General features: G+C 43.3%; 4 protein-coding genes across 13 annotated transcripts; 1 reads left to right on the top strand and 3 right to left on the bottom strand.

Annotated features, from left to right (window-relative positions):
- Positions 1–18,256: 18,256 nt before the first annotated feature.
- Positions 18,257–20,211, bottom strand: LOC145881511 (uncharacterized). Its single transcript, XM_082978355.1, has 2 exons — positions 19,765–20,211; positions 18,257–19,559 (listed from the first exon to the last, which is right to left on the bottom strand). The coding sequence occupies exons 1-2, from the start codon at positions 20,098–20,100 to the stop codon at positions 19,506–19,508; spliced, it is 390 nt and encodes a 129-aa protein (XP_082834481.1). The 5' UTR covers positions 20,101–20,211; the 3' UTR covers positions 18,257–19,505.
- A 21,981-nt stretch (positions 20,212–42,192) lies between these two features.
- Positions 42,193–90,758, top strand: LOC106609941 (pericentriolar material 1 protein). 10 transcript variants are annotated; one of them, XM_082978346.1, is made up of 40 exons: positions 42,193–42,288; positions 47,657–47,780; positions 48,622–48,873; positions 49,207–49,530; positions 50,208–50,378; positions 51,102–51,221; positions 54,257–54,437; positions 54,582–54,691; positions 55,057–55,342; positions 55,632–55,800; positions 59,009–59,218; positions 59,559–59,725; positions 59,822–60,042; positions 61,499–61,629; positions 61,811–61,940; positions 62,127–62,312; positions 62,569–62,747; positions 62,947–63,129; positions 65,691–65,973; positions 68,164–68,309; positions 68,891–69,126; positions 70,192–70,369; positions 70,933–71,252; positions 71,637–71,801; positions 71,993–72,049; positions 74,288–74,460; positions 74,744–74,875; positions 75,779–75,914; positions 76,075–76,227; positions 76,596–76,699; positions 84,921–85,055; positions 85,491–85,715; positions 85,836–85,895; positions 87,714–87,846; positions 88,139–88,278; positions 88,352–88,427; positions 88,717–88,919; positions 89,099–89,191; positions 89,432–89,552; positions 89,813–90,758. In XM_082978346.1, the coding sequence occupies exons 2-40, from the start codon at positions 47,676–47,678 to the stop codon at positions 89,836–89,838; spliced, it is 6,420 nt and encodes a 2,139-aa protein (XP_082834472.1). In that variant the 5' UTR covers positions 42,193–42,288; positions 47,657–47,675; the 3' UTR covers positions 89,839–90,758. The 10 variants fall into 10 exon arrangements, with proteins under 10 accessions (XP_082834472.1, XP_082834474.1, XP_082834471.1 ...); XM_082978348.1 differs by lacking the exon at positions 42,193–42,288 and adding an exon at positions 42,610–42,817 and having other exon boundaries at positions 62,572–62,747; XM_082978345.1 differs by lacking the exon at positions 42,193–42,288 and adding an exon at positions 42,610–42,817.
- Positions 90,759–91,221: 463 nt separating this feature from the next.
- Positions 91,222–96,129, bottom strand: LOC106609942 (acid ceramidase). The gene is made up of 14 exons (XM_014208991.3): positions 95,944–96,129; positions 95,773–95,819; positions 95,299–95,389; positions 95,107–95,193; positions 94,909–94,987; positions 94,725–94,799; positions 94,554–94,599; positions 94,146–94,290; positions 93,887–93,941; positions 93,710–93,791; positions 93,352–93,483; positions 92,466–92,589; positions 92,212–92,268; positions 91,222–92,062 (listed from the first exon to the last, which is right to left on the bottom strand). Exons 1-14 carry the CDS (start codon positions 96,019–96,021, stop codon positions 91,973–91,975), a joined length of 1,188 nt encoding a protein of 395 aa, XP_014064466.1. The 5' UTR covers positions 96,022–96,129; the 3' UTR covers positions 91,222–91,972.
- Positions 96,130–99,670: 3,541 nt separating this feature from the next.
- Positions 99,671–115,407, bottom strand: LOC106609940 (protein FRG1). Its single transcript, XM_014208981.3, has 9 exons — positions 115,280–115,407; positions 114,992–115,059; positions 114,750–114,872; positions 105,945–106,002; positions 105,527–105,641; positions 105,135–105,239; positions 104,820–104,911; positions 100,268–100,378; positions 99,671–99,858 (listed from the first exon to the last, which is right to left on the bottom strand). Exons 1-9 carry the CDS (start codon positions 115,336–115,338, stop codon positions 99,822–99,824), a joined length of 768 nt encoding a protein of 255 aa, XP_014064456.1. The 5' UTR covers positions 115,339–115,407; the 3' UTR covers positions 99,671–99,821.
- Between the last annotated feature and the right edge of the window lie 13,760 nt (positions 115,408–129,167).

The raw sequence follows: 129,167 nt of genomic DNA, 5'->3' as shown, positions 1-129,167 counted from the left end.
GTGCCATGGGTCCACAGTCTGTTAGCAGTGTCAGCTTCAGTTGACCCGTAGTGTCCTGTTCTAGTCCGAGGCACTACTGTATGTCTCATGCCCAGTTAGGTTCCAAGTCTCAGATTGTGGCCTTAGTAGCAGCTGCTATGAGTCCCCTGCCTTGTAAGGCCCTAGGCCTCCCACCCTGCTAGGATCTCAGCCACCTGACCAGGGGCACCCACCATTTCCTGACCCGGTGGGCCTGCTGTCTTCAGCTATGGGGGGGCCGTCTGCCACCTGCCCTGGATGCCCCTCACACCGGGGAAGCCATCCAACCTCACCTCAGGGGCGCAGCTTTCCTCATGCTCTGGATACCTTACAGGCCTTCTTCAGAGCAAAGGTCCCCTGAATCTGGGAGCCAGCTCCAGCTGGTAAGGTACTGTGTCAGTTGGTTTCTGCTGGAGCCATGCCAACTCTTGCACTAGGAGCCAATCCTCCCAGTTCGAGCATTTTAGAGAGAGAGAGAGAGAGCGCGAGAGAGAGAGCGAGAGAGCGAGACCAGGGTCGAAACAGCAGGTCTGGGACAAGGTAGCACGTCCAGTGAAAACAGGACACTGCTTACAAGCTGCCACTAGTTTTATGTCCAGAAGCACCTTGACTGGTCCCTTTGTTGCTATGCCTACATAGCCTGCACCTTTGATTACAGCCTGCACCTTTGATTATAGCCCTTTCATTGTTCAGATATCCATGGAAGGGCAGAGATGCCGAACAGCAAAGGGCGATTCCACACCAGCGGAAGCAGAAAATATTTAGGGTCTCTCAGATTGTTCTGGCAATTCTCACATATAAACTTCATGGTTGTTCCCTGTGGCTCAGTTGGTAGAGCATGGTGTTTGCAACGCCAGCATGGTGTGTGCAACGCCAGGGTTGTGGGTTTGATTCCCACGGGGGGCCAGTACAAAAAAGAAATGAAAATGAAATGTATGTATTCACTACTGTAAGTCGCTCTGGATAAGAGCATCTGCTAAATTACTAAAATGTAAAAATGTCATTGGGAGGAAGGATGTTTGACATGCTTTATACATTTCTATCACAAACAATTATTTTGAAAATCATGATGAAAGTGGCCATTTTAGGCAATTTGTAGACCAATACGTCTCCTGTAAGACCTTGTGAATCGTACATGAAAAAGACAATATCTTGGTGCCATTATACTCCTAGTGTGCTCTAACATACAGTTGAAGTCGGAAGTTTATATACACTTAGGTTGGAGTCATTAAAACTCGTTTTTCAACAGCTCCACAAATTTCTTGTGAACAAACTATAGTTTTGGCAAGTCGGTTAGGACATCTACTTTGTGCATGACACAAGTAATTTTTCCAACAATTGTTTACAGACAGATTATTTCACTTATAATTCACTGTATCACAATTCCAGTGGGTCAGAAAAAGACCCTCAGTCAGGAAGTTAAAGCTTGGTCGCAAATGGGTCTTCCAAATGGACAATGACCCCAAGCATACTTCCAAGTTGTGGAAAGGTATTGGAGTGGCCATCACAAAGACCTGACCTCAATCCTATACAACATTTGTGGGCAGAACTGAAAAAGCATGTGCGAGCAAGGAGGCCCACAATCCTGGCTCAGTTACACCAGCTCTGTCAGGAGGAATGGGCCAGAATTCACCCAACTTATTGTGGGGAGCTTGTGGAAGGCTACCTGAAACGTTTGACCCAAGTTAAACAATTTAAAGGCAATGCTACTGTGGGAGCAAATCTCATGACTATGATTACATTTCCATTATTAGCAGCATCTAGGCTGTCCAGTTTGGAGAGCTAAGACAGAATGGCTATATAAGGAACGGACATATAGGACCAGTATAGGATCAGGGCCTGTTACCATTATAACCTATACAGCTGTCAGATGTGGGCGCTAACAAGCAAGAACTGAGATGAAAAGATAATGGTGAAGGTCAAGGGAAGCTATTTTCATATAGAGGGAGGGGACTCTATACGTTAAACAAAGACAGAAGACTATAAAGACAGGATTCTGTGATTTGAGAATTTAGTCTTTTCATGGAGGGGCTTGGCTCGGTTATGGATGTAATGGAGTCCTTCCATGGAAGGGCTCGGCTTTCCTACTCTGTATTAAAGTCTATATTGAATTCACAAGTTCCGGTAAAAGTGTTATATTTCTGTGTCAATATTCCACGACACTACCAAATACTAATTGAGTGTATGTAAACTTCCGACCCACTGGGAATGTGATGAAAGAAATAACCTGAAATAAATCACTACTATTATTCTGACATTTCACATTCTTAAAATAAAGTGGTGATCCTAACTGACCTAAGACAGGGAATTTTTACTAGCATTAAATGTCAGGAATTGTGAAAAACTGAGTTTAAATGTATTTGGCTAAGGTGTATGTAAACTTTCGACTTCAACTGTATGGAGTATGTATAGATTCTGAAATACACATGTTCACATTCATTTATTTTACATTGAAATAATTAATGTGATTCTCAAAACTACCCATTTTGATTTTGTTCATTTTAAGACATTGTTTGGAACAATGTATTGTAGAGTATATCACATTTACAGAATGGGCTCTCTGCTAATTCTGAAGGTATGTTACATTTTATGAGCACCATCAACACAATGAATGGTAAATGGACGGTTAATAGGTTTAATGTTTTAAAATTGTATAATGTATAATGACACCAAGATAGTCTGTGCTATGTACGATTCACAGATCATAAGCTCTTACAGGAGGCATGTACAGTATGCTGTAGGTCTAAAAAGGGCCTAAAATGCCCAGTTTCATCATGATTTTCAGAAACGTTTTTGAAGCTTCTTTGTGAGAATGGACAACACAATCTGATACCCTAAATATTTTCCACTCCCTCTGGTGTGGAATCGCCCCAAAGGGATGAGGGTGAAGTCCACCTTTAGTTAGTGTGCGTTTGTCGTTTTGAGAAGAGAAGAGAACGCAAACCATTTTCTCAAGGACCAGAAATGTGTGTCCTCTTCCTCTAGGACAAGAAGAAATTCAAGTTTTGCTGTATCCACATTTTAACTCTATTTTTTGACAAGCAAATTCACTCTCGCATTCTCTCTCTCTTTTCCTCTTTTTCTTCCCTCCTTTCTAGGGTTAATAATAACTATGGAGACACTAAACTAAATGGGATATCGCCAGGCGTCTGGCTTTGGTAGACCCTGGCCCAGACAAGCCTTCATCTCCTTCACTTGTTCTCCCACAACACTGAACAAAACTATAAAACGCAACATGTAAAGTGTTGGTCTCATGTTTTCTTGAGCTGAAATAAAAGATAACAGAAATGTTCCAATATGCACAAAAAGCTTATATCCCTGTTACATCCCTGTTTGTGAGCATTTCTCCTTTGCCAAGATAATCCATCCACCTGACAGGTGTGACATATCTAGAAGCTGATTAAACAGCATGACCTTGTGCTGGGGACAATAAAAGGCCACTCTAAAATGTGCAGTTTTTTCACACAACACAGTGCCACAGATGTCTCAAGATTTGTGGGTGCGTGCAATTGGCATGCTGACTGCAGGAATGTCCACAAGAGCTGTTGCCAGAGAATTGTATGTTCATTTCTCGACCATAAGCTGCCTCCAATGTCGTTTTAGAGAACTTGGCAGTATGTCCAACCGGCCTCACAATCGAAGACCACGTGTATGGCGTCGTGGTATCGAGTGGTTTACATGGTGGCGGTGGGGTTATGGTATGGGCAGGCATAAGCTACGGACAACGAACACAATTGCATTTTATCTATGGAAATTTGAATGCACAGAGATACCGTGACGAGATCCTGAGGCCCATTGTCGTGCCATTCACCCGCTGCCATCACCTCATGTTTCAGCATGATAATGTACGGCACGATATCGCAAAGATCTGTACACAATTCCTGGAAGCTGAAAATATCCCAGGGCCTGCATACTCACCAGACATTTCACCCATTGAGCGTTTCCAATTCCCACCAATATACAGCAACTTCACACAGCAATTGAAGAAGGGTGGGACAACATTCCACAAGCCACAATCAACAGCCTGATCAACTCTATGCGAAGGAGATGTGTCGCTCTGCATGAGACAAATGTTTGTCACACCAGATGCTGACTGGTTTTCTGATCAACGCCCCTACCTTATTTTTAAGGTATCTGTGACCAACAGATGCATATCTGTATTACCAGTCATGTGAAATCCATAGATTAGGGTCTCATTTATTTAAATTGACTGATATCCTTATATGAACTGTAACTCAGTGAAATCTTTGAAATGGTTGCATGTTGCGTTTCTAGACAGCGCGAAACCTCACGAGGAAGGTGTTTTGCTTCCACCGCTTCTTTGACAACATAGAGGACGGTGATGGCCAATGTTACCAACTGCTCCTAGACCAGGGTTTACCGTACTAAGAGGTGGGCAATCTGAATGAACCAGAAGTCTGAGAACCTGCCGGTTTATGTCAACAATAACCACACAAGACACAATGACGACAGCAACATAGACCAAAGGTTACGTATGTAACCACGGTTATGTGAGCTATATGGATCACTCCACCATATTGGTGTCACTCCGAAGCGGAGGGATACATCCGAGGTGAGGATTTAGAGATTTACTCCCGAGTACACCTGTATCACGGCTGGGGTCTGCCCCTATGTATACACCCCATGGCCACGACACACATTCTCTACATCATTTTTGGAGGTGCCTCTAGCACCGTAGAGGATTGGAGTGATCCATATAGCTCACATAACCGTGATTACATACGTAACCTTCGTTATGTTTCACTATATTGGATTACTCCAATATATTGGTATACCCGTACCAGATTTAGTCGGTGCTAGAGGGACATGGCCAGCCAGCGGCGAAGTCCCAGTGCAGGACCGAGACGCAGGGGCAGTCAATGTGGAAGGGGGTTCCCGGCACAGTCCCCCGGGAAGGGGAGGCGACGCCCAGGACCAACCGCAGAGGAAGGGGCCACATTTACCCGATAGTACCTAGCAAAGGTGCAAAAGGAAGCCCAGCTGGCCGCAGCACAGATATCAGCGAGGGGCACTCCTCTCAGTAGAACCCAAGACGCAGCCATACCTTGTGTTGAATGTGCCACCACAGATCCCAGCACTGGCCTGACAGCCAGGCGGTATGCTGTCATAATCGTGTCCACGATCAGGTGAGAGAGCCTCTGCTTTGATAACCCAGCCCCCAGGACTCTCTCACCATAGCAGACAAAGAGCTGGTCTGTTGTCCTCACTGACCATGTCCGCTCCACATAGGCAGCCAGTGCCCGCACAGGGCATAGCATGCCGGAGGGAGGCCCAGATCGTAAGCAAAAAGGATAAAAGGGATGTTCACATGCCTGTTTGACAGAACCTTCGGGAGGAATGAAAGGTTGGGGCGGAGAGATGTACTCAATCCGGTAGCACTCAGAGCTTATCGAAAGAGCATTGAGCTCACCCACCCTCTTCATGGAAGTAATCGCTACCAAAAAAAGCCACCTTCATAGAGAGGTGTTTCAGGGAAGCAGACTCCAATGATTCGAAAGACCACATCCAAATTCCAGCTCGCCATTGAGCGTGTCCTAGCTGGCCGCAGGCGACAAACCACCTTCATAAACCTGGAGACCAAGGGATGGCGCCCTACTGGCCTGTCCATCCACTCCACATGGTAGGCAGATATAGCGGCCAAATACCCTCTCAGTGTAGAGGCTGCAGAGCCCTCATCCAAGTGAGAATGCAGGTATTGGAGGACTTACTGCACCTCGCATGACTCGGCCACAACCGCAATACCAGTGCACCAAGAGCAGAAAAAACGCCAGCGCAACTGGTATGCCATTGTTATAGCCGGTGCCCTTGCGCTCTGCATAGTGTACTTTACGCCCTACTGTAGTCCTAACATGGACCATTGGTGCCGTTCAGCAGCCAAGCCCACAGACTGAGGCGGTGCGGTCTCGGATACCACAGAGTTCCGGCCTGAGACAGCAGGTCGGGTCTCAGGGGCAGTTGCCAAGGTGTCCTAGACAACAGGGACAGGAGAAGGCTGAACCAGGTTCGTCAGGGACAATATGGGGCCAGCTCAGCAGACAATGCTCCGCCATCCTGGTCCTGTCCAACACAGCCTGGATCAGGGGAAAAGGGGGGAATGCGTAAAGCTCCAGCCCTGGCCAATCTTGAGCCAGAGTATCCAAGCCCAGAGGCCCTGGTGGCTCCGACATGGAGTACCACAGGGGGCAGTGTGCATTGTCCAGAGAGGCAAACAGGTCCACCTGCGCCCTCCCGAACTTGTCCCACAGGTGCTGCATCACCTGGGGATGTAGGCTCCAGTCCCAAGGTGGCGGGCCCTCCCTCGAGAGAATATCTGCTACCACATTCAGGATGCAAGGTACGTGCGCTGCGCGTAGAGACGCTAAACGTCCCTGAGCACAGAGAAGGAGCTCCCGTGCAATAAGATGGAGTAAACCTCAGTCCACCCTGATGGTTGATGTAAGCCACCACTGTGGTGTTGTCCGTTCTTACCAGGACATGTCTTCCCTTCAGATGTGGAAAGAAAGACCGCAGGGCCAGCAGTACAGCTCTGAGCTCTAGTGTATTGATGTGCCTGCCGCTCCAAGGGGGTAGCCAACAGCTGCTGGCCGACCTGCCCTTGGTCACACCCCCCAGTTGATCTGGGAGGCATCTGTGCTGACCAGCTCCTGGCAGCACATCCTCAGCATCTCCACCCCACCTGAGAGAAAGGAGCGACAGTGCCACCTCAACAACGCTGAGGCACTGTGCGGTCACCCGCAGCTGGCGGTGAAGGTGGCACATCTGGTGCAGCCGGTGGGAGTCAACCACCGTTGAAGAGGCCGGAGATGGGGCAGGCCCAGGGGAATCAGCAACGAGACCGCCGTCAGCAAGCCCAACAGGCATTGGAATGTCAGGGCGGATACCACCCGCCCCTGCCAAAATTGGTCGAGGCAAGATAAGATCGCTTGAACCCTTCTGGTGGGCAGACGTGCTCTCATGAGTACTGAGTCCAGTTACAAGCCAATGAAGGCCACCCTCTGGGTGGGCGTCAGACAACTCTTCTTGTCGTTTACAGTAATGCCCATCCCATCGATGTGGGTCAGGAGCAGGTCTCTGTCTGACAGGACCTGGGTGATGGTCAGGGCACAAATCAGCCAGGTAATTGAGGATCAACAATCCTCGGGACGTGAGAGGTGCCAGGACAGCGTCCATGCACTTTGTGAAAGTGCGGGGTGCCAAGGAGAGGCCAAAGGGAAGAACCGTGAATTCGTAAGTAGTCCCTTCGAAAGTGAATCGGATGTACTGCCAATGAGCTAGGTGAATAGGAAAATGGAAGTGCGCATCCCTCAGGTCCAGCGTCACAAACCACTGGTCCCAGGACATGGCCTGCAACACACAGACTGGGGACAGCATGTGGACCCTCAGTACCTTCAAGTACCCATTGAGGTTAGGAAGGTCCAGAATCAGTTAAAACCCTCCATCTCTTTTTGGGACCACAAAATAAGTGGGGTAGAACCCACCTAGCTGTTCTGATGTCTCGATCCTGCGGATGGCACCCTTGTTCAGGAGTGAAGAGATCTCCAGCCACCTGGTTTTCTTCAGGGGATTGGCCACCGTGGTGACACGAAGGCCCTCGAAGGATGGGGGCCGGCACCGGAATTTGAGTCGGTACCCCTCGAGCATTGTGGACAACACCCATGGGGACTCCACACCCTCCTCCTTCTTTGCCCTTTGAGACAGGTCCTGCCGGGGCCCGTCTCTCCTCTGGAGCCACGAGCGCCTGGGTCCCCCAGGCACATCCCTATGGCGTGACAGTTGACAGGTTGTTGTTCCACCGCACGTTGTTCCCCTCCCCGTTGTCATCCCTCAGCACGAGGCGATGGGGCAGGAGAGGGATCCCACCGTCGTTTGGGAGCAGATGGGTGGCGACGGTCCGCCTGCCTTGGACCCGGGGCCTGAGGAGGCCGTATGAACCGTCTCAGGGTCTCCCGGTCAGTACTAACCTTATCAGTCTGCACCAGAATGTCATCAACCCTTGGGCCAAACGTCAGCCCTGGGGTGATGGGGAGAGTGGTAAATGTGCTCTGGAGAGCAGCTGGCAGACAGGATTGGGCCAGCCAGTGATGACACCCAGGGGCGGAAATCCCGGGGGGGACGGGGGGGGACACGACCCCCCCATCCTGGGAAAAATATGATTTGTCCCCCCCAATATATCACTGAAACATAACTATGTAATTTAAATAATATTAATAATACGCAATGAAAGAAATTGTGCTGATTATAGACACTTAATAGCGCGTTTTTAAGTTTCAAAAGATTGCAACCCCCCCACCCTTTGCCTCACAATGGTTTGATCCACTGCCAGTTCCTTAGCTTGCTACATAACTGACGTGAGGTTAATCCAGTCAATCGCGCACACACACTAGCTGAATATGCAGAGCTAGCACGGAAATATTAACTATTAAGCTAGCTAGTACCTATTCCATTTATGTGGCGTCGTCAAAGATGGAATCAGCATGCAGATGATGTAAGTTAGTGCTTCAAAGTCCCTGTGATAAGGTTAGCGATAAACTGAAATCCAAACTGAACAGAACTACACTCTCTTCTACCATTGTCTTAAATATATTTAATGGTCTCGTTGCAAAAGCTAAATTGTCGCAAGTGAACTTTTATTTATTTATTTTATTTCACCTTTATTTAACCCGGGTAGCAAAGATTATAGCAAACACCACTGAAACTTAATTGGTGCTCGCTAGCTTTGCAAATTCAGCTATTGTTGGAAGCCAGCCAATATGAAACAAACTATTAAAATTACAAAAGGTTGCAGCATATGTTGTGTAAATGGTGAACTCATACAGCTGCCAACTCTTGTCATTTTAATCCGTTTCACATTTGCTAGCTATCTTTTAGATCGAAGCCCAAATAGAATGATTGAAAATGATAGAAGCCCATCTCCTACTGTAAATAACCTACACACTGTGTGTGTAGCCAGCCAGCCAGCCAGGTAGAAAAATGGCAGAAAAATAAAAGACGGACATCAGAGTATTTTTTTCAATACACCAAAACGCATAGTAAGAACCTTAGTAGCCTAATATCTCAAAGACTAGTTGATAAAATGTTCATAAGAAAGAAATGAAATTCTAATGGAAATGTTTCACAATGATGTCATGAGGCAGAGCAGGCAACAGATGGCACACAGACAGCAGAGTTGGGGACAGATATGCAGGGACAGACTGGCAGAGACAGGGAGTCTCAGGTAAGTTTGTTGAGTCTTTGTTTGGCAACATTATGAAAGGTTCTCCATTTTTTTGACTTGTAAAATAGGAACATAATTGGAAAATGCCATGGATACCCCCACTCTCAACTTAAACTGGTGACTGAACTAAGATTTGTTAAAGGCAATGGTATTGCTGTTGTGATTAGTTGTGTAGTTTTGGGTACCGGTAGTTAGGAGTACGGCAAACACCTTATTTCTTTGGTTCCTCAATATACATTTCCCATATTACAATGTAGGCTATGTGTTACAGCACTACTTTTGGTGTCCCCCTCAGGAATTGCTCTTGAGAAAATGTCATGTAATTGTCCCCTCCAAAGTTGATATCAGATTTTCGCCAATGATGACACCGTCCATTGGTGCGGGCCTCATTCCAGCCAGTGATGACACCGTCCATTGGCGCGGGCCTCACACCTCGGGTGTATCCCTCCGCCGCTGAGTGATACCAATATATTGTAGAGATCCAATATAGTGAAACAGAACGGATCATCATAAGCAGGACCGCATGGAGTCTTGCGCACAAAGAATTCCGATGAAAATTCGCAGAATGTTAAATAGGGTTAGGATTTAGGATTCTAAAGCTAAAAATGCACTGCCAGCTGACGGAAAAGTAAACAAAAATTGACTTGTTGCTGAATTTGCATTTAAAAAAAAATGCATTTCAATTACCCGAAAGTGTCTCACTGACAACCGTAACCCCTTCCCTGTGTGAGTGGCACTGTAGCTGTCTGATGAGTGTAGTAACGTTATCTAGCTAAAAATGCTAAGATTTACAGCAGCAGAGGAGATGAGGACAGTTGGCGACAGTTGAACTGTACGAGGATGAAGGAGAACCTTTCTGCGAAGACTGTCATAATTCAATCAACTAATTTACATACGGCGAAAACTGCCGTGGAGCGCGACTGGTCACTCAGACACAAAAATACGAGGGCTATTGTGAACCAGGTAAGAATTCTGATGCTTTAGCTCGTAGCTTTGCTCAAGCTAGCTAATATATGTTCTTCATAATTAAAGGTTTTGTCTGTATCTAGATAGGAGTGGGAAGTTGACTGTTAGCCTGGCAAGCTTTCCAACTTGTCTCTCCATCATGCCATTTAGGCTAGCTAGCTAACTTAGTTGAGGTAATGTTAGCTACCGGTAGTAGGTAACAAGTTAGCCCCACCATGTCACTTTGGGTATAAAAACAAGTGACATGTTGGGAATTACAAAAGCAGCAAGTCACAGATATACACTGCTCAAAAAAATAAAGGGAACACTTAAACAACACAATGTAACTCCAAGTCAATCACACTTCTGTGACATCAAACTGTCCACTTAGGAAGCAACACTGATTGACAATAAATGTCACATGCTGTTGTGCAAATGGAATAGACAACAGGTGGAAATTATAGGCAATTAGCAAGACACCCCCAATAAAGGAGTGGTTCTGCAGGTGGGGACCACAGACCACTTCTCAGTTCCTATGCTTCCTGGCTGATGTTTTGGTCACTTTTGAATGCTGCCGGTGCTTTCACTCTAGTGGTAGCATGAGACGGAGTCTACAACCCACACAAGTGGCTCAGGTAGTGCAGCTCATCCAGGATGGCACATCAATGCGAGCTGTGGCAAGAAGGTTTGCCATGTCTGTCAGCGTAGTGTCCAGAGCATGGAGGCGCTACCAGGAGACAGGCCAGTACATCAGGAGACGTGGAGGAGGCCGTAGGAGGGCAACAACCCAGCAGCAGGACCGCTACCTCCGCCTTTGTGCAAGGAGGAGCAAGAGAAGCACTGCCAGAGCCCTGCAAAATGACCTCCAGCAGGCCACAAATGTGCATGTGTCTGCTCAAACGGTCAGAAACAGACTCCATGAGGGTGGTATGAGGGCCCGACGTCCACAGGTGGGAGTTGTGCTTACAGCCCAACACCGTGCAGGACGTTTGGCATTTGCCAGAGAACACCAAGATTGGCAAATTCGCCTCTGGCGCCCTGTGCTCTTCACAGATGAAAGCAGGTTCACACTGAGCACATGTGACAGACGTGACAGAGTCTGGAGACGCCGTGGAGAACGTTCTGCTGCCTGCAACATCCTCCAGCATGACCAGTTTGGCGGTGGGTCAGTCATGGTGTGGGGTGGCATTTCTTTGGGGGGCCGCACAGCCCTCCATGTGCTCGCCAGAGGTAGCCTGACTGCCATTAGGTACCGAGATGATCCTCAGACCCCTTGTGAGACCATATGCTGGTGCGGTTGGCCCTGGGTTCCTCCTAATGCAAGACAATGCTAGACCTCATGTGGCTGGAGTGTGTCAGCAGTTCCTGCAAGAGGAAGGCATTGATGCTATGGACTGGCCCGCCCGTTCCCCAGACCTGAATCCAATTGAGCACATCTGGGACATCATGTCTCGCTCCATCCACCAACGCCACGTTGCACCACAGACTGTCCAGGAGTTGGCGGATGCTTTAGTCCAGGTCTGGGAGGAGATCCCTCAGGAGACCATCCGCCACCTCATCAGGAGCATGCCCAGGCGTTGTAGGGAGGTCATACAGGCACGTGGAGGCCACACACACTACTGAGCCTCATTTTGACTTGTTTTAAGGACATTACATCAAAGTTGGATCAGCCTGTAGTGTGGTTTTCCACTTTAATTTTGAGTGTGACTCCAAATCCAGACCTCCATGGGTTGATAAATTGGATTTCCATTGATTATTTTTGTGTGATTTTGTTGTCAGCACATTCAACTATGTAAAGAAACAAGTATTTAATAAGATTATTTCTTTCAGATCTAGGATGTGTTGTTTAAGTGTTCCCTTTATTTTTTTGAGCAGTATATATTTTTTAACTACTCTCAATGTCTCTGTGTGTGTGACGCTTCAGGACGGAGAGTGCTTAGCTTCAAAGCTTGAGATCCACTGTAGGGCTGCTGATGCAATCAACCTGAGAATACTTAATTTGCTAAATTTAACATACTGTATTTTCACTTTTTTTCAGTCCAAACAAGAACACAGACCCTGGCCCCTGTCTGGCAAAGATCCCCTCCACAGCTGACAGAAAGGAGTTCATATTGGACTTCACAAGAACATTAATTGAGAGAAGAGGCCCAAGTTCTCCACATTTCTGAAGAAACACTGCAAGCAGGGAGGGTCTATCCCAGTGCCATCCCATCTGCGTACAGAGTACATTCGATGCCAGCCTTAGCTCACTTTGATACATCTGTGCCTCCCCACTAGCTCAGTGGCTGTAGAGAGACCTTTCTTACATTATCAGATGCTACTTAGTCAGCATAGGAGCCTCACAGATAATCTTTTAAATATGTTGATTGCAAAGTACAAAGCATTGAGCGCTAAAAAGCATGTCAGTCACACACCCAACTCTCCCCCTCTTTCTGTGTTTTGGTTTGAAGCAATTTGCTAAGTTATATGGTGAATGGAACGACGAGACAAAATTGTTAATCTAATCTATTTGGTGTTTATGCATTTATAGCTGGACTCAATGTATTATTTGTATTTATGTCTTTGCATTTTGTTGACGCCTTTGCACTTTGTCTATTATAATATTGTTCCATAAGGAAACATTTACAATAAAAGGATCATATAAAGATTGTCTGTGGCAAGGTTATTTTTAACTGAGCTTTAGTAGAAGGATAACCATAGGTTCATTGTCATCTAATACACAGAATTAAGCATTTATTTACATAAAACCATGTTCTCAATGTTATTAAATAATGTTAGTACTCTAAAGGCAAAAAAAAAGCTTTACGCAGGTTTTCAGCAGAAACCGCAGCATAAAATAGAAAAAATCCCTGCACATTCTGTTTGGGTTTGATCATCAGCCTGCAGTCAGACCTGGTGTTGGACAGGATCTACGTGACCCAACATAATCATCACAGAGGTGCTTTTGACCCCAAGCGCACCTATCGCCTCAGTAAGGGGTATGTCAGTATCATCCGTAACCTGGAGCTGGATTTACTCCTGGAGCAGACTGGATCCTCTTAAGACTTTCTCCCCAGGCCAAGGTCATAAAGACAGAGGCATCAGTACACTTAATTTATTTGGAGCCTAATATCTGATGGTCAAATTCAAGATCTTTAAATGAATGTTTTTTTTCTTGTTAAAAATTGATAATAGGCATGGTTATGAAAAAAATGCTGTGGGAAATTTTGATAAAGGGTCTTGTTTTCAGATCTTTGACATCCTGCCACAGTTGGTTTTTGTGTGTGTTCTGATAGGCGTAAGAGAGAACCAGATGTCATTTGTAACGGTTTATGCTCTTAAAAAAAAAAAAAAAGACATCTTAAATCAGCATTTGGGGATAATTTCATCCTACTCCATACAACACTCAACTGGAGGGACAATGCTACACCACAGCACCATGAGGAGACAAATTAACGGTGATATGTTTCATGGTTATTTCAAGTCAATAGAGATACTGTGGATTGCTGGCAGATTCCTATGGTAAAACTACCATCCTAGACTCTGACGTATATTGTTAAAGGCCTAGTGCAGACAAAACTGTGATTTTCTGTGTTTTATATATTTCCACATTGAGGTTGGAATAATAAATAAAAATAGTGATATTGCCCTTTTGATGTAAAAGCTGTTTTAAAAGGCCGCCTGAAATTTCAGCCTGTTTTGGTGGGATGGAGTTTTGGCCTGCCTGGTGACATCACTAGTTAATAGCCCAATAAGAAAATCAGTTCCAAACCTCTCTGCCAACAGCTCGTTTTCAATTTTCCCCTCCCCACTCAGATCACTCCCAAACAGTCCCAGCTAAATTCTTGTTTGAGAAATTGCTCTTTGCTAAGAAGCTATTTTTGTTTCTCTTTGACCATTTTAATTGAAAACAATCACAGTAAGGTACTTAATTGTTACCCTAAAATTATTTGATATTGAGTTAAAAAACAGCTACATTGGGCCTTTAAATCTAGACTTGAGAACATAATAGAACAGTGGTCCTAAATCCATTCCTGGGGGACCCACAGGGAGTGCACATTTTTGTTTTAGTGCAGCACTATAATACATGTTTCTAATACAATACTTTATTAGTTCATTAGTAGTTTAAAAAAAAAATCTAAATGTGAATGTATCAATAACATCAGTCTCACCATTCTCTCATCATCCCGAGAGACCGGGAAACTCCTGTTTCTAACAACGTGAAAACATCCACACCATACTTTGAACAATAGCATGTACTGTACTATTTGATCATTATTCAAATAAAATCTAACTTTATTTACATAGAACATTTTACAAAAATAAATCAATCACATATCCATGTATTTGAAACCTACAAGATGAATGATTTAGAGTTGCTTTGCTTAACAGTTTTGTCCATATCCTGCTTCTTATTCTCATCTCCTGACAGAAGATCGCTGTCTTACTTTTCTTTCTTCTTTTCACTATCTTCCTGTTTTCTTTCTTTGTGGATGAACAGTATATGTCTGTTGAGGTTAACCTTGTAATTGAAGCTTTTTCCACATTCTCCACATTTAAATGGTTTCTCTTCCATGTGAATCATTATATGTTTGGTTAAGTCACTCTTTTGCTTGAAGCTTTTCCCACAGTCAACACAGCTAAATGGTTTCTCTTCTGTGTGAGTCAGTAAATGAGAAGTTAGGTTCCTCTTCCTATTGAAGCTTTTCCCGCAGTCACCACAGCTAAATGGTTTTTCTCCTGTATGATTCTGGATATGATCAATGAGGGTCTCCTTGCGATTGAAGCCTTTCCCACAGTACTCACAATGAAATGGTTTTTCTCCTGTGTGAATCATTTTATGTCTGTTCAGGGTCTGTCTACGAGTGAAACTTTTCCCGCAGTCACCACAGCAAAATGGTTTCTCTCCTTTCATCTTTCCATTTTTGTACTGTGTTCCTTCTTTGTGGACAAGCAGTATATGCCTGTTAAGAGTAAGCTTGCGATTGAAGCTTTTTCCACAGTCACCACAGTTAAATGGTTTCTCTCCAGTGTGAATCACTATATGTTTGGTTAGTTCTCCTTTCAGCTGAAATCTGTTCCCACAGTCTCCACAGCAAAATGGTTTGGCCTCTGAATGAATCATTGAGTGCATCTTCAGTCGGCCAATCTGAGTGAAGCATTTGCCACAGTCAATGCAGCAATGAGGTTTTTTAGACGTGGTGCTGGTTTTTGTAGGTTCTCTCAATGGTGGGCTGCTGTCAAGTCCAAATGGGACGCTGCTTACAGCGGAGCTGTGGCTGGAGGTATTACCTTCATTATCTGGAGGGTCACACGAAATGTCGAGACCCTTTATGTGAGTCACGGTGCCAAACGGTTTGTGATCCAACAGTTTAAAGTCACTCCCTCTGCCATCCACAGTCTGGGTTTGGGGAAGGTCACATTCACTTTTCACACAAGGAGGAGTGAATATGAACTCAATGGTGTCAGACTCCAGGCCTTGAAACTGCCCTAAATCCTGACTGGTCCAGATTTCCTCCTGTTCCTCTTTAATCTGTGTGGGCTCTGGTTTCTCCTGCCTCAGACTGGGGCTCCACTCCTGCTCACAGTGCTGCTGCTCAGGGGTTTCCTCCTCTTTTATCTCTGTTGTGATCCGCAGAAGTCTCCGTAGCCGTTCATTCTCCTCTTTAGATCGGGAAATTTCCTCCTGGTACTCGGCTACCACTTTCTCTACAACGTCAAAAATCTCCACAGCAGCCACTGTTAAACGCTCATTAACAAATACACTAAAAGACTGTAGTTTAGCCATTCTCAGATGACTGAGAATTCCGTTTTAAGTTTCGTGTCTTCCTTAGTCCACACAATGACCGTTCGAAATCAAAACAAACTCGCTTCCAAACCGATTTCCGTGTTTTCTTCTTTTATTTTTTTCAGCGGGTGCCGAGAGCAGAAAAGGAATATAGCGCCGCCAGCTGGATGGAATTCTGAACTGCAATATGTGATATGGTGAGTGTGATTAAATGACTGTTTAGAGCCACACAGTGGAGGTGTTCTAATACCCATAAACCTAGCGATCAAACAGTGAAATGGTGTGCTCGCTTTGGCAGCACATATACTAACAGTGAAATGGTTTCAATCGTTTTCGACCATTCATTTTTCCCATAGGGAATTTTAGAGACACTTAAAAGAGGGGCTGTGTTTTGTGTAGGCTTACCCTAGTGTGACGTTTTGATAACCCTGTAAATCTCTCTCGGACAAGGGGACTTTTATCAATATATCTGGATCTATTTACTCTGATTAAAAAAAAAAAAAAAAAACACAAATTAGCATCAAAGTAGACAGCAAGACTACAAATCTCTGCAAGCTCCTGCACGTTAACAACTATTGTGTCAATTTAAAACGTGCACAAGACAGTTCACAGAATATTCAATTTAAAGAAATGTTACCAATTTATTCATCACAAAATGTAGCTAACATTAGATAGTTAATAATCAAGAGAGTCTTACCTTTGCCTCAATTTGGCAGTCTCGTCCAGATCAGAATGGCATTTGTAGTTCTTTATGATAGCGCATTTGCAGCTAATTAGCATTTCATTTTTTTTGTGGTAAATACAAGATATTGGTATGTCACCTTGTCCTAGAGAGATTTACAGTTATCAAAACGTCACACGAGGATAAGCCAACACGAAACACGGAAAAAACGATTTAATTCTTTAACCGCTTGGTTTTATGGGTATTATGACTCATACTGTGGTACCTTATAGGGCAGTGGTCCCCAACCGGTCGATCGCAATCAACCGGTCGATCTTCAAACATTTCTGTAAAAACAAAAAACAATGATAAATCCTTGCGTTCCTATTTTTATTTATTTGTCTCACGCTGTAGGTGCACCCGATTCAGCTGCCCTGTGCGCTGGGTAGGCAAAGTGTGCCCATTACATGTGTCTGAAGGTACAAACTCAGCCTTCCCGGTAGGCCCGGAGAGCAAATCAAATGCACTATAGGCCTATCCCTGCCCAATCGGATGGCTCAGATTACCATGTCTGCAGTAGCGTAACAGGCGGAAAAGAAAGCTTAAAGCAAAGTTCATACTGTGAGATTTCAAAACATTTAAAACCATGACTAGATGGAGACTGTCAACAAACACAGCAAAGAGCTGCTGTTTCTTTGAGTGAGTTCATGTTTAAGTTTTTACTCAGCACTGACAACGCGTTTTATTCAACCATTGTATAAATGTTTATATATCTTTTTAAATGGTCCGAACAACAATGCATTGGCAGGGCAATTCAAGCAAAGCCAATATGCAGTGAAATTGTATTGGGCCTATAGCCTACTGCACAAACCTCATAGCTAGGGTATTGTTTTTAATAGGTTAATGTTGCATAGGCTTACATTTTTTAAGTCATGTAAAAAAAAAAATAATAATCTGAGAGGTAGATCTCGGCTTGCATTTTGACTCCGAAAGTTATCTTGACTCAGAAAAGGTTTGTGACCACTGGTATTGGGTGTGATCGTGTAAAATGTTTAACGGGAAATCAATATAATAAATCCAGTATACAGTAACAGTTCAGATTAATAATTATTAGGCAGTGCAGTTGCAGTTCAAATGCAAAATTACTGGGCATAATATTAACAGATTTATAATAACAGATGATGCTATTGTATCATTATGTTGACCAAACAAACCAGATGGGCTATTATTCAGAGATCAGAGGATAATTAACATCCTTTCAGAGAATTTACTGGGGTAATAATAACCAGAGTTGATTTTGTTATGATAATCTCTTTTAACCCAGAACTAAAGTCTCACGTAATTGGTCAGCTGCTCGATTAAATTCTGGGTCCATACGTGTTAAGAGAAGAGATGCTAGAACGAGGAGCGGAAACGGAATGAGGAGCTCCAACCTCTCTTTTTGCAAGTTACGGTCCGAAATTCGAAAGATGCTAACACCTGCGAAATTGTGATTTGTCATAATAACCAACGAGGACAAACCCAAACACCGGAACTACTGCTGCTAGTTATCCAACGCATCCCGTTCCTTTCCGACAGATTCTATGGTAACCAGTTCTGTTTACGTCAATCTGTCCACGAGAGATTAACCTTGTGATAACACACAAGTGAATGCTGATTTTATTAGATTAGGAACACAAAGACTACACATATTTGCCACAACAACATCATCAGGAGGAAAAGTAATTGATATCGGCCGTTTCGTGGTTATTTCTTTGTAAATCAACAGAGATACATGAGTGCACATTTTTGTTTTAGCCAAGCACTAGACCTGTTTAACATCAATAACTTGATGATTGGTTATTTAGTTTTTTTTTTAAATGTCTTTATTTTTGCCTAAAGTATACAATATTTTATATCAATAACATCAGTCTCACTATTATCTCATCACCCTGAAAGACATTCCAAAACAAAGAATAATTCTGGTTTCTTAAAAAAAATCTAACTTTATTTGGGGAATTATTATTTTTTGTTTGTTTTGATGACAAATTAATTCCCAGATATTATTAGATAAAAACATGGATATTTCAACAAAGGGATATATATATATAAAAAAAGTGCCACCCCACCCCCTGGGAAAGCAGAGATTATGACCCCCAACCCTCCTACCCAACCCATCACCACCCCAACCCCCCCCACTACTTTTATTCCCATCTCCTGACAGAATATCTCTTAATTTTCTTGCTTCTTTCCATTTTCATCCTGATTTCTTTCTTTATGGACTACCAGTATATGACTATCCAGGTTCACTTTATGTCTGAAGCTTTTCCCGCAGTCAGAACAATTAAATAAAGTCTCTCCTGTGTGAGTCAGTATATGCTTTTTAAGCCTATATTTGTGTCGGAAGCTTTCTCCACAGTCACCACAGCTAAATGGTTTCTCGCCTGTGTGAGTCAATGTATGCACGTTCAAGTGCTCTATGCGATTGAAGTTTTTCCCGCAGTCACCACAGTTAAATAATGTTTCTCGTGTGTGAGTCTGTATGTGCCTGTTCAGATGTCCCCTGTGTCTGAAGCATTTTCCGCAATCGCCACAGCTTAAAGGTTTCTCTTCTGTGTGAATCATTATATGTTTGGTTAGGTCTCCCTTCTCCTTGAAACTTTTCCCACAGTCACCACAGTTAAATAATGTCTCTCGTGTATGAGTCAGAATATGCCTGTGAAAAGGCCCCTTGTGATTGAAGATTATACCGCAATGTCCACAGCTAAATGGTTTCTCTCCCGTATGAGTCTTTATATGCTCATTTAGGGTCCCTTTGTGTTTTTTCGATGTGGTGCTGGGTTTAGTGCTGGGTTTCTTCAACAGTGGGTTGGTATCCAATGGTGGGCTGATGTAAAGTCCTACTGGATCGCTGCTTGCGGCTGAGCTGTGGCTGGATGCATTGCCTTGACTATCTGGAGGGTCACAGGGATTGTCAAGGTGGGTTACACTGACAAAAGGTTTTAGATTCATTGGTTTAGAGTCACTCTCTCTGTACTCCAACGTCTGGGAAAGAGTCAAGGACTGAAGTTGATCCACCTGATCGCTTTCACTTTTCACACCGGGAGGAGTGAATATAAACTCTATGATGTCAGCCTCCAGCCCTTGAAGCTGCCCTACCTCATGACTGGTCCTGATTTCCTCCTGTTCCTCTTTAATCTGTGTGGGCTCTGGGTTCTCCTGTCCCAGACTGGGGCTCTCCTTCTCACAGTGCTGCTGCTCATGGGTAACCTCCTCTCCAGAGACAGCGAGCAAGAACTGGTGGGAGTCTATTCCACACCGTTTTATCTCGGGTGTGATCCGCAGCAGTCTCCGAAACCGGTCAATCTCCTGTTGAGATCGGGAAATCTCTTCCCGATACTCCTTTATCACTTTCTCTACTACGTCAACAATCTCTACTGCAGCCACCATTAAACGCTCACTAATAAACACACTCAAAGACTGTAGTTTAGCCATTTTCAGAGGACTGAGTGTTCGGTATTCAGTTCAATGCGTCTACGCCAGGTGCCTTCTACAAAAACAAAACAATTATCAAGCCTACTTCCGTGTTGTCTTCTTCGTTTGTGTTTGTCAGCGGTTGAGTCCCAAAACAGATAACAGCGCCCCCAGCAGTTGTGAGCTGGGATAGATAAGAACAAACATTTGGTTGGAAGGTTACTATGCTGAATGCATTCAATTGAAATGTGAGTATGCTCATGTAAAATATGATATATCTGTTATACGGTAATATAAATTTAAACATAAGGCTAAGATAGAGATACTATTCAAATACAAAATATTGGGCATAAAATAACCAGTGGTGGAAAAAGTATCCAATTGTCATACTTGAGTAAAAGGTAAAGATACGTTCATAGAAAATGACTCAAGTAAAAGTGTAAAAAGTCACCCAGTAAAAAACTACTTGAGTAAAAGTCTAAAAGTATTTGGTATTAAATATACTTAAGTATCAAAAGTAAATGTAATATAATTATTCTAAACAAACCACAGAAGTGGTTAGAACTACAATTTCAGCTGCATTTTTGGTCGCCGCCGCTGGACGCGATGCAACGTGAGCTCCTGAGTGGCGCAGAGGTCTAAGGCACTGGATCTCAGTGTTTGAGGCGTCACTACAGACACCCTGGTTCGATTCCAGGCTGTATCACAACCGACCGTGATTGGAAGTCCCATAGGGCGGCGCACAATTGGTCCAGCGTCGTCCGGGTTTGGCCGGTGTAGGCCGTCATCGTAAATAAGAATTTGTTCTTAACTGACTTGTCTAGTTAAATAAAGGTTAAATAAAAAAAATACAAATGTGAAACAGGGAGTTTTAGTTCTTCAGAGAAAGTGTAGGTGTATTCAAACCATTTTGCCATTTTGGTTTTGGAATCACAATCATGAAACACCCCTTAAACATATTACATAATGTTCTCACTACAATTTAGGACTTACAGTGGTGCACTTTATTTTTTATAAATAGACCAATTGGCTTTCAGCTAGAGTTGAATATACTCGTCAGTAAACTTGGGAAACAGCTTGATTGTACTACTAGACACTTTTAATGATAATAATAAGCACATATTTGATTGATCAGAGGGATTATGTCCACATGCCAAGCCAACAGGCTCTGGGCGAGAACTTTAAACACATCAGTTTTCACTATCTGAACACCTGAATAACTACATGGGCTAGGGTTGAATATAGTCATCATATATGCCAGGCTACACATATTCATATACAGCATACATAGGCCTACACGTTGTAGGTCAAAATAGTTTTAGGTTTTAGGTCAGAGGCATGGTGCCTTGAGGTGTTTCCTCACTTGAAGCTAACTGCTGCGTGCCTGAGTCACCCGAGATAGAAGGGAGTCCTGTATGACCACAGTCCTGAACTCTGACTCCCCCATCTGCTGCTGATGAAACAGGTTTAAAGGGCTTTGTACAACGTGTGGTTCTAATCCAGAATGCTGATTGGTTAAAACCGCATTCCAGGTGGTGTCTATCCCCCAAGTTACAACCGGCTAAATCTATGACGTTAAAATGCCTATTTACTCTGTTCCATCTAACTGTGCAATACACTGTCTCATCAGCCCAGCAAGGCAATTTATAAACTTGATCTCCACTATAAAAATCATCTAGACATTATCTCACATTTATTTTAGACTAACACTTTGAGATTTGTATAAAGAGATTTGTATAAACTTTGCTGTCTGTCTCTCCGACATTTGCAACATTGTTTCAATATTCAAATTCGATCTCCAGCTGTCCCATAGTAATGAACGTGTAGGGGTCGGGAGTCGGGACAAGAGAAAGAGGCAGGCAGCGTTTCTCAGCCAGTCGAGATCATGAATCAGCTAGCACAATTTTTATGGATTTTTTCAAAGAAATGTCAATTGAAAAAAAGGTCAAACAAAACAAAGTGCAGCTAGTTTGCAGTCTTTCCATCTTCAGTTTGAAGTGGTTTGGTTAGCTGTGTTGTAGGCTGGCTCCTCTGAACAACAGTGTCCTGACGAGAGAGCACATTGTCTATGACAAGCGAAATCGTGCCTCATTAGCTCATTGTTATGGATGTATCCAAATAAATGTCACTAGAAAACAGCGTAAAAAAATGCAAAGGGAGCTACTGCTGTTATTCTGGCTGCACTGTTTGACCTGACTGTAAGTTAGCTGTTGTTGGCTAGTTAGCAACAAGGGATAAGAACGTTGCCAGCCAGTATGGCAATGGAACATTTAGAACGAACGACTGGGTCGCATCCATAGATACAGAACAAATAGACTGAATGACTGGATCATGTCTCTGGCAACCGAACCGATAGAATGAACGACCAGCCACCTTGGGTAGCAACCCTAGATTTGTGTTGGGACTATATCTTGTGGAAGGATGAAATGGTATGAATAAACTAATCAATATAACATTTTTTATGAAAATATGTCAATCATTATTTGAATATGTTGGTAACCCGTTGTATAAAAGTGATAATGCCCAAGAAGCCAGTGTTTGTCTCGGGCCTAACAACACCCGTGCCAATATATCCTCCAAACACCGGCTTCTAGGGCATTATCGCTTACTTATTTTACACATGATCAGAGAGGGAGAGTGACATTAACCCCTTTACCAAAAGAGCAACTTCAATCTACAAATATCTATTATTGTACAGCGCTTCCCTTAGTTGTAAATGAGAACTTGTTCTCAACTGGCCTACCTGGTTAAATAAAGGTGAAATAAAAATGTATAAAAACAACTTATTTTCACACAATAAAACCTCTTGCATGCATTTGTTAAGAGTCATTTCAGGGGCTGGGCCATCTCAAGTAATAATTTCATGGGAAAATTTAACAATAACAAGATAGAATGAAACAAATATATAATTCATTTATACCTACTAATATGTTTTCCAGTTGTTTGTTTCCAAAAGATGACAGTTGCTTAATGGTTAACTGATGCCCCAGCCATCTAATGACGATGGGGAACCAACCTTTTCCACCACATTCATCTAACAGGGAAGACACAGAGAGCTTTCCATGAATAACATACATACAAACTGTTTAGTGTTACAGGGAACACTAAACAACATTACATGTTGTCTGTAATCTATTGATGTGACTAAATGTATCTGTAATCTATTGATGTGAATAAATACATCTGTAATCTATTGATGTGACTAAATGCATCTGTAATCTATTGATGTGACTAAATGCATCTGTAATCTATTGATGTGAATAAATACATCTGTAATCTATTGATGTGAATAAATACATCTGTAATCTATTGATGTGACTAAATGCATCTGTAATCTATTGATGTGACTAAATGCATCTGCTGTTTGCTATTGTGAGAAAGGAAATCACTTTAAACATAAAGATACTAAATGTAGAATTGAAGACGTCTTTAACCGCCTGAACTAGATCTGCTCGGCTCCTCCGACCCTCCTGTGGTCCAGTTGTGTTTACACCTATGAACAATTAAACATGGTGCAGAATGACACTTGACATAGTATAGGACAAGTATAGCCACCCACCTAGTTATTATAATTATTATTATAATGATTATTATAGGTATTTATGGAAAATATGCTTAGGAAAACAAGAAACACAGCAACCACTTTGTCTGGCTTTCAATCTGTTTTAAAATAATACTTTACCTGCAAAGAAAAGGCAGAATTCTCTGACAACTCCAGTTGGCATGACAAACTGTTGCGCTCCACTAGTGGCCAGGTGCTGCACCTCCTTTTGTTCTCCATTTTTCTTCAAGATGAGGACAACAGCTCCTCAAAATCAGACAACTTAACAAGAAGAAAATGTATTAAACTACATAAGGAAGAACCAAACATTACATTCATTTGATAAGAAATAGTCAATTCTACACTTTTTATAATGAAAACAAATGACTAATTACATTTTCTGTAACACATAATAATTATATCTAAGTAATCTTTGAACCTATATTAATTATCTTCTTTCATACTTGTTATCTACCCTATGTGAGGTTCTAAAACAGTAAATCTTGTTCCAGCGCCACGGCATACAGTTCTACCGTGACACAGAGCTAAGGCGAGCACACGATGTCGTTTCACGATTTAACCAGATGTTCACCTGACTAACAGGCCAAGATAGTTGAATCGCAAAAGTATAACCTATAGACAGGATCAGCAATCTTTTTCCCTGGGCACGTCTCCCTAAACCTATGACCTTTGTATGTATTGCTGTTTTTAATTTAAAGTGAAAGCTAATAAGTATATATTGGTGATAGGATCATTGTATGAGAATTAGCGCTGAATATTGTGTGATATTATTGCGGAGCGCTCCAATGGTGATTATAGAGATGTGACTCTCTAATATTGGTACTGAAAGATATTGGTGCTTCAGATAATAAATCTGTAGTCTATTTGAAATCAATCTCATGCACATCAGATACAACTGATTGCATTAGGCTGCATCAAGGGCTTTGTGATTCGCTGGCCAGTCAATTCAGGTGTGATAGTGGCGGGCTGGATAAAAATGCTTTCTTACTGTTCACTTGGAAACGAATTAGGAAACATGGTATCACTTTGTACTTACATAAGAACTGCTATGCAATTACAGTCTAGCATATTGGTTGTTAGATAACAGCACAACTCCAGCCAACATGTTTCAGAACAACTGCATTTATTATTGTTTACTAGTTATATAGGTTTGAGGGCAGCTTGATGTAGTGTGACTAGCGGTGGTGGAAAAAGTACCCAATTGTCATACTTGAGTAAAAGTAAAGATACCTTAATAGAAAATTACTCAAGTAAAAGTGAAAAATCACCCAGTAAAATACTACTTGAGTTAAAGTCTAAAAGTATTTGGTTTTAAATATACTTAAGTATCAAAAATAAAGGTAATTGCTAAAATATACTTCAGTATCAAAAGTAAAAGTATAAATCATTTCACGTTCCTTATATTAAGCAAACCAGACGGCAGAATTTCCTTGTTTTTTTAATTTACGGAAAGCCAGGGGCACACTCCAACACTCAGACATAATTTCCAAATGAAGCATTTGTGTTTAGTGAGTCCGCCAGATAAGAGGCAGTAGGGATGACCAGGGATGTTCTCTAGATGTGTGTGAATCGGACCATTTTCCTGTCCTGCTAAGCATTCGAAATGTAACGAGTACTTTTGGGTGTCAGGGAAAATGTATGGAGGAAAAAGTACATTATTTTCTTTAAGAATGTAGTGGAGTAAAAGTAAAAGTTGTAAAAAATATAAATAGTAAAGTAAATTACAGATACCCCCCAAAATTACTTAAGTAGTACTTTAAAGTATTTTTACTTAAGTACTTTTCACCACTGGTGACTAGATACACTATCATTACTACTTACATATGAATACATCTCACAGCTGCTGAATGATTATGAATTGATAAGTGATTTGTAGTGAACCGCATAGTTTTAAGTAATAGATTTCTGAATACATTCCATTTACGATTCAAACCATGGACCTCATTCCTGTAAATCACTCATTAATTTGCAAAAACCTTCAACAATGAATGCTTATTGTTAGAAGAATCTATATACCTCCTACCCCTGGGCGAGATCATGCGACATCACAAAGTCCACTGCTATGCTGATGACTCCCAGCTCTACCTCTCCACCACTCCCCTCCCTCCCACCTCCCTCATCAGCTGCGTTTAAGACATCCAGAGCTGGATGAGCATGAAGCACCTCAAAATCAACAGCAACAAGACAGAGGTCATGCTCATCTGCTCCAAATCCATTCTCTCCAAGCGTCACCACAGATGCTTTCCCGGTCCCTCTGTAAACACAATCAAACGCCTCTTGAAAAGTTCCCTCTCTTTCGAACCCCACATAAAAAAACAGCACCCGGACAGCATTCTCCCACCTATGCAATATCTCCAGGCTCCGCCCCTCACTGTCACACCCCAGCACCCTCATCCATGCCGTCGTTACTTCCCTACTAGATGACTGTAACACTCGCCTCATCAGATCCCCACTAAACTCATCAATAGACTCCAACTGGTTCGGAACATTCCATAATCCACACCCACACCAGGTCAACTGAATACATCAAACCAAACCTCATCAATCTACACTGGCTCCCTGTGCAATCCTGTATTAACTTTCAAACACTCCTCCTCACCTACAAAGCCCTCCACAACCTGGCAACCACCTACCTCTCTAAAATTCTCCTAGTCTATGCCCCCTCCCTCTCCTCCTCTTCCGGTCTCCTTGTCTCCCCCCATTCCAACTCTCCACCATTGGTGCCCAGGCCTTTAGCTCTTATTCCCGTCACTAACACCTTAAACCAAACCCTTACCCTAAATCTGGTTTGTAACCTCTTCCCAACCACTCCCTCCTCTTTATATCTGTCTTGTTTTGTCTGGTCATTTTTAGATTGTTTAGATTTTATATTGCACTATTGATTGATGCACTTGATTTATCGAAGAAGAAAAAAACACAAAAAAAGAATGTCGTTGGCCAGTTAATATCATTGTTTAAGTAAAACTCTTACTTTAAAATCCCCTTTAAAAGTATCCAGCAGGAAACGGTCTTATTTGAAATGAGGAATATCTTATATTTTTCGGACTAAAAAAGGATTACTGTGGAAAGACGCATTATGAAATGGAGAGGTGAAAGTAATAGAGTAATTCTCAACATTTCACATCAGAATGTAGGACTACATGTTTTATGTTGGAATACACATTAATCTGAGAATACCTACCTTTCTGTCACACCCTGATCTGTTTCACCTGTCTTTGTGATTCCCCCCCAGGTGTCAACCATCTTCCCCATTATCCCCAGTGTATTTATACCTGTGTTCTCTGTTTGTCTGTTGCCAGTTCGTTTTGTTCGTCAAGCCTACCAGTGGTTTTCCCCTTGCTCCTGTCTTGTTCTAGTTCCTGTTTTCTAATTTTCCCGGTTTTGACCATTCTGCCTGCCCCGACCTTTGAGCGTGCCTGCTGTTCTGTACCTTGTCACACCACCCTGGATTATTGACCTCTGTCTGCCCTGACCTCGAGACTGCCTGCCGTTCTGTACCTTATGGACTCTGATCTGGATTACTGACCTCTGCCTGCCCTTGACCTGTCGTTTTGCCTGCCCCCTGTTCTAGTAATAAACTTGTGTTACTTCAACACTGTCTGCATCTGGGTCTGCTCCTGAAACGTGATACTTCCCACTTCAAAAGAGCATCTTTCCTTTATTTTCTCTCCACAGCAACAACGGAAAACACCCCACATTTTTTTGGGCATGGGAAACATATCTTTACATTGCCAAAGCTAGTGAAATAAACAAAGTGAACAGTAAATATTACACTCACACAAGTTCCAAAATAATAGACATTTTACATGTCATTATGCCTATATACAGTGTTGTAGTGATGTGCAGATAGTTAAAGTACAAAAGAGAAAATAAATAAATATGGGTTGTATTTACAATGGTGTTCGTTCTGACCCATCGGTCTCTCACTCTCTCTTCCCAGCAACAATAGGAAAAATCTGTAAAGCCCTCTGCACACCACTCATGGTTCATCTTGATTGGCCCCAACAATCACACACCCTTCACATGAACAGAAACTGTCCCAACATATTTAAAGTAACGGTAAATAATAATTTCACCAACATAGGCCCAACTGCGAAGGCTGTGGTAAAACGTAGAGCTAATCCACATATTATTATTATTTAACCATAGTTCAAAATATGTTTTAACAGGGTATTACATTTATTATTTTGAGACAAACGTTGAAGGTAATTGTAGAACATACCATGAGTGATGGGAGAAATACTCATTGAGTTGGAACAGGCTAGAGTGGGAACAGAGACATTACATGTAGCTACAACTTGACGAGGATAGCTAGCTAATTTAGCTAGCCAGCTAACTATTATAGCTAACTTAGCTAGCTCAGAGACTATGAAACTATGAAATTCAGGATCTAAACAGCTCACCAAGTTATTATTCAAACATGCTTTTTTAAGAATCATGCTAAATCTAAATATACTGCTCAAAAAAATAAAGGGAACACTTAAACAACACAATGTAACTCCAAGTCAATCACACTTCTGTGAAATCAAACTGTCCACTTAGGAAGCAACACTGATTGACAATACATTTCACATGCTGTTGTGCAAATGGAATAGACAACAGGTGGAAATTATAGGCAATAAGCAAGAAACCCCCAATAAAGGAGTGGTTCTGCCTGTGGAGACCACAGACCACTTCTCAGTTCCTATGCTTCCTGGCTGATGTTTTGGTCACTTTTGAATGCTGGCGGTGCTTTCACTCTAGTGGTAGCATGAGACGGAGTCTACAACCCACACAAGTGGCTCAGGTAGTGCAGCTCATCCAGGATGGCACATCAATGCGAGCTGTGGCAAGAAGGTTTGCCGTGTCTGTCAGCGTAGTTTCCAGAGCATGGAGGTGCTACCAGGAGACAGGCCAGTACATCAGGAGACGTGGAGGAGGCCGTAGGAGGGCAACAACCCAGCAGCAGGACCGCTACCTCCGCCTTTGTGCAAGGAGGAGCAGGAGGAGCACTGCCAGAGCCCTGCAAAATGACCTCCAGCAGGCCACAAATGTGCATGTGTCTGCTCAAACGGTCAGAAACAGACTCCATGAGGGTGGTATGAGGGCCCGACGTCCACAGGTGGGGGTTGTGCTTACAGCCCAACACCGTGCAGGACGTTTGGCATTTGCCAGAGAACACCAAGATTGGCAAATTCTCCACTGGCGCCCTGTGCTCTTCACAGATGAAAGCAGGTTCACACTGAGCACGTGACAGATGTGACAGAGTCTGGAGACGCCGTGGAGAACGTTCTGCTGCCTGCAACATCCTCCAGCATGACCGGTTTGGCGGTGGGTCAGTCATGGTGTGGGGTGGCATTTCTTTGAGGGGCCGCACAGCCCTCCATGTGCTCGCCAGAGGTAGCCTGACTGCCATTAGGTACCGAGATGAGATCCTCAGACCCCTTGTGAGACCATATCCTGGTGCGGTTGGCCCTGGGTTCCTCCTAATGCAAGACAATACTAGACCTCATGTGGCTGGAGTGTGTCAGCAGTTCCTGCAAGAGGAAGGCATTGATGCTATGGACTGGCCCGCCCGTTCCCCTGACCTGAATCCAATTGAGCACATCTGGGACATCATGTCTCGCTCCATCCACCAACGCCACGTTGCACCACAGACTGTCCAGGAGTTGGCGGATGCTTTAGTCCAGGTCTGGGAGGAGATCCCTCAGGAGACCATCCGCCACCTCATCAGGAGCATGCCCAGGCATTGTAGGGAGGTCATACAGGCACGTGGAGGCCACACACACTACTGAGCCTCATTTTGACTCGTTAAAGGACATTACATCAAAGTTGGATCAGCCTGTAGTGTGGTTTTCCACTTTAATTTTGAGTGTGACTCCAAATCCAGACCTCCATGGGTTGATAAATTGGATTTCCACTGATTATTTTTGTGTGATTTTGTTGTCAGCACATTCAACTATGTAAAGAAAAAAGTATTTAATAAGATTATTTCTTTCATTCAGATCTAGGATGTGTTGTTTAAGTGTTCCCTTTATTTTTTTGAGCAGTGTACAACAGGCTATACTTGCCAATGACATACAGTGGCAAGAAAAAGTATGTGAACCCTTTGGAAATAGCTGGATTTCTGCATAAATTGGTCCTAAAATTTGATCTGAACTTCATCTAGGTCACAACAATAGACAAACACAGTCTGCTCAAACTAATAACACACAAGCAATTATACATTTTCATGTCTTTATTGAACACACCGTGTAAACATTCACAGTGCAGAGTGGGAAAAGTATTTGAACTCTTGGATTCAATAACTGGCTGACCCTCCTTTGGCAGCAATAACCTCAACCAAACGTTTTCTCAAGTTGCGGATCAGACCTGCACAACGGTCAGAATGAATTTTGGACCATTCCTCTTTACAAAACTGTTTCATTTCGGCAATATTCTTGGGATGTCTGGTGTGAACCTAATTTTATTCAAATTGTTTTACAAGTACGCCTACCCAGCTTTTTTTGTGAAGTTCCTTAAATGTGCTGAGAATGTACCAAAGCCAAGTAACTGTCCTTCAACATTCCCATGGAAGGATGTTTGCAAAAATAACCATTGGACAACAACACTCTCACCATGCTTTATGGTTCTAAGAACTTTGTGTGCTAGCTGAGAAGTCTGTTTTGAAATTCCTTGGCGGTCCTCTTGAGGACATCACGATTCAGGCTCTAATTCTCTGACATTCTTCAGAAGGTTGATCACGTGATCATCTACTTTGTTAGATGACAGCTAAAATATGAAAGGCCGAGGGGATTTTGTATTGGGACTTTTACTTTAATTATATGTATTAATAAATAGTAACCCAAATAGGATACATTCACATTACCCACAGATCTAGCCTCAGATTACCATAACCCCATTCACTGTACTTGTGCATGTGACATTAAAACTTGAAACACAGCTTCAGTTGGTCAGTAGCGTCCTGTTCTAGTCCTAGGCCCTACTGTATGTCTCAAGCCCAGTTAGACTCCAAGTCTCCAGCAGTTTGTGGCCTTAGTAGTATCTGGCTATGAGTCCCCTGCCTTATCAGGCCCTAGGCCTCCCGCCCTGCTAGGGTCTCAGCCATCTGACTTAGGGTGCCCACCCTTCCCTGACCCTGTGGGCCTGCTGCCTTCAGGTGTGTAAACCTGAGTCGATACACTCCTGGCCTCCATGCATGGTCCCCAGAAACGACACTGCTCCTCTAGTTTTACGGCCAGATGCAACTTGACTGTCCTACTGTTGCCCACACCTTTGATTAAAGCAATTTTATTGTTCAGATTTCCATTGAAGGCAACATAGGCAGAACAGCAAAGGGACCATGAGGGTGAAGTTCACCTCTAGTTAGTGTGCGTTTCTGTCGTGTCGAGAAGAGGATGCAAATCATTTTTATCAAGGACCCTTCTGTAAAGAGGCAATAACAGAAAAGTGTGTGTCCTCTTTCTCTTGGACCAGTTAAATAAATGTTTAACTCATACTTTTTGATAAGCAAACCCACTTTTATTCTGTCTTTCTCCCTCTCCATCTTTCTACCTTTTCCACCTTGCACTCCCTCCTTTCTAGAGTAAATCATAACCATGGAGACACTGAACGAAATTGATCACCTCCAATCATCTGGCTTTGGTATACCCCGACCCAGACACAGGCTTCAACTCCTTTACTGGTTCTCCCACGACTGTCACATTGAACAACGACAGTGCGATGGTGACAGAGCACAATCCTAAGAAGGCGTTTGGCTTCCGCCGCTTCATCGATAACCAACTGCTACCAGACCAGGGCTTACCGTACTATGAAGTGGACAATCTGAATGCCCCAGGGTCTGAGAACCTGCTGGATTATGTTAGCGAAAACCACACAGGACACAATGACGAAAGCAACATAGACCGGATCATCATCAGCCTGCAGTCAGACCTGGTGTTGGACAGGATCTACGTGATCATCAGAGGTGCTTTTGACTCCCTGCGCACCTATCGCATCAGTAAGGGTTTGGTCAGCCTATAGGGATAAGGTCAGAGACCTGACAGCGTGGTGCAAGGACAACAACCTCTCCCTCAACGTGATCAAGACAAAGGAGATGATTGTGGACTACGGGAAAAGGAGGACCGAACACGTCCCCATTCTCATCGACGGGGCTGTAGTGGAGCAGGTTGAGAGCTTCAAGTTCCTTGGCGTCCACATCACCAACAAACTAACATGCTCCAAGCACACCAAGACAGTCGTGAAGAGGACATGACAAAACCTATTCCCCCTCAGGAGACTGAAATGGTTTGGCATGGGTCCTCAGATCCTTAAAAGGTTCTACAGCTGCACCATCGAGAGCATCCTGACGAGTTGCATCACTGCCTGGTATGGCAACTGCTCGGCCTCCGACCGCAAGGCACTACAGAGGGTAGTGCGTAAGGCCCAGTACATCACCGGGGCCAAGCTTCCTATCATCCAGGACCTCTACACAAGGTGTGTCAGACAAAGGGCCTAAAAATTGTCAGACTCCAGCCACCCTAGTCATAGACTGTTCTCTCTGCTACCGCACGGTAAGCGGTACGGGAGTGCCAAGTCTAGGTCCAAGAGGCTTCTAAACAGCTTCTACCCCAAGCCATAAGACTCTTGAACATCTAGTCAAATGGCTACCCAGACTATTTTCATTGCCCCCCCACGCTGCTGCTACTCTGTTATTACCTATGAATAGTCACTTTAACTCTACCTATATGTACATATTACCTCAATTACCTCGACTAACTGGTGCCCCCGCACATTGACTCTGTACCAGTAACCCCTGTATATAGCCTTGCTATTGTTATCTTACTGCTGCTCTGTAATTATTTGTTACTTTAATTTCTTACTTTTCTAGGTATTTTTGTAAAACTGCATTTTTGGTTAAGGGCTCGTAATTAAGCATTTCACTATCAGGTCTACACCTGTTGTATTCGGCGCATGTGACAAATAAAATTTGATTTGAGTCAGTATCATCCGTAATCTGGAGACGGATGAACCCTTGGAGGAGACCGGATCCTCTTAAGACTTTTCCCCCTGGCCAAAGGGCATGTAGACAGAGGCATCGTACACAATCTGATGGTCAAATTCAAAATCTTTCACTGTATTATTTTTTTTTCTTAAAAATGTATAATAGGCATGGGAATGAAATCATGTCTTCGATATTCCCCATCCATTATGCGTTGTAGGCAATTGTGAATGTTTTTTTATAAAAGGCATTGGTTTTAGATGTTTCACATTCTGCGGTTATTTTTCCCCGACAATTTCACCTGCAATAGTTATTGCCACACTAGTCGAAACTAGGAAACTGTAGTTATACATGTGCAGTGTTCAACCAATTAGCAAGTCGGGGGGGATTCATGTTTCTAATAAAGGACATGATTAGTTAATTAGTTTTTCATTTTAAATATTTAGTACAAAATGTTGAATATATCAATAACATCGGTCCCACCACATCAACACCATACTTTGAACAACAGCCTGTACTGTACTGTTTGACCATTATATCATTAATCAAATAAAATGAAACTTTATTTACATAAAATAAGTGTTTTACAAAATTATATTAATCACATATCCATTTCTCTGAAACCTGGGTCGTTCAACCAATTAGGTGCCTTTTGAGTGGTATAACCTAATTTTAACCCCCTAAAGTCTAAGGGCCCGGGTGTAAGAGTCACACAACCAGCGCTGGACATGGAGCCAACATGGAGAACCTGACAAACTTTTCTATCCCTGCAATTTTGTGTTTGCAGACTCATGCAAGTTGCTAGCTGACCAAGATCCGTTTTATTTCAGTAACTTTAACTAAAGTCTAAGGGCCCGGGCTGGGTTTTCTACTAAGCTAACATATGGAATTATTTTAAGATGGTCATACCAAGGATAATTTAGCTATTTCATTTAGACTTTTAGGACTATTTTATCTAACAAAATATACAGTATATACTGAACAAAAATATATACGCAACATGTAAAGTGTTGGTCCCATGTTTAACGATGTGAAATTAAAGATCCCCAAAATGTTCCATACTCACAGAAAGCTTATTTCTCTCATTTTGTGCACACATTAGTTTTCATCCCTGTTAGTGAGCATTTCTCCTTTGCCAATATAATCCATCCACCTGACAGGTGTGGCATATCAAGAAGGTGATTAAACAGCATGATCATCACACAGGTGCACCTTGTGCTGGGGACAATAAATTGCCACTTTAAAATGTACAGTTTTGTCACGCAACACAGTGCCACAGTTTTGAGGGAGCATGCAATTGGCATATTGAGGAATGTTCACCAGAGCTGTTGCCAGATAATTGAATGTTCATTTCTATATTATAAGTTGCCTCCAACGTCAATTTAGAGAATTTGGCAGTACGTCCAACTGCAGACCACGTGTAACCACACCAGCCCATGAAGTCCACATCGAGCTTCTTCACCTGCGGGATCGTCTGAGACCAGCCACCCAGACAGCTGATGAAACTAAGGAGTTGGCCCCTAAGGAGTTTTCCCCACAAAACGTTGTGGGGAAAAACTAATTCTTACTCCCAAGTGGGTGACCCTGGCTCCCATGTGGGTGGGCCTATGCCCTCCCAGGCCCACCCATGGCTGTGCCCCTGCCCAGTCATGTGAAATCCATAGATTAGGGCCAAATGTATTTATTTAAATAGTCTGAGTTCCTTATATGAACTGTAACTCAGTAAAATGTTGTGTTTCGAATTTTGTTCAGTATATATATTTTTTTGTTGTTGTTGATGAAACACTTAATTTGGCCTTACTGATATTAGCCCATAGAAACACATTGAATAACAGATTCTTACATGGAAAAACAGTCCAAAAACACATCAAAAGGAGGTATGTTTTTGAAGTGTCTGTCCTATATCTGAGAGATACAAGAAAGCTCATAAAAAAAGTTGGGGTTTAATTACCCGTATACCTTTGACATAGAAGTTCCATTAATTTTTCGTCCCAGTACCAGGTTACCTTCAGATGGGGGTCGTAGAGCAAAACACCATCATGTTCATGAGAGTCTCATCTTTCCATACAGAGGTCATATTGGTTTGGATGCTACAGGCGTTCTTGTGAGAAGAAAGATTTTTGGGATGTTTCCTGGTCTGACAAACACCACCTTCCACCACAGATGCGGAAGGCTGACAACGGCGGATGTGGTAGGAGATGCAGCCCATGCACAAAATACAGATATCTCTAGTTTAAACACAGATGTTGATGGGGAATTTTTTAATTATAAGATTGACACATGGGTACGTCAATCCATTAAAAAAAAACGTTCCCATCCCAAGAGGTTAATAAAAAATACTATAGCCTATTAGGTGCCAAATAAAGTAACAGCCATAAATCCCCTTGTGATGCATTTACACTATGATTTGACTATTAGATATTCAATGTCTCTTTTGAAAAGTAAATATTTAAAATGGAATAGTCACACCATATTAAAACATAACAGGGTTGACCTTAAAATGAGGGACAGGTTGTTGTTTTTTTACCTTAAAATGAATCACTAATAAAAAACATATCTTCAGAAATGACTGTCAATGCAACCAAAAAACTTGGGTTTTACAATGTTGGTGAAGACTTGAAGAAATGTTGAGGTTAAGTGGGTTAAAAAATTCCTACAAGTCACAGAGGATGCAAAGAGGGACATATGTCAATATACAGAATTTTGGCACTTTAGTCTTTCTTCATATAAAAATATTGATTTATAGATTTTTCCAAATTGTCTAGGTTATATTAAACAATACTTAATTTAATGTAAGAGGCTTTAAAATTCAATATTTGTGTACAATTTATACTTAAAATATCAACAGCACTTATTTTGTGGAACGACCCACCTACAAGAATGATTTAGAGTTGCTTTGCTTTAACAGTTTTGTCCATATCCTGCTTCTTATCTTAATTTTCTTTCCACTATCTTTCTGTTTTCTTTCTTTGTGGATGAACAGCATATGTCTGTTGACGTTAACCTTATAATTGAAGCTTTTTCCACATTTAAATGGTTTCTCTTCCATGTGAATCATTATATGTTTGGTTAAGTCACTCTTTTGCGTGAAGCTTTTCCCACAGTCAACACAGCTAAATATTTTATCTTCTGTGTGAGTCAGTAAATGAGAAGTTAGGTTCCTCTTCCTATTGAAGCTTTTCCCGCAGTCACCACAGCTGAACGAATTTTTCTCCTGTATGATTCTGGATATGATCAATGAGGGTCTCCTTGCGATTGAAGCCTCCCACATTTTTCTCCGGTGTGAATCATTTTATGTCCGTCCGGGCTGTACATGCTTGTTAAGGCTAACCTGGCGATTGAAGCTGTTCCCAGTCTCCACAGCTAAATGGTTTCGCCCCTGAATGAATCCTCGAGTGCATCTTCAGTCGGCCAACCCGAGTAAAGCATTTGCCACAGTCATGGCATCAATTAGTTTTTTTTTTTTAGACGTGGTGCTGTTTTGTTTTTTAGGTTTCCTCAGGTTTGCGATCAAACAGCTTAGAGTCATTCCCTCTGTCCTCCAGTCTGGGTTTGGGGAAGATCACGTTCACTATTCACACAGGGAGGAGTGAACATGAACTCTATGACGTCAGCCTCCTGTCCCTGAAGCTGCCCTACCTCCTGACTGGTCCTGATTTCCTCCTGCTCCTCTTTAATCTGTGTGGGAGATGTGTCCTCCTGCCCCAGACTGGGGCTCCACTCCTGCTCAGGTATAACCTCCTCCTCCTCAGAGACAGCGAGAGATAACTGGAGGGAGTCTATTCTACATGGTTTTATCGCCGGTGTGATCCGCAGCAGTCTCTGAAGCCGATCATTCTCCTGTTTAGATCGGGAAATCTCTTCCCGATACTCCTCTACCACTTCCTCTACTACGTCAAAAATCTCCACTGCAGTCACCATTAAACGCTCACTAATAAATACACTCAGACTGTAGTTTAGCCATTTTCAGAGGACTGAGCGTTCGGTATTCAGTTCACTGCATCTAAACCCACGCAAAGAATGTGCCATGTGTAAAATCAAAACAATCCTCCCACTAATTCTACTTCTGTGTTTTCTTCTTTTCTGTTTGTCAGTGGTTGGCTAGTCCCAAAAAAGAAAACAGCGCCCCTAGCTGGATAGTGTTATGAGCTGGAGAGATAAGAAAAAAAATATGATTAAGGTTGATATGGCGAGTGTAAAATGTTTAAAATAATAAATATTATGGAATTAATACAACGGGTTGTTCTAATTCTGAGTGCTGGTTAAAACCGCGTTCCAGCCGGTGTATATTCCATAAGTTACCACCGGCTAAATCTATGACGTTAAAATGACGTTAAAATGCCTATTTACTCTGTTCCATCTGACTGTGCTGTCACTGTCTCATCAGCCCAGCTAAGTAGGTTATCGAGTTTTGTCCAAACAGGAAAAGGCCAGTGTCAATTCGTTAGTAGGCAAACGGAAGAGTGTCCTCCATTCGATAGCCTCCTCCCGGCTAAAATACTCACGAGTATCCTCCCAGCGGCTAGAGTGGAAGTGTTTTAAAATCTGCCACAACCCCTTAGAATCAGCTGTTGTTTTTCCAAGGAAAAAAAGCATGCACACATTTAAAAACCGCTACTTGTCATTTTATCTATAAAATGTATTGCACAACGAGCTACATTTGTTTGGATCACTTTACAGATATTTTGGGGATTCATCCTATGTAAACGTAATTCGCCTCTCCTCGATTACTTTTTTAAAAAGGAGGCGAAGAGAGGATGGAGGTGAGGACTTGAGGAGTCAAGCACTACCAATTGAGATTCTCCCGTTGCTTGCGTCCCAATTCTCCACAGTTCTCCCAAAGTGTGAACTTGAACAATGCCCGTAATAGATTTCAAAGCATTGGGTTGGTGTTAGCATTGGCTGGAGGGAGTTTCCATCATTATCAAATCCATCAGGACTCTAGAGAACATAATAGAACAGTGTTCCTCACTCCATTCCCGGTTGACCCCCAGGGAATGCACATTTTTGTTTAAGCCCAGCACTACCACAGCTGTTTGTAATCAGGTAATTTAATCAATGATTGGTTAATTAGTTCATATCCCCTTTTTCCACCCTGAAAATTATAAAATCTTTAATGTATTGATAATATCAGTTTTGCCATTCTCTCATAACCCTGAGAGACACAAAAACAATCAGGAATTCCTGTTTCTAATAAGGTGAAAACATCAACATACTTTGAACAACAGCAGTGTTGTCACGGGTGTCGTATAGATTAGACCAAGGCGCAGCGGGTTGCGTGCTCATCATCATATTTTATTATAAAGAACACGAAAAAACAATAAACAAAGAACGACAGGAAACAGTTTTGCAGGCTATAACTACAAGCAGTGCAAAAACAACTACCCAGAAACAAACAAGTGAAAACAAGCTCTTTAAATATGACTCTCAATCAGGAACAACGATGAACAGCTGTTCCTGATCGAGAGCCACACAGACCACAAAGAAATATAACCACTAGAAAAACCCTAGAATACAAAAACCAGAACATATACCAAAACCCCGGAACACATAAATAATGTGTTCCCTCTACAATACACATACCCCCGAACCACATAAAACAAATACCCTCTGCCACGTCCTGACCAAACTACAATAACTAATACTCCCTCTACTGGTCAGGACGTGACAAGTGTGAGTTTCCTCACAGACCAGGACTGGTTTTTCCTACAATACTCTGTACTCTTTCATCATGAAATTAAATCAAACTCATTTTACAAAAGTAAATGAATCACACACATACAGTATATTTATCTTAAACCGACAACATGAATGATCCAGAATTGCTTTGCTTTCCTAACAGAGTTGTCCATCTCCTGATACTCTCCTGATCTCTGTCTTAATTGTCTTTATTTTTTCTAATTTTGTTCTGTTTTCTTTCTTTGTGGATGTTCTATATAAACTCAGCAAAAAAGAAACGTCCCTTTTCGTGACCCTGTCTTTCAAAGATAATTCATAAAACTACAAATAACTAAACATATCTTCATTGTAAAGTGTTTAAACACTGTTTCCCATGCTTGTTCAATGAACCATAAACAATTAATGAACATGCACCTGTGGAACAGTCATAAAGACACTAACAGCTTACAGACAGCAGGCAATTAAGGTCACAGTTATGAAAACTTAGGACACTAAAGAGGCCTTTCTACTGACTCTGAAAAACACCAAAAGAAAGATGCCCAGAGTCCCTGCTCATCTGCATGAACGTGCCTTAAGCATGCCAACTGCAGATGTGGCCAGGGAAATAAATTGCAATGTCCGTACTGTGAGACGCCTAAGACAGCGCTACAGGGAGACAGGACGGACAGCTGATCGTCCTCGCAGTGGCAGACCTCGTGTAATAACACCTGCACAGGGTCGGTACATCCGAACATCACACCTGCGGGACAGGTACAGGATAGCAACAACAACTGTCCGAGTTACACCAGGAACACACAATCCTTCCATCAGTGCTCAGACTGTCCGCAAAAGGCTGAGAGAGGCTGGACTGAGGGCTTGTAGGCTTGTTGTAAGGCAGGTCCTCACCAGACATCACCGGCAACAACGTCGCCTATGGGCACAAATCCACTGTCGCTGGACCAGACAGGACTGGCAAAAAGTGCTTTTCACTGACGAGTTGCGGTTTTGTCTCACCAGGGGTGATGGTCGGATTCGCATTTATTGTCGAAGGAATGAGCGTTACACTGAGGCCTGTACTCTGGAGCGGGATCGATTTGGAGGTGGAGGGTCCGTCATGGTCTGGGGCGGTGTGTCACTGCATCATCGGACTGAGCTTGTTGTCATTGCAGGCAATCTCAACGCTGTGCGTTAAAGGGAAGACATCCTCCTCCCTCATGTGGTACCCTTCCTGCAGGCTCATCCTGACATGACCCTCCAGCATGACAATGACACCAGCCATACTGCTCGTTCTGTGCGTGATTTCCTGCAAGACAGGAATGTCAGTATTCTGCCATGGCCAGTGAAGAGCTCAGATCTCCATCCCATTGAGCAAGTCTGGGACCTGTTGGATCGGAAGGTGAGGGCTAGGGCAATTCCACCCCAGAAATATCCGGGAACTTGCAGGTGCCTTGGTGGAAGAGTAGGGTAACATCTCCCAGCAAGAACTGGCAAATCTGGTGCAGTCCATGAGGAGGAGATGCACTGCAGTACTTAATGCAACTGGTGGCCACACCAGATACTGACTGTTACTTTTGATTTTGACCCCCCTTTGTTCAGGGACACATTATTCCATTTCTGCTAGTCACATGTCTGTGGAACTTGTTCAGTTTATCTCAGTTGTTGAATCTTATGTTCATACAAATATTTACATGTTAAGTTTGCTGAAAACAAACGCAGCTGACAGTGAGAGGACGTTTCTTTTTTTGCTGAGTGTATTACTCTCCATGTTCAATTAGTGTCTGAAGCTTATCCCACAGTCACCACAGCGAAATGGTTTCTCTCCAGTACCTTTATGAGTATGTATTTGCGCAGGTAGGTTTTCATTACATTTTACATTTAAGTCATTTAGCAGACGCTCTTATCCAGAGCGACTTACTTTTTTCCTTGAGTATGAAGCTTTTCCCGCAGTCACCACAGTTAAAGGTTTTTTCTCCTGTGTGTGTCAGTAAATATACAGCTAGGTTCCCCTTCTTGTTTAAGCTTTTCCCACAGTTACCACAGCTACATGGTTTCTCTCCTGTATGAGCCCATATGTGCCTGTTAAGGCTAACCTTCTGTCTGAAGCTTTTCCCGCAGTCACCACAAATGATTTCTCCCCTGTGTGAGTCAGTACATGCCTGTTTAGAGAAACATTTTGATTGAAGCTTGTCCCCCAGTCACCACAGCTAAATTGTTTCACTCCGGTGTGACTCCGCATATACTCAGTTAGGTTCTTCTTGTGTCTGAAGCTCTTCCCGCAGACATCACAGCTAAATGGTTTATCTCCTGTATGAGTCTTTATATGCTAATTTAAGGTCCCTTTGCGATTGAAGCTCTTCTCGCAGTAACCACAGCTAAAGGGTTTCTCTCCTGTATGAGTCTGTATGTGCCTGTTCAAGGTCCCCTTGCAATTCAATCTTTTCCCAGTGTGAGGTTTTTTAGAAGTGGTGCTGGGTTTCTTCAATGGTGTGTTGGGATCCAATTGTCAGCTGATGTCAAGTCCTACTGGATCGCTGCTTGCGGTTGATCTGCGGCTGGAGGCATTGTCTTGATTATCTGGAGGGTCACAGTGACAAAAGGTTTGAGATTCACTGGTTTAGAGTCACTGTCTCTGTACTCCACCATTTGGGGAAGAGTCAAGGACTGAAGTTGATCCTCCTGATCACATAAATTTTTTCACACAGGGAGGAGTCAATATGAACTCTATACGTCAGCCTTGAGTCCCTGAAGCTGCCCTACATCCTGACTGGTCCTGGGGGGGGGGGGGGGGGGGTGTCCTCTTCCTCAGAGACAGTGAGAGGGACCTGGAGGGGGTCTATTCTACATCGTTTTATTTCGGGTGTGATCCGCAGCAGTCTCCCTAGCCGGTCATTCTCCTCTCTAAATTGGGAAATCTCCTCCTTGTAACTCACTACCACTTTCTCTATTACTCCCAAAATCTCCACTGCAGCCACTGTTAAACGCTCACTAGCAAACACACTCAAAGACTGTACTTTGGCCATTTTCAGAGGACTGATAGATCGGCATTCAGTTCAAAACAAAATCGCCTCGACTTGCAGAATTGCTTGCATTGCCTTCATCTTTTGTGTTTTCAGCGGGTGGCGAGCCCAGAAATAGACAACAGCGCCGCCCGCTGGATGGTGTTTTGAGCCGGGATAGATACAAAAGCAAATTGGAAGGGTTTTATTGTGTGATGTAAACGGAATCAATATAACAATATATTTCCAGTATATAGTAATAGTTCAGATGAATGACGAGGCTGAAATACAAACAATTATATTGGGCATAAAATAACAGAGAGAAGGTGTGTGTCATTCTGTGTCATTCTGTGCTCACTATTTTACAACTTGATGTTAGATGGTTCCTCACCCTGAAAGTAATCTATGGGCCAAGAGAAACTGTAATCCATGGTTCAGTTTTCTTTAAACAGTCACTACAAACTTCAGCTAACCTTTGCACTTAAATTAAAATACTTGAAACCTCTACTTAAGTAGTTTTTGGGGGTCGCTGTACCTTAATTTACTATTTATATTTTTGACAACTTTACCTTTAACTTCATTACCTTCCCAAAGAAAATTATTTCTCCATACATTTTCCCCGAGACCCAAAGGTACGCGTTACATTTTGAATACTTAGCAGGACAGGAAAATTGTCTAATTCACACATTTATCAAGAGAACATCCCTTGTCATCCCTACTGCCTCTGATCTGGCGGACTAACTAAACACATGCTTTGTTTGTAAGTGATGCGTGAGTGTTGGAGCATACCCCTGCATATCCGAAAATAAAATAAAAACAAGTAAATAATGCCGTCTGGTTTGCTTTAGTCCCAACAACGAATATTCAACATCAAAACAAACTCGCCTCCACTGATGTATGCTCGCCTCCAATTATATTTCTGCGTTGTCTTCTTTTGTGTTTTTCATCGGATGGCGAGCCTCTAGCTGGATGGAGTTGTAGCAAAGTGCAGTTGTAAATTAGTGGTCGGGCACATTTCAGCTCAGATAACAAGGGTAGGTTCTATTGTTCTATTGATTTCCATGACACTAGTGTGAGTGAATACTGTAAGTCATTGGCCAATTTGATTAAATTGAAATAAACTTGAACTGTTCAAAATGCAACTTTTAGGCAAAACACTGACATTATTGCAACGTAACGTTAGTTAACCATCCGAGAGCCCAAATAGTACCTTATTCAATATGGGTGCCATTGCCTGTACATTTGTCAAACATATTGTACACATAGTTACAGTCACTTTGATATACTATTTACATGTGTGTGTGCATTTGAGGAAAAACATGACAGTATTGATGATGAGGGCTCTTGTGCAAGTCGCACTACTATTTTATATCATTTCCGCCTCCTTGAACAGGGAATATAATGGCTGACACTGGGCCGATAAGTGTACATTGACTGAGGGGATTCATCAACAACACCACCGAAACGACTTATTTGTATTTATTGAGACACAGTCTTCTCCTGGCTCATAGAATGAGCCGTTGATCGTAAAGTGTTACGATAATTTCTCAAAAACTCACTGAGGTAATTCATTTCTTTCCACTACTTGTATTAGCCAAGGCAAGTGGCTAGTTCACCACCAGCTAGCTAACGTAGCATCATCACGCAGTTCGCTAGCTACCTTCCTACCCAAAACAAAACTAGGTTGGTGCTGTATTTTCGAGTAGACATTAGCTAATGTATTTAACCAGCTACGTGAACTTATTTTGAAACTGTTATAGCCAACAATAACTAACTAGGTAGTTATCTATCTAGGCATGCAATCTTGTCAGGCCGTGAAATCTTGTTTGTTTTTAGTTAGCCAGCTAGCTTGCTAGATAGGTCACGCTAGCTAACGTTACTAGCAAGTTGACGTTACCTACGCAAGTGTCTGCAAGGTATTGTAATTCCTAGCTAACTGTAATTCCTACTAGATAGTGACGGTACTTTCCTCTTCGAATTTAACATTAGCCTTTGTTTTGAACATACATTTTTCAAACTTTCAAAGGGCAGTGAATGCAACAATTTGTAACGTTAGTTAGCCTTCAATGTATTTTCCATTGTCGGAATTTCACCCCAGTTTTCGCGGGGAAGGGGGGGGGGCTCATGCGTTACCATGGCGTGCAACTTCATGTTGCCAAACAGTGACAAAGCCAAACTAGTTTAGATTTGCATAGCCACATTGGTATCCCAAATGATGACTACACCGCATCGATAGGCTATTGGAGTGTATATTGATGACGGTTTTTGTCCCCATTCTTCTTTACGTTAGCTAGAAATTCTCAGGGGGGGGGGGGGGGGGGGGGGTAGTTGTTGGTAGTGACAGTTGGCTCCCTCGAACTTGCTGAAGTGGAGGGAAATTCGGAAACTTTACCGGGAATTCTAGCGGTCTACAACGCTGGTTTTACACTAATCCCTCTTGACTAAACAGTGCATTTTGTTGAGAAGTTAGCTAACTACTGTTAGTCAGCAAGAAATCCTTACTCGGTCCGCGATCTCTCCAAAAGCAAACCAACAAATTAATAGTGGGTAACCGAATACATCGCACAGGTACGTAATCGATAGGTAAGGTAACGTTATTGATATCGGCACAGTTGTATTATTAGCTATGTCATAAATAAATCATAGAATGGTTTGTAGCTAGCTATGGTGTTTTGGATTATTAACGTTATGCCTCATGTTATGGTTTAGTTTACTGTAATACTTGTCATACTAAGGGAAAGGTCTGTGAATGTTGCTTAGTTGCATGAACATTCCTCCAAACAAGGCACAGTTTCTGACTGGAGGCTGTTTCTGAAAGCAACAAACACCTCTAGAATCATGCACTCTGTTAATGTCATAACGGTGTAGCTACTTCGGAAACACACCTCTGTATATTGGTTTCCTTGTTTGTTTTGAAGTGTGTCAGGTTTTCCATGAGGAAAATGTGGTGCCAGACAACGTGACCTGAAAGATTTTAATTTGCTGTAAATTTGAAAAATGTACCTGACCCATAAGGTTATGCATTGTGTGTATGACCCATTACAACTTCCACCCACGGTGCTAAGAATGACAGAAATGTAGATTATGGTATTCATTTTAACAGAACATCCAACTCCTGTAATGAAGCAGACACTAAAGCATTATTTTCAAACATTTGGCAAAATGTAATTTGTGGTAAAACAACACCATTCCAAACATCGCACCTGATGCCAGTGGTTCCATATCTGACAGAGAAATCTGTTAGAAACTTAGGTTGCTAATATAACTGGGATTGTGCCTTTGGCTTCTGGACAATGAAAGAAAGGTTATATGAAAACCAACAGGAGAGATGCTGGTTTAAATGGCATATGAGGAATTCTTTATAAAATAATTGCCTCTGTGTTTCTATGGTCAGATTTTTCCTAGGCTGCTTTGAAGGAAGGTAAGACATGCCTCATAATATGAAGTAAAACTTTCAGGTTAAAATTGTTTGTAAGTATATGTTTTCAAAATGCATACTGCTGCCAGCTCACATTCCAAAGTGGTGGGTGACGTGCTGATAGCATGCCTACCTTTGCACTTGATTGGGAGGCATGTTGCAATTGCCAGTTGAGAAATAAAAATAGTAGCTCTTTTTAATCGTGGCCGTCAAAACTGTTTTCAGGTGACTGCTTTCAGAATTGTTGCCCAATGACTGGTCTTATAAAAGTACATGTTTTACTTCAGCAGCAACGAGCTCAGGTGCTGCTGCGCAGCACTGTCTGACAAGCGATATTCCGCTCAAAATAGGCTCTGTGCGCAGGTAAGAAATGATACATTACGACCCAGGTTTCTTCTAAAAAAAATTAGGCACTGAGAAAATGTCAGGTCTGCTGAGCTCGAACTTGAAAGTGGTAAAAAATCTGTGCAACTTCCGGTGTGCATTTACTCTGAACACTGAGGCTGTACCTGCTTCAAGTTAATTTGAACAGTGGCCACGTATGTAGGCTACTGTGGCTATTTGATCACAATGTAGCCCTACCAGAGTGGCCTACTATCAAAAACAATGAAGAAAATGCAGCCCATAACATTTTAACATGGAAATAGCTGTTCTATCTTTCAACTTACAGTAGCAGCCAATGTGTGGTGTTCAATGTAGGTTTACATTCCATGAGACTTTTGAAAAAAACATACAGGGCTTGACAATAACCTGTTCATCAACTTGTCCTTCAGACAAGGTGACTGAAAATGCTGTTTGATCCAAGAAACCACTTTACAAAATAAAATGCATTATTATTGTCATACTATTATTACAGAGAATCAGAAATTACGCTACCCTCTGCCTTTTGGCTACTTAGCTTATTCAAGCCTGTATCAAAATATAACACTGCCCCTTTTAAGACAAAGCTCTTTAACTGACTCGCTATTCAAAGATGTCTGTGCAATTCAAAGATGTCTGTGCAATCAGTCACCCATTGTTGACTAGAAATTAGCTATTACTATCTACTAATTATCTATAACTGGACTAATAACTCACTAACTAGCAAAGGATATGAATAAAATGTGCACACGTGGCTACATGCAGCTCTTGCTTTGATCTCAAAACAATCACATCTACTCACAACCACTGTAAACACAATCCAGTTGTGTTTAAATGGCACAGATCCATATATGGCAATGGTTTATTTGCATGTAGGTCTACTGTAGCTCAGATTGGTTATGCCGCACCGGTCTGTATAGAGTTACTTTTATTTAACTAGGCAAGTTGGTTAAGAAAAAAAAAATTTTTTAGAATGAAGGGCTAGGAAGAGTGGGTTTACTGTCTTGTTCAGTGGCAGAACGACAGATTTTTACCTTGTCAGCTCGGGGATTCGATCTAGTAATCTTTTGGTTACTGGCCTAACACTCTAACCACTAAGCTACCTGCCGCCCCAGGTACGGGCTGAGTAGTGTGTCAATGCAATAGAATTCAAATCCGACGCGTTCTGCCTACAACAATCTCTTGCATAGTTTTTTGTTTTATGTTACATTGAATCAATGCAATATTATCCATTTTCAATCACAATTTCCACAGTAAAGGGAAACGTTGATAGTGTTAACAGCGAAAAACTCTAGAACAATTAGGTTTATGCAGTAAACTATAGGCTCAAAACATTGTCACTGCATATTAGCTTTGCTTGAATTGCTGTCAACGCATTGTTGTTCAGGCCATTTAAAAAAATATAAATATTTCAAAATTTGAGGTAGGCTATATGATCACACCGGTAATAGATCCGTTGATGTATTACGTGTGAGGCACATCTGAGTGAGCATATATTTTAAATAATTTGCTTTTAAATTTAATTTTACTGGGCTGATGGTGCCTGCATCTGGTCAGTCTCAGCAGAGGGGAGAGGGCAGCAGACTGAGCGTCCGCCTCTCAACATCCCCCCGCTCTCCCTTTCCTCCACTGACACTGACCAAAAAATGGACACCGTCTTCCAGCTGATGGTGAAACTCGAGTTGCACCACATTAATTCTGCCTCGTGCACAAATTCATGTTACTCCTATGGACAGAAAGTGAAATATTCCTCTGTATTAAAAAAGACCCAAGCTGCTAATAATGACGCATGCCTATAGATACACTTTCCTGCTCCTGCATTACTGCTGCACTGCTTGTTGTAGCGCTGAGAGGAAATAGGAACCTGCATTTCATGGCCTATAAAAGTGTTGACAGTGCTGAGTAAGAACTTGAACTAAAATGAACTCATTCATATAAACAGCAGCTCTTTGCTGTATTCGTTGACAGTTTCTCTCTAGTCAGGGTTTTAAAAGTTTTACTCTCACAGTATCTACTTTGCTGTATCTTTTTCTTTTACGCATGCGACGATACTGCAGACATGCTAATCTGAGCAATCTGATTGGCCATCGGTAGGCCTGTAGTGCACTTGATTTGCTTTCTGGGCCCTAGGGAAGGCAGAGTTTCTACCTTCAGACACATAAAATGGCAACAGTTCGCCTACCTGCCACGCAGGGCAGGTGAATTGGGTGCACCTACCACCGACAGCCCGAGACCAAAAAAAAAATAGGAACACAGTGCTTTATCATTGTGTTTTTTACAGAAATGTTTCAGCGATTGACTAGGAATGCATTGGAGGTTGATCGTGATCGACCGGTTGGTGACAACTGTATTTCCATCAATTAATAAAAAGCATTATTTTGCACTGGGAGAATTATATATATTTTTTTCTTCTCCTGGTCAATTTGTCTGGCAACAATTTTATTGGCTTTTCATTTTGTTATCGTCCAAAGGCCGGCAATTACCCGCAAACGGAAACCCTGGTGAGTGAATGAGTACAGTATGCCAGTATGAAAGAGACCTACTGTGTGTGTGTGTGTGCTTTTGTCTCCAGTCCAAAGCCGTTCTAGAGTGTTGACTGACAATGCATGCCATCAACCCAACAGGTGCGGCGCGGAGGAGGACATGGCGACAGGGGGCACTCCCTTTGACGACTGCGCAGACGACCAGGAGCTGCACAACTGGACCGTTACCAACGGCAGCAGCCTAGAGGACAGGCTCAACAACATGGTACAGAGAAGACGAGAGAGACAATAGTTGCGTCCCAAATGGAACCCTATTCCCTATGTAGTGCAATGCACTACTTTTGATCAGAGCCCTATGGGTCTTGGTCGAAAGTAGGGCACTACTGGAATAGGGTGACATTTGGGGCCATTGAGAATGGACACTAAAAGGTTGAATCCTAACTGGAGATTTGCGAAAGTAACTGAAGTCTTTGATTGCATGAGTTGTTTGTGCATATAGCCCCACAGTGGAGATGTCATAAAACCTAGAGGTCAGGGAAATGGTTCCAATAATTTTCCCACCATCTACGCAATACGCCGTCCTTATGTGAAGTTTTTCTAAAATCCCTTATGGGGAAAAATGAATGTTGGAAAAACTATTGGAACTATTTCACTGTGTGACCGCTAGGTTTTATGGGTATTATGACTCTTACTGTGGTACTCTATAGCTTTAGTTAGGATTCAGCCCCCTCACTGTCTAGCTCTAGAGTCTGTATGTCTACCTACAATGCTGACCAAAGTGAGACATGGAATTGAAATAGTGTATTACAAGTTTATTGTGATGTGTCCCTTTTGGGGAACCACGATGTGCTTATCATCAAGCAAGTACAGCATTATACAGTACATGGTATTACATAAAACACATGCATATGTGGATATGACCGTCTGTCCTTTTTTTAAAGCTCCAGGGTGAAGTTTCCCCTAAGTAAATGTCAAGGATCAGCTTCCCCTCTCCCAATCCCAACCTGAACCATATGTGGTAGGGAAATGCAAAACTGACCCAAGATCAGTGTTTAGGGATAACTTCACCCTACACCCCTTTTTGAAAGCTTCCTGTCCCCTCTCAGGACTGGGGCATCCAGCAGAAGGCGGCCAACCGCTTGACGGAGAAGAACAGGAAGAAATTCTCAGCTGGCGGCGTGGCGGAGAGCCGGCTGACCAATGACATCTCCCCGGAGTCCACACCTGGCACGGGGCGGAGAAGGACAAACACCCCTCACTCCTTCCCCCACGTCAAGTACACCACCCAGATGTCGGTGCCCGACCAGGCCGAGCTGGACCGTCTCCGGCAGAGGATCAACTTCACTGATCTAGATGAGGTGAGAGGATTCTCCATAGAGCTTTCTTAACCAAGTATTTCTTCTTGGAGTATTTATCTGTGATTGTTGGGGGTTGGTGTCTGGGGGGGGGGGGTCATAGTTAATCCAGAAATGTGTAAAGTTCACCGAAGATGTTGTGGAAGGGTACTGTTCATGTAAAAACGCTCACTTTTCTTGGTGTGTTGTCTTTACGAATGTGAAAGTTTTAAACTATTCAATGTTCCAAAGGACCTTCTTTCTAGCTTTTTATATCGCAGAGGTTCTGCTGCATTGTACTGTAACTTAGACTGGAAGCCAGGTTGTGACACATCCCTCGTCGCTCTCTTTTCCCAGAGGAGTGTGGGCAGCGACTCCCAGGGTCGGGTCACAGCAGCCAACAACCAGCGAGAACTGGCGGCGGAAAACAAAAAACCCTTCAAATTCCTGCCGCTGCATGTCAACACCAACAAGAGTCGGGACGCGCCCTCCACCTCGGCCCCCGCAACCCCCTCCGTCGCCGCCTCAGCCAAGAAGCAGAGCCCTGGCCTGGGTCTCAGGGACGCATTCACCCCCTCCCTGCCCAGCAATGACACCCCCAGGCTAGGTAGAGGGGCCGAGAGAGGGCTCCTTCCCTCTAGGGAGGATGGGAGAGGAGAGCTCAGCATCGACAGTAGTCAGGTAGGTAATGTCTAGGCACTTGGGTTTACTGGATTAGGGCTTTTCAGCACTTCCATTTTATACTCTCTGTATGTAGTCTGTTTTGTTTGATCAGCCACTTATTGCACAATGCAAATTATTGAAGTTTGTAGTTTCAATACTTAATTAAAATAGAACAAACATTGGACAATGCATACAGTAAAGGTAGTTTAGTTGTGGGTACATAGAGGAAAAACCTGTACATTTGTCTTACTCAGTAACCCATTTTGGACGTCTATATAAATAGCATACCTTGGAACAGCATTTTCACCACTCAAGTCTGTGCTTGCGCTGAACTGATCGTCCTGTACTGTCTGCAAACGGTCACATGGCATGCTGTGCTCTCGATCTTGTAAGAAAATAAATGGTAGAACGAGGATGGGAGACTAGGCAAGCAAGATGATGATGAAACCAGTGCTTATTTAGGGCAATTTAAAAATATGCCACCACCGCAGGTTCCCAAGTGAGTTCTGCCCTCGTTTAGCTCAGTCTGCAGTGAGCGGACTGGTATCCGCTCTCTCACACACCATTTCTCTGTCTCGCTCTCTCGATCATTTACACTCAGACATGCACGCACACATGCTCTCTCTCTGCTGTGCCACTATCTCATAAACACCCTGTCTCTCACACACCCTTACACTCTCTGGTGTCCCTATCAGGTGGTGAGCAAGTTGGTTCAGATCCGGGAGTATATCGGCAAAGCCAGCTCCATGAGGGATGACCTGGTGGAGAAGAACGACATCCCGGCCAATGTGGAGCGCCTCACCCACCTCATCGCCCACCTCAAGGAGCAGGAGAGGTCCTACCTCCGCTTCCTGCAGAAGATGCTGGTCAGTACAGTACGCTGGCTTATCACGGCTTTCTCACGGTCTCTCTTTCTGTGTCTCTGTTTTTCTCCTTTCTCTTTTTGGCTTGATCTGTCTGTCTTTATTTTTCTCTTTCCATCTTTCTGTCATTTAAGGATGAAAGTGGCTGATTTCGAGAGACTTTTAGTTTGAATTCACTCTACGGTATTGATAGTAAAAACAAGCTACGGCAGCCTTGGGCTTTTGCCTGTTAAAGAAGCCTGCAGTCCACTGCTTCTTTCTCACATTGCTGTTGATAGTTCAAGCTGTTTTGCTTGGGGAACTTTTCACTGCACCCTGGTCATGTATTTTTAATGCCAAGGCGTCTGAAACACGCTGGCAAGACAGTCGTGTATCTTGTTCTATTTGGCAGACAAATCTAGGACATGACACACATTGCTTCTGAACTTCTGGATGGCACGTGTCATTTGATCTTGCTGTCAGCGCATCTTGCTATCAATATTACATGGGTTACCCCCCTCCGGCATTTATGTGCGAGTAGTTATGACTCTCTTCATTGTTGTATACTAACTTTTTCACTCCATCCACTGTTCAAGTATTACATTGAAAGGGAAGGAAACGGTTGAAGACCTGTGTTCCCATAGCCACTACACCCTCAGTGTCCATAGTACCATAGTTCGGGCCAAAGAGGGAGACCGTGCTTGCAGTCCGTGCCTAGTATTTTACTGACCGCCGCCTCTTCTGTAGGCGAGAGAGAACGAGGAGGACGAGGCGGGAACACTGGACTCGGCCGTGGGTTCAGGCTCATTGCCAGAGAGCACCACCCTCAACATCGAGGTGCGCTCCTCCGACGCCTCCAATGCCACCGTAAGTAGCCCTTCCTCTAGTTCTGACAACCAACCCCTCCTGCTACTTTTTTGGATTGGTCACAAACGAGATCATCTGCTATGCTGCATAGGGATTAGAGGTCGACCGATTATGATTTTTCAACGCCGATACCGATTCTTGGAGGACCAAAAAAGCCGATACCGATTAATCGGCCGATAATTTTTTTTATTATTATAATTGTATTTTTTATTTTATTCATTTATTTCTTTTTTGAATTTATTTTTGTTTGAATTTTTTTTTTAATATATATATATATATATATATATATATATATATATATATAAAAAAAAATTTAAGAAGAAAAAACCCCATATAATAACTTTTTTTTTTAAATTGTATTTTTTTTTTTTTTTATTCATTTATAATAATGATAATTACAACAATACTGAATGAACACTTACTTTAACTTAATATAATACATCAATAAAATCAATTTAGCCTCAAATAAATAATCAAACTTGTTCAATTTGGTTTATATAATGCAAAATAAAGTGTTGGAGAAGAAAGTAAAAGTGCCATGTAAAAAAGCTAACGTTTAAGTTCCTTGCTCAGAACATGGGAACATATGAAAGCTGGTGGTTCCTTTTAATGAGTCTTCAATATTCCCAGGTAAGTTTTAGGTTGTAGTTATTATAGGAATTATAGGACTATTTCTCTCTATACGATTTGTATTTCATATACCTTTGACTATTGGATGTTCTTATAGGCACTTTAGTATTGCCAGTGTAACAGTATAGCTTCCGTCCCTCTCCTCGCTCCTACCTGGGCTCGAACCAGGAACACATCGACAACAGCCACCCTCGAAGCAGCGTTACCCATGTAGAGGAAGGGGAAACAACTACTCCAAGTCTCAGAGCGAGTGTCGTTTGAAACGCTATTAGCGCGCACCCCGCTAACTAGCTAGCCATTTCACATCGGTTACACCAGCCTAATCTTGGGAGTTGATAGGCTTAAAGGGGTGGGTATAATTTGTGGAACGTTCCAACAGGAATCTGTTCCAAAAAACGTAAAGTAAAAGGTTGCCAACCAACAACGCATACAAAGTAGCAACGCATACAAACCTAGCTAACTAGCCGCCGACTAGGCATCAACTCACCACGTAGCTTATTCTTAATGTTTGTCCATAGGCAACCAGAGTGAGGACAGACATTTTTCGGAATAAACGTGATGAGTGAAAAACGCAATGAAATAGACCACTCACTACCCGGTATCTTATTCTGCCGCTATACAACTTTATATGCGTTGTTTTTTGGCAACCTTGTTATTTACGAAGTTTTTGGAATAGATTCCTGTTGGAACGTTCCACAAATTATACGCACCCGGTTTGAAGTCATAAACGGCTTGAAACACAGCGACGAGCTGCTGGCAAAACTCACGAAAGTGCTGTCTGAATGAATGCTTACGAGTTATGTCATAATTACGTAAAATTCTGGCAAATTAGTTCGCAACGAGCCAGGCGCCCAAACTGTTGCATATACCCTGACTCTGCGTGCAATGAACGCTAGAGATGTGACACAATTTCATGTTAGCAGGCAATATTAACTAAATAATGCAGGTTTAAAAATATATACTTGTTTATTGATTTTAAAGAAAGGCATTGATGTTTATGGTTAGGTACATTGGTGCAACGACAGTGCTTTTTTTCGCAAATGCGCTTGTTAAATCAACACCCGTTTGGCGAAATAGGCTGTGATTCAATGGTAAATTAACAGGCACCGCATCGATTATATGCAACGCAGGACACGTCAGATAACTACACATGGTTGATGATATTACTAGTTTAACTACCGTAATTTCCGGACTATTGAGTGCACCTGAATATAAGCCGCACCCACTGAATTAAAAAATATATATAATTTTGAACATAAATAAGCCGCACATGTCTAAAAGCCGCAGGTGCCTACCTGTACATTGAAACAAATGAACTTTACACAGGCTTTAACGAAGCACGGCTTGTAACAAAAATAAATGGGCTTTAACGAAACACGGCTTGTAACAAAACATTTGCAGTAAACAGTAGCCTACCAAGAAAGTCATTGGTCACTATCTTCCTCCTCCTGGGCACTGAAACCATCTCCTTCGGTGTCGGAGTTGAATAGCCTCAGAATTGCTTCATCCGATATTGGATCGTTTTCATTGTCGCTCTCGTCACTTTCATCCGGAGGCAAATCCCCCGCTGAGCCCTCTTCAATACGCAGCAGTCCAGCCTTTCGAAACCCGTTGATGAAAGTGGATTTTTTTGACAATGCTCCACGCTGTCAGGACCCACAAATTTGAAAGCGGGGAAAATCCATATATTAGCCGCGTCATTGTTTAAGCCGCGAAGTTCAAAGCGTGGGAAAAAAGTTGCGGCTTATAGTCCGGAATTTACGGTAGTGATTATGTTAAGATTGATAGTTTTTTATAAGATATGTTTAATGCTAGCTAGCAACTTACCTTGGCTTCTTGCTGCCCTCACATAACAGGTAGTCAGCCTGCCATGCAGGCTCCTCGTGCGTTGGATTGGATTAGTAACCGGAAGGTTGCAAGAACGTATCCCCGAATCCCCCCTGAACAAGGCAGTTAATCCCCGTTCCTAGGCCGTCATTGAAAATAAGAATGTGTTCTTAATCTGACTTGCCTAGTTAAATAAAGGTGTAAAAAAATCGGCAAATCGGTGGCCAAAAATACCAATTACCGATTATGAAAACTTGAAATCGGCCCTAATTAATTGGCCATTCCGATTAATCGGTCGACCTCTAATAGGGATATGCATTACAATCTCTACCAGATAGTAAGACACTTCGTCTAGAAGTAGTGTCACCCAAGCAGACCAAGGCTATTTAATTGCTGCCATCCCTCCCTCTTATCATCCCATTCCATCCCTCCTTCTCTCTCTCCCTCCCTCCCTCCTTCTCCCATTCTCTCCATCCCTTCCATTGCCGGTGTAACACCAGGAAGTCTGCGCTGTCAGCATCTGACGCACAACCAGTTCTGCTTGTGCTGGTGATTTCTTATGTGCGTGTCTCCAACAGGGCCGTATTGCAGGCCGCAGTGACCAGAAGGAGGAGCTGGAGAACTTGAGGAAGCAGCACGAGCTCCTGAAGAAGATGCTGGAGCAGCAGGAGCAGCTCAGGGCTCTACAGGGCCGTCAGGCAGCACTACTGACCATGCAGCACAGCTCCCAGCAAGCCACACAAACCATGGCTGACACCGGTGAGACACAGGCCACATAGAGAGTGCACGCAGAGGAGCACACACAACCACATAGTGTAAACACACACTGGACACACAGCGCACTTGCAGAGCTGGTAGCTACACACACACGTAACCTTTTTTCATTTGGTGTGTGTGTTCCAGTGCCGACAGAGACCACAGGCAGTGTGTCAGGGCTGAGCATCACCTCGGAGCTGAACGATGAGCTGAACGACCTCATTCAACGCTTCCACAACCAGCTGCACGACTCCCAGGTACCAGCAACATACAATACTGGGTCGTATTAATTAGGGCACACCATAGTCAAAAGTATTAGCGCTTCTGTCTGATGCCTAATGAATACAATCCTGGCAAATATCGAAAGTTGTAATAACATGGTATTGTTACCACTCTATTACCTGACGTGGTGTATAACCCTGTAACTAGAATGATTACATTTAAATGGGGTAACTAGGCAAAATGAATTCTTCATGTTGAGTAATTAGGACTTGTTACCATGTTATTACCACTTTATCCTGTGTGGTAATGTAAAGTGCTACCCATCAAAGTAATAAATTATGTTGAATGTTTGTTCAACTACTAACACCTACTAACATCCTGTGTGCCTTTCCTTCCTCAGACCAAGGCAGCAGTCCCAGACAACCGCAGACAAGCCGCGAGCCTCTCCCTCTCCCGGGAAGTCTGCCGCTCTCGCTCCTCCCAGCCTTCCCTTCCTTCCCGCTCTGCCTCCTCCTTCCTCCATCCCAGCTCTCTCACCTCCCTGACGTCTATCATCCCCACGTCGGCCTCGGCGGCGAGCGCCAAGCTGACCAAGTTGCAGGAGCTGCAGGACAAGAAGCAGACCATGGACAAGATCCTGCAGGAGCTGCACTCACTCCGTGACCAGACCCTCAACAACAACTCCTGTAAGTTATGGCTTGTCTCTGTAACTGACTAGTAGTAGGTTAACACCGTCAGGGATGGAGGCCCGGAGGGGGGGCAGTGATATATTTTTTGCGAGATTCTTGCTTATTTAAACACCTACAAATGCCATTTCCTGCAAAACATTGCCTTTAATGATGACAAACTTGTATTTATTTATTTTTCTTTTTTGCGCAGCTCCCGTCTTACGTTCTTTGCGGGGAACCCTGGTGCATATGATAGAAGCTTGTAAGTTTGCTGCCGTGCATGTGTGAGTAATGTGTGTTCTGTCAGGTCGCGGTGGCAGTGTGTCCCTGTCCTCTCAGCGTAGCCTGGCTTTGGGCGCGGGCCCCTCCTCGGACCGCCCCTCTGCCCTGTACCGGGAGCCCAACGGGGCCTCAGCCGTGAGACGGGACCCCTCCACGCAACCCCAGCATGAGGACGCCCCGGCAGACAAACTCCGGTACTAAACTCCAACTATTATTACGATCAGTGCACGTCACACCACAGTTGTATTCATAAGGAACCAAATGGTAGAAAACTCACTGAAATGCAGAGGGACTTCCTGCACTTGCCCAAATCACATTTTATTGGTTGCATACACATATTTAGCAGATGTTATTGCGGGTGTAGCGAAATGTAGCAACATGCTTGTGTTCCTAGCTCCAACAGTGCAGTAATATCCGAAAAAATTCAAAACAATACACACAAATCTCTAAAAGAATGGAATTAAGAAATATTAGGACGAGCAATGTCTTAGTCCGGTGTATGAATATGTATGTGTGCATGTATACAGTGCATTCGGAAATCGTTCAGACCCTTGACTTTTTCCACATTTTGTCTTATTCTAAGAGGGGTTAAATAGTTTTCCCCCTCATCAATCTACACACAGTACCCCATCATTACAAAGGAAAAACGGGTTTTTAGACATTTTTGCAAATGTATTAAAAATAAACTGAAATATCATATTTACGTAAGTATTCAGACCCTTTTACTCAGTACTTTGTTGAAGCACCTTTGGCAGCGATTACAGCCTCAAGTCTTTGAGTATGACGCTACAAGCTTGGCACACCTGTATTTGGGGATTTTCTCGCGTTCTTCTCGGCAGATCCTTTCAAGCTCTGTCAGGTTGGATGGGGAGCGTTGCTGCACAGCTATTTCCAGGTCTTTCCAGACCAAGTGGGCTGTCGTGTTCCTTTTACTGAGGAGTGGCTTCTGTCTGGCCACTCAACCATAAAGGCCTGATTGGTGGATTGCTACCAAGATGGTTGTCCTTCTGAAAGGTTCTCCCATCTCCACAGAGGAACTCTGGAGCTCTGTCAGAGTGACCATTGGGTTCTTGGTCACCTCCTTGACCAAGGGCCTTCTCCCCCGATTGCTCAGTTTGGCTGAGCAGCCAGCTCTAGGAAGAGTCTTGGTGGTTCCAAACTTTTTCCATTTAGGAATGATAGCCACTGTGTTCACGGGGACGTTCAATGCTGCAGACATTTTTTTGGTACCCTTTCCCCAATCCTGTCTCGGAGCTCTACAGACAATTATTTCGACCTCATGGCTTGGTTTTTGCTCTGACATGCGCTGTCGACTGTGGGACCTAACATAGACCGGTGTGTCTGCCTTTCCAAATCATGTCCAATCAATTGAATTTACAACCGGTGGACTCCCAAGTTGTAGAAACATCTCAAGGATGATCAATGGAAACAGGATGCGCCTGAACTCAAATTCGAGTCATAGCAAAATGTCTGAATACCTATGTAAATAAGGAATTTATTTTGTTCTCTGTCATTATGGGGTATTGTGTGTTTGAGTACAATTTTGTATTTAGTACATTTTACATTAAGGCTGTAATTTATCAAAATGTGGATAAAGTCAAGTGGTCTGAATACTTTCCGAATGCACTGGATGGGATGTATAGACATGGATAGTAAACTCAGCAAAATAAAAAAGTCCTCTCACTGTCAACTGCGTTTATTTTCAGCCAACTTAACATGTGTAAATATTTGTATGGACATAACAAGATTCAACAACTGAGACAAACTGAACATGTTCCACAGACATGTGACTAACATAAATGGAATAATGTGTCCCTGAACAAAGGGGGGATACAATTTTAAAAAAGCAGTCCGTATCTGGTGTGGCCATGAGCTGCATTAAGTACTGCAGTGCATCTCCTCCTCATGGACTGCACCAGATTTGCCAGTTCTTGCTGTGAGATGTTACCCCACTCTTCCACCAAGGCACCTGCAAGTTTCCGGACGTTTTCTGGGTGGAATGGCCTTAGCCCTCACCTTCCGATCCAATAGCTCCCAGACGTGCTCAATGGGTTTGAGATCCGGGCTCTTCGCTGGCCATGGCAGAACACTAACATTCCTGGTGAGCCACAACTGCGACTCGTCAGTGAAGAGCACTTTTTGCCAGTCCTGTCTGGTCCAGCAACGGTGGGTTTGTGCCCGTAGGTGACGTTGTTGCCGGTGATGTCTGGTGAGGACCTGCCTAACAACAGGCCTACAAGCCCTCAGTCCAGCTTCTCTCAGCCTATTGCAGACAGTCTGAGCACTGATGGAGGGATTGTGCGTTCCTGGTGTAACTCGGGCAGTTGTTCTTGCCATCCTGTACCTGTCCCGCAGGTGTGATGTTCGGATGTACTGATCCTGTGCAGGTGTTACACGTAGACTGCCACTGCGAGGATGATCAGCTGTCCGTCCTGTCTCCCTGTAGCGCTGTCTTAGGCGTCTCACAGTACGGACATTGCAATTTATTGCCCTGGCCACATCTACAGTCCCCATGCTTCCTTGCAACATGCCTAAGGCATGTTCACGCAGATGAGCAAGGACCCTGGACATCTTTCTTTTTGGTGTTTTTCAGAGTCAGTAGAAAGGCCTCTTTTCATAACTGTGACCTTAATTGCCTTCCGTCTGTAAGCTGTTAGTGTCTTAATGACCGTTCCACAGGTGCGTGTTCATTAATTGTTTATGGTTCATTGAACAAGCATTGGAAACAGTGTTTAAACCCTTTACAATGCAGATCTGTGAAGTTATTTGGATTTTTACGAATTGTCTTTGAAAGACGGTCCTGAAAAAGGGACGTTACTTTTTTTGCTGTGTTTGTGGATAGAATATTATGTCTGTAGGATGGTATATATTCAGCAATAGTTGAATAGGATGGAATTGACTAGAATACAATATATGGAATGATTACAACAGTATGTAAACATTATTGAAGTGACCAGTGTTCCATGTCTATTGGGACTACCTGGACTTAATGAATACAACCCAGTGCCGATGAAGCAAAGGAGATGAGTAGAGGGAACCAACTCAGACTATTAGCATGCGCCCTTTGTATCGCTCTGGTACCGGCAGCTGAAGATCCATACTGTACTGTTCCTTCAGACAAACTCTACCATCCATCACCCTTATCTCTCTAATTCATTCATTAGTCTGATGAATGAACAATAGATCCAATTAGTCAAGTGTCACTCCTTCATTGAATCAGTTGTCCATGTATCAACCTTAGTCTCTTTCCCCCATTCCATGTCTCCCCATTCAATCCTCCACACTCTCTCTCTGAAATGTGACTCAAAAGGAATAGACTGCTCTGTCTCACTTATGGTGCTTTTAAGTCATTTACAGAGTCATTTAAAACAGAATCAGGCCTAAGTGTGTGTGTGTCCACAGGAAGCTGAAGGAGGTGCACAAGCGTCTGAACGAGCTGCGTGAGCTAGTGCAGTACTACGAGCAGACATCAGACATGATGGTGGACACAGTCAACGAGAACGTGAAGGAGGATGAGGAGACTGAGGAGGAGACTGAGGAGGACGGCTCCATGCTGGAGACCATGTTCGACTCGGAGCAGGAGAACCGCCGGCCCCCCATCACCAACATAAGGTACTTGAAGGACACGGACGGAATAGGGTGAAGTCTTTATTATTCCTCATTTGAGCTGTTTATTAGTGGGCCATGTCCAATTCTGATACTAAGCATCACAGCCCTTGGATTCGAACCGGCAACCATGGACAGTAACTGGTTCGTTTCAAACCAAGCATATAATCTGTTCCCTTAATGTCCCCAAATTACCAGTTTATTGTAAAAGCTAGGTTGTTTTCAATTACTTTCCTGGCTAAGAAATATTATAAAGGTTTAGATAATACAATTCCCAAGTGCAAATCATGCCGGAGAGTGAAATTGAGACTTGACCCTCTTCTCCATCTTTCTTTCCCCTGGTCAGAAACCCACAGCATTCTGGGAACTGGACAGAAATGAACAGTCTGACCAACGGCCGAGGAGGCAGCAGCACCAACAACCACGTTGACGGGAGGCTCAACACCGAGTGTGAGATCAACAACCGCTCTGCAGCAGCCAACCTCCGCAGCCTCAACATCCCCTCAGCCATAGGTAGCGTGACACACATGCGCACATTACATGCGTGCAACCTGTATACACACACAACCCACTCATCTCACTAACCCTCATTGTTTCTGTCTCCACCAGAGTGCCAGTACAACCGCCCCTACAACCAGGTCGATGATGACGATGCCCTGGAGGATGAAGAGGAGGTGCGGGGAGCCGGGGGCCGGGACAGCGAGGGCTCGGGGTCGAGCAGAAGGAGCAGCCTGGAGAATGAGGACGCAGACTTCGCCCACAAAGTCCACCGGCTGCAGACCGCCAAGCAGAAACTACGGCAGCTCCAGGAGCTGGTGGCCATGGTGCAGGTGAGAGGACTGACTAGAAACAGAGAAACATAGCATATCAAATCTATTTATATAGCCCCTCTTACATCAGCTGATATCAAAGTGCTGTACAGAAACCCAGCCTAAAACCCCAAACGGCAAGCAATGCAGGTGTAGAAGCATGGTGTCTAGGATAAACTCCCTAGAAAGGCCGAAACCTAGAGAGGAACCAGGCTATGAGGGGTGGCCAGTCCTCTTCTGGCTGTGCCAGGTGGAGATTATAATAGAACATGGCCAAGATGTTCAAATGTCATGGTCAAATAATAGTAATCACAGTGAACAGGTCAGGGTTCCATAGCCGCAGGCAGAACAGTTGAAACTGGAGCAGCAGCACGGCCAGGTGGACTGGGGACAACAAGGAGTCATCATGCCAGGTAGTCTTGAGGCATGGTCCTAGGGCTCAGGTCCTCCGAGAAAGAGAATTAGAGAGAGCATACTTATTGTCATCATATGAGAGAGAGAGAGAATCTGAAATAAATTGTAGGCCCCATAGTGCAAGTCAGTAATGGGACAAATCTCGTCCAAAAAGTTGACTCAAGTTTGCCAAAAAGCACCTGGATGATCATCAAATCTCTTGGAAGAATGTTCTTTGGACCGATAATTCAGAAGTATAACTTTTTGGATGACATGGGTCCCATTTATTCCTGGCGAAAACCAAACATTGCATTCCAAAGAACCTTATACCAACAGTCAAGCATGGTGGTGGTAGTGTGATGGTTTAGGAGTACTTTGCTCAAGAACTGGATGACTTGCCTTAATGGAAGGAACCATGAATTCTGCTCTGTATCAGAGAATCCTACAGGGAACTGTCAGGCCATCTCTCTGTGAGCTGAAGCTGAAGCGCAGGACTTTAAACGAGCAGTTCATTCTTGAAAACCCACAAATGTTGCTGAGTTAAAGCAGTTCTGCATGGAAGAGTTGGCCGAAATTCGTCCACAGTGATGTGAGAGACTGCTCGACTACAGGAAGCGTTTGGTTGCAGTCTTTGCAGCTGAAGGTGGCACAACCAGCTATTGTGCGCAAGGGGACAATAACTTTTTCACACGGGCATTGGGTGTTGGATAACTTTGTTTATGAAATAAATTCAATTAGTATGTCATTGTGTTATTGGTTCTCTTTATCTCATATTAGGTTTTGGTTGAAGATTTGATAACATTCAGTATAAAAAAAAATATGCAAATATAGAGCGAATTAGAAAGGGGGCAAATACTTTTTCACAGCACGTGTGAGTAGAAACATAACACACATATAAGCCAATAATACAAAATAGAACACATGGTATAGAATCTAAAATGACCATGGTGCAGCTGAGTGGTCTAAACAGTTCGGAGTGGAAGAGGACCCTTTTGCAGTCCAAGAAAAATAAAGAGCTGGAATTTGAGTCATTGATGGGGGATGGCCTTATGGAATAGTAACCGTGTGACTTCCTGTCTCCAAGAGTGATGATACAGATGCCACCACAGCCGACGAGGGTCTCCACCAGCAGCCCAACAACACCAGAGGTACTGCTGCTGGCTCCTCCTCCGCAGGCAAGAGCCCCAGAGACCTTACCCTCACAGACAAGGCCAGGTAGGAGACTGCTCGCACCCATAGGGAGCACCAACACACGCGGTAGAGGCCGTTGAACCATAATAAATGTATGAAAGTACCTGTGTCTATTTATATCTAAGTGAGTGCATTTAAGCATGTGAATTACACAGCTGGTGATTCTGTTTGTACATCTAAAATATGTTGTGTGTGTGTGTCTCAGGGAGAAGCTATATGAGGAGAAGCTTCGTCAGCAGCAGCAGGAGTTGCAGCAGCTTCACGAGGAACGGCAGCGGCTGATGGAGATCCAGGACAAGATCCAGGACCTGCAGTGGGCCTGCCCCGATCTGCAGGTAACACGTGCATGCACACACACTGAGAACTGAGCACACACCACCCTATTTCCTGATTGATTGTGTTGAAAGGCTTTGGTGTCAGAACTTCTTTCTGACCTCTTTTTAACCGTAGTGCTCTATATTGGTAATAGGGTATTATTTGAGACAGCCTCTCACACACTCTCCCTCCCATCTTCTCTCCAGTCGTCAGTGTCCAGCAGCACAGTGAGCCAACAGGCCCTGATGAGGAATCCCCCAGCTGCAACTTCCACCCCGGCCCCTCCCCCTGCTCCGGCTGCAGCCCTCAAAGCCAACGCTTCTCCTGCTGCCACCGCTGTGCTCAAACCAACAGCCCAGGCTGCTGCTAATGCCTCTGTCACTGACAACGAGGTGGGTTCTTTATTTTGATTTGATTTGACAGGGTCAGTTCACTGTAACATCAAGGATAGTAGGCTCATCCCACAGACTTATAGTGCTGGCTCGCCAAAATCAAAAGGAACACTTGTATCACACGCTCAGTGCAAGGCTTTTCTTGAGGGTTAACTGGTAAGGGTTAGCGTAACCGTGTTAGCCATGGCTGGATGCCAGTATCTTGCAGATGTAACCATGAAAATGACACTGCTTATTTACCTTCATGGTTCTCCAGCAGCTGTGGTGTGAGATGCGGCGCCACCAGATCCTGCGGGAGGAGCTGCGCCAGCGGAGGAAGCACCTGGAGTCCCTGATGGCCGAGCACCAGAGGAGGAGCGGCCTCAGCGACTCCCCCTACAAGATGGAGGACCCAGAGGGACTCGCTGCCTCACAGCCTCTTAGCAGGGACGAGAGGTGAGCGAAGCATTACCCCTAGATTAAGACCCCTAAATAATCTGGGAGAATTCCATGATGTGAAACATTCTGAATGTTGCAGATACAAGTAGAATGACGCTTTTAGCCATCATGTGCTTTCATATCTACATGAAGTGCCTTGGGAGATCGGTTTAGTCTCTGAGTGGGGTCTTACTTGACTTGTTTCCCCCCTCCTCAGGACCATGGCCACGTGGGGCGGCTCCACCCCCTGTCAGCTAGACGAGGACGGCTACCCCTCTGAGATGGGTGCTGAGGAGGAGGAGGAGGAAGAGGACGGAGCAGAGTCCAGCTCCAGTGATGACCTGCATCTCTACTCCACTAGGAAGCAGAGATCCTACAGCAATAGGAAGGCACTGGACAGGTCTGTGAAAAATTCATAAAAGGATACCTATTTTTTTTCTATTCAGGATAAAGAGACAGGGCACAAAAGTCTAAGCGGGGGGGAGACTAAGCTACATATGGAATTGTTTTAAGATGGTCATACCATGGTACATTTAGCTATTTGATTTAGAATTTTAGGACCCCTTTGGGTATTAAAAAAATATATACCGTTAGGAGATTTTAAGAAAGATCAGGATATATATATATATTTTTTTTTGGACACACATTTAACCCCTTATTTTGTTGCCACTAAACTATCTCCATACTTCTATTTGTTTGCATGGGTTACCTTCAGACGAGTCCCGTGACACTTGTATAGCAAAAGGGAGAAAACCATCATATTCGTGCGTCTCATCAATCCATAGTCGTAGTAGTTTTCTAGGCCAAACCGTTTTCAAAATTAAAATCTGTAATATCTTATGTTTCACGAAGTCGTGGCTGAACGACGATATTAAGATCATACAGTTGGCGGGTTATACGCTCTATCGGCAAGATAGAACAGCGGCCTCTGGTAAGACATGGGGCGGGGGCCTATGCAAATATGTAAACAACAGCTGGTGCATGATATCTAAGGAAGGTTTTGCTCGCCTGAGGTAAAGTATCTCATGATAAGCTGTAGACCACACTATCTACCTAGAGTTTTCATCTGTATTTTTCATAGCTGTCTACATACCACCACAGACCGATGCTGGCACTAAAACCGCACTCAATGAGCTGTACACCGCCATAAGCAAACAGGAAAAAGCTCATTCAGAGGCGGTGCTCCTAGTGGCCGGGGACTTTAATGCAGGGAAACTTAAATGAGTTTTACCTAATTTCTATCAGCATGTTAAATGTGCAACCAGAGGGAAAAAAAATTCTAGACCACCTTTACTCCACACAGACGCGTACAAAGTCATGACTCATATCAACACTATTATCCCAGAAACCCTAGACTCACTCCAATTTGCATACTGCACCAACAGATCAGCAGATCTCTATTGCAATCCACACTGCCCTTTCCCACCTGAACAGAAGGAACACCTATGTGAGAATGCTATTCATTGACTACAGCTCAGCTTTCAACACCACAGTGCCCTCATAGCTGCACTTCCTGATGGGCCGCCCCCAGGTGGTAAGGGTAGGTAACAACACATCCGCCACGCTGATCCTCAACACGGGGGCCCCTCGGGTGTGTGCTCAGTCCCCTCCTGTTCACTTGTGACTGCATGGCCAGGCAAGACTACAACACCATTAAGTTTGCTGATGACACAACAGTGGTTGGCCTGATCACCGACAACGATGAGACAGCCTATAGGGAGGAGGTCCGAGACCTGACTGTGTGGTGCAAGGACGACAACCTCTCCCTCAACGTGATCAAGACAAAGGAGATGATTGTGGACTACAGGAAAAGGAGGACCGAGTACGCCCCCATTCCCATCAACGGGGCTGCAGGTTGAGAGCTTCAAGTTCCTTTGCGTCCCCATCACCAACAAACTAACATGCTCCAAGCACACCAAGACAGTCGTGAAGAGGGCATGTCAAAACCTATTCCCCCTCCAGGAGATTTGGCATGGGTCCTCAGATCCTTAAAAAGGTTCTACAGCTGCACCATTGAGAGCATCCTGACGAGTTGCATCACTGCCTGGTATGGCAACTGCTCGGCCTCCAACCGCAAGGCACTACAGAGGGTAGTGCAAATGGCCCAGTATATCACCGGGGCCAAGCTTTCTGCCATCCAGGACCTCTATACCAGGCTGTGTCATAGGAAGGCCCTAAAAATTGGTCAGACTCCAGCCACCTAGTCATAAACTGTTCTCTCTGCTACCGCAAGGCAAGCGGTATCGGAGCGTCAAGTCTAGGTCCAAGAGGCTTCTAAACAGCTTCTACCACCAAGCCATAAGAGTCCTGAACAGCTGCTCCCCACTTCTACGCTGCTGCGACTCTCTTATTATCTATGCATAGTCACTTTAACTCTACCTACTTGTACATATTACCTCGACACCAGTGCCCCCGCACATTGACTCTGTACCGGTACCCCCTGTATATTGCCCCGCTAGTCTTATTTACTGCTGATTTTTATTTATTTTTGAAAATATTTTTTTTCTTAACTGCATTGTTGGTTAAGGGCTTGTAACTAATTTCACTGTACCTGTTGTATTCGGTGCATGTGACAAATAACATTTTATTTGCTTAATCAGTTGTAGTAGTTATGAGGGGTAAGGGTTAACCCTAAAATAACTCCAGTCCTAGAGAGATGCTGGGTGTGCAGGCTTTTGTTCCACCCCATAGGTTTCTATTGATATATGGTTACATACGGTATTGTTCTTCCATTTACTTGGTTGGTATTTTCTTATTGTTGCATTGTCGAGAAGGAACCTGCAAGTAAGCACTTTGTTGGATGATGACCATACGTAGGCCGTTTTTATAAGACTAATAAAACTTGAATCTTGGCATCATGAAAGTTCTGGGGGAAAATTGGGTCATGCATTCACAGCAGCACCCACAACTCGTTGGACACCCAATAATACAAATATATCACTCACCCCCTTCTTTCCCCAGCAACGTTCTGAAGCCGCCCCAACAATTTGCATCTGTAGCTAGTGGCCGACCCTCTCCCCGTTCTCGAGCCAAACAACAACAACAACAGTCCCAAGCCCATGGCGGCATCGGGGCTGCGAGGCGCCAGGAGAACCTGCGTTGGGCGGCTGAGCTGTCCTTCCAGGAGGGTTCTGGCACTGGGTCTGCGTTGGCATCAAACCACTGGCAGGAGCAGGTGGGCACACTACAGAGGCAGCTGGACTTCAGCACCAGCATGTGTCAGACCCTACTGCAGGACCAGCAGGTTGGTATAGCAGTTGGCACACACTTCAGTCACCTCACACCAATACATATGCTTATCTAAAACATTTGACATGGTTGAGGCGTGCCTGATTTAGCTTGTCAGGTACGAGGCAAGCTGGCATGAGGAGTTTGATTTCTATGTACCTGACAAGCTAAGCTATATCAAGGGAACCTTGCATGTCAACGTTTTGGAATGTATTGATTTTAGCTTGTCTGGCATGAGGGATTTGCCCGCATTTCAGACTATTCCATTGTTTTCTTTGTACCTTCCAAGCTAAATTAAGTGCCTCAAGTATTTCAAATGTTTGGAATACGTATCAAACCATGTCTGAATTCACCAAACCGAAGGAGGTACTTGAGGTTAATTTAGCTTGCCTGACATGAGGAGTTTGTTTCCATTGTACATGACCAGCTAAGCCAAATAAAGTACACCAAGTATTTCAAATATTCGTAATATTGTGTGTTCACGCCTGGTCTGTGTCGTGACTTTACTTTCATTAATCTGTTGACTGTTATTTATCTAATCAAATGACTATGTTTAATTGTTACCAAATTTTTTATGAACTCATTAGGAATTGGGGCACCACGAGAGCGGTTCTTGAAAGAGTTACCATCTCCCGAATTAAACTCTAAGGGTCTTTACCTATCACATCCATAAACGGTCAACGTATTAATGATAACCTTGTATCATATCATCATTTTGAACAGTTGTAACCTCTTGCGTCAGCAAAAACCCCAGCCTTACTTATGATTCAGTGCTACACATTGGTTTAATTATTTATTTACTAGCTAACTAAATGGTAACACAGGATAAACATACACACTTAATACATTAGCAAAAGGTCCCTAGTGGACTGACATAATATGGCGGCTTGTTACAACGGGAAGGGGGACATAATACTTTGGTATGTTTAGAAACTACTCTCACAGTAATCATATACTTTGCACACTAACCGCCACCCGTTTGGTGTAAGAAGTCATCATGAAAGTATTTACGTGTAATTGTCTTGGTTCATCATGAACACATGCTTTGTTTGTAAATTGTTGGAGTGTACCTCTGGCTCTCCGTAAGTAAACAAAACAAGAAAATGGTGCCGTCTGTTTTGCTTAATATTGGGAATTTAAGTATATTTTAGCAATTCTATTTACTTTTTATACTTAAGTATATTTTAAACCAAATACTTTTACTCAAGTAGTATTTACTGGGTGACTTTTACTTGAGTAATTTTCTTTGAAGGTATCCTTACTTTTACTCAAGTATGACGATTGGGTACTCTTTCCACCACTGATGCATTTCAAGTTACAGTATTTACATTTACGTCATTTAGCAGACGCTCTTATCCAGAGCTCCTTTATAAAAAAAAAATTATGACATCACAAAATAACAACCAAATGACATTAGTGTTCTTTTAGGTCACATCTGCCCATTCCCTACGTTGTATGTTAGAAATATTGTTCCAGTATTTGCTTTAGAATGTGTTAGCGTTTCGGTGGGAAATGTCTGTGTAGACAAAGGCACATTACTGTGTGAACATTGGAGAGGGATGTTCTCTCCTTGATTTACTATCCCCACCAGCTCCCTTCTCTCCCCTCTGTATGTGAGAGGGGGTCCGGCTGAAGTTATTTATTGCAAAGCTTATCTGACCTATTTGGAGTCAGGACATCTGTTTCACCCAACCTACAGTAAAGGTTGCAGCAACCTAAGGCTATAGGCACACCGCCAAATAATGTTTGGCATTTCTGCTCGCTTTCCTTTCTGTTAAATGTCTATTACATTTCACTAAGGTCGATAAAGTAAGTTAATAAAGAAAATGTATTACTCACGCCAGTCTTGTGTTAGAGGTGCCTAAATGGATTTTCTCCACGTTGTCATTGATATAGCATGGTGGCGGTGACACTTAACCTATAGGGCATGGTGTTGAATTTGAATTTATCCAGCGTGCGTCGTCCTGATGGAAATGCAAACGCTGCTATTCCTTTTATACAAATCAGCCGTTGGCTTGAGATCCTATTTGACTGGGTGTCAGAACCTGTATGGGGAAACCAGTTGACAGACGGGTTCATGAATACCATTTTGTTCCCCTCCTTCTTTCTATCTCTTTCAAACTTTCTTTCTCTCTCCACACACACACACACACTTTCTACATCTCTTCTACCCGTTTTCCTTGTCCCTACCCGTTCTCCCCTCCAGACGTTGTCCTACATGCTCCAGACCCTGCTGACAGGACCGTACAACGCGCTGCCCAACAACCTGTCCTCCCCCCAGGTCCACCTGGTCATGCACCAGCTCAGCCAGTGTTACACACAGCTGGCCTGGCAGCAGAACAACGCCGAAAGGTAGACCGAACACACAAAAAAATAAACTAGAAATATGGATTCTATTGGTTTATTTACATTTTTGTCATTTAGCAGATGCTCTTATCAAGAGTAACTTACAGTATGTAAGTGTGTGCATACTTTTTCGTACTGGTCCAACCATGGGAATCGAACCCACAATTCTGGCGTTGCAAGCACCATGCTCTACCACCTAAGCCACACGGGTCCCATTTGACACAGATATTGTACAACAAACATTGCACCATATTTTAGCTATATACTGTAGCTAATTCTAATCTGAAGTCCCCAGATACTTTACTAATATGTTAATGTAACTGGCTCAATGTACTGCATGAGGGAAATGATCAGTGTCTGTTTTCCAGACCTTACAATTCAGTTGAACATTTATTCATTGCAGCTTTCGTTTGTTAGGTGCACACGCATGTCATGTCTACATTAGTTTATAGCTCTAAGTGCATAGCCAATCATGGTTTAATGACTATCTGCAGTATATGTGAACATGACATCAGGTTTAAACATGACTTGTGAATACAAGAATGTGGTTAGGTTTTAACACTTGACTTGCCTGTGTTTGTCCCCAGACTGAAACTGGTGCTGAGTGACCTGCTTCGTCGTCAACAGCAGCAGCAGCCGCCCTCCTCATCGTCAGGTCAGCAGGCCCAGAACCAGGGCTCCACGTCCCGGGACTCCGGCAGTGCCTGTCCCCCCTTCTCCCCCACCAGTCTCTTTCTCCCCTTCATCTCCTCCATGCCCCCCTCTGTCAACCAGGCCCTCCACCTGCCTCCCGGCCTGGCCGGCTTCTCACCCCTCTCCTCCGGTACGCCTTCCAACACCCTTTTATACATACATCTTCCATCCATTGTTTTTCGATCCTTCCTCGTTGATGTTATGACATATCTGTTTTGTATGAGTGAAAATTCTCAAAGGAATGAGAGTGTATACCAAACATTAGGAACAGCCTCAATTTGTCAGGGCATGGACTCTATAAGGTGTCAAGCGTTCCACAGGGATGCTGGCGCCCATGTCAACTCCAATGCGTCCCACAGTTGTGTCAAGTTGGCTGAGTGTCCTTTTGGGTGGTGGACCATTTTTGATACACACGGGAAACTGTTGAGCGTGAAAAACCCATTAGCGTTGCACTTCTTGACACAAACTGGTGTGCTTGGCACCTACTACCCTTCGCCGTTCAAAGGCACTGAAATTCTTGCCCATTCACCCTCTGAATGGCACACATACAAAATCCATGTCTCAAGGCTTAAAAATCCTTTAACCTGTCTCCTTAAAGCTTTCACCTGATCAGTCTGTCATGGAAAGAGCAGGTGTTCATAATGCTTTGTATAGTTAGTGTTCAAATACAGTCTCTTTCAGGGACTGGGTGTGCAAAAATGTATTAATTGCTTTTGTAATAATGTCATAGAAGGCATTCTTCTTTAAATACTCGTCACCTTGACCCAGTTCAATTCAGAGGTTAGCTTTTAGAAATTGAGAAGCTCTTGCACATATGAGTGTTATTGAGGAATAGAGGGCATACCGGAATAGTAGGAGAAATTCCTGATTTGATATGTTTGTAACCAAGTGTTTTCCAGATCACAATATACGCAGGTTGACGTTTATTGTCATCAGTCTTGTCCTGGAGGCAGAACTGAACGATTTTCCCCTTAAATAAGCCAGTCAAAATTGTCTCTAAGCTTTTTAGTCTTAGTTTTAAGATTAGGGTTAGCAAGTAGGGTTAGGTTTAAAATCTGATTTTATTACTTTGTGGCTGTGCCAGCTAGTGACCACGCTGCAGATTTGCCTCCAGAACCAGATTCATGATGGAAAAACCGCTAACCTACACAATATACCTCTGTCTGCTCACTTCATTTCTTTCTCTCCTCCACAGGGTTTAACTTCAACCCCCTGTTCCCTTCTGCTATGGGGGAGTTCCCTCAGAGTGCTGGTGGCCAAGTCAGCCCAGACAACCAACAGCAGCAGCTGGATCCCAACACCTCAGTCAAGACAGAGTACTTGAGCTTCCCCCCGCCCCTACAATGCTCCCCATTCAACACTGTAGACAAAAGGTGTGTGTGTGTGTGTGTGTGTGTGTGTGTGTGTGTGTGTGTGTGTGTGTGTTAGTGATTGATTGGTGAAAAAAAATCAAATAGTTGCATATCGTGATATTTTTGGATGATATTATTACTGATGTTTGACTCCCAAGTATAGGCAGCGTTAGCTAGCGCTAGTCGGTTGTACCTGTGCCAAAACTCCAGTATTTATTGATCCTATAGCATGTTCTCCATCTTTTTTAAATAGTGAGCCAACATGCTTTCAGTACTTCCATTTTCCTGACTGATCAAAACTAGTTTTCTCTTGTCCCTCTACAGCAGACATATAGTGAGCAATATGTTTGGAACATCAAATCGCAATACAATCTGTATCAAATCGTAATACATATAGAATCGCAATACATATCGTATTGGCACCTAAGTATCGTGATAATATTGTATCGTGATGTCCCTTGCATTTCCCAGGCCTGTGTGCAAAGAATGAAAGGCATACTTCATTGCTACTTAGTTCTATCTTACTCACATTTTTTTCCTTCATTTGTCCAACTGTCTTTCTCTGTCTGTATCCATCCCACCAGGCCCCAGAGGCAGAATGAAGGAACCGGCAGTCGTGGCCATGAATCTGGCTGGCTCAACGTCTCCCAGCCTCCAGCTCCTATCACCGAATCCCCCTCCCCTCTACCCCATAGAGGGGCTAACAACACCCGGCCCCAGGCCTTCGACCAGGCCTCCCAGGAGAGCTTCAGCAGCATGCCGGACCCGGCTGACCCCACCATCGTCACCAAGGCCTTCAGGGCAGGACGTAAGGCCTCTGCCCAGGCAAGCCTGGCCTCCCGCGACAAGACGCCCAACTCCAAGAGGAGGACCCGGCTGGCCAAGGGACACCACAAGAACACTGGTACGGGGACATGGGATACTGTGTAGGGACCTGTAATGATTTATATTGACTGCTTTTTCTCTAGAACTTGACGTTTCGTTCCTCTCCGGCAGCTCAGTTAGGATGGCCAGGAAGTAACTCACTCTGACCACCACGACTGTGTAGCACCTGCCTGTTGATATATTTACAACATAATACTAGAGATTTGAAGACCTCAATATTTCAGAGACAGAACTGAAATAGTATTGCTCAAGGCGACTTGGTCAACACTATCTATGCAAAAGACGAATGCACAAATAGGGTATTTTTTTAAACATATGTGTGTAAATGTTTCTTTTTGCATATCTCACACTTTCTCCCCTCTTTGTTTTGTGTGTTTCACTTTCCTTGCTTGTGTATCTCCAGGAGTGGAGAGTGACAGCGTGTCCAGCACGGCCAACTTTGTCCAGGAGAGGGTGCCGCAGCCCCATCGCCAGAGGGACCAGAACCAGAGCCTGCTAGATAAACTGACCCAGGAGAAACTGGACACCAAGACCAAGACAGGCAACAAGCCCAACGACCTCTCCTCCGGTACAAAACCTTGACCAGATCACACCACACCTTGTCCACTCACATCTTCAGTTTCATTATTATTGTTATTTGAGTTTAATCTTGGTTTAATTGGTTTTATGTCCTCACATTTTTGTAACGTGACCACATTTTACTTTTTGTTTATTTATTTTTGGTTTATTTATGTCGTTACTTTTTGATTTTCCTCACAGCCTATGCTTGGAGAACACCTTTCCTCTCTAACAGAATTGCATGCACTGAAGCGCCAGGTAAACTCACCCCTAGCACACAGCTACAGTGGGGGAAAAAAGTATTTGATCCCCAGCTGATTTTGTACGTTTGCCCACTGACAAAGAAAGGATCAGTCTATAATTTTAATGGTAGGTTTATTTGAACACTGAGAGACAGAATAACAACAAAAATATCCAGAAAAACGCATGTCAAAAATGTTATGAATTGATTTGCATTTTAATGAGGGAAATAAGTATTTGACCCCCTCTCAATCAGAAAGATTTCTGGCTCCCAGTTGTCTTTTATACAGGTAATGAGCTGAGATTAGGAGCACACTCTTAAAGGGAGTGCTCCTAACCGCAGCTTGTTACCTGTATAAAAGACACCTGTCCACAGAAGCAATCAATCAACCAGATTCCAAACTCTCCACCATGGCCAAGACCAAAGAGCTCTCCAAGGATGTCAGGGACAAGATTGTAGACCTGCACAAGGCTGGAATGGGCTACAAGACCATTGGCAAGCAGCTTGGTGAGAAGGTGACAACATTTGGTGCGATTATTCGCAAATGGAAGAAACACAAAAGAACTGTCAATATCCCTCGGCCTGGGGTTCCATGCAAGATCTCACCTCGTGGAGTTGCAATGATCATGAGAACGGTGAGGAATCAGCCCAGATCTACACGGGAGGATCTTGTCAATGATCTCAAGGCAGCTGGGACCATAGTCACCAAGAAAACAATTGGTACCACACTACGCCGTGAAGGACTGAAATCCTGCAGCGCCCGCAAGGTCCCCCTGCTCAAGAATACATATACATGCCCGTCTGAAGTTTGCCAATGAACATCTGAATGATTCAGAGGACAACTGGTGAAAGTGTTGTGGTCAGATGAGACCAAAATGGAGCTATTTGACATCAACTCAACTCACTGTGTTTGGAGGAGGAGGAATGCTGCCTATGACCCCAAGAACACCATCTCCACCGTCAAACATGGAGGTGGAAACATTATGCTTTGGGGGTGTTTTTCTGCTAAAGGGACAGGACAACTTCACCGCATCAAAGGGACGATGGACGGGGCCATGTACCGTCAAATCTTGGGTGAGAACCTCCTTCCCTCAGCCAGGGCATTGAAAATGGGTCATGGATGGGTATTCCAGTATGACAATGACCCAAAACACATGGCCAAGGCAACAAAGGAGTGGCTCAAGAAGAAGCACATTAAGGTCCTGGAGTGGCCTAGCCAGTCTCCAGACCTTAATCCCATAGAAAATCTGTGGAGGGAGCTGAAGGTTCGAGTTGCCAAACGTCAGCCTCGAAACCTTAATGACTTGGAGAAGATCTGCAAAGAGGAGTGGGACAAAATCCCTCCTGAGATGTGTGCAAACCTGGTGGCCAACTACAAGAAACGTCTGACCTCTGTGATTGCCAACAAGTGTTTTGCCACTAAGTACTAAGTCATGTTTTGCAGAGGGGTCAAATACTTATTTCCCTCATTAAAATGCAAATCATTTTATAACATTTATGACATGTGTTTTTCTGGATTTTTTTGTTGTTATTCTGTCTCTCACTGTTCAAATAAACCTACTATTAAAATTAAAGACTGATCATTTCTTTTTAAGTGGGCAAACGTACAAAATCAGCAGGGGATCAAATACTTTTTTCCCCCACTGTAAGCACCAGCTATCACTGATTGTCATTGATTTGAACTTTTGTGTAATATCGGTCATCCAAGCACCTCATGCATGTAATACAGTTAAACTTTTAACGGACTCAAACTAGATCCCAACCTTAGTGTAACCTTGGAGTCTCTCGGTTGATCTAATGGACTTAGCTAACAATTGAAAGGGGGATACCTAGTCCGTTGTCCAACTGAATGTATTCAACTGAAATGTGTCTTCCGCATTTACCCCAACCCCTCTGAATCAGAGTAATATGCTTGGCATTCTAATTGGCTTTAAAAAAAAATTGTTTTTAAATGCAATTGCTTTTTCTTTTACATTTAGGAATGTGTTGGATTGTACAGTATCATTGCCTTCGATACATTACTCTTAGAGAACTACTAGGTGTGCAGGCTTTTCCTCCAACTCTACTCTAACACATCTGATTCAGCCAATCATGGTGCTGATGAAGGTATGTTTCAGCAGAGCTGGAGCCAAAGACTACACCGCCACCTGTGCAATACTGGATGGATGGATATATATATAATATATCCCCAATAGACTGCCACTTATACTTGCAACATCTTCTCGAGTGTCTGTCTTGCGTTTTAACACCTCCAGATGCCAGCAGTGACTTCTCCCTGTTCGAGGCCCTGAGGGAGACCATCTACTCGGAGGTGGCCACGCTCATCTCCCAGAACGAGTCGCGGCCCCACTTCCTCATCGAGCTCTTCCACGAGCTGCAGCTGCTCAACACTGACTACCTGCGCCAGAGGGCACTCTACACCCTACAGGTAAACACTTCCGAATGACGATTTAGTGCTGATCATAGACCAGCACTCCTACTCTAAGACTGTAAATAGTATTTCATACAATCCATGGGTAAACCTCATAGGAATGGTTTACCCATGGAGCCACAAGGAGCTACTGATAAAGACCTGAGGTGTCGAAATGTTGATAAATCACGTAGGAGCATAGAATGCAGTGTTTCTTCTAAATGTACAGCTCATGCTTTAACGTTCTTCCTTGCTGTTGGATTCTCATGTTTAACCATGTCTTTTTGCTGTTGACCTCCAGGACATAGTGACCAGGCACCTGACGGAGAAGAGTGCGGCCGAGGACCAGGCCTCCACCCTGGGCCCTGTTGCCTGGGCAGCCGGCTCCCAGTCAGAGCTCACCCCCAGCGAGAGCCTGGCCACCAGCGACGGGGTGAGACAGACGGATTTACACACACACACACACACCTGCTGCCTCATTAAATCACTTGCCTGTCATATCTCCCACTCCCTCTTTTCTCTTCTCAAGCTTCCCCTGCCTCCTCATTAAATCACTTGCCTGTCATAACCCACACTCCCTCTTTTCTCTTCTCAAGCTTTCCCTATCTCTCGCTCTTTTCTCTAGCTCTTGCCAATGTCTCATTCCTGACACCTCTCACTTTCTCTCAACATCTCTCGCTCTTTCCAGCCATCCATCTTAAACACTGTCCATCTATTTTTATTTCACTCTCATCCATCTTAAACACTCCGTCCATCTCTTTTTCTCTCTCTGCCTACCTCCTTTGTTCTCCGCCCCCCCACCCCCCTTGTCTTTGAAATCGAGTGCCCAAGTTGTCAGTAAGGCTGTGCCTTGAGGCCTATCCGTCAGTCTGAGTGAAGCGTTGCGGTTGCTGCCTGCCGGACAGATTAGATGTGTGGCTGTGCAGGTCTTTGTTCTAGCCCAGATCCCCGGATGTTTCGCTAAATTATAACAATCCCTTTTGTCTTTGTAAATCACTCTTTTGTTCCCCAGTGATGGATGAGATGCCCGATTCCCCCATGTTTGGAGAAAAGGATACAAGGGCAGATGCGCTGCCCATTGTTTTTAGTCTATTGCATCCCTCACTAATTTCACGAGATAGAATAGATGCAAAATCGGTCAAGGGAGTTTAGCAGAGCGGTCTCTGCAATGAATCAACGTTTTTTTGTTGTTCTCCCCCTTCTTCCTCATTCGGACAATGAAGGATGAATGGGTTCTCGTTTAGGATTTATTTTGTATTTTTTTCTCTCTAAATTGTGTTTGTTAGCCCCCATGGGTGAGTGGTGTGTGACTGAATTCCCTTTTTACCTCTCTCAGGATGTGTCGGAGAAGAACATCCGGATCATCAAGCATCACGTCCCGATTAAGAGGCGGAACGACGCAGAATCGGTAGACAACGAGAGCACCCTGTCCACCACCTCCAACCTGGAGCCGTTCGCTAACGACGACTTAGGTAAAAAGAAATGCATGCTCTAAAATACAGCATATTAGGTTAAATAACTTCAGCTTGTGGCCAGTTGAGTTTATTAACCCGCATTGCTCTTCTAATATCCTTCTCTTGTGTTCTCTCGCTCTCTCTCCCTCTCCTGCCACTTGCTATGCTGTACTGCCAGGTAACACAGTGATCCACTTAGACAAGGCTCTAGCCAGGATGAGGGAGTATGAGCGCATGAAGCTCAAGGCTGAGTTTAGCCCCAACACCACCACTGCTACTGCCTCTGAGGCCTCTGCTAACTCTTCTGCTAGCGCTGCTCAGCTGCTGGAAGGTACACATCTCTCGCTCTCGACTACTCTCTGTTCTACAGCTCTCTATCTCTGGTAGAAATTCGTAACGCTTGTTCCCCAAGGCCATGTGCTTCGACCCACTCTCCGGTGTTGCGGTCGGCGGGTGTGAACATTCCCACACACGTGTTTCCAAATGCAAAGCACTTTGGCTGTCTGCGGTCTCATGTAGAGTCCTTGATGTGTGCAGTCACGCCCTCACACACTTAGTAAAGACAAATGGGATGTGGCAATGGTGTGCTGAGCTGTTTTGATTTCTCTTGGTGCCAGCTTACAAAACACAGACCTCAGATGGGAGATTGTGTGTGTGTGTGTGTGTGTGGTGTGTGTGTGTGTGTGTGTGTGTGTAAAGGTGCGGGAGTCTGGTCAGGTGATGTCCACTGTCCCCAGATCGACACCCAGCAGCTGGACAGACAGATTAAGGCCATAATGACTGAAGTCATCCCCTTCCTCAAGGTAGGAACCCAGGACCCACCTCAATACTCTATAGTGGTCTCCCTTTTGTCTCCTGTCCTTCATTTATACTAGGGGTGGTCAATCCTCATCCTGGAAAGCTACTGGTCTGGATGTGCCCAAGCCTAGCTCAGATAATCCCTACCATTGTGTAGCAGAGTTGTCATAATGCTTCAGCGAATGTACATTATCCAAGGGGCGTTGGCAGACACAATGCAAGTAACTTAATGTGTCCCTCTAATTGCCTTGAATGCCTCTGTTGATCCTACAGCTATTGTAGGCAGAAATCATGTACCTATGAAGCAGTTATACTGTTAGCACTGAGACGGTGTGCCCTAGTAGGAAGTCCACTGTGTGCAGCTCACCCTGCACTATCAGCTCAAACATAAATAACATGAGCATGTCTACTTATGCTAAGCTTCCCATTAAAGCAATGAAAACATCAAGCATCCCAGAAAAGTGCTAAAAATAGCCCACATTAACATATGTAGCCTAAGAAACAATATTCTATCTCTGAAACACACTTTGATACAGTGGTAGCAATACATGGCTATAACATCTACAGAAATGCCAATGGTGGAGGTGTTGCTGTTTTATATTCAGAACCACATACCTGTAAAGCTTTGAGGATCTCATGTTAAATACTGTTGACGTAATATGGCTACAGGTTCATCTGCCTCACTTAAAGCCCATTCTTGTGGGAAGCTGCTATAGACCACCAAGTGCTGACAGTCAGTATCTGGATAATATGTGTGATATGTATGATAATATATGTGATCTCAACAGAGAGGTATACTTTGTGGGTGATTTTTAAATATTGACTTTCATCAAGCTGCCTACTCAAGAAAAAGTTTCAAACTAACCCGTGCCTGCAACCTGGTTTAGGTTATCAGTCAACCTACCAGGGTAGTTACAAACAGCACCGGAATGAAATCATCAACATGTATTGATCACATCTTCACTAATGCTGCAGGAATTTACTTTAAAGCAGTATCCAAATCCATAGGATGTAGTGATCACAATATAATAGCCATATCTAGGAAAACCAAAGTTCCAAAGACTGGGCCTAATAGTGTATGAGGTCAAACAAGACGTATTGTAGTGATTCCTATGTTGATGTAAAGAATATTTGTGGTTTGTAATGAGGAGCAACCAGACGCTGCGCTTGACACATTTATGAAATTGCTTATTCCAGTTACGAAGAAGCATGCACCCATTTTTAAGAAATTAACTAAAAACTATTAAATCCCCTTGGATTGAGGAATTGAAAAACGGTATGGTTGAGAGGGATGAGGCAAAAGGAATGGCAAGTCTGGCTGCACAGCCGATTGACCAACTTAGTGAAAATTGAGAAATCATGTGACTAAACTGAGTAAAAAGAAGAAACTAATATGAAACAAAGATGAATGATAGTAATAAGCTTTGGAGCACCTTAAATGAAATGTTGGGCAAAAAGGCAAACTCTGCTCCATTCATTGAATCAGATGGCTGGCTCATTCTTCACAAAACCCACTGATATTGCCAATGACAATGACGTTTTCATTGGCAAGAATAGCCAATTTAGGAATGACGTGCCAGCAACAAACGCTGACACTACACATTCAAGTATAACTGATTTAAATTAGGAAAGACAAGCACTGTAATTTTGAATTCCATAAAGTGAGTGTGGAAGAAGTGAAAAAATGATTGTCTATCAACAATGACAAGCCACCAGGGTCTGACAACTTGGAAAATGACTGAGGATAATAGCAGATGATATTGCCACTCCTATTTGCCATATATCTTTTTGTTTTCATTTTTTTTTCTCACCTTTTTTATTTAACCCGGTAGGGCAGTTGAGCGTAAATTCTCATTTACAACTGCGACCTGGCCAAGATAAAGCAAAGCAGTGTGACAGACAACACGGAGTTACACATGGAATAAACAATAAACAAGCCAATAACACAATAAACAAGTCAATGACACAGTAGAAAAAAAGAAAGTCTATATACAGTGTTTGCAAAAGGCGTGAGGAGGTAGGCAATAAATAGGCCATAGTAGCGAAGAATTACAATGGCAGATTAACACTGGAGTGATAAATGGGCAGATGATGATGTGCAAGTAGAGATACTGGTGTGCAAAAGAGCAGAAAAGTAAATAAAAACAGTATGGGGATGAGATTGGGTGGGCTATTTACAGATGGACTATGTACCGCTGCAGCGATCGGTTAGCTGCTCAGATAGCTGATGTTTAAAGTTGGTGAGGGAAATATAAGTCTCCAGCTTCAGATTTTTATTTAATTAAAAAATATATATATATATTTTTTTATTTGCTATTCGTTCCTGTCACTGGCAGCAGATAACTGGAAGGAAAGGCGGCCAAATGGGGTGTTGGCTTTGGAGATGATCAGTGAGATATACCTGCTGGAACGTGTGCTACGGGTGGGTGTTGTTATTGTGACCAGTGAGCGAAGGCGGAGCTTTACCTAGCATAGACTTATGGATGACCTTGAGCCAGTGGGTCTGGCGACGAATATGTAGCGAGGGCCAGCCGACTAGAGCATACAGGTCGCAGTGGTGGGTAGTATGTGGGGCTTTGGTGGCAAAACGGATGGCACTGTGATAGACTGCATCCAGTTTGCTGAGTAGAGTGTTGGGGGGCTATTTTGTAAATGACATCGCCAAAGTTAAGGAATGGTAGGATAGTCAGTTTTACGAGGGTATGTTTGGCAGCGTGAGTGAAGGAGGCTTTGTTGTGAAATAGGAAGCTGATTTTGGATTGGAAATGCTTAATGTGAGTCTGGAAGGAGAGTTTACAGTCTAACCAGACACCTAGGTATTTCTAGTTGTCCACATATTCTAAGTCAGAACCGTCCAGAGTAGTGATGCTAGTCGAGTGAGCGGGTGCGGGCAGCGATCGGTTGAAGAGCATGCATTTAGTTTTACTAGCATTTAAGAGCAGTTGGAGGCCACGGAAAGAGTGTTTTATGGCATTGAAGCTCATTTGGAGGTTTGTTAACACAATGTCCAAAGAAGGGCCAGAAGTATACTGAATGGTGTCGTCTGCATAGAGGTGGATCAGAGAATCACCAGCAGCAAGAGCGACATCATTGATATATACAGAGAAAAGAGTCGGCCTGAGAATTGAACCCTATGGCACCCCCATAGACTGCCAGAGGTCCAGACAACAGGCCCTCTGATTTGACACACTGAACTCTGAGAAGTAGTTGGTGAACCAGGCGAGGCAGTCATTTGAGAAACAAAGGTTATTGAGTCTGCCGATAAGAATGCAGTGATTGACAGAGTCGAAAGCCTTATCAGTTCGATGAAGACGGCTGCACAATACTGTCTTTTATTGATGGCGACTATGATATCGTTTAGGACCTTGACCAGTTCGGAAACCAGATTGCATCTTCAATTTTAAGCCTACTAGAAAGTGTATGCCCTCAGGCCTGGAGGGAAGCAAAAGTCTTTCCGCTACCCAAGAATAGTAAAGCCCCCTTTACTGGCTCAAATAGCCGACCAATCAGCCTGTTACCAACCCTTAGGAAACAAATTGACAGGACTTTCAGCACGCTTATAGGGAACGACATTCAACAAGCATGGCACTTACACAAATGACTGATTGGCTGAGAGAAATGTATGATAAAAAGAATGTGGGAGCTGTGTTGTTAGACTTCAGTGCAGCTTTTGACATTATCGACATTACAGTGGTAGGCCTGATTACCAACAACAACGAGACGGCCTACAGGAAGGAGGTGAGGGCCCTTGGAGTGTGGTGTCAGGAAAATAACCTCTCACTCAACGCCAACAAAACAAAGGAGATCATAGTGGACTTCAGGAAACAGCAGAGGGAGCGCCCCCCCCCCCCCCCCCCCCATCCACATGGAAAGTTTTAAGTTCATCGGCGTACACATCACGGACAAACTGAAATGGTCCACCCACACAGACAGCGTGATGAAGAAGGCGCAACAGCACCTCTTCAACCTCAGGGGGCTGAAGAAATTTGGCATGTCATCTAAAACACTCACAAACCTTTACAGATGCACAAGTATCCTGTCGGGCTGTATCACTGGTGCGGTTGAGGGCAGTGCAATTGCCGTAAGGCTCTACAGAGGGTAGTGTGGTCTACCCAACACATCACCGGGGGCAAACTACCTGCCCTCCAGGACACCTACAGCACCCGATGTCACAGGAAGGTCAAAAACATCAAGGACAACAACCACCCGAGCCACTGCCTGTTCACCCCGCTAATATCTAGAAGGTGAGGTCAGTACAGATGCATCAAAGCTGGGACCGAGAGACTGAAAAACAGCTTCTATCTCAAGGCCATCAGACTGTTAAACAGCCGTCACTAACATAGAGGCTGCTGCCAACATACAGACTCAAATCTCTGGCCACTTAAATAAATGGACTTAATAAAGGTATCACTAGTCACTTGAAATAATGCCACTTTAATGTTTACATATCCTACGTTACTCATGTCATATGTATATACTGTATTCTGTTTATATATGTACATATTCTATTCATCCCTTTACATTTGTGTGTATAAGGTAGTTGTTGTGAATTTGTTACAGTACAGTCATGGCCAAAAGTTTTGAATGGCACAAATATTAATTTCCACGAAGTTTGCTGCTTCTGTGTCTTTAGATATTTTTGTCAGATGTTACTATAGAATACTGAAGTATAATTACAAGCATTTCATAAGTGTCAAAGGCTTTTATTGACAATTACATGAAGTTGATGCAAAGAGTCAGTGTTGACCCTTCTTTTTCAAGACCTCTGCAATCCACCCTGGCATGCTGTCAATTAACTTCTGGGCCACATACTGACTGATGGCAGCCCATTCTTGCATAATCAATGCTTGGAGTTTGTCAGAATTTGTGGGGTTTTGTTTGTCCACCTACCTCTTGAGGATTGACCACAAGTTCTCAATGGGATTAAGGTCTGGGGAGTTTCCTGGCCATGGACCCAAAATGTCGATGTTTTGTTCCCCGAGCAACTTAGTTATCACTTTTGCCTTATGGCAAGGTGCTCCATCATGCTGGACAAGGCATTGTTCGTCACCAAACTCTTCCTGGATGGTTGGGAGAAGTTGCTCTTGGAGGATGTGTTGGTACCATTCTTTATTCATGACTGTGTTCTTAGGCAAAATTGTTGGCATGACACAGAACTGATGGTAGCGCTCACCTTGTCTCACCTTGACAATCGGAAAGGGGGATTCATCAGAGAATGACTTTATCTCAGTCCTCAGCAGTCCAATCCCTGTACCTTTTGCAGAATATCAGTCTGTCCCTGATGTTTTTCCTGGAGAGAAGTGGCTTCTTTGCTGCCTTTCTTGACACCAGGCCATCCTCCAAAAGTCTTCGCCTCACTGTGCGTGCAGATGCACTCACACCTGCCTGCTCCCATTCCTGAGTAAGCTCTGTACTGGTGGTGCCCCGATCCTGCAGCTGAATCAACTTTAGGAGACGGTCCTGGCGCTTGCTGGACTTTCTTGGGCGCCCTGAAGCCTCTTCACAACAATTGAACCGCTCTCCTTGAAGTTCTTGATGATCCGATAAATGGTTGATTTAGGTGCAATCTTACTGGCAGCAATATCCTTGCCTGTGAAGCCCTTTTTGTGCAAAGCAATGATGATGGCACGTGTTTCATTGCAGGTAACCAAGGTTGACAAAGGAAGAACAATGATTCCAAGCACCAACCTCCTTTTGTCATGCTGATTGAGTTTGAAAAACAGACTGGAAGCTTCAGAGTAATCTCCAGCCTTGTCCTCGATAACACTCACACCTGTGTTAATGAGAGAATCACTGACATGCCAGCTGGTCCTTTTGTGGCAGGGCTGAAATGCAGTGTAAATGTTTTTGGGGGATTCAGTTCATTCAATTAATTGCAATTCATCTGATCACTATTCATAACATTCTGCAGTATATGCAAATTGCCATCATACAATCTGAGGCAGCAGACTTTGTGAAAATTAATATTTGTGTAATTCTCAAAACTTTTGGCCACGACTGTATACATCAATGATGTCGCTCTTGCTGCTGGTGATTCTCTGATCCACCTCTACACAGACGACACAATTTTGTATACTTCTGGCCCTTCTTTGGACACTGTTAACTAACCTCCAGTCGAGCTTCAATGCCATACAACTCTCCTTCCGTGGCCTCTAACTGCTCTTAAATGCAAGTAAAACTAAATGCATGCTCTTCAACCGATCGCTACCCACACCTACCCACCCGTCCAGCATCACTACTCTGGACAGTTCTGACTTAGAATATGTGGACAACTACAAATACCGAGGTGTCTGTTTAGACTCTAAACTCTCCAGACTCACATTAAGCATCTCCAATCCAAAATTAAATCTAGAATCAGCTTCCTATTTCGCAACAAAGCATCCTTCACTCATGCTGCCAAACATACCCTCGTAAACCTGACCATCCTACCGATCCTCGACTTCGGCGATGTCATTTACAAAATAGCCTCCAATACCCTACTCAATAAATTGGATGCAGTCTATCACAGTGCCATCCGTTTTGTCACCAAAGCCCCATATACTACCCACCACTGCGACCTGTCCACTCTCGTTGGCTGGCCCTCGCTTCATACTCATCGCCAAACGCACTGGCTCCAGGTCATCTACAAGTCTCTGCTAGGTAAAGCCCCGCCTTAGCTCACTGGTCACCACAGCAGCACCCACCCGTAGCACGCACTCTAGCAGGCATATCTCACTGGTCACCCCCAAAGCCAATTCCTCCTTTGGTTGCCTTTCTTCCAGTTCTCTGCTGCCAATGACTGGAATGAACTGCAAAAATCACTGAAGCTGGAGACACATCTCCCTCACTAGCTTTAAGCACCAGTTGTCAGAGCAGCTCACAGATCACTGCACCTGTACATAGCCCATCCAACTACCTCATCCCCATACTGTATTTATTTATTAATCTTGCTCCTTTGCACCCCAATATCTCTACTTGCACATTAATCTTCTGCACATCTACAATTCTGTTTAATTTCTATATTGTAATTACTTTGCCATCATGGCCTATTTATTGCCTTACCTCCCTTATCCTACCTCATTTGCACATACTGTATAGACTTTTTCTACTGTATTATTGACTGTATGTTTGTTTATTCCATGTGTAACTCTGTTGTATGTGTTGAACTGCTTTGCTTTATCTTGGCCAGGTCGCAGTTGCAAATGAGAACTTGTTCTCAACTAGCCTACCTGGTTAAATAAAGGTGAAATAAGAAATAAAAAAAGATAGGGAGAAGTCCATAATAAAGCGTTGCTCTGTCTTAACAACACGATCAACAAGGCAGGTCCTACAGGCCCTAGTTTTGTTGCATCTGGACTACTGTTCAGTTGTGTGGTTAGGTGCCACAAAGAGGGACCTCAAATGTACAATTGGCTCAGAACAGGGCAGCACAGCTGGCCCTTAAATGTACACAGAGTGATAACATAATGTGCATGTAAATCTCTCATGGCTGAAACTGGAGGAGAGGTTGACTTCGAAAAGAAGTGTGGACATGCTGAATGCACAGAGGTGTCTGTTTTTTAAACTACTAGCACACAGCTTGGACACCCATGCATACCCCACAAGACAAGCCACCAGAGGTTTCTTCACAATCCCCAAGTCAAGAACAGACAATGGGAGGCACACAGTACTATAGAGCCATGACTACATGGAACTATAATCCACATCAGGTAACTGATGCAAGCAGTGGAATCGGATAAAAATATAAAAATACACGTTATGGAACAGCGGGGACTGAAGAGACACTCGGGAACAGACACTCATACGCACACACACGCTAGCACACCCACTCTACACACACGTACATTATAATATTGTTGTATGGTGGTATTATACATTTTGTATTGTAGATATGTAGTGGTGTAATAATGTTATATGATGTACTGTTTTATCTTTGGTTTTATGTGTGATGTAAGTGCCTTAATGTGTTTGGACCCCAGGAAGAGTTAACAGCAGCTAATGGGGACCCCTAATAAATACCAATGTGCAGACTTATGCTACATTTGGAGTGCGATAATATAAGAATATTGTGACTGTGTGACTTGAGCAATTTTTCACTATTGGCAATGGAAAAGCCCTCGTTTTTGCTTTGACAAACAATTTGGCAAACTAGTATGATTTGAATCCAGAAAGGGACCCAGGCTAGCAATATACTATGTTAAAGGCAAAGAACTGAAAGAGGTTGTTTTTGTTCTTGTGGTCTGTCAGGAGCACATGGACGAGGTGTGTTCCTACCAGCTGCTGACATCGGTGCGGCGCATGGTGCTCACCCTCACCCAGCAGAACGACGAGAGCAAGGAGTTTGTCCGCTTCTTCCACCGACAGCTGGGAGGCATACTGCAGGTATGATGATATAGCAAATTTAGAGGTTTTCCCCACTGCGACTCAAACCTCAGATTAGTCGGGTAACTGTTTATTTTGGTATAAGAGCTGAAAACATCCACTCGAACAAGTTAACAAAGTGCAGACTAACATAAGAATTTATATCCAGAAATATTGGTTCAGACATTTTTAAAATTAGTATATGCAAAGATTTTTGACCACAGCCTGTTGTTTCCATGGGAACAAATGAGCTATAGTGGGCAGAACAAGCAAGGAGGGGGGCAAGAGCCAAGCACGAGCTAGTGAGATCCTATTGGTTCAGCCATTTAAAAAAAAATAAGTATCAATGTGCAGCTTTCTTAGACAGATTTTCTCAACACCTATTCTATCTAGTGCTGTTTTTAGCTTATCGTTATTGTCAAAATGGAATCCTAGGTTTCTCTCCCTCCCCCTCAGGACTCTCTGAGTAAGTTTGCAGGACGTACTCTAAAGGACTGTGGCGAGGACCTGCTTGTGGAGATCTCTGAGATCCTGTTTAACGAGCTGGCCTTCTTCAGACTCATGCAAGACCTGGACAGCAACAGCAGTAGTACTGCTACTATAGCTAACTCCCAGGCCAGGCACAAGAACCACAAGAGACCTAATAATAACCAAGTCAAGCAGGAACACAGGAATAATGAGGTAGGTGGAGGGGATAGGGGTGTGGGTGAGTGTTTTCATATTGGATTTGTGTGTGTCATTCAATTTAATACGAAATGAGCGAATACATTTCAAGACAATTGAACATTTGACTACTTTCAGGAGAAGAAGTCTCCGGAGGTCGAGAAGTCCTTTTCCACAGCATATCTCGATGAAGACAAAGTGAGGAAATCAACATTCAACATCAGATCTGGCTTGAAACCACAAGAAAATCAGTCTCTTTAGACTACACATAGTGTAATCCAGGGGTGTCAAACTCAGAAAATCTGCTATTTCTTTGCCGTCGACGCTCCCGAACGGTCTAGCTTTCATTTCAGTGATTATTAGCAAGCTGGACAATGTATGAATGTAGGTCCATTATAATTTCTACAGTTTCAATTTGGTTTAGTCATTTTAAAATGTATGTATGTACTCACTCAGCAAAAAAGAAACGACTTCTCACTGTCAACTGCGTTTATTTTCAGCAAACTTAACGTGTACATTTTTGTATGAACATAAGATTCAACAACTGAGACATAAACTGAACAAGTTCCACAGAAATGGAATACTGTGTCCCTGAACGGGGGGGGGGTCAAAATCAAAAGTAACAGTCAGTATATGGTGCATTAAGTAATGCAATGCATCTCCTCCTCATGGACTGCACCAGAGTTGCCAGTTCTTGCTGGGAGATGTTACCCCACTCTTCCACCAAGGCACCTGCAAGTTCCCGGACATTTCTGGGGTGAATGGCCCTAGCCCTCACCCTCCGATCCAACAGGTCCCAGACGTGCTCAATGGGATTGAGATCCGGGCTCTTCGCTGGCCATGGCAGAACACTGACATTCCTGTCTTGCAGGAAATCACACACAGAATGAGCAGTATGGCTGGTGGCATTGTCATGCCAGGATGAGCCTGCAGGAAGGAGGAAGTCTTCCCTGTAATGCACAGTGTTGAGATTGCCTGCAATGACAAGCTCAGTCCGATGATGCTGTGACACACCGCCCCAGACCATGACGAACCCTCCACCTCAATCGATCCCGCTCCAGAGTACAGGCCTCAGTGTAACGCTCATTCCTTCGACGATAAACGCAAATCCGACTATCACCCCTGGTGAGACAAAACAGCGACTCGTCAGTGAAGAGCACTTTTTGCCAGTCCTGTCTGGTCCAGCGACGGTGGGTTTTTGCCCATAGGCGACGTTGTTGCCGGTGATGTCTGAGGACCTGCCTTACAACAGGCCTACAAACCCTCAATCCAGCCTCTCGGCCTATTGCGGACAGTCTGAGCACTGATGGAGGGATTGTGCTTTCCTGGTGTAACTCGGGCAGTTGTTGCCATCCTGTACCTGTTCCACAGGTGTGATGTTCAGATGTACCGATCCTGTGCAGGTGTTGTTGCACGTGTTCTGCCACTGCGAGGACAATCAGCTGTCCGTCCTGTCTCCCTGTAGCGTTGTCTTAGGCATCTCACAGTACAGATATTGCAATTTATTGCCCTGGCCACATCTGCAGTCCTCATGCCTCCTTGCAGCATGCCTAAGGCACATTCACGTAGATGAGCAGGGACCCTGGGCAACTTTCTTTTGGTGTTTTTCAGAGTCAGTAGAAAGGCCTCTTTAGTGTCCTAAGTTTTCATAACTGTGACCTTAATTCCTACTGTCTGTAAGCTGTTAGTTTCTTAACAACCGTTCCACAGACGCATGTTCATTAATTGTTTATGGCCCATTGAACAAGCATGGGAAACAGTGTTTAAACCCTTTACAATGAAGTTATTTGGATTTTTACGAATTATCTTTGGAAGACATGGTCCAGAAAAGGGGACGTTTCTTTTTTGCTGAGTTATTTATATATATATATATTTTAAAAATATATATATATTTAAAAAAATATATATATATATTAAAAAAATATATATATATATTTGACACCCCTGGTGTAGTCTAAAGGTTGGGATTAAGGCGTGTAAATGTCTTAACTTTTTACATCTCACTCTGTGTGCCAGGATGAAGATGAGACGGAGCAGAAAGAGACCGAGAGGGAGCAGCACGGAGGAGAGGGGAAGGACAGCAGGAGCAGTGAGGCCTCTGAGATGGAGGAGGAAGAGGGGGTTAGAGAGGGACTGCTTCGCTCTATTAGTGAGTGAACACTACAATGCGAGAAGCCTCAATTAGCCTAAAAGCTACTCTGTAAAGTGAGTTAGTTCAACCACGGAAAACCTTGCTAGTGACCGTAGCTACTAGAGGAAGCTTGTGATCGAGTGTTCTGCAGGTTCACAATGGAGGATTTGTTGTGAATCTTTATGGTCACATCATTACAACTGTCGCCAACCTATTTCCAACAAAGTAAACTCCTAGTAGGATTGACGAGTGCCACACCCTTGATTAGTTCTCCTAGTGCTAACCCTTCATTGTTTGTGTTCTTTGCCAGGTCTGTCCAAGGCGGAGACCCAGGCCCTGACTAACTACGGCAGTGGGGAGGATGAGAACGAGGTGCAGATGGAGTTTGAAGCTGAGCCCCAGGACATCCAGACCTCCCTGCAGGCTAGCAATGATGGCGGAGAGCAACTGGTTAGGACACACACACACTCAGTACACACACTTCCGTTAGACTGTCTAGTTACCATCTTCTCCTGTATTTTAGGTAGCAGCAAATGAAGCCCCATCAAATGGAAACCGAGAGACGAAGTCTGACCAAGAAAACTCTGAGAGTAACGATGGTAAGAACGCTCACTGTTGTTTTTCTGTCTCTTGGCTTTTAGTCAGTCAAAATAGTACCTGTTTTTCATCTACTTTTTGCTGTGTACATAGTCTACATTTTGATAAATGGTTGTCAGATGTTTTCATTATAGCAATGTTTGGTCTGATGGATGCCTGTGTTTTCAGCCCCTCTGATTCTCAATTAACCCCCCCCCCCCCCCCCCAATCCTGCCTGTCCCTCCCTCCTTTTTCCTTACCTTCTCCTCTCTATCCTAAACTTTTCTGCTTGCTTATCGCCCCCACCCCCAGTCAAGAGCAGTAAGTCCGAGTCCATCGAGATGGTGGACTCCCCAGAGGAAGAGCGTGAGGGTGTGGAGCACGGGAGGCAGGAGGGGGAAAGCCAGGGAGGTGCAGCCTCAACCACCACCAACAACCAGGAGGGCTCCCACTCACAGGGCTCAAACAGCAGCAGCAGCCCTGACACCGAGTCACCTGTCATGCTCAATATAGATGTAACACACTACATAGACCTATGATCCTTTTTAAACTAAAAAAATCTTTAATAGTTAATTTAAAAAGTCTAATTATATAAATAAATATATATATATATTTTTTATGTGTGTGTATTCCAATATCTTTATTACTTCTCCAAACCCTTTATAATGTATATGCTTTCATTTAATTCATGCAGGAGGTGGGATCGGGAAACATGAGCCAAAAGTCCGACGAGGAAGACTTTGTGAAAGTGGAGGACTTACCCATGCAGCTGAGTGTCATATGTGAGGTGGGACTAGCCAGAATGACTCCATTTCCCCTGTTATCAATATGTCCACTTCCTTTTTTTCCTCTTCTTACAAACTGTCTGATCATTGGTCTTGTGAAATCTAATAATGTTCTCTCTGTCTGTCTGTCTGTCTGTCTGTCTGTCTGTGTGTGTGTGTGTGTGTGTGTGTGTGTGTGGGTGTGTGTGTGTGTGTGTGTGTGTGTGTGTGTGTGTGTGTGTGTGTGTGTGTGTGATGAACAGGAGGCACTCCAGAAGAGGGTAGTTGAGGAACAGCAGAATAATAATCTGTCTGCTGAGATCCTCAATGGGAACACTGACACTAGTGGACTAGTGGGCAATGGACACACACTCAAAGAACCAGGTAGGTACATACAGTATCTAGTGAAATGATTCACTGTCTGGCACAGTTTTCATTTCAAAATTGTTTCATGAAACTGGTAGAGCGCAACTTCACAGAATGTCCAGGGAAATAAATGTATGTTGCAGCACCGATATTAGTCTGCCGTGTAGACATATAAATGTTGGCTATGTACTATTTATACTATTGTATCCATCTGTGTTTGCGATATCTCTAGGAAGACAATGATTCGTCTACTTTTTTTCTTCTCATCTTTCTTACAGAAACGATAGGTGCACAAAGTGCATAAAAAGACCGTCTTGTACAAACGTTGTCGAATGACCACTACAGAATAATCCTAAAGATGTTCAGAATCCTATTGGTACTTAATGATTGGATGGTAGCAAGGGTTGGCGAGACAATGTCATGACGTGCCAGTGACTAAGCTTCGCTCGAAACCGTTTGACCAATTACAACGGCTAAAAACAACTACAACTGTAATGTAATCAACACTGTTTTGTTTATTTCTACTCCTGAGGCTGTATCTATTAAGCACGTCAGAGTAGGAGTGCTGAAGATCTAAGATCAGTTTGGTATTTTTGATCATCATACATACTGATTGTATGGGCAAGTTGGACCTGATCCTAGATCAGTACCCATGCTCTGAGACACTTGATACATACAGCCCCTGATTACTGAATGTGTTCTTTGATTTGGGGTTTTAGGGTGGGGTCTCTCTCTCAGTCTGCTGCTGTGTTACGTATAAAGTTTTACAAGCTTTGTTTGAATCCTCTAGTCTAGCAAACTTGTTGAAAATCGCCTTAGTTCTGTTTTTTTGCGGATATGGGATCAGTTTGGAATCGGTTTGTCATTTTGAATAATTTTATTTGTTCATCTTCTTGGCCTTGTCTTATTCTCTCTCGCTAGCTCCCATGCTTTTCAAGCATCTGACCTTTTGAACTCTTTAACTACAACACTAATGAACTACAAGTACGACTTCAAACTAGATTCAGGCTGCAAAGACTACATTGACATCTTTTCCCTTATGTCATGGGGCTGTCGTCACCTTTTACTGCACTCTTAATGTTACCTTTTCCCTTCCAAATCTTAGTTTGACCTTTTTTGTAGGCATGTTGACATTTATTTTTGTTTTCTTGGGGCAGTTTCCCATGTAATTAAAGATTACTACTGTATGTAGTTTTAAAGAATAAAATGATGGAACTTTTCAAAGCGGTGGCTTGTCTTTGGGTTTAACAAGTGTAGTTTACTGGAAGGCTGTAGACATATGACCTAAAATCAGATTACTTGAATGCAAAAAATGTAAACTATGAACTGATTGATCAATGCTTTCATGAGCCCAGTTTATACCTGGTGCTGACATGTGTTCTGGGCACTTTCTCAATTGTGTAACAATGTGACCTGTAAATAGATTTCGTAAATGGAGGCGTTTCCTCACCAATCATTCCCTACCGCGGTAGAAAGGCTCTATCGTTGATATAAATTACAGGCTAATACATGTTAATTTGGAACAAAGCGTGAATGGCAAATGTTTTCTAAATATTGAGGTGCCATTTAACCCTTTACACTTGTGGGAATTGGCCTATTGAAATGTTTCTCACAAAGGCATATGCATGAACATGGAAGTAATTGAAAGGTAACCGTGTGGAAATTATTAAGACCAAAGGGGAGTACACAAGTTCAACTGAATCCAAATTTTACACATGATTTGCATTTGAGCTTTGTGTACATTTTGATAATTCATTTTTATTTTTTTTAACTCCAGATACATCCAGTAACAAGACTATTATTGGGAAGTGTGAGGTAGGTGCAACAAGACATGTTACGCTTTCACAAGGCAATTCAGACATTGTAATTTTGCTGCACATAGAAAGGAGAAAGTGCAGCAGCAAAAAAAAATCAAATGGGCAAAAAAAAAAATCAGGAAAATCAAGGGTATGATGACATTACATCTTGTAACTGTACATCAAACAGTGATCATAAACATTTGGCACTGTATAGACATGAGTTTTATGATTTGGAAAGTGCACATTTGGACTCCCAGGTGTTTGGGTTGCTTGTATGACATCAAAGTGGTATTTATTATAATCCCCTGTCATCTTTCAAAATACATTGAGTTCTCTTAATTTACAGCATTTCTCACTCAAAGTTGCCCAATTACTGGGAAGGCAACTTGTTGCACAATGCTCCAGTTCAGAGAACGTGATCTCTGACATGTATAGCATGTTACTGTGCAGCCCACTGTTCCAATTGTGGTGCTTAACAGTGCCCAAATCTGCCATTTTCAACCCATGTACGAGTGTTAAGGGTTATTTCGATTGGAGCCTTTAGTTACAGTGCATTCTCCAGTTGTTTCTGAATCAGTTAAGCCCATCTCCCCACCACCGTTCTGTGCAATAGATTATTTAGAAACCCATCTGGAGGCTTCACCAGGGCATACAGGGGTTGGGGCAGTCACGGATGTAGGATTCCAGTTTGCCCTTGTTCACGTCCATCAACGTGGTGTATGTGGTCAACTGCAATGACAAGTCAATGTCACTCGGGTGGTCTTTTGAAAAATGCTAACAGGACTTACGCATTAGACAGATTTATTGAATCGATAGAAATACCTTGAATGGTTCCTTGTGAAAATGGTTGATAATGATAATAGTAAATAACGGCTCACCTTGTTCAAGACTGGTTTTGTCGACAGCACGTCGTACACGGTCTTCAGTGAGATGTTCTGAGAAGAAAGGATAGGGGAAAATAATCTTAGCACTTTGTTTAGCACAAAGATACCTTGTCTGAAATTGAAACCAATATCCAGAAATATAACGTAAGGAGCAGAGCCAAATTATAGTTGACTTTTTGTTCAGCCATGGAATGGTTGGTATCTGCCCAACTACATCTATATGGCTTATCTATGGTTGTAGTACTCACTGCCTGCATGGTCTGGTTCATACACTTCATGGCTGGAGTTCTGCGGTTGTCCAAGAACAGAGGCTCCTTCCAGTGATCGTAGTTGGTTTCCAGAACGTACCAGCGGCCCAGCTTCAGCTCAATCCTTCACAACAGGAGTACAATGTTTAGGAATGAGCAGTATGATTAAATCAGGAATATCTAGGCCTCCTGCGTTGCGCAGTGCTATTATTAGTGTCACTACAGATCCGGGTTCGACGCCGGCCGCGACCAGGAAACCTATGAGGCGGCGCACAATTAGCCCAGCGTTGTCCAGGTTTGGCCGGCTGGGATGTCCTTGTCCCATTGCGCTCTAGCGACTCTTTGTGGCAGACCAGGCATATGCACGCTGACTTTGGTCGCCAGCTGTACGGTGTTTCCTCCGACACGTTGGTGCGGCTGGCTTCCGGGTTAAGTGAGCAGTGTGTCAAGAAGCAGTGCGGCTTGGCAGGGTCGCGTTTCGGAGGACGCATGGCTCTTGACCGTCACCTCTCCCAAGTCCGTACGGGAGTTGCATTGATGGGACAAGACTAACTACCAATTGGACATCACGAAATGGGTAAAAAAAAAAAATCTAGTTTACATGTATCCTTATGTAATAGAAATGTACCTATTGGCTAGACATTTCAGATTTCCCTGTTTTTGTAGTCTGGATCACATCCCTGAATGTTAAACAATATGACTAGTGTGACGCAAGGTGATATTGTTCCACCCCAGCACCTTTTCAAATCAGTGCTGGGCTGGAACAGAAGCCTTCACAGCTAGTATTTCTCCGTGACACAAGTTAGAGACCCCTGCTACACTACTAGTGTGTTAGTATTTAATTTCAGTAGTTGAAAGTGTATAGTAATATGTTTTAGCCACTCACTCCCAGATGTCGAGGCTGAGGACTCTGGAGCGGGTGATGACACAGCCCTGGCCCGTCTGGTTCCCTCCCAGGATGAAGTAGGCTGGGGCCAGCAGCTTGGTCTGGGCCAGAAGGTTCTTTGCCTCCTCGTAGCTGGACACACACAGGGTTAAAGAAAGGGTGTGTTTTCACGTGAGACCAAAGAAATGTCCGTTTCGTAATGCTGGTCTTGAATGTGCTCAGGTTTTCCTCCATAATACAGCCCTCATTAAAGCAAGAATGTGTTATTGCCGTCAATAACAAAACATTAACAAATTATCATGTCAACTGTAGTTAAATGACATTGTCATTTGATACTTCCATGAAAGTAGAAAGATACCTGGTAGCGTTCTCTAAGACCGAGCGAGTGAGGAAGCTCATCCACATCCCATCTCTATTCCCCAGGATCCACTCCACGATCCCTGAGAGGACAGACACACTTAATATTCCCAGCTCCACATTCATAACAGGTCTATAAATGTACTGATTGAGAGACTGGGAGAGTTGGGTAGCTCACCGATGTATCCTCCATCAAGGCTGAAGCGCTCATTCATGGTCAGAGTGAAAGCATGCTTCAAAGAAAAGTTAACATTTGAGTCATATTACACTTTCACAACTACCATGATGTTAAAACAGATGTTTGTCATCATTGACTGAAAAAGACGCCACTTCAGGGTCACATTCAAAAGGGGTTTATTTTTCCTTTTTGTCAATGTTCCCATTTGAAAATGTTGCTTTTTTCCATTTGTGCCTGCTGAATGCAGCCCGGAGCTCACCGGCTTGATGCCAGTCAACATGCCCACGTAGCCGGCGAAGTTAGTGGACTTGAAGACAGTCTTGTTGCCTCTCTGGAAGTCAATGTTGACCACCAGAGGCTTGAGTTTCTCTGTTATCAACCAGGACCTGTTCTTCATGTCCCAACTGGTAGAGAAAGAAACAATAAGGGGATTATTTTCAGTAAAGAGTGAAAGGTGTAGCAACTGGAAAAAAGTTTACCGAAAACCGGGCAGGGGTGAAATTGGTTAAAAGGTATTGTTCACCCAAATAAATGCACACCTGATATAAATCAGTGACTGACTAGTGATTTGGGTTTGTAATAGCTACAGTGTCCTATTAACACAATGCATGGTAGGACCCTTGATATGCCTTCCTTTGTCACTAAACCGTAGCAGTGACATTCTTACCCCATGAATAGTCCAAAGTCCATATTCCGCCCATGGATAAGGTTACCTATGACAATGCAAGAAGAAACCAAAATGCTGTGTGTACATGAACATTTCAAGCATCACGTCCTACTGTGATGACATGTACATAACTAAAGTATTGATTCAAATGTCATAACATGAGCTACTTACCATTTGAGTCCTCTGCCACTAGAGAAGTGCACACCGTAAAGATCTCATAGAAGATGTTGTAGAGGACAACCTCTCCTGTAGTGAAACAAGTATAATAGAATCAGAATAGAGGGAGGTGAGAAACTAGAGACTGAATGATAGTGACGTTGGTTGAAATAAGCAATTGTGGGTTACTGTATATTACCAAGGGGAACACCCGAGGCAGTCGCGATTCCTTTTATTTCTTCATTGAATGGGTAGGGTAGGGTATCCACTATCAAAGGCTGCAGAACACACAAGACCATTGGTAATGTAACTGTTTCGGATCCATTATCAAATTAAATTATTTTAATTATTTTATGAGATGTAATAGTTTTCCAGTGAAATGCTCAAATGCTCTCACCAAGTCCTTGTCGACCAAATCTATCAGTTTCCCACTAGGAACAAATGCGTTGGCCAAATCCCTGATAGCCTGGATCATGTTGACCAACTGAAGAAAACCAGACAAATAGTGAATAAGAAAACAGTACTGATCTTACAGTAAATACATTTACGTAATTGAAATTGATACGAACAAGACATGTAATACTCTCACCTCAGCCTTTTTGTCAGTGATGATTAGCTTCCATCTTTCGCTGGGGGGCAAATCCAGGTCTATTGTGTACCAGGTGACAGACCCTTTGAATCTGATCCAAATCGTGACATGAGAAATGTTAGATTGATGCATAATGACATTGAGGTCACCCTGCAAGTGGTATTACACAATATTGTCATGTGAGATTCATTTTAAGGCTACAGTAGTCACTACAGTAGTCAAAGTTGCCCCAGACCAATTACAATGGACAAGAGGCAGGTAGCTAATGACTAAATGCACCTGGTTATACACAATACAAACACTTCTTGTTAACCTGGCATAAGTGTGCCGCCTCATGCATGAGCCATGATCTGGGACCGGCCGGGTATTACGAAACTTATGCAAGTTGTTTAGATGTTATGGACATTTGGCAGCACCTCGGACAACTAGCTAACATAACTAGCATACTGTGACTAACTAATGGAAAATACTTACGTTGGACCTTTGGGAGGGTACATGCCCGTCTGGCATTCTTCGGTATACTGTTAAGAGGGCGAAAGAAACCAAAGCTTTGTTCAGGTGAAAACGCACTTTCTAGCTAGCACTCAGGCTAATATTTGGCAGACAGTTTACAATTACAGAATATTCATTATTTGGATCACTTACCGGTGGCACAAACTGTGCCGATACTACAGATAAGGACACCAAAAGAAGACAACACAACCTATCCATCTTGTGTCCCATTGTTTGTGTGTGAAGCTTCTCCTGACTTTTGGTCAGCTTCAAAATACGGAAGTGTATGCTTTCCTCGTGATTTGAGGGAGCGTACCATTACAGTATGGTCGGGCGGTTACAACATATTTTATAGTGGCATTTTTCTCTGATTCAGATACATTAGTTGTTTTGTTTATGTCACGTATTACATTTGTATATGTAAGTGTATAAATAGGATTCTACTTATGTGGAATGATATGTCCTCCCACCTCTGATACTGGTACATTCCTGATTGTTATACTGAAATGAAAACAAGTGCACACATGACATGACTGGCAATTAAATATCAATAGTATGGGATTATTGTAGTTAAAATTGGGCACAGGTTACTCATAAAACTGAAAGCAAATTTAAGGGGTTGCGACAAATGACTTTTTAAAGCTAATTCGCTTGTCAGCAAATTATGTTCAAAATAGTTTGAAGAAGATGAGGAAAAGCTGAGGAGCCTTGTCATATTCACACCTTGAAGCTGTAGGGGAGCGTGGGGTAAATTGAGCCGAACACAAAATTCATAATTTGACCAAATATGTAGAAAGAGGTCATAATTTCATGGAGTCTGTGAAGGAAGAAACCACATGGGAAAAAGTAGTAAGCAAGTTAGGTCCCAAAAAATGTAACAAGTCAAATTAATGTGTTAGAGGTTTCTTGATGCTTTTATCGAAACCAAAGTAAATCATTGTTCTATACAACAGTTGGCGTCTCTATAAGATTTAATATGAGGATATAAAATTAGCATTAAAGTGCGTCCTTGTAGCTGTGTGGGCTAATATAGTCAATGTTTGCCTTGGGATAAGTTGAGCCAATGGCAAGTTGAGAAAATTAAAGTTTGTTTTCTTCCCAGGTGAAATGCATGGCATTATTGCTGGGATATGAGGCAACAGGGCCTGGCCTATGTTAAAAGTACAAAGTGTTTGTAAGGTGTTAAGCCTGTGATAAAAGATACTTTCAATTATTAAAAGACAAAGCAATGTGTTGAATTGTATTTGGGAAATACAGATAGAAATGGTTTTAAAAAGGTAGTGGTGATATTTCATTCAGTAGACATTTGCAAGCAGCTTAAAGGATCCAACCCTTTTTTACATTTTCACCTAAAATGACATACCCAAATCTAACGGCCTGTAGCTCAGGACCTGAAGCAAAGATATGCATATTCTTGATGCCATTTGAAAGGAAATACTTTGAAGTTTGTGGAAATGTGAAATTAATGTAGGAGAATAACACATTTGATCTGCTAAAAGATGGTACAAAAAAATGCATGCTTTTTTTCTTTGTATTATCATCTTTGAAAGAGAGGCCAAAATCTATTATTCCAGCCCAGGCACAATTTAGATTTTGGCAACTAGATGGCAGCAGTGTATGTGCAAAGTTTTAGACTGATCCAATATAACCATTGCATATCTGTTCAAAATGTTGTATCAAGACTGCCCAAAATGTGCCTAATTGGTTTATTAATACATTTAAATTCATAATTGTGCACTCTCCTCAAACAATAGCATGGTATTATTTAACTGTAATAGCTAGTGTCAATTGGACGCGGGGGGATACCGATTCCATAGAGGTTAACGTACCTTGTCCTGCGGCTCAGTTTACCACATACCGGGGGTATGTTTTGCCAAAATAACTTTTTTTGGACAAGCTGTTTTCAAAACCGTAAATGGTCACATGAATTTGGATTATTTCCAGGGATACACAACATCCTGAAATATGTAGATATCTTTGCTAGAATGAATACTACACTGCTCAAAAAAATAAAGGGAACACTTAAACAACACAATGTAACTCCAAGTCAATCACACCTCTGTGAAATCAAACTGTCCACTTAGGAAGCAACACTGATTGACAATAAATTTCACATGCTGTTGTGCAAATGGAATAGACAACAGGTAGAAATTATAGGCAATTAGCAAGACACCCCCAATAAAGGAGTGGTTCTGCAGGTGGGGACCACAGACCACTTCTCAGTTCCTATGCTTCCTGGCTGATGTTTTGGTCACTTTTGAATGCTGGCGGTGCTTTCACTCTAGTGGTAGCATGAGACGGAGTCTACAACCCACACAAGTGGCTCAGGTAGTGCAGATCATCCAGGATGGCACATCAATGCGAGCTGTGGCAAGAAGGTTTGCTGTGTCTGTCAGCGTAGTGTCCAGAGCATGGAGGCGCTACCAGGAGACAGGCCAGTACATCAGGAGACGTGGAGGAGGCCGTAGGAGGGCAACAACCCAGCAGCAGGACCGCTACCTCCGCCTTTGTGCAAGGAGGAGCAGGAGGAGCACTGCCAGAGCCCTGCAAAATGACCTCCAGCAGGCCACAAATGTGCATGTGTCTGCTCAAACGGTCAGAAACAGACTCCATGAGGATGGTATGAGGACCCGACGTCCACAGGTGGGGGTTGTGCTTACAGCCCAACACCGTGCAGGACGTTTGGCATTTGCCAGAGAACACCAAGATTGGCAAATTCGCCACTGGCGCCCTGTGCTCTTCACAGATGAAAGCAGGTTCACACTGAGCACATGTGACACAGTCTGGAGACGCCGTGGAGAACGTTCTGCTTCCTGCAACATCCTCCAGCATGACCGGTTTGGAGGTGGGTCAGTCATGGTGTGGGGTGACATTTCTTTGGGGGGCCGCACAGCCCTCCATGTGCTCGCCAGAGGTAGCCTGACTGCCATTAGGTACCGAGATGAGATCGTGAGACCATATGCTGGTGCGGTTGGCCCTGGGTTCCTCCTAATGCAAGACAATGCTAGACCTCATGTGGCTGGAGTGTGTCAGCAATTCCTGAAAGAGGAAGGCATTGATGCTATAGACTGGCCCACCCGTTCCCCAGACCTGAATCCAATTGAGCACATCTGGGACATCATGTCTCGCTCCATCCACCAACACCACGTTGCACCACAGACTGTCCAAGAGTTGGCAGATGCTTTAGTCCAGGTCTGGGAGGAGATCCCTCAGGAGACCATCCGCCACATCAGGAGCATGCCCAAGCGTTGTAGGGAGGTCATACAGGCACGTGGAGGCCATACACACTACTGAACTTCATTTTGACTTGTTTTAAGGACATTACATCAAAGTTGCATCAGCCTGTAGTGTGGTTTTCCACTTTAATTTTGAGTGTGACTCCAAATCCAGACCTCCATGGGTTGATAAATTGGATTTCCATTGATTATTTTTGTGTGATTTTGTTGTCAGCACATTCAACTATGTAAAGAAAAAAGTATTTAATACGATTATTTATTTCATTCAGATCTAGGATGTGTTATTTTAGTGTTCCCTTTATTTTTTTGAGCAGTGTATATTTCCCTTGATGGAGTGATGCGGTAAGCAAAGATTGCCTTAACTTACCCCCCTCTTCCCTACCGTATTCCCTAATAAACAAACATCAATGGACTGTCCCAAACATCTGACAGGTCTGCTGATCTGGTCAAAACAAAAATAGTGGTGGTAGGCATGTTGGCAATGATTTACAGGAAATACAATCCAGTTCACCATAACCACTACTGCAGTTTATTATCTGAGAGATGACGCATAGGGAAACCAAGTGAAACAAGCTAATCAGTCTTCTGAGCTGCCAGCTAGGGAAGGGGTTTAGGGATTGAAATTACACAATCCCACAATTGACTTTCTCTTACCCAAATAACATTTATTCATGATAAAAAGTTACATCAAAACAGATTAATCAATGCCAGCCAAACAAATAAAAAATAAAAGCCTTTTTGATTTCAATATAAGGAATTCAAAGACGAGTGGACAATCCATAAACTTTTGTATCTTCACTTGCAGTATCGGTCTGCTTTCATCTTGGCTCTCCTGTGGACAAATAAAAAGTCACAAGTGGTTATTTTTAGTCCTTACATCACCACTATCCACCAGACAATGTAAATAGGTATCATGTGACAAGTCAGCTTGTCGCAACATGTTGAATTGAAACAGGTTTGCGCAAATAGGTTTAAAGTGTGTTGGCAGTTTGACCAGTTATGTGACTGACTCCTGCTATTAAAATAGCCATCAGTAGGAGTCATGTCACCAGTTCCAGAGTGATTTCTTGGAAAGGAAGTTCGGATGTGTTGATCAATAAAACCAGTTTGTGTGTTCTTGTTTCGTTTGGGGCTCCTACCGCCACTGAAATAAAATTTTCACTTATTCATGAATTGATGTCAATGGGAGACTGAATGAAAATTTGTTTAGGATTTGCCTCTTTATGAAGATGTTCTCCCACCTGTCTAACAGCTCCTCGTGGAACTTCCCATCTTTTCGGGCCATCTTCAGTGTGGTGCTGTCCTCCTCGTTCACCCTCAGCCGCCTGTCCTGGAAACTCTGGAATTTCTTTCTGTAATATCAGAAATCCGTGTTCAGTGAGACTTATTACACACAAATATCATACAAAGCCTCATGATAAGACACGGAAGGACCAGTCACACCACTATCAAACACAAAGAATAGCATCACTGAATCAAATCTTATTGGTCGTACAGATATTTTACAGATGTTATCCCAAGTGTAGTGAAATGCTTGTGTTCCTAGCTCCAACAGTGCAGTAATACATAACAAAAACGCAAATCCTCCAAATAAAATATTAGAACGAGCAATGTCAGAGAATATAAATAACATTGCACTTTCTGGGGCTACTATTATCAATGACAAATGTGTATAGAGCGACTTACACTCGTAAGTACCGTGCCATTTCCATTGAAGTAAACAGTGCTGAAAGTAGATACATACAGAGTACAACGGGGCCGCAAACAAACGCATAGATTTTTATAAGGCGCGCTGACGACATTTAGACCCTCTAGCCGTGGTTACAGTCTGTCAGTGGTTTATGATTCACGGACAGTGCTCGGTTCACGAAACACGCTCGGGGATGCTAAGCACTACATCACGATGACGGGCTCAAGAGCAGCCATTATCGTCACGTCAACATGATGAGTCCATTTCCCCCGTGTTTTCCTCTAAAATAAAAATAAAAAACGATGGAGAGAGGGGGAAGATAAAAAACGGAAAACGAAGTTGAAAGGGGAAGAGGAAAAAGGGAACACAATGACAGCCTTGTTCACGCTTAGCCCTCAGAACTTAATGGGCCGCCGCAGGCCGTGAAAGCGGCTGCGGCGTTCCGTTCTCGTTTCCATCCAGGCAGCTTTGGCCCATCAATCAGCATTTTAAGGGAGTGGGATTGATGAAGTGGCACTCCTATGCTCTCCCCACCTTCTCCTCGCGCATCCGGGCCTGTGATTTAGTTGTCAAAATCTTGCCGGAGCGGAAGGTTGTCAGGTGAAAACTGGAGGGAAATCACTGTCTGTCTACGGAAGGTCATAGTGTTCAACCCCTCCACCTTCCTTGGCTGTCTTTTCTACATAAAATGCTTAACCCACCACTGTGAGAACTGGTAGGTGAAGTTTAAAGGAAAATTCCACCGCAAAATGTTTTGCATGTCAACAATCAAGTTTAAGATATAACTTTCAAAATACATAAACAAAAAGTCCCTTTTTCAGTACCCTGTCTTTCAAAGATAATTTGTAATCCAAATAACTTCACAGATCTTCATTGTAAAGGGTTTAACCTGTTAGGGCTAGGGGGCAGTATTTACACGGCCGGATAAAAAACGTACCCGATTTAATCTGGTTACTACTCCTGCCCAGTAACTAGAATATGCATATAATTATTGGCTTTGGATAGAAAACACCCTAAAGTTTCTAAAACTGTTTGAATGGTGTCTGTGAGTATAACAGAACTCATATGGCAGGCAAAAACCTGAGAAGATTTCATGCAGTAAGTGGCCTGTCTGACAAGGTGTTGTTGTTCTTGCCTCTGTTTATTGAAGAGTCAGGATCTTAGCTGTAACGTGACACTTCCTACGGCTCCAATAGGCTCCCAGAGCCCGGGAAAAAGCTGAATGATGTCGAGGCAGCCCCAGGCTGAAACACATAATCGCCTTTGCCAAGTGGCCGATCAGAGGACAAAGGAATTAGGCGCGTGCCCGAGTCGACCCCATGCTGTATTTTCTTTCGGCTGTTTACCTAATTGCAGATTCCCGGTCGGAATATTATCGCTTTTTTACAAGAAAAATGGCATAAAAATTGATTTTAAACAGCGGTTGACATGCTTCGAAGTACGGTAATGAAATATTTAGAAGTCTTTTGTCACGAAATGCGCCATGCGCGTGACCCTTATTTACCATTCGGATAGTGTCCTGAACGCACAAACAAAACGCCGCTGTTGGAACATAACTATGGATTATTTTGGACCAAACCAACATTTGTAATTGAAGTAGAAGTCCTGGGAGTGCATTCTGACGAAGAACAGGAAAGGTAATCAAACTTTTCTAATAGTAAATCTGATTTTGGTGAAGGCTAAACTTGCTGGGTGTCTAAATAGCTAGCCCTGTGATGCCGGGCTATCTACTTAGAATATTGCAAAATGTGCTTTCACCGAAAAGCTATTTTAAAATCGGACATATCGAGTGCATAGAGGAGTTCTGTATCTATAATTCTTAAAATAATTGTTATGCTTTTTGTGAACGTTTATCGTGAGTAATTTAGTAAATTATTAGTGAATTCGCCGGAAGTTTGCTAGTTCTGAACGTCACATGCTAATGTAAAAAGCTGGTTTTTGATATAAATATGAACTTGATTGAACAAAACATGCATGTGTTGTATAACATAATGTCCTAGGTGTGTCATCTGATGAAGATCATCAAAGGTTAGTGCTGCATTTAGCTGTCTTCTGGGTTTTTGTGACATTATATGCTAGCTTGAAAAATGTGTGTCTGATTATTTCTGGCTGGGTACTCTGCTGACATAATCTAATGTTTTGCTTTCGTTGTAAAGCCTTTTTGAAATCGGACAGTGTGGTTAGATTAACGAGAGTCTTGTCTTTAAATAGCTGTAAAATAGTCATATGTTTGAGAAATTGAAGTAATAGCATTTCTAATTTATTTGAAAATCGCGCCACAGGATTCAACTGGCTGTTACGTAGGTGGGACGATTTGGTGCCACCTAGCCCAGAGAGGTTAAACACTGATTCCCATGTTTGTTCAATGAACCATAAACAATTAATGAACATGCACCTGTGGAACGTCGGTATGCAATTAAGGTCACAGTTATGAAAACTTAGGACACTAAAAGAGGCCTTTCTACTGACTGAAAAACACCAAAATAAAGATGCCCAGGGTCCCTGCTCATCTGCGTGAACGTGCCTTAGGCATGCTGCAAGGAGGCATGAAGACTACAGATGTGGCCAGGGCAATAAATCGCAATGTCCATACTGTGAGATGCCTAAGAAAGCGATACTGGGAGACAGGACAGACAGCTGATCATCCTCGCAGTGGCAGACCACGTATAACAACACCTGCACAGGATCGGTACATCCAAACATCACACCTGCGGGACAGGTACAGGATGGCAACAACAACTGCCCGAGTTACACCAGGAACGCACAATCCCTCCATCAGTGCTCAGACTGTCCGCAATAGGCGAGAGACTGGACTGAGGGCTTGTAGGCCTGTCGTAAGGCACGTCCTCAGGCATCACCGGCAACAACGTCACCTATGGGCACAAACCCACTGTAGCTGGACCAGACAGGACTGGCAAAAAGTGTTCTTCACTGACGAGTCGTGGTTTTGTCTCACCAGGGGTGATGGTCGGATTCGCGTTTATCATCGAAGGAATGAGCGTTACACCGAGGCCTGTACTCTGCAGCGGGATCGAATGGAGGTGGAGGGCCTGTCATGGTCTTGTTGTCATTGCAGGAAATCTCAACGCTGTGCATTACAGGGAAGACTTCCTCCTCCCTCATGTGGTACCCTTCCTGCAGGCTCATCATGACATGACCCTCCAGCATGACAATGCCACCAGACATACTGCTTGTTCTGTGCGTGATTTCCTGCAAGACAGGAATGTCAGCATTCTGCCATAGCCAGCGAAGAGCCCGGATCTCAATCCCATTGAGCACATCTGGGACCTGTTGGATCGGAGGGTGAAGGCTAGGGCCATTCCCCCCAGAAATGTCCGGGAACTTGCAGGTTCCTTGGTGGAAGAGTGAGGTAACATCTCACAGCAAGAACTGGCAAATCTGGTGCAGTCCATGAGGAAGAGATGTACTGCAGTACTTAATGCAGCTGGTGGCCACACCAGATACTGATTGTTACTTTTGACCCCCCCTTGTTCAGGAACACATTCCATTTCTGTTAGTCACATGTCTGTGGAACTTGTTCAGTTTGTCTCAGTTGTTGAATCTTATGTTCATACTAATATTTACACATGTTAAGTTCGCTCAAAATAAAGTTTATATGCAGCCAGAATGATGCAGTTTGCATCATATTATGCAAAATGAATCACAACGGCTGTATTTCTGATTCTGAAAGTTACATAATCTTAAATCTGATAATATTTTGGGATTATATTAACAATAGACGAATGAAACAAATACCAAAAGATAGTTTTTCGGTGGAGTTTTCCTTTAACTGTGATGCATGCATTACTGAACTGGTATATGGTATAATTTCAGTACTGTAATTTAGGTTAACAGTTCAGTGTTGATCCTTGTTGGGCTGTCTTCAAGTTTTTCATAAATGCATAAAACATTGTTTGTCATGATATAGGGCAGGCCATTGCATTTCCTATACCTTTACCATAAATAAAGTTAATTTGGACAAGATCAGCCGTACAACAGGGGTTACAACCTCTCTAGACTAGAGGGCATGGAATCACCACCTTGTATGATTACCGCTGCAAATGTTGCTGCCACTGTGACATAGGTAGACAGACGGTACATACACGTAGTTGAGCTCGCAGTTCTTCACGTTGCCCCTGTCCTCGTCGGCAATGTCGTCGTTCCGCTTGACCTCCCTCTCCGCGCATGACCGGATCTGTTCATCATCATTTAAAGAGGCAGAAGGAGAGAGGGGGAAAACACAAAACAGTTGCATGTTGAATAGCAATATCCTGGCCCCCCTAATGTTCAGAGACATTTAGTTCTTTCATTCCATCACTAACTTCAGACTCCCCCATGGTGATGTAATTGCTATATTATAGATGGGGGGGGGGGGGGGGGGGGGTTTATGGAGTGACCTTGTGAAATATATACATCACCTTAACCATCTCGTCGTCCCCCGCCAACTTGCTCTTGGCCTCAATGTCCCCACTTTCACTGTAGGAGATGAAACAGCTATTTGCTGCCATGAGAGCCATTTTGCCCTGGGAAAAAAATGGAAGACAAAACAGAAATGAAATGAAGAGATTAGTTGACAGATGAGTTTCACCTCATGCTGATACACCATTTGCGAGGTAAAAGCTCAATTATATGCAGAGAGCGTCAAGCTTTCTCTCCGATATGCATCAACAAAGCAACAAGTTGTAAGGAAAACGAGCCTTATCTATATCTAGGGTTACTTTGCAACAAATTCTATATGATATGGCATTATATCACAGTCTTTGTATGCATTGACTTTGACGTTTTTTTGATTGGCAGTTGCTTCACTCACGTCCTGGAAAACAGGTTCCCACTGTTCCCGGGAGCCGATGGCGTCGGAACGTCCCACCACGACCCCCTCCGAGGTGATCCCTAGATACTTCCCATAGCCAGACTTCAGGGCTACCCTGGGGGGAGGGAGAAACACAGGAGAACAAAATTCATTCCTGGATAATGGCAAGTTGATTTGAGTGTCTAACAACTTTTGCAAAGTCTATTCAATGATCATTTGAACAACAGAAGCGAAGCTCTTTTATAACGTTGTAATTAAAATCCAATTTTGTATTTACAAAATTGCATACCTGCAGAAACTGTAAGTGTTCTTCCGAAGTCTATTATAACTCACCAGGATACACTTTCCATTCAGATTTGGGGGGAGAGGAAGTCAACATAAAATGTGCGTAGGTGATATTTACTCCTTTCATACGCACCTAGAGTCTGACAACTTGATGGCAGTGAATTGCTCCGGGGGGTCTGGCCCTTCGTCGTCTGCAAAATATCAAAGACAACATTTCCCTTTTAGAGTCAAAATCACTGATTGATATTCTAAAAATCAGAGCATTCTCTCTTTATCATCCCAGAGGAGCCTTCGTTTTGGTTTAATGAGGATTAAAAACAAGATGACTCTTTACTATCACTTCAAACATTTGGGAGCTTGGCTCTGCCGACTTAACATTCAGAGTGTCGAGACGTTGTGTACGATTAGCATTTCTCACATTCTCTCGCCAGGTTCGTGATCTTGAAAAATAAAATCTGTCGCAGTGGTGCCAATACAATGCATTTGATCTCGGATGTATTAGCGTACAATTACGATGTGTCATTCTGAAAAGAGACTATTTGCATAACTTCCTCTAGCAGCGGGTCTACCCTTGAGACGCACTGACGTAGAGCCTTCACGTTTTACTAACGCTTCATGGTCATTTATAAACACACAACTTCGGGCTACACAACGTTGCTGCTGGGTGCTATTGATCGCGTACACCCACCCTAATCTCGGAAACCCAGACCTCAAATCTTGTGTAATTGCATCAGATGCTCGAGTAGGTTCTGGGGTGAGATGTATGACAACAGATGCTATAAAGACTAGAGAAGTCTCCAACCCCTTAAACGGAAACTCTCAGCTAAAGGCTCCACCCCTTCAGAAAATGTTCCACTTGTAATCATTTCTTGAAATTCCCGCCCCCATTTAAGCACCATCGTCACACAATCCTGATCTGGCCAAATAATCAGCGACGGGAAACCAAAGCACCGGGACTACTGTTGCTTGTTAGTCATCGTAGTCCAAGAGATTAAACCCACCCTGACCGATGTAAAATTACAGGCAATCCTTATCCTGAGTTCCAAAACTCTTCTCTGGCTTTGTAGGCTCGGCCCTAATTTGTGTTCTGTCACGTGGAGCTGCATGGCAAATTGTCCAGGAACAAAGGACAATTCTCAAGGACTAGTCAGCCCTTCCCCCTCTAAGGGGCCAAAATGTATATCTCTTTTACAGTATCCAGAGGACTGACTATAAAATGAATGATAGAATAATGCTGTAATATCCATGTTTGATATCTGAAACCTGTTCACTCAGGATAACTCTGATTCTAACTATATGGATGTATCTTGTATAAAGTGAACTCTGAATTACTATATCCAAAAAGGTTTTATGGTCCTCCGTCTTATTTACATTGGTCTCATCCCCCACACAAGCCTTTAAAATGATATGATCCCCTGTGGAGATTGGGCTTTTGTGTTTAGGTTACTGTCAACTTGGCATCATTTGACTGGTTAACGGTGATTGGTTTTGGGTTGAAAGGTTACACCTTCAGATGTTATAAATGGAATGAAATGCCTTTGTTCTCTCTCTTATCCTGTATCCAGTCCATGGAGGAAAGTTGTGTGATCAATTCTCATTTCCTAGACTTCTAGGCCTCTCTTTGTACATGCGTTGTCCTGTAAGTTAACTTTAGGATCTATATGCTTGGAATATTGCCTAATGCTTGCTTGTATATATTCATTATCTTTATGGAGTCAGAAACATTTTAATAGGCTAATTGCTTAGTCGCATGTGATGTATATACTGTATAATATACTGTATAATATACTGAATATTCACATGTCAACTGTTACTGCCCAATATAGCTTCATGCCCTAGTGTCCTTTCCTCTTTCATCAGTGATGGATAAAGGTTGTGGATGGATTTCTACCCTATTGCTTTGACCTATCATGTTTTTCTCTAAATGTAACCTTTATTTATTTAACTAGGCAAGTCAGTTAAGAACAAATTCTTATTTACAATGACGGCCTACTCCGGCCTAACCTGAACAACGCTGGGCCAATTGTGCGCCGCCCGATGGGACTCTCAATCACAGCCGGATGTGACACAGCCTGGATTCGAACCAGGCACTATAGTGACACCTCTTGCACTGAGATGCAGTGCCTTAGACCGCTGAGTCACTTGGGAGCCCTGCCAGATCATGTCCTGCCAGATCAGTGGCCACTGATGAAAGGAAGCTAGTTAATCATACAGAGAAACACTCCGTAAGGATGTGACCATCACAGATTCTCACAACGTTAGGGAAAGTTAAAGGGGGGAAAGTCTGTCAATTTCAAGGACAGATTGATGCAAATTGGGAAACCACACCTCTGTGTGCAATCATTTGGGCATTGGGATAGCGAATAAAATCCCTAGGCTCACATACCTCCATGTTTCTCAGACCACAATAGTCAGACAGGTTATAGTCTAATCATATTTCATCCCCTAAAGCAGGCCTATATCGCCCTGTGACCCTTGAGTTTACACAGAGGGTATTCACAATGTCTCCTGCATCCAGTGACTAAGCACCTCGAGGGCTTTTCTCAGCTTGAGAGGGCGAAACTATTCTAGATGGGTTTCCTGCTTACTGAAAATCCCATAAAAGTGCAGAAACATCATCTCTCTCTCTCTCTCTCTCTCTCTCTCTCTCTCTCCCTGTAACTCAATTTCTCGTTCATCTCACTTAAAATGTGCCTGCCTCCCGAGTTAGAGCCTCACCAAGGGAATAGGAATGGTTCATGTTTTTATCTCCTGGCGCATTTTCCCCTCTTTAATAAAAAAAAACGTGCGCTGAATCCCAGGTCTGCGTTTCTGTCTTTGGAGGGTGGATGGGTTTTATTGAACATTTCTTAAACATGTCTCGCCTTAGGGCAGAGAATCTTTGCCTGGAAACTCCCATTTAGTCTAGCTTGGCTAGTTAGGTTAGGTGCTCCACCCCCAAGTTGAGTCCTTTTGCCTGAGGCTCAGGGTCTGGTGTAATGGGGCTCTGGCCTGCTAGTCAGTGGGGCTAACGGTGGGGAGACGAAGCATGTCGCCTGTGAGCTTTTGATTGAAAGATGTGATTCTGGCACGTTGGCAATGTCCCTCTAACTTGTAACGGTAAACATACTATCGAAATGAAATGGTTGGTGCCTATCTTTCCCGTTCATTTTAGATTGTGGACTACAGTTTTCACCTTAGCCTACCGTGTGGGTCCGGATACTCGCAACAGATGCTATCTATCGTGGACCCCAGACACAATACCATCTGGTGGTATGGAAACACGTGACCAATTTAAAAGTTGTGCTGCAAAACTATCCATTTAAGAGGCAAGGAATCACAATGACATTAGTTCAATGATACTCATGTGGATCTTTGCCTGTTACCTTGTTGCATTCTAACCCAGCACAGAGCTGTGCAATACATTTCCTCCGTGTAAATGATTTCATTGTCTGCAAGTGGATGGGCACCATAAATCGAAGCTAGCACCGGATTCATATTGATGATATCCAATAACATGCTTGAGAGGACAAAGAAATGGATTAATGCCTGTTGTGTGTGTGGAGGAGCAATTCCAGCTTCCTCTCTAAACCATTACCCGGCAAGCTGTGCAGAAATGAATGTCCTAATAGCTTCTGGAACAACATAGTAGTTCAGTTCTCCCTTTCATTTTACATGTCCACTCTCTCAGAGTGTGATTTCAAATTGATTTAGAATGAAAACGCCACTAAATCTTATACCGTTTAGGACAAAATTGGTTTTGAGTTCAAAACGCTTGGTACTTCACGTAGGCAGCCATCAAATGTGGCGGTCATCGAAAAAGCAAGAAAATGAAGTTGGAGGAAACAATTAGGGAGTTCCCCCCCTTATTCTCCACAAATGAATGACACAAAAAAATTGCCTGCCGCTTTGCCGGGCTAGCCACGCTAATGGAACGCAATGTCCATTACAGCTCTTAAGGTTTGCTCTCTTCGTATTAGAATAGAATGAAACATGAGAAAACTAGGATCTTCTTCCATTCTATTATGGGATTCATTCATTCCTGACAATTTCCAGCTCCATTTGCTCTGCCTATAATGCCCGATTACAGAGTCCGTTGCAGACAAAAAAAAGTGTATTTAAATAAAGTACCCCTTTTTTCTTCCCAATTTCGTGATATCCAATTGGTAGTTACAGTCTTGTCCCATCGCTGCAACTCCCGTACGGACTCAGGAGAGGAGAAGGTCGAGAGCCATGCGTCCTCCGAAACACGACTCCGCCAAGCCGCACTGCTTCTTGACACATTGCTCGCTTAACCCGGAAGCCGGCCGCACCAATGTGTAGGAGGAAACGCCGTACAGCTGGCGACCAAAGTTAGCGTGCATATGCCCAGCCGCCACAAGGAGTCGCTAGAGGACATCCCTGCCCGCCAAACCCTTGGATAACCCAGACAACACTGGGCCAATTGTGCACTGCCTTATGGGTCTCCCAGTCATGGCCGGCTGCGACACAGCCTGGGACCGAACCTGGATCTGTAGTGTCGCCTCTAGCACTGCGACGCAGTGCCTTCGACCGCTGCGCCACTCGAGAGGCCCTGATGCAGACAATTTAAGTAAATGCAAGCGACATGCTGGGCTGGCTTGCATTTCAAAAATGACTTTATAAGAGGGAACAATCAACAGGACCACTTCAGATTTTTCTCTCTCTCCTTCATTTCAAATCTTGTTAGTTTGAATTGCAAGGCTTTCACAAAGTGAAATCATTTAAGAATTTACAGTCATTTTAGAGTGACTTCTGACAACTTGAATGACGTTGCCATCTAAAATGGTTGAACAAGACACCACACTGCCTTGACTTAAGCCGTTTAAGTTCAAACAATGTGTGCTCAAGCTACCAGTTGCGAGACCAAACCTTACTATAACCATAATTCATGATAATCAAAATGTATGATGATTATAGGCAAATCAAGTTCCAATTGAAACTACGCTCCAATTAGTTTTTCTGCCTTTAGTTTAGTGAGCCAACCTGTTTTGAGTTGTGCAGACCACCCAAGTTGGAGATACCCTGGTTGGCAACATTGGTGCAAGCCACTTGAATCACAGTTGATTTCAGCAGCTGAGTTGCTCGGGATGCTACAGAGATGAGGGGATTAAGAAGTGTTTAGGCGTTAGCTTGCCAAACTACCCTCTCAAAGCTCCTGCAACATCTGGCTGACATTTAACTGTGTCCATGGTTACTAGCCTGGTTCCACAGCTACACCAGCGGAAGAAGGCAAAGGATGATGGCGAATTTAGCCCCTGGTCAGAGGCAGTGCGCCACAAGAGGGCCACACTGCCACACTGTCTCACCACATCCGTTTCTCCTTCACATGTCCACCTGAAAAGTTGTCTTCAGTGACACTGGGTATGCTGATGATGTGGAGCTGTCCCAAGTCATATACCACTAACCAGCATCCAGGAGGACACTTCCATGGGCTTGGAGGCAAAGCAGCTGGATGAGTTGGCTACATCCAACAACATGCTCCTGAACGGGAAAAAGTATGGAAATCTGGATATGCTTTGAGAGAGACCCTCCACAACCTGCACCACTCATCCTAGGAGGACAGGAAGCACCAGTGGTAACAACAATCAAGTATCTTGGTTTTCATCTAGACTCTAACCTCAGTGGTGACACACATGTGGAGCAGTCAGTGAGTAAAGCCTCAATATGCCTGCACTTTTTGACTGTTCTTGACAGAAATGGCCTACCCACTGAAGATCTGGTCAGTCTATACTACCCTGGTGAGGACTGGTCTGGAATACGGTGGAGTGCTGTTAGTTGGATGCAGCAAAAAGCAGCAGGCCCAACTGGACAGGGTGCAGAGGAGGGCCCTGAGGATCATCTCCATAGGTGGAGCAGTCCAACCACAGCTCCAGTTACTGCAGAGCAGGCTGCAGTGCACCCGGCAAGGTATATGCACATTCAAACACACATCTGCTCCATCTAATAAAGGGATGTGAGTGCACCACCAGGCTCCGAGAAACAGACTGTCCTGTATTACTGCCCGTATTATACATAAAAAAAACACACTACCCACTGCTGTCAGACTGTAAAATAACACGGAACCCAAACCGGCTAGCTAGCTTGCACTTGCTAGCTAACTTGTCCTATTTAGCTAGCTTGCTGTTGCTAGCTAATTTGTCCGGGGATATAAACATTGAGTTGTTATTTTACCTGAAATGCACAAGGTCCTTATCTCCGACAATTAATCCACACATAAAACGGTCAACCGAATCGTTTCTAGTCATCTCTCCTCCTACTAGGCTTTTTCTTCTCTGGACATATTGCGATTGGCAACTTTCATAAATTAGGTGCATTACCACCACTGACCTCGTTCGTCTTTCAGTCACCCACGTGGATATAACCAATGAGGAGATGGCACGTGGGCACCTGCTTCTATAAACCAATGAGATGGGAGAGGCATGACTTGCAGCGCGATCTGTGTCACAAATAGAACTGACTTCTATTTTAGCTGCTGGCAAATGCAGGAAAGTGCTGTTTGAATGAATGCTTACGAGCCTGCTGCTGCCTACCACCGCTCAGTCAAACTGCTCTATCAAATATCAAATCATAGACTTAATTATAATATAATAAACACACAGAAGTACGAGCCTTAGATCATTAATATGGTCAAATCCGGAAACTATCATTTCGAAAACAAAATGTTTATTCTTTCAGTGAAATACAGAACCGTTCCGTATCGAACGGGTGGCATCAATAAGTCTAAATATTGCTGTTACATTGCACAACCTTCAATGTTATGTCATAATTATGTAAAATTCCGGCAAATTAATTACAGTCTTTGTTAGGAATAAATGGTCTTCACACAGTTCGCAACGAGCCAAGCGGACCAAACTGCTGCATATACCCTGACTCTGCTTGCACAGAACGCAAGAGAAGTGACAATTTCCCTAGTTAATATTGCCTGCTAACATGAATTTCTTTTAACTAAATATGCAGGTTTAAAAAAATATAATTGTGTATTGATTTGAAAAAAAGCCATTGATATTTATGGTTAGGTACATTGGTGTAACGACAGTGCTGTTTTTCGCAAATGCGCTTGTTAAATCATCACCCATTTGGCCAAGTAGGCTGTGATTCGATGATAAATTAACAGGCACCGCATTGATTATTAACAACGCAGGACAAGCTAGTTAAACTGGTAATATCATCAACCAAGTGTAGTTAACTAGTGATTAAGTTAAGATTGATTGTTTTTTATAAGATACGTATAATGCTAGCTAGCACCTTACCTTGACTCCTTGCTGCACTCGCATAACAGGTAGTCAGCCTGCCACGCAGTCTCCTCGTGGAGTGCAATGTAATCGGTGTCCCAAAAAAAATGCCGATTACCGATTGTTATGAAAACTTGAACTCGACCCTAATTAATCGGTCGATCTCTAGTGCGTAGGGCGTAAAAACCGTCAGTCCTAATAAAATGGGTTTCCATGGCAGAGCAGCCATGCGCAATGCCAAGCGTCGGCTGGAGTGGTGCCATTGGACTCTGGAGCAGTGGAAACGCGTTCTCTCGGTTTTGGCGGATGCCAGGAGAACGCTACCTGCCCCACTGCATAGTGCCAACTGTAAAGTTTGGTGGAGGAAGAATAATGATCTGGGGCTGTTATTCATGGTTCGGGCTAGGCCCCTTAGTACCAGTGAAGGGAAATCTTAACGCTACAGCATTGACATGCTAGATGATTCTGTGCTTCCAACTTTGTGGCAACAGTTTGGGGAAGGCACTTTCCTGTTTCAGCATGACAATGCCCCCATGCACAAACCGAGGTCCATACAGAAATGGTTTGTCGAGATCGGTGTGGAAGAACTTGACTGGCCTGCACAGAGAGCCCTGACCTCAACCCCATCGAACACCTTTGGGATTAATTGAAAAGCCGACTGCGAGCCAGGCCTAATCGCCCAACAACAGCAGCAGCAAAGAGGGGCACCAACTCCATATTAATGCCCATGACTTTGGAATGAGATGTTCGACAAGCAGGTGTCCACATACTTTTGCCCATGTAGTGTATGTATCCAAGTGTTCTGCAGTATGTTTATGCCATGTAGTATGTATCCAAGTGAATGTTTTCTTATGCTATTTTCTATGCAATTTTTTTATGTTGTAAATTCTGCATTTCTTCAGTTTTTCTGTGATGAATAATGTCAAACTAAAGGCTACTCAGTGTTCATGTCTTGTGATGGGTAACCCTACCCCAAAGATTTGTGTTAACTTTCTGAGCCCTTCTACAATGGACAAATAGGTATGGAAAGTTTAGTTCAAATCAAACGGGGTGCTGTCAAAAAGTGAGTGAATTCAAAAGGATTTTACCCTTAGGTCTTGAATTGTGCAGACATCTACTATTTGATACCCGTGGTTTGCAATCTCTTCCACTGTTTGTGTTTCATAAGTCTCAAACAGTAATCTGTATGTCAACATATCAAAAGTTCCACTACGTTAAACCTCCCTCACTGCTCCCTGGTAACAGGTGGAGCAGGAGGGTGAGAGCTGTAACAGGGACTCGACCCCTAACTCAAGCGGTGCAGAGGTGAAAGCCTAACGGACTGTACCACAAAAGCCTCTGGGTAAAGGCAGTACAACGCTCCCATACACCACTTAGTCAAGCATAACATTTTATGATCACCCCCCACACACATCATCACCAACACTTCAAAATTAACCCTATCGACTCAGTGATGTAACAAAAGGCCAAATGCCTCTCAAAACACGTCCCCCTGTCCAATCAAGTAGCATAACAACCTAGTATGGCATACAGCAAATTGTGTGCATCATCATCATCATGCATTAATGCAAAACACATGACACCCTACTCCCTATATTATTGTGCTCTACGTTTGGCCAGAGCTCTACTGTGGCTCTAATGAGATGTGGTGCACTATAAAGGAAATACTGGGTAGATTTAGCTCAAGACACTCTCTCTTTTCTTACCTTGATGTGGTGCACCAACTGTGAACAGACCAGTATCCAGGGCATGGATGTAGGAATTAGTTTGCATCTCTATTGCAACCGTTCCTGAAATCTCCCCAAAGCCACTGATACACCACCATCCACCTAGAAAGCAGAAATAAAACATAGTTGTTTGCTACTTTGTGGAATATCGTAATAACCATTTTCAATTTAGTTACATATCTAGCTAGCTAGCTGCATAGATTGACCAACAAACAACATACCAACAATATCAGGTTTATCTTGTGCATCATCTCTTTTTCTCTTCTTATCCTTGTGCTTCTTCTTCTTTCTACAAGACAATTGTGGATCAACATTAGCAAGGTCAAATTAGAAATGGGGGGGAAAAAATTAAATAGCAAAGAGTTAGCTAGCTAACATTAGCCAGTAGCTAACTGTTGATGCCTGGTCAGTCAATGAATGATAGCTAGCTAGATAGCATTATTAGCCAGCTTGATTCACCATATTCTACACAAACAAATATTGAATTCGATGTTGAGGAATAAACGCACCCCTTGTTTAGTCCTTTCAAAACAAGTTTTGTTGTTTTCACTTTTGAATAGTCAGCCATAGCTTCAGATTATGATAAACTAGCTAACATACACAAACGAAAACAACATGGGAGTACGGTGCCCGTCGAGGTAATAACGAATATCACTTAACAAACGAGCGACATCTATTGTTTGGAGAATATATTACATTGTATGTGTTCGGGAAAATACATTGAATGTGTTCAGATTCGGGATAATGCCTTGTTTGTTTTTCAGCACTTTCTTTTATGCTATTTAAAAGTTGGTGTGTAACTAATTATGTGTTACTAGGTGTGACAGAGAGTCGCACACTATATATATAATTTCACTGTTTGTCTACATAACCTGGTTCAAACATTCATGACATTACCCTGAAGAAGGTACAGTGATGCCAAAACGTTTGTGGTTTACCCAATAAATTACTGGAAGCTTATATAGAGGGTGTGTGACTCTCTTTATTTGTATAGCCTACAGTTTACTCGCTGTTAGTCAGCAGTCAGCACCTCTACTAACTTTTTAGACTAAGTGTGCCAGAGAAAATCAAACACACAGACACACACACACACATGCTCTTAAACTTGCACATGCACACACTCAAAATATCACCCCAACTCACACACGCACACACACACACACACACACACACACACACACACACACACACACACACACACACACACACACACACACACACACACACACACCGCATGCCGTAGTCAAGGGGCAGCTTAAGTGCCCATGTGCACAGTCTCACATAGAGTGTGTCTCTGTAAACTACCTGAGTCCAGGCCAAGGCTGGCAGTGTGAGGGAGATTAACTGTCTGTCTTCTGGCTCAGAGGGGTACTGGAGTTTGGCTTTTCTCTTAATAGACTGTGTGTCTGCTGTCCCTGAACAGCAAATTACTGTAAATTACTTCCCAGACGTTGGTTCTGTTTTTTCATTCACCAAGACTCCTGGAGGGGTTGAAAGAGAGCATGAACACAGACCAATGCACGCGCACACCACACACACACACACACACACACACACACACACACACACACACACACACACACACACACACACACACACACACACACACACACACACACACACACCACACACACACACACACACACACACACACACACGTATTCCACCTCAACGAACACGCATATATGTGCTGCTCAACATCACACAATGCGCCAGAAGAGTTATACACTGACTCCACCAATGGCTAGCAGGTACATGGCATTGTGTCAAATTCCTGCACCAATTCCTCCCAGAGTCTTCGTTGAAACAATCAACCTGTGAGCCATAGCAGATATCGACCTCCGAGAAAGGGGTGCGCTCAAACTAATGTTTTTACTAATGACACCCCATTAAGGAAGAATAGCCCAATCAGGAAGCCTGTGACGGGAGGTAATAAATCATTGGATGACAGTGTCAGGAAGTAAAATTAATGAGACAGAAGCTTGTGCGACCTGCCCTTTGTGGCAGCTGTGTTTCTCAGAGCTTAAAAGTCACACAGACAAAGAGGAGAGACTCTGAAGTCAATGAAATGCTTTCAGTGATGATAAATGGTGATTTTAGGGAGTTGTATTGGCTCCTCGTTAGTTGATATTACAATTTACGATCAATCAATCAAATGTATTTTATATAAAGCCCTTTTCACATCAGCAGTTGTCAAAGTTCTTTACAGATACCCAGCCTAAAACCCCAAAGGGCAAGCAATGCAGAGGCAGAAGCACAGTGGCTTGGAAAACTCCCTAGAAGGCACGGAGCTATAAGAAACCTAGAGAGAAACCAGGCTCCAAGGGTTGGCCAGTCTTCTTCTGGCTATACTGGGTATAGATTTAAGTAAGACAAATCAAATCTGCAAGGACATGTCAGGTGCAAGCAATATGGTGAAATTCCCTCACACCCTTCCACTATAATTTGGAAGGAAATTAGGCAATTCGATTGGATCACAGCCCATTAACATTTCTCGAATGGTAAGATTGTAGTGAAAGTTCTCTAGATGCCAGACTTAAAAAAATTATTCAGATATTGCAGCGATAACAAAATTCGATAATAAACACTATAGGTCCTGGTCAAAAGTAGTGCACTACAAAGTAAATAGGGTGCATTTTGGACTCAGACTCTTATCTCTTTGTAATTGAGCTCTGTGATTTTCTCTTTCTGTTCTTTGCCTCTTTTTCATGTCCTTAAAATGCATTTTATCTAATAAGTCTTCCTGCCCCATTAGCTGCCTTTCAGCTGTGAAGGAAAATTCTTCGTCCTTTATGTGACCAAGACACAAAACAAGGATAACAAAAAAATTGGTTTAGGAAATAGTGTTTCAGAGAGAAGAGAGATGTTAGTGGAATTTGGTTGAGTGGCATTTTAGTTTGACTTCTAAACGTGAAGGGATTATGACAGTAAACTATGACAAACCCTTTGAAAGTTAATATCAAAGTGCAAGCACGCGCATGAGCACACACACATATAACCAAGCACACACCACAGTAAACTATGAACCCTATGATGATGGCTATGCACACAGTAAATAGTTAAATACCCAGGAAAGCAATCCCTTTTGTAAAATGATGAGATTGACCAGAGGTGTTCCTAAATAACAGCTATTCAGTAAAAAGCATCTTGAGGACTGAGTGCTCCCACGTCAGATAACTGCAGGCAGTACGAGACGTCACAATTGATAGGAACTGACATGCAACCCTCCCTTCCCTCTCTCTCGTTCTCTCTCTCCCTCTCTCCCTCCATCTCTCCCTCCTTGTCCCCCTCCTCTCCCTCCGTTCCTTTCTCCCAAACCATTAGCACTACGGTCCCTCAACTCCTGTTCAGCCCGCCTTGCGAACATAAGTGCTGTCTACTCTCTCTCCCGCAACCACCTCTTTCCTCTCTCTCCCATGTCACTCAAATCCTTCCTGCGAGGACTGGGGTGGTTCGGGGTGAAGTGACTGACAGCGCCCAAGCAGGTGTCCCTGACTCTCTGTTAAGTGACGGCGTGCAGTTATGCTCCTCTATGGGCCCCGCTGACTTTGTCAATGTCACCGGGCCCCGCTGACGGCTGCTCCTCAGGGATTACGACGGCGGTGCAGATGTACCAACTCCTGGAGTGCTCTTTAATGTGGGTGACATTGGAGAGACGGCAGAGAGTAAAGGATTCTTAAAACATGGTCCCAAGGGGCCCACTGAGTTAAAAATGACACGGTGATGTCGTCTCCTGACTAGATGGGGGAGGGGGGGTATTTTTTGTCATTTGAGAGGGGCGTAACCTCTGACCTGATTATTAAGTAACCATATAGGAGTGGTCGGGGCTTCCAACCCTATGGATACATGGCCCAGTCCAAAAACAACCCCTAGCCTCTAAATCAAAGGCACTTTCTGTAGATCTGAAAAAAACTGTTGGAATATTCGCACAATATGGTAGTAGCTTCACCTTGCACTCTTAAGGAATTTGGCCCACCAAGATTTACATGCTAAAATCGCCACTGCTTAACTAACTTGTCACACCCTGATCTGTTTCACCTGTCCTTGTTATTGTCTCCATCCACTCCAGGTGTTGCTTGTTTTCCCAAGTGTATTTAGCAGGAGGTCAGCGTTCCCTCGGCCCAGACGCCGCTGTCGACGTACCTGGAGAAGAGCCAGGGTATCTTCGACAAGCGGACCGTCGCCGGACCCCAGCTCCCCGCTATCACATTGGGCAGAGGGTATGGCTTTCCACTCGGGATCTGCCCCTTCGAATGGAGTCCCGCAAGCTGTCTCCCCGTTTCATTGGTCCTTTTCCCATCTCCAGAGTCCTGAGTTCCACCGCTGTCCGTCTTGTGTTACCCCGTACCCTCCGTATTCACCCTACCTCCATGTGTCTAGGATTAAGCCCTTGTCTCACAGTCCTTTGTCTTCTGTTTTCAGGCCCATCCCTCCCCCGGGTCATCGATGACCAGACAGCGTATACGGTGAGACGCCTCCTGAGGGTTCGACCACGGGGCAGGGGTTTCCAGTACCTGGTTGACTGGGAGGGTTATGGCCTCTTTTTCACCGTCGACACCCCGGTCAGCCAGGTGGCGCCCCTGGGGGGAGGGGGGGGGGGGGGTACTGTCACACCCTGATCTGTTTCACTTGTCCTTGTTATTGTCTCCACCCCCTCCAGGTGTCGCTTGTTTTCCCCGGTGTATTTATCCATGTGTTTCCTGTCTCTATGTGCCAGTTCGTCTTGTATATCCAAGTCAACCAGTGTTTTTTCCCCCCCGTTCTCCTGCTTTTGCTATTTCTCCTTTTTCTAGTCCTCCCGGTTTTGACCTTTGCCTGTTTCTGGACTCTGTACCAACCTGCCTGACCATTCTGCCTGCCTGCCACTCTGTACCTCTTGGACTCTGATCTGGTTTTGATGTTTTGCCTGTCCACGACCATTCTCTTGCCTACTCCTTTTTGGATTATTAAGCATCTAAGACTCCAACCATCTGCCTCCTGTGTCTGCATCTGGGTCTCGCCTTGAGTTATATAACTTGGGACAGATTTTGGACAGACATCAGTTCAATGTCTATTTTTGATTTACATTTAGTTGAGTTGTCAACTAACGTGAATTCAACATGAACAAAATAAAACAATTTGCCATGTCATTGAATTTAGGTTATAAGTTAGGTGAAAAAAATGTGAATTCCCTTATGTTAGCTATTTTCAAATCCAATCATTTCCCCACGTTGATTCAACGTCATCACATATAACGTTTAGGTTGAAATGACGTGGAAACAAAGCTTCGCCTCCCTCTCTCTGTTAGTACCAAGCCTTCCCAAAAGAGAGAGGTCAGCAACACAAGGGTGGACCCTCAACCACAGACTCTATGGGCTGGTTTCCCAGACACAGATTAAGCCTAGTCCTAGACTAAAAATAATGTTCAATGGAGATTCACCACTGAAAAGACTAGGCTTAATCTGTGTCTGGGAAACGGGCTATATAAGCATAGCAAGCTGTAAACCATGCTTTTTCATACGTTTTTGACTTAAGTTGTGTTACTGTAAATGCACTTCTGCAAATGAGAGTCCAATGAAAAAAAACTCCAGAAATACATTTAATTCAACCTTCAGTCAGCTCAAACAAAGTTATCACTTTGTGTCTGTGGGCTCCTTATGTCTGTGGGCCCTGCATTTCCAATTCTGTTTCAAGAAAGAAGAGAGGGCACAAATAAAAAGCTAATTAAGGTTAAACTGAAGATGTGCTGCGCTGTATACTCTCAAGTTGAAAAAAATATTTAACTTTGGAAGAAAAAGTGGTTCAGACAATAAAAGTAGTAAGAAGCCGTCTAGGGGCTAATGTTTTGGAGTGAGTAGAATACTTCTCTCATGGTGTGCTGGACTGCGGTATTACCTGGCTTCATGGGGCTCTACTTCGGGAAATTGACTACAGTCTCTAGTCATTTGTTGGGCTTATGGCAATTCCGCCGCAGGCTATGGAAGATGGGAGTTCAGCAAATGGATAAACAGCCATGAAATTTCCTTTCAGCACCTTGTTGGAGGTAGCAGACAACCCTTTTCTGCATTGTTTCTCTCTCCACCGCTCATTTTCCCGCCTGTCTTTTTCTCAACGCTCACTCAGAGCCTAGAGAGGATGAGAAACGTTGCACTCTCTGGGGGACGAGTGTCGCTAGCGACGCCACAGGGAGGAAAACAGAGGTAGCCCCTTTATGGGTTCCACGTGAAGAGGTCGGATGTTGGTGATAGGAAAAGAAACGAGTAGTAATTCTCATAAGGCCAAGTGAGAGACGAGTCAACGGTGGTCTGACTTTGCTAGACATGCCATTTCACGGTGGCGCACCTGACAAAGCTATTTCAAACAACGAACTTGATGGAGAACTGACATATGAATGGCTGCCAAACAAAGGTCCATGGTGGAAATTGTAATTATCAAAATGGCTCCATCCACGGTCATATAAAACAGGGTCGCTCTTTATTTGAAGGGTTCCTACGTAACACATTCATAATCCATACATTATGCATTCATGACAGTAGCCTACTTGAGCATTTCATAACTATCTCGTTCCAGGCGACCAAATGAGGGTGGCTCATTTCATGAACGCTTATGTCAACAAATGCATATAGATAATTGCAGTAGTAGTGACATTGATGTAACAAAAATATTAGTTTCTCATATTAGGGGTTTGGAGAAAAACAGTGATTTGAGAAAATCCCTTTACAATCATCCGCCATCTCCGATTCCATATAGTGCCATGGAACACGGTTAAATATAGGCCCGTAGCTGGCTCTGTAATTACAAACGGTGCGGTGGAGATTGAAGAAACCAGTCATTTTGGTGTCCAGTAAAAAACATTTAAAAAAAGACTAAAAATGTCTTCCCTTCTCTTTGTCAGAGCACAGTAATACACCATTGGACACACTAGTGACACTCAGGTTTGTCGCAGGTTACCCTGCGGTAGATGTCCTACGCATGCACACAGACAGACACACAGACACCACACACACACACACACACACACACACACACACACACACACACACACACACACACACACACACACACACACACACACACACACACACACACACACACACCACACACACACACACACTCCCCAGGTACACCTCAGCATGCCTTCTCCCTGGCAGGTGCTCGCTGTGTGGGGACTCTGTGTACCGTTGGCACACATTCCCGTTCCCGCTACACAACTCCCTCACCCTCTCCTTCTGTCACTCTCTCCTTCCCTCCCTCCTCCCCTCTCTTCTTCCACTCGTCTTCTGCAGGTCCCTCGACCCTTTCATCCTTCCAGACCTAGAGGTCGTGCTTCATCAGTTGTGAATGTTAAAGAGATTAATTTAGCAGCCAAATGGGTCTTCTTGCTGCTGGGCCAATGAGATTAGGCTGTAGAGTCCAGTCAATGTGTGTGTGTGTGTGTGTGTGTGTGTGTTTGAGAGAGTGCATGTGCGCGTGTGTCTGTGTGTGCTAAAATTCAGTTTCAATATTTTATCATAGTCTACCCTCACCACTGTCTGTCACATGCCAACACTAGGGGGCAGTGTCACCTCATAGATACTGTATGTACTACTAATCACTAGGGTCAGTGCTATCCGAGATCCTTGCGATGTCCCAACCCTTACCCTAACCCTAACCTTAACCTGGCCTTACCTAACCCTCACCTTAACCCTTACCTTAACCATTTTACATTTCAACTTCAATGGGGTAGGGATGTCTCAAGGATCCAGGACTACAGAGACCTAACCACTACCAGCACAAGTCAAGTGAAATTGCTCATGCACAGTGCTTCGTGCTGCCAGCCTGCCACTGTGCCACTGAGTGTGCCACTGAGATTTAGGAAGGATTCTAAAGTAAATCATACTGAAATGTATTTGGCCTGTGCATATCTGAATGTGTAATTCTGAGGAACATCATTATATTTCAAGGAAATCTAATATGGCTTGTGATTGGAGTGTTGTGGAGTGTGTAGAGGGTGCAGGACGAGCCACCTGGGATGAGAGGAACTGGTTTATAAAGCACACATGATATTCATTGAGGTCATTTTTAATGACATAGGTACAGGTTGTAGGAGGTGAACACATCCATTTTGTGATACAGTTTGAGTTTGTCTACTGTTGATTCTAATTAAATGGTTAGTTCCAGCCACACAATCTGATTGTTCAGTTGAGGGTCCAGCTGTGATTATATATTGCAGTGTGGTAATTTACTTAGACATTATAAAAAACAACTAACTGGTCTGCATAAATGATTGTTGACATCTTATGGACATCCTTAAGGTTTTGAGATAAATATTGCATAAGGTTGTGATCAGTAGAGCCTACTGCAGCAAAGGGTTTTGCAATGGAATTTATGATCCTCCAATCAAACAGTCCTCCACTGTAGGAGGTACTGCAATCACAAACTTTAATTGCGTGTGTGTGTGCATGTGGGTGTGTGTGTGTGTTAGGGTTGAATATTTTCTCAGTATTTTCTCATTTCACCCGGGAAACCCTGTATTTCCCGCCAAAACCGGAAGTGTCATTTAAAAGCATTATCAAGCATATACAGTACCAGTCAAAAGTTTGGACATACCTACTCATTTCAGATTTAAAAAAAAAATATTGTACTATTTTCTATGTTGTAGAATGATAGTGAAGACATCAAAACTATGAAATAACACATATGGAATCATGTAGTAAACAAAAAATTGTTAAACAAATCAAAACATATTTTATATTTGAGATTCTTCAAAGTAACCACCCTTTGCCTTGATGACAGCTTTTCACAATATTGGCATTCTCTCAACCAGCTTTATGAGGTAGTCACGTGGAAGGCATTTCAATTAACAGGTGTCCCTTGTTAAAAGTTAATTTGTAGAAGGAAGACCCAGAGTTACCTCTGCTGCAGAGGATAAGTTCATTAGAGTTACCAGCCTCAGAAATTGCAACCAAAATAAATGTTTCAGAGTTCAGGTAGCAGACACATCTCAGCGTCAAATGTTCAGAGGAGACTGTGAATCAGGCCTTCATGGTCGAATTGCTGCAAAGAAACCACTACTAAAGGACACCAATAATAACAAGAGACTTGCTTGGGGCAAGAAACATGAGCATTGTACATTAGACCGGTGGAAATCTGTCCTTTGGTCTGTGGTCTGATGAGTCCAAATTTGAGATTTTTGATTCCAACCGCCGTGTCTTTGTGAGACGCAGAGTAGATGAGCGGATGATCTCCAAGTGTGGTTCTCACCGTGAAGCATGGAGGAGGAGATGTGATGTTTGGGGGTGCTTTGCTGGTGACACTGTCTGTGATTTATTTGGAATTCAAGGCACATTTAACCAGCATGGCGACCACAGCATTCTCCAGCGATACGCCATCCTATCTGGTTTGCGCTTAGTGGGACTATCATTTGTTTTTCAACAGGACAATGACCCAACACACCTCCAAGCTGTGTAAGGGCTATTTGACCAAGAAGGAGAGTGATGGAGTGCTGCATCAGATGACCTGGCCTCCACAAGCACCCGACCTCAACCCAATTGAGATACTTTGGGATGAGTTGGACCGCAGAGTGAAGGAAAAGCAGCCAACAAGTGCTCAGCATACGTGGGAACTCTTTCAAGACTGTTGTAAAAACATTCCAGTTGAAGCTGGTTGAGAGAATGCCAAGAGTGTGCAAGGCTGTCATCAAGGCAAAGGGTGGCTACTTTGAAGAATCTCAAATATAATTTGTTTAACACTTTTTTGGTTATTATGTGTTATTTAATTGTTTTGATGTCTTCACTATTATTTTACAATGTAGAAAATAGTACTAATAAAGAAAAACCCTTGAATGAGTAGGTGTGTCCGAACTTGTGTCTGGTACTGTACATGTCTGGATTTGATTAGAGCTTTGATCAGCAGGAAAATTCAAACCTGATGCTACCTGAGCTTGATGAGCCCTACATTAAATAAATGTGATGAGCCCCAAATTAACAACATTTAATGAGCCCAAGCCCAAAAAAGGCCAAATGATTGTGCCATTATCCAATAGATATTTAATATAGACTACCTCACATTACGCACAAAATAAAGACGTAAAAGCTCATAGACGTAGCTAGCTATATGCTCTCTTGGGTAAATAAATGAAACTAGCTCCAGTAGGCTAATCTTTTTGAGTGTGAACTGTATTACTGTACTGTATTGTATTATACTGTATTATATGGATTGGAATTACACAGATCGTTCAAACCATGATAAAACAGAAGAAAACTTAGGATTCTGGTGCAGCACATGCGGCCTACAAAGGCTCCAAATTGGATTTGAATTTGAAATATAATAGGGCCTATTTGTATAATTAGTAGGCCGACGCATATATACCTTTCATAATATTTCCCGTTGTCCTTATCTTAATCATTTGAATAACATCATTGAATAGTATGCAACAAGAATTAGATGCAAAAGAAGGCTTTCACTTCTCTTCACAAAGATTGAATGGTTATGGGTCTGAATAAATAACTATTGGCTGCTGTATTTAACATTCAGCAAAAAAAGACCTTGCGTTCCTCTTCGAATAGTCTATTGGTACAAGATTTCTTTTTAATCTATCCTAGTCTAGCTTTTCCTGCATGGGACTCCAATAGCCAAGGAGGGTTTTTAAAGGAGAGGCCCGTGGAGTACAGATGCTTGTGTATTTTGGAAGAGACAGAGGCTATAAGTTAGATGCTTATTATGCATAACCCATCATGAATTAGCTAAATATGTGGCTAATACTACATTTAACTAATTACCTGAAAAAGGTAAGCTAGGACATCTATATATAGGGCTATATGTCAATTTAGAACAGGATGATCTATTTTGAATGGAGTTGATGGAGAGAGAGAAAGACCGTGAGAGAGTGCTTGTGTGTGCACTGATTTAAAGCAACAATTTTCGAGTGATAGGCAGTTTAAAAATTCTGCAGCAGCAATAAAAAAAATGAAGTACAATTAAAAAACAAGCTGAACCCCAAAAGCCAGATGGATATTGGTAAATAAGACTCACATTCAGTCTTTATACTACTGTAGCATAGACTATGGGCCTACCAAGAAAAAAGTTACCATGAGATGATAGGTCTACATGCATTGTGAACTGTACTTCATACTGAGATGTCCCCACCCTGATGTTGATTCATCATGCAGAGGTCACAGAGGCTATAGAGAAGCCAGATTTACACATTGCATATCATTTAACAGTTCCATTTCACGCTATGCTGTTCATATAAATCATTTATTATAATTTACCGGTTCCTCGCAGTTATTTATCCCTGGAAAGGGGAGTGGTTTGGCCTGTAAATCTTCGGTAACCGGGTTCCTGCCATTCAACCCTAGTGTGTGTGTTACATGCATATGTATGGCACTGTGTGTGTGTGCAAACCTGGCGTGACGTGAAGATACACTGAATGATTAACAGTATGTCAGTCCATGGCAGCTGGAACGTGATTCACAGCTCTCTGAATTATACATGTATGGGGAGGTTTGAAAATACACAGGTTGGTGCATAATTCAGCCCCTCCCTCTCACTCCGAGTGATTTTAGCCTGAAATGTTTGTTTGCGTCCCAAATTCCCTGAGTAAAGCATAAGGCTCTGGTCAAAAGTAGAGCACAATGTAGGGCTTAGGGTGCCATTTAAGACAAAATCCTTTACAGCTGGTGGGAAATGTGATAAACAGCATGGGCTCCATGTTTGACAATATACTAAGAGTGACATTTTCCCATCCACCTAACTGTCTAGTAGTCATATCCCTTATAGTACATGGAGGCGTATGGCTGGGATGTGTTCATTAAGGTCATTTCCATGTAAAAGGACCCATGAGCACCAACATGAAGTTCATAGGAGCATGTCAAATTGGGTGTCAAATGAAAGCTAAGAGTTTATATTTGTAAGACATTAAGGCATATATCAATTTTTCAACCAATTTCCATCCCAAAAAATTGAAATAAGCAAAGTTTGATTTCTTGTCAAACAGATGGAAAAAGGGTCAACCAGAAAACGTCAACCAGAAAAGACCTAAAAGGTATTAGAAACACCTCAATAGGGCATAATATTTAACAAGTTGGAACAGCACAGTACAGTACACCACACTACAGTACAGTACAGTACTACACAGTAGAGTGCAGTAAGAAAAGTAGAGTATATTAGTAGCACAGCACAGACAGTACAGTAAAGTAAAGTATAGTTCAGCATAGTACAGTAGAGCACCATAGAGTTGAGTACACTATAATGAATTGTATTGTACTGTACTGTAATGAACTGTACTCTACTTTACTGTACTCTGCTGTACTCTACTGTACTGTACATTGATGTCCAAACATGTGAAACACAGACGCCTATGATTTCTTCTGATTTGGTCTGGTCCAGACCAACCAAATTTGGTCTTGTTTGGTGGCGGAGCTCATTAACATAATAGCCATTGTGTAGAATAATACCCACGTATGCAAAGAAGGATATTGCATATTTCTACATTTATGTACCTACTTAGGATACATCACCATGAAGAGAATAACATTAATATCCATAGTCATGCATTTTATGTGTAGTACAGATCATGGAGCCATGATAAAATTCTGTTACCGCAATTCTGTTACCGGGTGTAAATCCACTTCACTTACTGTAGTTCAATAATCAAAAGAGATTTTTTCAAAACTCAAGGCGTCATGTCATAACTGACACTCCATTCTTTCTGCAGACATTGTTGAGTCTTAATTTGGAGCAGATATTTACCAGAGTTTTTGGAAAACGCGGACACGGGAGATTTTACCGAAATTCTGTTTCCGAACTTTGCACCAGCACAGTTCTTCCAGTAAATGGGTTTTTGTTCAGTGTAAATTATTAAAACTAGTCCTTGTGCGTAGTTGTATGGTTTGTTAAACTTTGAAATCAATGGTTTATGTTTGGCATACATTTTTGGGCAAACTGTGGAATTACAGGTAACTGGAAAATGGGGTGAAATGGAGAGAAAAACATATTTAAACACATAGTCCTACATGTTTTCCTTCAGGTTTAATCTCAGTAGTCTAAAGTGGCTCCCTCTCCTTGCCACCTCTCCTGCACCTGATTCTGCACTGATCTCAAAACACAGGATGGGTGAAAGCAACATGTAGGATGCAGTCCAGGAATGATATCTCACCTATCCATTTCTTTATGTCAGTGCAGATGGTGACGAGGCCACGGATACCTTTTGATGCTCATTCAAGTATTAGAATGTCCTCCTGCTTTTCAGACGTGAATAAGGCAGGCATCATCTCATAAGCATCACCTGTTCCTGACAACACTGCACTGTCCAACCAACGACCTCCATTCAGTTGAACATCGTCCAATCAATGGGCTTTGAGTATTGTGATGCTATGGAGTCAATATTGAAAATAACAGTTGGTATGTTATGGCATTATGATGAATATCCTTTGTATTCTCCCAAGGTTGATTTTGTTTGACAATTGAAATATCGAAATAAGGTTCTGGGCGACAGCTTCAATTATTTTAGTTTTTACATTCCTAAGACTGAGCACCCCTTTAGCAGTCCAGAAAATATCTGAAATCCTGGTTAGAGTGCCAGTACACTACAACTATAAAGATCGATTTGACAATTGTTAAGCTCCACTGTTCTCAAAATGGAGGATTGTCTTATCAAATCCTCTTGTCAGAAAAAAATTCTGCAATTAGTCAAGGAAATATTAGTGTTGAGCATCACATCTACTATTCCAAACAAATTACAGAGAGCTACTGCATTGCAAATGCATTATTCATCACATTCTGAATCAGACACACAGCTAGGCAGTAGGTAGGCTCATTTCTATGTCTCTCTGCTGCATTTGAGATGATGCAAACATGCACTCTCACTCTAAATGTCAACGTTCTAAAAACAAAAAGCGTACCTGAGACAACTGAAGCGTTTTAATACTCGGGTTAAGCTCTGATCAATTTTGATTCAGAAGATGCAATCTGAGAGAAGAGAGATTCCGAGAATGGGGTGGAAAGGAAGATAGAGGGAGACGAGGAGAGTGAAGGAAAGCGAGAAAGAGGGAAGGAGAGTCAGAGAGAAAGCAAAGAGAGGAAATGGTGGGAGAGAGACTAGGGGGGTATTGAGAGAGGGAGTGAGATAGGGAAACGAGAGGAGAAAGTGGGGAGGAAGAGAGTATGAGCCTTCTGCAAAATAAATAGCCTACTCCAAACAAAGCCAACAGAGAGGATGTGCTGTGAAAGGTAACGGGGTGAAGGAGATCCAATCGGCCATAATAGGGTGTCAATGGAATTCAGCGAGTCTAATGTTTGCCTGTGTGAACCATTTGCTTTGCACAAATCTCAATAGTGGTGTTATATGGACAGTACATGATGAAAACCAAGATTTAGGGTGTTACAGGTATCTGTAGTGTGTATCTTGTGTGTGTATTTCTTTTCTCTCCTTCTCCC

Source organism: Salmo salar, chromosome 08 (assembly GCF_965601325.2).
Source record: "Salmo salar chromosome 08, fSalSal1, whole genome shotgun sequence".
Taxonomy (NCBI): Eukaryota; Metazoa; Chordata; class Actinopteri; order Salmoniformes; family Salmonidae; genus Salmo; species Salmo salar.
The sequence above is the reverse complement of the archived record's forward strand: the minus strand, read 5'-3'. Positions and strand labels throughout refer to the sequence as shown.

Excerpts from the sequence above, each read along its gene's own strand:
- LOC106609941 (XM_082978346.1), top strand. The coding sequence starts at position 47,676 with ATGGCGACAGGGGGCACTCCCTTTGACGACTGCGCAGACGACCAGGAG. Across the intron at positions 54,438-54,581 it reads ACAAACCATGGCTGACACCG|TGCCGACAGAGACCACAGGC; the intron begins GTGAGACACAGG and ends TGTGTGTTCCAG. Across the intron at positions 75,915-76,074 it reads GTTCGCTAACGACGACTTAG|GTAACACAGTGATCCACTTA; the intron begins GTAAAAAGAAAT and ends CTGTACTGCCAG.
- LOC106609940 (XM_014208981.3), bottom strand. The coding sequence starts at position 115,338 with ATGGCTGACTATTCAAAAGTGAAAACAACAAAACTTGTTTTGAAAGGA. Across the intron at positions 105,240-105,526 it reads GGGAACCTGTTTTCCAGGAC|GGCAAAATGGCTCTCATGGC; the intron begins GTGAGTGAAGCA and ends TTTTTTTCCCAG. Across the intron at positions 100,379-104,819 it reads AACTGCGAGCTCAACTACGT|AAAGAAATTCCAGAGTTTCC; the intron begins GTATGTACCGTC and ends CTGATATTACAG.
- LOC106609942 (XM_014208991.3), bottom strand. The coding sequence starts at position 96,021 with ATGGGACACAAGATGGATAGGTTGTGTTGTCTTCTTTTGGTGTCCTTA. Across the intron at positions 94,600-94,724 it reads AGTGGCAGAGGACTCAAATG|GTAACCTTATCCATGGGCGG; the intron begins GTAAGTAGCTCA and ends GCATTGTCATAG. Across the intron at positions 93,942-94,145 it reads TGTTGACTGGCATCAAGCCG|CATGCTTTCACTCTGACCAT; the intron begins GTGAGCTCCGGG and ends TTTTCTTTGAAG.
- LOC145881511 (XM_082978355.1), bottom strand. The coding sequence starts at position 20,100 with ATGGCTAAACTACAGTCTTTGAGTGTGTTTATTAGTGAGCGTTTAATG. Across the intron at positions 19,560-19,764 it reads AAATCAGGACCAGTCATGAG|ATAGTCAAGGCAATGCATCC; the intron begins GTAGGGCAGCTT and ends GTGACCCTCCAG.